The following is a 144,179-nucleotide window of genomic DNA, read 5'->3' on the forward strand; positions in this document are numbered from 1 at the left end:
AAATAGGCCCATTAGCCTAATCCATACATTCGTAGGGAGCAGGACTTGATCTCTGGTGTGATGGTGTCTTTTGCATTAAGGACTTACTTTTGGTCACTGTCACTTCACCATTAGAAGTATCTTATGTAAAGATAATGTTCTGTTAACCCTTTTTAGTTTTACTACCATATTTTAGAATTTGATATATTGCAGATGATTAATGAACAATATATATATATATATATATATATATAACATAAAATATTTATGATGATTTATGAAATTATATTAAAGAAACTATGAAATGTTAATGTAAATTATTTGTGAAACCAGTCTATAAGAACCTAATAAAGTACAATAATGTAGTAAGTGAATGGCATGGCATGACGATATGAGATGTAATAACATTTTATATGAAGAGTAGTTTCTAATTTGTGAATCTTAACTAATGTTCTCAATATTTATTTTTATTGAAAAATATATATTTTAGTTCTACTATATATGATTGTTTTGTACAATAGTATTACATGAGTAACATGATTTAACATGCTTTATCCTATATTTTAAAGTTTATATTTATTTCCTTACAAATTTCTCATTTTAATACAATTTGCAAAATAGTACTAGTTTGATTTTTTTTATAAATAAAACAGCTTTCATTATAACATACTAGAGGTTTAAAACAATTATCTCTGTTACTTACTCCCTTTGTTTCCAGAAATTTGATATCTAGGACTTTTTCACATAAATTAATAAATAATAAGTACTAATCATAAATACATTAATTATTATCTCATCAGAAATAGTTATTGAACTATACAACAAACATATTTTATAAAATTCAAATATTTTCAATGATTACTTTGTGTAGTTTACAAATTATTTAAAAATGAGTAGAAATCAATATTTGTGAAACAAGATAAAGTCCAAAAAAAAGCCTTCTTTTAAGAACAGACGTAGTATTCTCTTTTATTAATCTCTAGGGCTTTACCAATACAATGTATGGATGTTAGTGTAGTTAATAGATTAGATGATCAACATCAACTAGTTGGGATGTTTGAATGTAAGGTTAGGAATTAAAAGGTCTATAGGTCCCATAATTTTAATTATTCATTAATTCTAATAAAAGTAGGCTAAATCAAGTGGAAGCTGTAATCTATATACTTACATAATTCATATGCATTACATAATTATAATAATATATTTAGTGCAGTGATTATCATGATATAATACTGTCCAGAGTTTAATTACATTTTTTTTTCTCAAGGATGACTAATCTATATATATCAAGTTAACTTTGCTCACTTCTCCTTCCTCCACATCAGCATCCACCTAATCAATTTTTTTTTGCATAAAAAAATACTATTTTTAATATTCATTCACTACATATTTATTAACTATAATTAATAATAGTAAAAAATAAATAAAAACGAATTAACTAAAATTAATTAAATTTTAAAATATTATAAAAATAATATAATTTTTAGTAAATAATAAATTAATAACAATCTAAAAATGAATTAAGTAAATTTAATGAAAATTTTAAAATAGTAAAAATAATACTATAAATTTGTTTTAGTAAAAATGTTATTATTAAAATTATAACCAAAAAATAATTATATTCCAAAATTTAGAATGGGTTAATGAGTTTTAGAATGTAAGTAAGATTTCAATGCATGGTGGAGTAAAAAACAAGTTATGTAATTGTATTTATAAAAACTAAATATGAAAATAAAATTGAAGTGAAACATTAGTTTCTAAGAAACATATACTATAAAGATTTATTATTAAATTTTACTTATAAGAAAGAAAAGATTAATTACTTAACTTAACTTAAAAGTTTTGATCTAAAACAAATACATTGTAAGGGGAATAATTTTTTTTGGGAAAACTACGAAAAAGAATTTTGAAAAAATAATCTATCTAAAAAACTAAATAAATGGTCAGGAAATATAGAAAAATGATATGTGATTTGTGTACCATATCTCATACGGTATATTATCAATCGGAGCTACAATTTTATAACATGATATAAAACATATATAACAAATATAATATATATATATATATATTATCAAATGCTTTTAACCCAAAAATTGACAAAAACAACATATTTAAAGTACACTATGTTTTTTTTGAGAAGATGATGTTGGGGTTGCATCACAAAATTAACATCTGCAAATGATGCATTTGGACAACCTCATTGTAGCGACATTGCAGTAAAATTGTTCATGAAACTTTGTATATTCGTATTTAATGTAAGATATCGATATGTTTAAATGGTCTCTATAATTAGGTCAACCATCGACATTGATGTTAGAACTTTTAAAATTATGTTTTCATGGGATATGAATATGGAATGAACTCTTTTAAAGATAAAATGTCAGAAGATTGTCGACAATATTATTGTGACTCGCCGACACTAGACAGTATATGTTATATATAGATTAGTAAAATAAGTACGGCATTTATATAGATTTATCTTTTAATCTTCAAATTATATGTTGAAGATTAAAAATTTAACTAAAATCCTATGTAAAATCGCAAATAAATATAACAAAAAAATATTATCTTAAAAAGTATATATATTGTATATCATTGAGTAAAGTAAATTATATATATATATATATCTATATATATATATACTCAAAAGTTGGAATGATTATATTTGAGCTAAACGATTTCTGTTGATAAGAAATATCTAAACTAAAATCCCGCGTGTGCGCGAGTACAAATTCTAGTTTTATATATAGTTTAGTTTTAGAAAAATCTTGTTTGCAAAAGTTCAGTTGAAGGGAATATTAACTACGTTAGACAATATTATTAGGTATTGCAAACAGAATCAACAAATCTGATCCTGGGGCTAAACAAGTTTATTCAACTATATATAAAAAAATTAATGTAAATTGGACAGGTTTGGTCGTTTATCAGAATTGTGGTGTTGTGACTCAGATTCTTCATAAGAAGAAAGCCTAAGTGTCGAGAAGACTCTCGGTCAAAGAGATGGTTTAATTCAAAGCTCAAGTTGAAGCACGTGGGTTACACATGAAGTCTGTTTTCTCTGATTGAATCGAGCTCAAGACGGTTAGGGATTGGGTTGATTCGTTTATATAGCTCAAATCTTATCTTAAAAGAGGTTAAGAGGTTGTTAGATCTTAATCAGGGAGAGAGAAATAAGTGATTTAGAGCTAAAGAGAGAGAGGATTCAAGCTTTTGTAACAGATTGTTTCTTCTCAGTCCTAATAGATTACCGGAGTAATAACTCCGGCGAGACGTAGCTTTCCCGGTTCTGAGTTCACGTAAAATCGCTTGTTTTTTTATCTGTTCTTTTTATATTTGTTTTGCGTGTTCGTTGAGTGATGATCAGATCAATTTTGATCTGAAGAACTTACAAGAACTAAATAATTCATATATCGAATTCAAAAGAGTTGTCCCTACATTGGGATTCGAGAAAAAATAATTCATATATAGAATTCATATGCTAGAACTTTGAACATATAATACACACATAAAATATAGCTACACATATAGCTTAGCTGGATGAGCAGAAGATCTACTATGTTTGGTATTAATATAAAAAGTTTAAAAAATTGCTAGCATCTGTCAAGTATTATATCCCAAGGGAGCATCTATTTATGTCCAATAGTAATTACCTTTCTTCCTCTTTTTCTTTCCTTCAATTTTCACTTCCACAGTTCCACTTAACTTGTTAGTTGGGATATACACAACAAATGTCTACCTACACAAAGTTTATTACAGTTTTTACATACTTTATAAGATATTGGTAAATTCGGTTATAACAACATTTCATATTTTATTTCAACCCCTTTCTTTAAAACGAATCAAATGTAATTTTTGTGTATATAATAATACTTGCATTCGATTTATCACATAGTTTGGGTAAAATATATTTGAATAACGAACAAAACAGCTGAAAACTCAGAATATGAAGTGTCATTTCTCAAATTTGCTCCGTTTTTAATTTCCTTTTTTTTTATTGTAATTAAAAATTCAACTTTGTGTTCTTTCTTACTAGACAACAAGAGGATAAACTCCAATATCGGGATTTTATGATTTCAAAGAAACTGTGAAATAAGAGCAAAAATTATTATGGACGTACGTGGTTATTGTTATATCTTTGCATGTCTTTTTAGTTTTACTTTTACGTATAACTCTTTTTTAGACTTCAGTCAGATTATATAACTCAAACTCTACATATTTCTGTAGATTAACTCTTTAAAGAATATTTGATCTCCCGAACCTATCTTTTAAGAAATTATATACGGGTGGTTAGAAACATACTAAACCGTTTTCAATTAATCTACATATATATATAACCTTAATTAATTATGGGATATACGATCCCTTCTAACTTGTTATAGTATAGTTACAAAACCTATTACAGTAATTATCTCATCAAGTTTAGAACTCTTCAAACTCTCTATGTGCTCAGCGGCTGATTCATCTTTATATCAAGTTGTCGCAAACTAGTTAGCAACATGATTTTCGTAGCTAGGCCGCTGATTTTTTTTTTTTTTAACATATATCTTTTACTTCATCATAACTAAACATACTTTATGATACTGTTATATTCTATGAATTTTCTGTACGGAAAAATGTATATATATCTACATCCGTTGTTTGCCAAAAAAAAAAAAAATCTACATCCGTTAAAACGGGTAAATCAATTTAATTCGTTAGGTTGACTTATTGGTAAAAGAATGTAGACTTTACCATATACAGACTTTTCGGAGAGACAGCAGCATACAAACATGCCTTCTGTATATACATATATACAGAACCATTTATTATATACGTCACATGGAATTATATATGTATATAAATAGAGCCAGGCTCGACTAATCATGCATCACCGACTCAGCCACCTTCACTCTCTCTCTTCCCTCTCTCTCTCTCATCGGGATCAAGAAAAGTGAAAAAGGATGAGAATAACACGAGATGGAAAAGAGCAAGAATACAAAAAAGGTTTATGGACAGTGGAAGAAGACAAGATTCTCATGGACTATGTCCGAACTCACGGCCAAGGCCACTGGAACCGCATCGCCAAGAAAACTGGTCTTTTACTCTCTCTCTCTCTCTCTCTCTCTCTCTCTCTCTCTCTCTCTCTCTCTCTCTCTCTCTCTCTCTCTCTTTCTCGCTTCTTCTATCTTGTTTCTTGATGCAAGAAAAGAAAAGTACTAAATATCGAATTTGAAACTGTTGTATGATAACTAGGGCTCAAGAGATGTGGGAAGAGCTGTAGGTTGAGATGGATGAACTACTTAAGCCCTACCGTAAACAGAGGCAATTTCACTGACCAAGAAGAAGATCTCATCATCAGACTCCACAAGCTCCTCGGCAACAGGTTCTTTTTCTTTTCTTTTTTTCCTTTTAATCTATATATCCAGGGATTATCTGGCTCTATTTTCTTTTATACAATTCAATTAATTATATGTGTGTGAGATCTATGCTTAATTCACGCTAAATTGTTTAAATGTACAGCTAGCAAGGTATATATTACATATATCTAGTTTATACTTCGTGTTCGATCCTTAATTCACGGTCATTTCTAAATTGTTTAAATGTTCACATCTTGTTAGCTACGTTACGTATATCACTTATATATAACTCATATATGATATATACATATCAATTAGGTTATATAATATAAGTTTACCTTATTAATCTATTTACACAGACGTCCACAATCATATACGTACAATGGTTATTCGAATATGTATAGCCGAAGAAACGGATCGTAAATTTGTATCAAAAATCTTATATATATATATGCCCTTTGTTTTTTCGGCCATTAATTTATATATAGCTAGGTTTTTATTCAAAAAATATGTTTTCTCGAACTTTACAATGACTCATAATTGTACCCATTTATGAATCATCTGCATATACATATGTCTTATGTAACATTTACAACATATCAACACATGATCTTGCTACATGTATTATACACATGCTCTATTGTAGGTCCATAAGCATTAACTCCCTCCTCGGTCTAGAAATTACGCCGATTTACAAAATTGCTAGATTCAAAAGTTTTGCCACATATTTAATTTAGAAAACATTCAAAATACTGATATGCAATATTTATATATATATACACTTTTTATTTGTTATTATTAAATAAGTGTAACCACAAATAAACATAGTAACTGATACCGTGCCTTTTAAAAATATTTAGATGGTCGTTGATAGCAAAAAGAGTTCCGGGAAGAACAGACAACCAAGTAAAGAATTATTGGAACACTCATCTCAGCAAGAAACTTGGTCTTGGAGACAATTCATCTGGGGCGAAACCGGCTTGCGATGCAGAGTCTCCACCATCTTTGGCCCTCATAACCACAACTTCCTCTAATCATCAAGAGATCGCCGGCGAAAAAGTTTCAACTGTAAGATTCGACACTTTAGTTGACGAGTCTAAACTCAAGCCAAAACCAAAACCGGTCCACTCATTATCAACTGACGTAGAAGTTGCAACGACGGTTCCCAATCTGTTCGACACTTTTTGGGTTCTTGAAGATGACTTCGAGCTCAGTTCACTCACTATGATGGATTTTACTAATGGGTATTGCCTCTGAATATCTTATATGATTAGCTTCTAAGAAGTAATTAGTCATCGATTAATAGATTACAATGAACAAGAATAAGAATATGAATACAACCGACTTTTTTTTCTCTATATTTGCTTGTAGCTTTTGTACTTTTTCTTTATGTTGTTGCAAAAGTAAGGATGATCAGTTGATAAGCAAATTATAGAAACTTATTTGGTTATTTCCCTAATGTAACCAAATTAAATTCCCTATTAGTTTAATTTTTATGTGTATATTGTGTACAGAGGTGTCAAAATGATTAACTCAACTCAGTTCAACTCATTGCCTAATGAGTTTAAATTAAATGAGTTCATAGGTTGACCCAACTAATTTAGTTAAATGAGTTGGGTCAACCTATGAACTCATTTAATCTAATGAGTTAAATGGTTAACTCAACAAATTACATTATTTATAATGTTTTACACACAAAAAAAAAAACAAAGTTCTCAAAAACACATGTCACAATCCCGACATAAACCAACGTAGAATCGATAAACATAAATATAAATGCAAATAGTGGAAAACATAGTTAAGCTTTCAACTTGAGTAGAAAGTAGAAACCTTGGGTTTTGAAAGCTTCATTCATGTTCTATTCCACTAGAAATTGGATTTTCTCTTATAACAATAGTCTTGTCCTTGTCATCTGCATCATATACCCAAAATTTATGAGAAGCAAGAACATCAAAATGACATCAGAATGACAACTCAACAACAACACATACAAATATAGTTATGGAAAAAGAAATTCAGAAGCATAATTAAGAAGATGCTTGAGGAATCACACAAGTGTCGGGTCTATACGAAGAGCATAACTTAAGAACATGATGAACATTAAAACAAACAAAAGTAATCTAACAACTAACAAGCAATCCAGTTTCCTATACAATTGTTGAAAACTTGACATACACCACCAAACATGATGATCACGGACAAATGAAAAAGAAAACAGAAGATTACTTGTAGAGCAACCCAAATCAGTCACTATAATCTTTTGTTTAACAACCCAAATCAAGAGAACAAGCCACTTAGAAACGCAAACACTGAGAGTAACGATTCTAATATATCATAACCCAGTAATGATTCTAATATACAATTTGTGTACTTCACATAAGCTTTTCCTATTTTTGGTACAGAAAAAAGGATAATTTACTCAAAGTACAAATAAAATTGAAGTGGTAACTAGTGCATTGTAGGCAGCTATGAAATTTAACTCTTGGGTTTTTCTTTTTCCACTTTGGGAAACTTCAAAAATATTTAAACCCAACTTTTAGAATGGAAAATACAGACTACCCTATATTGTTGACTAAAAAAGACTATCCTATATGGGAGTATGGAATGTGCTATTTTTGTCTATAAAACATGTTGTAGTGTTATTTTAAAATATTTCTCTTTTTATCTTGGTCAAATTCTAGATTATATCATTTTATTTGGCATCTTTCTAATAATGGTACATACTTTTTTTTTTGCTTTAAAGTTTAAAATATGTTATATACTCGGACATTTTGTAATATATTTGGTAGAACTAAATATATTTTGTGAAAATAAAAGAGAAATACCCTAAAATAGCACTAAAACAAGTTTGATGGACAATTATAGCAAATATTCCATAAATTTCCAAAAATAGCACTACTTAACATATTAAAATATTTAAAATTAATTTTTAGAATTTTGTTTTTTAGGTTTGGGTTCTCAATTTTTCATTTAGGATATAGTTTTGAGGGGTAGAGTTTAGTATTTTGAATTTAAGATTTAATTTTAAAATATTAATTGGTGCTATTTTTGGAATTTTAGAGATGTTGTGCTAAATTTAGAAAAAACTTATTTTTGTGTTATTTTTGAGAATCTCCCAAAATAAAATCTAAAATGATAAAAGGAGAGTATAATACTGTATAATCTCTTTGCTTGCAGAAGGAGTTGAAAATTTTGATGTTTTAGGTCAACAATTACGTTCAACCAATATAATAACACAGCTGTTACAACCTTGATTCTTCGTATCACGGCTTGAAAGATTTTTAAAAGAGAATGAGGTCTTGTCAGGTTAGGCTCTTGTGTCTCTTAGTAACTTTAATTACATAGACAAATGTTAGAGTTGGCATTGTAATCTGAAATCAGTGACGATTAACCACGAATTTAATAAATCATACATTCATAATATAAATAAGACCAGACCTCGTACGTTGGAATTTGAAAGTTAGTTGAGGACGCCAAGACTGTTAGAGATGATTTTCCTTGTTGACGTGAATAAATTGTTCCAAAAAAAAAAATTAAACCAAATCATTAAAACGTATTTATTTATTGAAACAAATCATTAAAACGTATTTATTTCTTGAAACAAATCATCAAAAGGTGACTTGGTAGATTTCATGACCGCGATGGATATCTTGAATTCTCATCTTTTATTTATTAATCGAGGTAGAGTTTTTAAAATAGACGGGGTTGTCTATGGTCCATCCATATTCAAAAATTGAGGTTGAACTTTTAAAATAGGCGGGTTGTTTATGGTCCATTCGTATCCAAAATATTATAGATCGATTATGGACAAGCTCATATACAAATAAAAAATTGGCCAAAGAAAAAATTGTACAGTAAACTAATCAAAGATAAGTACAATTTGTTTATTTTTTCAATGTTGAAAAAAATAAACTACATTTACAATGAAACGGATAGACTTTTTTTTTTTTCCTTTTGGTGTGTGTGTCAACACTCTCCATTCGAAGACCATATCATCTATCTAACATAAGGTTGTTCAAGCTTATCGCCTCGCCTACATGATCAATCTCTCTTTTATTTGACAAGTGCATATATATTGAACAACGATGGGTTTGATAGGTATTTTAGCCTATCCAGAGCCAGTCCAAGCCACAAGCTGATGAAGTATATGCTTGCGGCCCAGTTTTAATTACAATGTTTTCGGCCCTATTTCCAAAAATTCTCTTGTACAACCGGGTAAGGATTGGCTATGTAACCAATAGGTAAGAGGTTCGATTCCCACAACAAATAAAGTATAAAAATACAATAATTTTTGGATATGAATTAGACTTTTTTGGATTTGGGATTGTGGCCCTATAAACGGCTCTGAGCTTATCGGCTTGGCCAACCTTTTCTCCACTCCGGCACTCCCTCTCTTATAACAAAAAAATAATATGATTTATAAATACATATGGATACCAGATTCTCGTCCTAATCGAATTATGTTATCTCATTCGTAAGGATATAAACTATATAGCAGTGTGCCTTCTGTTAGTGTAATGGAAAAGCTCAAGTTAACGAGAAAGTTGTACAAAAACTATCTGTAATAACTCAACACAGGAATTTTACTGTTAAATAACACAGAACTTGATCTCTATCTCTCCACCAAATGATACCAACGGTGCAGATATCTATCTCTGGAAACGGTTATCAGGAACTTTCACACATAGTTTCTCTTCTAAAGAAACTTGGGAGCAGCTTCGTTCTCACTTCGCTCATGTCCCTTGGTGCAAGACGGTATAGTTTAAGGAGGCAGTGCCACGATATTCTTTCATAATGTGGCTTGCTTTTCAGGGTTGTCTCCCTACAAGAGATAGACTAAGGAGTTGGGGAATGAACATCTCCCCCCCTTGCGTCCTGTGCTCTTCGAGACTTGAGAGTCATGAACATATGTTCTTCTCATGCCCTTACTCTCTTGAAATTTGGGAAGTTTTCGCAGGTCGAATTTGGCCATCTCCTCCTTCGGATTTGCTCTCTATCTCAGGCTGGATTACTCAAGCAAGGATACCACCCAATCCTAAGGTCGCAACACTCCTCAAGCTGGTCCTTCAAGTCACCTGCTATCTGACCTTCACTCAACTCCATCTGCGGTGAGAGCCGTGGTTGATCGCACTATCATAGATCGTCTACTCTCCATTCCCGGATCGACAGACTCCTCCTCCTCCCTTCTAGCTTACTATTTCTCCTGTATTTCCTTTCCTTTATAATTGTTGTTTTCTTTTTTTTTTTGTACAGAAAAAACAGAAAATAGTATAAAATTTAACCTTTTACCAAAAAAAAAAAAAAAAAAAAAACACAGACCTTGATTCAGAGTTGAAAAATGTAGCAGATTCTATGGAACTGAAAGATGATGAATCCCTGAGTTTTAGTACTTCCTTTGTTCCTAATTGATTCCATTTTTAGTTTTTTCACACATATTAATAAAATACATTAAAACTTGATTATAAATATCTTGATTTTATTAAATTTTCTTTAACTCTAAACCAATAGTATTTAGTTATTTTCTTGAAATTTGCAATAGTATTTAACTATCAGTCGACACCAGCATGTTGTTGTGTGTTTGGGTCATAGGAGGGCAGCTGGAGTTAGGTTTGGATGATGAAAGATCGACGTAAGTGATGTTGTGGGCGTTTGTGTCAACCGACACTAGGAGAGTGATGTTCAACATCAAGTGGATGTGTTGTTCAACACTAGAGGAGTTGATCGAGAATTGGAGAAATTGTGGGAAGTGTTGTCCGTGGCTGGATGAAATCAAATATTCCAGCCCACCTCTCTTGTTACACGATCACTAGGGATGGTTGGTTGTGCGACTCAATAACTAGATAAGGTGGGGTTTGGTGTGTTTGTGGGAGTTTTGTATGGAGCGATTTCTACGTCGGTTGTCTCGATGGAATTATGGGGTTTCGGTGAGATCGTTTCTTGTGGATTATATGTAAGGATTGAGAATCCGGGTGTGGTCATTTCAGTTTGGTATCAGAGCGTATACGGTTCTAGGAAAGACTCTATAATGGTTATAGACTTGTCTAGGTCGTTTAGACATGGTAAGGTATGTGGAAAAAAAGCATAGAGATGTTGTTGAGATATTTGATCCAGAATTGATCAAGTAGGAAAGAAATTGTTCGGTTTTCAAAAATTTAAGTCGGTAACTTACTTCATTGGAGTGGCTTGGAGTGCCACGGGATCGCAGGTCAAGAATTTGCATGCAGGTCAAGAGGGAGTATGAGAGTGTGGATAGTGTGGATGTCACTTTTGAGTCTGGCAGCAGGTTTCTCCGGCCCAGTGGACCGTATTGCAAAATATTTTTTGACAATACTGGTAGGAGAGGATTTATTAAGATGATTAGATCTTATGAAATCCTGATGTATAGTAGGTTGAATGATTATGCAATTATAAAAATAGAAAATTCCAATAAATAGAAATTTTCTAAAAATGGAAAGTCCTATGAATAGTTAGGACTTGCGTATTTTTGGAAAGGGGATGTGAAATACCCAGAATGGCGGGAATGTTTAGAGGGTGACCTGAAGAGTGGTCATAGATGACATGATCAGTTCTCATGGATTTTTGATTGGTCATGTCATGGTGCTAAGAGAATATGCGGATTCTGAAAATGGGAAGTTTTATGAATAATTAAAACTTATCTATTTTTGGGAATTGGGTGGATAAACAGCTTTAGTGGCAGGAGCTACGAAACTCACAAAACAACCAAAACAAACAACCAAACAACACACAATATCACAGAAACAGAGATCTTAGCTTAGATAAGCCATGGTCATGCACTCACCTTAGCCAACAACGAGATCTAAGCCCAAAAGACGAAGCTACCACCACAAAAACCTTCCCACCACGTTCCTAACCTTGGATCTTCACTCTCACAGCAAGATCTCTCCAAAAACGCCTTCAAATCTCACAAACTATCTCCAAAACCTTAAGAAACTTTTTCTCTCCTTTTCTCTCTGTATTCTCTCAAAAACGGCGACCAAGACATAATAGAACAAGACCTAGGTCGTTTTCTCACTTAAATATCTCGGTTATATGATTTTCCCTAAACCAAACCGACCAAAATCGACAATTAAATCAATTTGGTCGAACTAGAAATAAGTGGTGTCGACCGACACCACCATGGGTGTCAATCGACACCCACCCCCAAAACGTAGAGTTTTTGGTTCGCGGGCGTTACATTTCTCCCCCACCAACATAGATTCGTCCTCGAATCTCGACAATATATATACATAAGAATTTATATTACTTATTAACACCATTATTCGACCCATTATTTGCTTAACTCAAAAATTGTTTCAAAGCCAACTAAAGAAAAACAGAAATGATCTTATTGATATTAGACCAAAACATGAGCATACAAACATAATCACTTACACGGAAGATAATTATTTTTAAAAAATAACTTATTATTGCAACATCAACATATGAAAGATTTACATAAGTAGTTAATTAGAAAATCTAAAATACAATAAATGTATTGGGAACAATATCAATCACTGATAAGATTGGATCCTCATAAGCAAAAAAACAACATCCTCATAATTCATAAAAAATAAACGCCACAATTGTACACATCTAAACGAAATGGTATAAAGATATAGTGTATGAATACAAGTGACTGCGAAATCCGTATATGCCTAATTAAAACGAAATAATACAAAAGAGAAAACGAAAAAGACCAAAAATAAAAAAATGTCAACTACACCACAACCCACGCGTTGCGTGGGGAAGCACCTAGTTCCATAAATACTTCATAATTTTATCATAAATCTCCCATAAATCATTAGAAGTCTCTTTTTTTTTGTCAACTATTGGACCACAACAAATAGGCCCATTAGCCTAATCCATACATTCGTAGGGAGCAGGACTTGATCTCTGGTGTGATGGTGTCTTTTGCATTAAGGACTTACTTTTGGTCACTGTCACTTCACCATTAGAAGTATCTTATGTAAAGATAATGTTCTGTTAACCCTTTTTAGTTTTACTACCATATTTTAGAATTTGATATATTGCAGATGATTAATGAACAAAATATATATATATATATATATAACATAAAATATTTATGATGATTTATGAAATTATATTAAAGAAACTATGAAATGTTAATGTAAATTATTTGTGAAACCAGTCTATAAGAACCTAATAAAGTACAATAATGTAGTAAGTGAATGGCATGGCATGACGATATGAGATGTAATAACATTTTATATGAAGAGTAGTTTCTAATTTGTGAATCTTAACTAATGTTCTCAATATTTATTTTTATTGAAAAATATATATTTTAGTTCTACTATATATGATTGTTTTGTACAATAGTATTACATGAGTAACATGATTTAACATGCTTTATCCTATATTTTAAAGTTTATATTTATTTCCTTACAAATTTCTCATTTTAATACAATTTGCAAAATAGTACTAGTTTGATTTTTTTTATAAATAAAACAGCTTTCATTATAACATACTAGAGGTTTAAAACAATTATCTCTGTTACTTACTCCCTTTGTTTCCAGAAATTTGATATCTAGGACTTTTTCACATAAATTAATAAATAATAAGTACTAATCATAAATACATTAATTATTATCTCATCAGAAATAGTTATTGAACTATACAACAAACATATTTTATAAAATTCAAATATTTTCAATGATTACTTTGTGTAGTTTACAAATTATTTAAAAATGAGTAGAAATCAATATTTGTGAAACAAGATAAAGTCCAAAAAAAAGCCTTATTTTAAGAACAGACGTAGTATTCTCTTTTATTAATCTCTAGGGCTTTACCAATACAATGTATGGATGTTAGTGTAGTTAATAGATTAGATGATCAACATCAACTAGTTGGGATGTTTGAATGTAAGGTTAGGAATTAAAAGGTCTATAGGTCCCATAATTTTAATTATTCATTAATTCTAATAAAAGTAGGCTAAATCAAGTGGAAGCTGTAATCTATATACTTACATAATTCATATGCATTACATAATTATAATAATATATTTAGTGCAGTGATTATCATGATATAATACTGTCCAGAGTTTAATTACATTTTTTTTTCTCAAGGATGACTAATCTATATATATCAAGTTAACTTTGCTCACTTCTCCTTCCTCCACATCAGCATCCACCTAATCAATTTTTTTTTGCATAAAAAAATACTATTTTTAATATTCATTCACTACATATTTATTAACTATAATTAATAATAGTAAAAAATAAATAAAAACGAATTAACTAAAATTAATTAAATTTTAAAATATTATAAAAATAATATAATTTTTAGTAAATAATAAATTAATAACAATCTAAAAATGAATTAAGTAAATTTAATGAAAATTTTAAAATAGTAAAAATAATACTATAAATTTGTTTTAGTAAAAATGTTATTATTAAAATTATAACCAAAAAATAATTATATTCCAAAATTTAGAATGGGTTAATGAGTTTTAGAATGTAAGTAAGATTTCAATGCATGGTGGAGTAAAAAACAAGTTATGTAATTGTATTTATAAAAACTAAATATGAAAATAAAATTGAAGTGAAACATTAGTTTCTAAGAAACATATACTATAAAGATTTATTATTAAATTTTACTTATAAGAAAGAAAAGATTAATTACTTAACTTAACTTAAAAGTTTTGATCTAAAACAAATACATTGTAAGGGGAATAATTTTTTTTGGGAAAACTACGAAAAAGAATTTTGAAAAAATAATCTATCTAAAAAACTAAATAAATGGTCAGGAAATATAGAAAAATGATATGTGATTTGTGTACCATATCTCATACGGTATATTATCAATCGGAGCTACAATTTTATAACATGATATAAAACATATATAACAAATATAATATATATATATATATATTATCAAATGCTTTTAACCCAAAAATTGACAAAAACAACATATTTAAAGTACACTATGTTTTTTTTGAGAAGATGATGTTGGGGTTGCATCACAAAATTAACATCTGCAAATGATGCATTTGGACAACCTCATTGTAGCGACATTGCAGTAAAATTGTTCATGAAACTTTGTATATTCGTATTTAATGTAAGATATCGATATGTTTAAATGGTCTCTATAATTAGGTCAACCATCGACATTGATGTTAGAACTTTTAAAATTATGTTTTCATGGGATATGAATATGGAATGAACTCTTTTAAAGATAAAATGTCAGAAGATTGTCGACAATATTATTGTGACTCGCCGACACTAGACAGTATATGTTATATATAGATTAGTAAAATAAGTACGGCATTTATATAGATTTATCTTTTAATCTTCAAATTATATGTTGAAGATTAAAAATTTAACTAAAATCCTATGTAAAATCGCAAATAAATATAACAAAAAAATATTATCTTAAAAAGTATATATATTGTATATCATTGAGTAAAGTAAATTATATATATATATATATCTATATATATATATACTCAAAAGTTGGAATGATTATATTTGAGCTAAACGATTTCTGTTGATAAGAAATATCTAAACTAAAATCCCGCGTGTGCGCGAGTACAAATTCTAGTTTTATATATAGTTTAGTTTTAGAAAAATCTTGTTTGCAAAAGTTCAGTTGAAGGGAATATTAACTACGTTAGACAATATTATTAGGTATTGCAAACAGAATCAACAAATCTGATCCTGGGGCTAAACAAGTTTATTCAACTATATATAAAAAAATTAATGTAAATTGGACAGGTTTGGTCGTTTATCAGAATTGTGGTGTTGTGACTCAGATTCTTCATAAGAAGAAAGCCTAAGTGTCGAGAAGACTCTCGGTCAAAGAGATGGTTTAATTCAAAGCTCAAGTTGAAGCACGTGGGTTACACATGAAGTCTGTTTTCTCTGATTGAATCGAGCTCAAGACGGTTAGGGATTGGGTTGATTCGTTTATATAGCTCAAATCTTATCTTAAAAGAGGTTAAGAGGTTGTTAGATCTTAATCAGGGAGAGAGAAATAAGTGATTTAGAGCTAAAGAGAGAGAGGATTCAAGCTTTTGTAACAGATTGTTTCTTCTCAGTCCTAATAGATTACCGGAGTAATAACTCCGGCGAGACGTAGCTTTCCCGGTTCTGAGTTCACGTAAAATCGCTTGTTTTTTTATCTGTTCTTTTTATATTTGTTTTGCGTGTTCGTTGAGTGATGATCAGATCAATTTTGATCTGAAGAACTTACAAGAACTAAATAATTCATATATCGAATTCAAAAGAGTTGTCCCTACATTGGGATTCGAGAAAAAATAATTCATATATAGAATTCATATGCTAGAACTTTGAACATATAATACACACATAAAATATAGCTACACATATAGCTTAGCTGGATGAGCAGAAGATCTACTATGTTTGGTATTAATATAAAAAGTTTAAAAAATTGCTAGCATCTGTCAAGTATTATATCCCAAGGGAGCATCTATTTATGTCCAATAGTAATTACCTTTCTTCCTCTTTTTCTTTCCTTCAATTTTCACTTCCACAGTTCCACTTAACTTGTTAGTTGGGATATACACAACAAATGTCTACCTACACAAAGTTTATTACAGTTTTTACATACTTTATAAGATATTGGTAAATTCGGTTATAACAACATTTCATATTTTATTTCAACCCCTTTCTTTAAAACGAATCAAATGTAATTTTTGTGTATATAATAATACTTGCATTCGATTTATCACATAGTTTGGGTAAAATATATTTGAATAACGAACAAAACAGCTGAAAACTCAGAATATGAAGTGTCATTTCTCAAATTTGCTCCGTTTTTAATTTCCTTTTTTTTTATTGTAATTAAAAATTCAACTTTGTGTTCTTTCTTACTAGACAACAAGAGGATAAACTCCAATATCGGGATTTTATGATTTCAAAGAAACTGTGAAATAAGAGCAAAAATTATTATGGACGTACGTGGTTATTGTTATATCTTTGCATGTCTTTTTAGTTTTACTTTTACGTATAACTCTTTTTTAGACTTCAGTCAGATTATATAACTCAAACTCTACATATTTCTGTAGATTAACTCTTTAAAGAATATTTGATCTCCCGAACCTATCTTTTAAGAAATTATATACGGGTGGTTAGAAACATACTAAACCGTTTTCAATTAATCTACATATATATATAACCTTAATTAATTATGGGATATACGATCCCTTCTAACTTGTTATAGTATAGTTACAAAACCTATTACAGTAATTATCTCATCAAGTTTAGAACTCTTCAAACTCTCTATGTGCTCAGCGGCTGATTCATCTTTATATCAAGTTGTCGCAAACTAGTTAGCAACATGATTTTCGTAGCTAGGCCGCTGATTTTTTTTTTTTTTAACATATATCTTTTACTTCATCATAACTAAACATACTTTATGATACTGTTATATTCTATGAATTTTCTGTACGGAAAAATGTATATATATCTACATCCGTTGTTTGCCAAAAAAAAAAAAAAATCTACATCCGTTAAAACGGGTAAATCAATTTAATTCGTTAGGTTGACTTATTGGTAAAAGAATGTAGACTTTACCATATACAGACTTTTCGGAGAGACAGCAGCATACAAACATGCCTTCTGTATATACATATATACAGAACCATTTATTATATACGTCACATGGAATTATATATGTATATAAATAGAGCCAGGCTCGACTAATCATGCATCACCGACTCAGCCACCTTCACTCTCTCTCTTCCCTCTCTCTCTCTCATCGGGATCAAGAAAAGTGAAAAAGGATGAGAATAACACGAGATGGAAAAGAGCAAGAATACAAAAAAGGTTTATGGACAGTGGAAGAAGACAAGATTCTCATGGACTATGTCCGAACTCACGGCCAAGGCCACTGGAACCGCATCGCCAAGAAAACTGGTCTTTTACTCTCTCTCTCTCTCTCTCTCTCTCTCTCTCTCTCTCTCTCTCTCTCTCTCTCTCTCTCTCTCTTTCTCGCTTCTTCTATCTTGTTTCTTGATGCAAGAAAAGAAAAGTACTAAATATCGAATTTGAAACTGTTGTATGATAACTAGGGCTCAAGAGATGTGGGAAGAGCTGTAGGTTGAGATGGATGAACTACTTAAGCCCTACCGTAAACAGAGGCAATTTCACTGACCAAGAAGAAGATCTCATCATCAGACTCCACAAGCTCCTCGGCAACAGGTTCTTTTTCTTTTCTTTTTTTCCTTTTAATCTATATATCCAGGGATTATCTGGCTCTATTTTCTTTTATACAATTCAATTAATTATATGTGTGTGAGATCTATGCTTAATTCACGCTAAATTGTTTAAATGTACAGCTAGCAAGGTATATATTACATATATCTAGTTTATACTTCGTGTTCGATCCTTAATTCACGGTCATTTCTAAATTGTTTAAATGTTCACATCTTGTTAGCTACGTTACGTATATCACTTATATATAACTCATATATGATATATACATATCAATTAGGTTATATAATATAAGTTTACCTTATTAATCTATTTACACAGACGTCCACAATCATATACGTACAATGGTTATTCGAATATGTATAGCCGAAGAAACGGATCGTAAATTTGTATCAAAAATCTTATATATATATATGCCCTTTGTTTTTTCGGCCATTAATTTATATATAGCTAGGTTTTTATTCAAAAAATATGTTTTCTCGAACTTTACAATGACTCATAATTGTACCCATTTATGAATCATCTGCATATACATATGTCTTATGTAACATTTACAACATATCAACACATGATCTTGCTACATGTATTATACACATGCTCTATTGTAGGTCCATAAGCATTAACTCCCTCCTCGGTCTAGAAATTACGCCGATTTACAAAATTGCTAGATTCAAAAGTTTTGCCACATATTTAATTTAGAAAACATTCAAAATACTGATATGCAATATTTATATATATATACACTTTTTATTTGTTATTATTAAATAAGTGTAACCACAAATAAACATAGTAACTGATACCGTGCCTTTTAAAAATATTTAGATGGTCGTTGATAGCAAAAAGAGTTCCGGGAAGAACAGACAACCAAGTAAAGAATTATTGGAACACTCATCTCAGCAAGAAACTTGGTCTTGGAGACAATTCATCTGGGGCGAAACCGGCTTGCGATGCAGAGTCTCCACCATCTTTGGCCCTCATAACCACAACTTCCTCTAATCATCAAGAGATCGCCGGCGAAAAAGTTTCAACTGTAAGATTCGACACTTTAGTTGACGAGTCTAAACTCAAGCCAAAACCAAAACCGGTCCACTCATTATCAACTGACGTAGAAGTTGCAACGACGGTTCCCAATCTGTTCGACACTTTTTGGGTTCTTGAAGATGACTTCGAGCTCAGTTCACTCACTATGATGGATTTTACTAATGGGTATTGCCTCTGAATATCTTATATGATTAGCTTCTAAGAAGTAATTAGTCATCGATTAATAGATTACAATGAACAAGAATAAGAATATGAATACAACCGACTTTTTTTTCTCTATATTTGCTTGTAGCTTTTGTACTTTTTCTTTATGTTGTTGCAAAAGTAAGGATGATCAGTTGATAAGCAAATTATAGAAACTTATTTGGTTATTTCCCTAATGTAACCAAATTAAATTCCCTATTAGTTTAATTTTTATGTGTATATTGTGTACAGAGGTGTCAAAATGATTAACTCAACTCAGTTCAACTCATTGCCTAATGAGTTTAAATTAAATGAGTTCATAGGTTGACCCAACTAATTTAGTTAAATGAGTTGGGTCAACCTATGAACTCATTTAATCTAATGAGTTAAATGGTTAACTCAACAAATTACATTATTTATAATGTTTTACACACAAAAAAAAAAACAAAGTTCTCAAAAACACATGTCACAATCCCGACATAAACCAACGTAGAATCGATAAACATAAATATAAATGCAAATAGTGGAAAACATAGTTAAGCTTTCAACTTGAGTAGAAAGTAGAAACCTTGGGTTTTGAAAGCTTCATTCATGTTCTATTCCACTAGAAATTGGATTTTCTCTTATAACAATAGTCTTGTCCTTGTCATCTGCATCATATACCCAAAATTTATGAGAAGCAAGAACATCAAAATGACATCAGAATGACAACTCAACAACAACACATACAAATATAGTTATGGAAAAAGAAATTCAGAAGCATAATTAAGAAGATGCTTGAGGAATCACACAAGTGTCGGGTCTATACGAAGAGCATAACTTAAGAACATGATGAACATTAAAACAAACAAAAGTAATCTAACAACTAACAAGCAATCCAGTTTCCTATACAATTGTTGAAAACTTGACATACACCACCAAACATGATGATCACGGACAAATGAAAAAGAAAACAGAAGATTACTTGTAGAGCAACCCAAATCAGTCACTATAATCTTTTGTTTAACAACCCAAATCAAGAGAACAAGCCACTTAGAAACGCAAACACTGAGAGTAACGATTCTAATATATCATAACCCAGTAATGATTCTAATATACAATTTGTGTACTTCACATAAGCTTTTCCTATTTTTGGTACAGAAAAAAGGATAATTTACTCAAAGTACAAATAAAATTGAAGTGGTAACTAGTGCATTGTAGGCAGCTATGAAATTTAACTCTTGGGTTTTTCTTTTTCCACTTTGGGAAACTTCAAAAATATTTAAACCCAACTTTTAGAATGGAAAATACAGACTACCCTATATTGTTGACTAAAAAAGACTATCCTATATGGGAGTATGGAATGTGCTATTTTTGTCTATAAAACATGTTGTAGTGTTATTTTAAAATATTTCTCTTTTTATCTTGGTCAAATTCTAGATTATATCATTTTATTTGGCATCTTTCTAATAATGGTACATACTTTTTTTTTTGCTTTAAAGTTTAAAATATGTTATATACTCGGACATTTTGTAATATATTTGGTAGAACTAAATATATTTTGTGAAAATAAAAGAGAAATACCCTAAAATAGCACTAAAACAAGTTTGATGGACAATTATAGCAAATATTCCATAAATTTCCAAAAATAGCACTACTTAACATATTAAAATATTTAAAATTAATTTTTAGAATTTTGTTTTTTAGGTTTGGGTTCTCAATTTTTCATTTAGGATATAGTTTTGAGGGGTAGAGTTTAGTATTTTGAATTTAAGATTTAATTTTAAAATATTAATTGGTGCTATTTTTGGAATTTTAGAGATGTTGTGCTAAATTTAGAAAAAACTTATTTTTGTGTTATTTTTGAGAATCTCCCAAAATAAAATCTAAAATGATAAAAGGAGAGTATAATACTGTATAATCTCTTTGCTTGCAGAAGGAGTTGAAAATTTTGATGTTTTAGGTCAACAATTACGTTCAACCAATATAATAACACAGCTGTTACAACCTTGATTCTTCGTATCACGGCTTGAAAGATTTTTAAAAGAGAATGAGGTCTTGTCAGGTTAGGCTCTTGTGTCTCTTAGTAACTTTAATTACATAGACAAATGTTAGAGTTGGCATTGTAATCTGAAATCAGTGACGATTAACCACGAATTTAATAAATCATACATTCATAATATAAATAAGACCAGACCTCGTACGTTGGAATTTGAAAGTTAGTTGAGGACGCCAAGACTGTTAGAGATGATTTTCCTTGTTGACGTGAATAAATTGTTCCAACAAAAAAAATTAAACCAAATCATTAAAACGTATTTATTTATTGAAACAAATCATTAAAACGTATTTATTTCTTGAAACAAATCATCAAAAGGTGACTTGGTAGATTTCATGACCGCGATGGATATCTTGAATTCTCATCTTTTATTTATTAATCGAGGTAGAGTTTTTAAAATAGACGGGGTTGTCTATGGTCCATCCATATTCAAAAATTGAGGTTGAACTTTTAAAATAGGCGGGTTGTTTATGGTCCATTCGTATCCAAAATATTATAGATCGATTATGGACAAGCTCATATACAAATAAAAAATTGGCCAAAGAAAAAATTGTACAGTAAACTAATCAAAGATAAGTACAATTTGTTTATTTTTTCAATGTTGAAAAAAATAAACTACATTTACAATGAAACGGATAGACTTTTTTTTTTTTCCTTTTGGTGTGTGTGTCAACACTCTCCATTCGAAGACCATATCATCTATCTAACATAAGGTTGTTCAAGCTTATCGCCTCGCCTACATGATCAATCTCTCTTTTATTTGACAAGTGCATATATATTGAACAACGATGGGTTTGATAGGTATTTTAGCCTATCCAGAACCAGTCCAAGCCACAAGCTGATGAAGTATATGCTTGCGGCCCGGTTTTAATTACAATGTTTTCGGCCCTATTTCCAAAAATTCTCTTGTACAACCGGGTAAGGATTGGCTATGTAACCAATAGGTAAGAGGTTCGATTCCCACAACAAATAAAGTATAAAAATACAATAATTTTTGGATATGAATTAGACTTTTTTGGATTTGGGATTGTGGCCCTATAAACGGCTCTGAGCTTATCGGCTTGGCCAACCTTTTCTCCACTCCGGCACTCCCTCTCTTATAACAAAAAAATAATATGATTTATAAATACATATGGATACCAGATTCTCGTCCTAATCGAATTATGTTATCTCATTCGTAAGGATATAAACTATATAGCAGTGTGCCTTCTGTTAGTGTAATGGAAAAGCTCAAGTTAACGAGAAAGTTGTACAAAAACTATCTGTAATAACTCAACACAGGAATTTTACTGTTAAATAACACAGAACTTGATCTCTATCTCTCCACCAAATGATACCAACGGTGCAGATATCTATCTCTGGAAACGGTTATCAGGAACTTTCACACATAGTTTCTCTTCTAAAGAAACTTGGGAGCAGCTTCGTTCTCACTTCGCTCATGTCCCTTGGTGCAAGACGGTATAGTTTAAGGAGGCAGTGCCACGATATTCTTTCATAATGTGGCTTGCTTTTCAGGGTTGTCTCCCTACAAGAGATAGACTAAGGAGTTGGGGAATGAACATCTCCCCCCCTTGCGTCCTGTGCTCTTCGAGACTTGAGAGTCATGAACATATGTTCTTCTCATGCCCTTACTCTCTTGAAATTTGGGAAGTTTTCGCAGGTCGAATTTGGCCATCTCCTCCTTCGGATTTGCTCTCTATCTCAGGCTGGATTACTCAAGCAAGGATACCACCCAATCCTAAGGTCGCAACACTCCTCAAGCTGGTCCTTCAAGTCACCTGCTATCTGACCTTCACTCAACTCCATCTGCGGTGAGAGCCGTGGTTGATCGCACTATCATAGATCGTCTACTCTCCATTCCCGGATCGACAGACTCCTCCTCCTCCCTTCTAGCTTACTATTTCTCCTGTATTTCCTTTCCTTTATAATTGTTGTTTTCTTTTTTTTTTTGTACAGAAAAAACAGAAAATAGTATAAAATTTAACCTTTTACCAAAAAAAAAAAAAAAAAAAAACACAGACCTTGATTCAGAGTTGAAAAATGTAGCAGATTCTATGGAACTGAAAGATGATGAATCCCTGAGTTTTAGTACTTCCTTTGTTCCTAATTGATTCCATTTTTAGTTTTTTCACACATATTAATAAAATACATTAAAACTTGATTATAAATATCTTGATTTTATTAAATTTTCTTTAACTCTAAACCAATAGTATTTAGTTATTTTCTTGAAATTTGCAATAGTATTTAACTATCAGTCGACACCAGCATGTTGTTGTGTGTTTGGGTCATAGGAGGGCAGCTGGAGTTAGGTTTGGATGATGAAAGATCGACGTAAGTGATGTTGTGGGCGTTTGTGTCAACCGACACTAGGAGAGTGATGTTCAACATCAAGTGGATGTGTTGTTCAACACTAGAGGAGTTGATCGAGAATTGGAGAAATTGTGGGAAGTGTTGTCCGTGGCTGGATGAAATCAAATATTCCAGCCCACCTCTCTTGTTACACGATCACTAGGGATGGTTGGTTGTGCGACTCAATAACTAGATAAGGTGGGGTTTGGTGTGTTTGTGGGAGTTTTGTATGGAGCGATTTCTACGTCGGTTGTCTCGATGGAATTATGGGGTTTCGGTGAGATCGTTTCTTGTGGATTATATGTAAGGATTGAGAATCCGGGTGTGGTCATTTCAGTTTGGTATCAGAGCGTATACGGTTCTAGGAAAGACTCTATAATGGTTATAGACTTGTCTAGGTCGTTTAGACATGGTAAGGTATGTGGAAAAAAAGCATAGAGATGTTGTTGAGATATTTGATCCAGAATTGATCAAGTAGGAAAGAAATTGTTCGGTTTTCAAAAATTTAAGTCGGTAACTTACTTCATTGGAGTGGCTTGGAGTGCCACGGGATCGCAGGTCAAGAATTTGCATGCAGGTCAAGAGGGAGTATGAGAGTGTGGATAGTGTGGATGTCACTTTTGAGTCTGGCAGCAGGTTTCTCCGGCCCAGTGGACCGTATTGCAAAATATTTTTTGACAATACTGGTAGGAGAGGATTTATTAAGATGATTAGATCTTATGAAATCCTGATGTATAGTAGGTTGAATGATTATGCAATTATAAAAATAGAAAATTCCAATAAATAGAAATTTTCTAAAAATGGAAAGTCCTATGAATAGTTAGGACTTGCGTATTTTTGGAAAGGGGATGTGAAATACCCAGAATGGCGGGAATGTTTAGAGGGTGACCTGAAGAGTGGTCATAGATGACATGATCAGTTCTCATGGATTTTTGATTGGTCATGTCATGGTGCTAAGAGAATATGCGGATTCTGAAAATGGGAAGTTTTATGAATAATTAAAACTTATCTATTTTTGGGAATTGGGTGGATAAACAGCTTTAGTGGCAGGAGCTACGAAACTCACAAAACAACCAAAACAAACAACCAAACAACACACAATATCACAGAAACAGAGATCTTAGCTTAGATAAGCCATGGTCATGCACTCACCTTAGCCAACAACGAGATCTAAGCCCAAAAGACGAAGCTACCACCACAAAAACCTTCCCACCACGTTCCTAACCTTGGATCTTCACTCTCACAGCAAGATCTCTCCAAAAACGCCTTCAAATCTCACAAACTATCTCCAAAACCTTAAGAAACTTTTTCTCTCCTTTTCTCTCTGTATTCTCTCAAAAACGGCGACCAAGACATAATAGAACAAGACCTAGGTCGTTTTCTCACTTAAATATCTCGGTTATATGATTTTCCCTAAACCAAACCGACCAAAATCGACAATTAAATCAATTTGGTCGAACTAGAAATAAGTGGTGTCGACCGACACCACCATGGGTGTCAATCGACACCCACCCCCAAAACGTAGAGTTTTTGGTTCGCGGGCGTTACATTTCTCCCCCACCAACATAGATTCGTCCTCGAATCTCGACAACACTCAGCGAAGGACTCCCTGCTCGCAAACCCCTGCACAAACCTCCTATAGTAACCTGCCAACCAAGAAAACTCCTGATTTCTGTGGCATTCAGCGATCTAGGCCAATCCCTGATAGCCTGAATCTTCTCCGGATCTACAGAAACCATATCTGCAGACACAATGTGACCCAGAAAACCCATCTCACGCTGCCAGAAACTACACTTGCTCAACTTAGCAAACAACTTCTGCTCATGCAGCTTGTCGAGGACTGCTCTCAAATGCACTGCATGCTCCTCAGGACTCTTAGAATAAACCAGGATGTCATCGATGAAGATGATGACTGACACGTCCAGAAACTCCTGAAACACGCTGTTCATTAACCTCATAAATGCTGCTGGCGCCACAAACTCATAAACCCATACCTCGTCCTTCTACTTGACGAACAACACCGACGCTCCCCACGGTGAAGTGATAAGACGAAAGAACCCCCTTAATTTTCTTCCTCAGCTCTACTAGGCTAATAATCAAGTATGCTGACATCAACTCACCACCGCCCAGATATCAACACCTCTTGTCCATCCAAGAACCTAGTAACTTCTCTCTTAGGGAAATTTCCACAAGATAGCTTATTACAAAGTTAGCTTATCGGTTAACAATTCTCCACAACAAATCATCAATACGAACGTAATAAAACAAACAAGTACCATACGTTCGCACATTCTGATTCACCGCATCAAATGCTTTGCAAGTCGCCAACTCAAAACACTTGCCTTGTTTCCCTCAGCAAGCTTACCAAAACCTTGAATCTAGCAACCTTGTCCATCTCCAATGAACGTAATCCAACATCGTCGCAACGATTAGATGATCCTGCCATCTCGTGAACTTATGTATCTAGCAAACATGCCTTTCACGGCTCAAACCTGCTGCAAATCCCCTTCCCGGGACTCCAGCAGCACCAACCTCACAATCCTGGCGAAACAGCCACACATTCATAACCGCTCTGGTCATAAAACCTTGACCCATTGGTCAACACATCCTAAACCCAAGGTTAAACCACCGTCAACCTCTCGAGGTTTACATTTAATCGTTATGTTTATACTCATGTCCTAGGCATTGCTTGCTCCCAACTCCTCTACCCTTAGGTCGCAACCTTCGAGCCATACCGATCTCACTCTCAGACCAGCGTCTTCGAGTTATACCGTCTCACTCTTGGAACACAATCCTCAAGATCTCGGTATAAGGGGAACTACTCATCCCCTCAGGGGAACATCATCCCCTCTGCCACTCTCAGAGCCCCCAACCCCTCGAGCTATCAGTATTCAGGAGAATTACCATCCCCTCATGAGCAACAATCCTTAACGACTATAAACATCTCCCGATCAAAAGTACCTCCTGTGGTCCGAGTATAACATTGCAATGTTACACCCGCCTGCTCAACTTCTCATATAAACCTGGATTATCCACCAAACAGAGATGTATTTGATCCAACAGCATAAGCCACCTATCTGCCCCTCTAGGCTTGGTACCTCTCGAGAAGAATCTCGTACCAATCATCTATACCTGCTCCATCCTCCTAACAGAAGATGGATTGACCTCAACATCTGCAGCCTCCAGCTGCACCCCGCCACATGCGGTACAACTGGAGCATGCACTGGTACCCCTCTCGGTAACCGCTCCCACAGCACGCCAAGCGATCATTTCGACCCTGGGCTCCACCTACTGCAACCCCACACTTGGATTCCCTGCACCCCCGACACGCTCACCAGCTAACCCTCTCTGGTCCCTTCTGATACGCTTGCGATCCTACGACGTACCTCCTCGTGGAACTCTGGACCACACACTCGCTGGCCTCGGAAACCCGTATGACCACGACCACGACAACGCCCATGTACACGACCAACAACTCAAACACCTTTAACCACTGCACTTCCAAGAACAGAGGCTAACAAGCAATCTTAACATAACACAAAACACACAAAAACTCACCGTGGAATCACATTGTAGGCTCGAAGAGGATGTTCTATGACTCCATGCCACACACAATTGACTAACTCACATAATTAATCAAGACATGCAATCCCCAAACATCTACAGCACAAAGCCTAGTGAACCCAAACTTAGAACCGTAAGGGCTCTGATACCAAACTGAAACGACCCGACACGGTTTTTTAAATAATAATAATAATAAATAATAATAATAATAATAATAATAATAATAATAATAATAATAATAATAATAATAATAATAATAATAATAATAATAATAATAATAATAATAATAATAAACTACAACTAGTGGTCCCATACCCACTAGTCATCTAACCACAATCACAACATCGGAATAACCAATACCAGTAAATAACCAATATCATAACATAACAATATCCAAATACTAAACAACAAGAAACACCAAACCGGCAATCCTAGCAATGTTTCTAATGACCCAACTCTAGCAACCTAGCAATGCCAGACAACATCCAATCGAGTCCCTAGAACATCCTCATCTTCATTGCCTTGATTCTACGATCACACTTTGCCTTTACCTGCACCACAAACACAAAGTGAGATGCATAAGTATTTGATAAATACTTAGTGAGACAATCCTCCCATCTATTGGGCTATACACACAAGCAATAAGATCTCTCATGTCACAAACAACAACAATAAAACAAACCAGGAACATGCACAAGTGACCCGAAATAATCCGGTTACTGTCAGAAGGGTGTCGACCGATACTCGAAGGTGTCGACCAACACTGGACATATGGTGTCGACCAACAACACTCGGGTGTCGACCAACACCACTCGGGTGTCGACCGACACCTACTCGACACCCCCGAAACCCTAACGGTGTCGACTGACACCTCCACATGGTGTCGACCGACACTCGCTAAGTTCCCGAGTCGTCCTCGCATTGGTGTCGACCGACACCATATTAGTGTCGACCGACACCACTGTCGAGCAGTGATTTCCTTCGAACAGAACCTCCGAATCTCGCCTCCAAACTTCTCCTCTTCGTCCCACACGATCCCAGGAGCGAATCCAAGCCTCAGAAGCTACGAAAAACTCACAAAACAACCAAAACAAACAACCAAACAACACACAAATCATAGAAACAGAGATCTTAGCTTAGATAAGCCATGGTCATGCACTCACCTTAGCCAAAAATGAGATCTAAACCCAAAAGACGAAACTACCACCACAAAAACCTTCCCACCATGTTCTTACCCTTGGATCTTCACTCTCAAAGCAAGATCTCTCCAAAAACTCCTTCAAATCTCAAAAACTATCTCCAAAACCTTAAGAAACTTTTTCTCTCTGTATTCTCTCAAAAACGGCGACCAAAACAGAATAGAACACGACCTAGGTCGTTTTCTCACTTAACTATTTCGGTCCTATGGTTTTTCCTAAACCAAACCGAACAAAATCGACAATTAAATCAATCTGGACGAACCAGAAATAAGTGGTGTCGACCGACACCACCATGGGTGTCGATCGACACCCATCTCCAAAACGCAGAGTTTTTGGTTCGAGGGCGTAACACTTTGTTTCTGTTTTCTTATGTATACATATATCATTATATGTATGTATGAGTTGATTACTAATAGCACTTCTTGCTTTCTTAAAAACTCAAGGTTATTCTTCAAGTTTCTGTTTCTATATATATTTTTTGGTTCTTATAAGATAGATTACTCTTCAAGTTTCTAGTTTTTATAAGATATATTACTCTTCAAGTTTCTGCTTCTATATATATATATTTTTTTTTACCGGCTTTCAGCTTCTATTAGAAAATTGAATGAAGGTGAAAAAGGAGAAGCTAAAACTTGGTCTAATAAATCGCCTATAATAGTAATCAGTCTTACAAAATCGATTTTTTTTTTTTTTGTTTTTGGGCAAAACGTTACAGAATCGATTGTGATATATATATTTCAATATCAACCTCTTATTCACATAAATGGAAGAGATAAAAGTTTAAAAATCTATCTATTTTTACATCGAGAACAAATATTGATTTTACCTCTAGAAGTAAAATCATTTTGTGATTCTGATTGTTCCACGGTGTACTCCGCTCTCTTTTTTGGACAAATAAAGAGTTTTCAATTATAATACTCATTATTATAATTTTTATATTGTTAATTCTCTTGCATTAAGTTTTTCTCCTCTCCTTTTTAAAAAATAAATAAAAATACTTTTAATAAACCACTATTTGCACACTTCATGTTATAAGGATATACAAAAAATCTCTTCATATTAAAAAATTACATAACATTAAAATATAGTCCTTCACATACTATTATTTTCAAATTATTAACAATTACTTCAAAATTATGAAAAAACTTATTTATCTGCCAAACTCAAACAAAATTATATACTACAGCTAAACAATTATAATTAAAAACAATTCATTAAAATACCGCTATATCTTTTAATTATACCGGATATAATAATTTTATAATTTTTGAAAACTTAAAATATTATAAACATTTCAAACTACAAAAATGTGTAAAATATCAATAGGGTGATGTAATGAGACGGATTTGGATCAACATTCATATAATTTCAAATAATTTAATTTGGTACTACAGATGAATAATTTTGTCAGATAAAAATTGTTTCGTGATGTACTATGGGGTAAATCTTAGTTGCAATATTAAAAGTAAATCATGTCTCAAACATAATAAATTTTTAAAACATAAATAATAATAATAATTATATTATAATTTTTAGAGAAAATGTTGATCCAGCACCGGATATCTGTTTTAATTTTTCAAGTAGAAAAATTAAAATTATAAGACTTTTAAATAATTCTTTTTTGAAACAAAAATTGATTAATGGGCCTTCCCAATTAAAATTCGGCAAAGCCCTTGTTAATCTTGTATTTTTTACTTAGTTCCGTTCGGTTCGTTTAGGTTTAGATTTACGGTGTCTCTCTCCCATGCAGTAATAAACTAATTCGTAATTGTTTCACTAATGGAAATTAACTAATTAAGCATTACTATTTTACAGTAAAGAAAAACCCAACGACATGTTGCTTGTAAGGTAGATATGATTTTCTCTTGTCTTCGTTCTTCTTCGCTTTGTTTCTCAGATAAAACTTCTCATGTGCACAAACCTTCTTCTCCTTCTTCTTCGTAGACTCGTCTCTGTTTCTTGAATTCGAATTCAAGAGCTTAAGAGATTGTTTCCCTTCACTATAACTTCTCTTCAACAAATCACTAATCCTCCACGACGTCGACGATGATGCTCCCGTCGAGCTGCTCTTTCTCCAACCTCTCTTCAGCGATTTCTCACTCGAGGTTACGTGAACTTCTTCTTCATCTGACGAAGATGATGATGATGAAAACGATTGATCTTCGTGGAGGAATAAATCTCTCAGCTGAGTTGTAACCGTCGCCATTGGCAGCAGTGGCGACTCGTCTTTACCGATGACGTTCTGATTGAAAACTGGAAATTCAAACTCATCATCGTTGTGTTCATCAGAAAAGTCGAGTCGAACTCGCTCGATGGTCTCAGCGGTTCGGTCGTTGGTGGTGTAACTGTTAAAGCTAAGGCAAAACGAAGCCGTGTAATCATCTTCTTTCTCCATGCTTGTGAATCTAATGGTGTTTTTGTATCCTTCGGGTGTATATATATATATATATATAGGTGGAATTGCTGGCAAATAAAAATGGCAATTTAGATAAAATTAAGGAATTTAACAAAAAAAGAAGAAGAGAAATCAAAGAAAATGGTAATGTATCATTGTATCAATAGTTTAGGTGGAGTTTTTTTTTTTTTTTTTTTTTTTTTTTTTTTTTTTTTTCTGATTGATTAATTGACAATGAGATGTTACCTGATTCTTTTGTATTGGGTGTACTACTGATTTTTACGCATAACACAGATAAATCATTATTCCTAATAAAGACGAACATGTTGTAAGACCGAGTCCTTCAAAATTGTTCAACAAAAAGATGAAAAAGCTTTCAAAAACAAAATTAGCTAATGCAAAATTTAAAATAAAATAATTGATACAAAAACCTTATCATCACTTATATATATATATATATATATATATATATTTTTTTTAAAAAAAATTGGATGTAAAAATAATTCAACCAAGAAAAACGTTTAGGCAACTTGTATAACCTTTTTTGTAAAAAAAATTAGGAGAAAATTAAACTAAAAATAAAAATGAGAATATAGTCATCAAACATAATTCATACGTAATTGCTGACAAATGAACAAGAAGCATGACGACATTTGTACTCCAACGATTATTTTTCCTCTCTATAACAATTTCTCTTAGAAAACGATGGTTCGATTGCTTCAATTTCTTAATGTTACAGCATGTATTTATTTGCTCTCCTCCCAACAACATAACGTAGGCTTATTAAAATCAAATAGATATTATGTGTACTGTGTGATACTGTCTAATCTATTTTATATACTTACTAGTAATAAACTATTAATAATTGATTGCCTTGACAAATCTTAAGGGAGAAGGTAAAGACAACTTTTGTATGTATCGATCACAAAATAAAATCATACTAATCAATAGAACAATTCATAATACTCATTCTATATCTCTAACAACTCTTTTATCTTAATTTAATTGTTACTTACAGAGTAATCTTTTTCAATAAGTAGTATTAAATCATGTTATAAAAGATTATGCATTATATAAACTATACTAGTAGTTACCAAAAGAAAAAAAAACATAGTTACCCACTTCTTAAGTTAGGGATGTTTAAACTTTTATGTGGGTGACACAGTGGTATTAAATATATGGCTAAGGACGTCAACTCGCATATGTTTGGTTTCATTGTTTGAAAATTCCGGGCATTGGCTCGTATAACTCATATATAGGCATGATCAGGTAACAATAACGCAAAGTTAACGTCAATGTGGTAGAATATATGTCGATAAAAAAAATTGAAAAGTAGTAGTCGTGTGGTTTTAGATTATAAAGTTCAAATTTTCATAAACTTAAAATTTAATTTCCAATATTATTAAACACTAGAGCCAATTATAATGTGCTTAATTTAGTTATTAGTTCCCAAGGCTTTCAAATGGGTTGTCTACGTCCGTTTTAGACCTATCCAATATGGCAATATTGAACATTTTGATTGCGGATAAATGGCCATGTTCATTGACAACAATATCAATTAACAACAACGTTCAAATGGGATGTCCATTAGGCAAATAGAATAAAGTTTTACGTTTACATAAATGTAGTTTTACGATTTTGACGAAAAACACGGTTTATGTGAAAATATTTTTGATGATAAAACAAAATTTTGTAGTTTTGGCAGTAAAATCTAGTTTTGCGATTTAGATGAAAACATGGTTTTGACATAAAAACATGGTTTTGTGAAAACCCATTTTTAGTGATAAAACGCAATTTTCGGTTTTGACAAAAACGCAGTTTTGCGGGAAAATAAGTTTACCAATCTCTTCAAAATGTCATTTGATTTTTATTCCAAAGGAGTGGATGAGATTGATTGGTGCGATGACGCCATGAAAATTCATCGTTAAAAACCTCTTAAAACGATTTTAAGAAACTAAAAATGAGTTTCGATTATCTTCTAATCGTTTTAAATTAGCTTTTACAAGTATTTTGGTCAACCAATGTTCATATTTTTAAATTTGTTTTGTCCGTGGGAGAAGATAAAAAATGAATCATTTAGCTTGAAAGAGAAGATCAAAATCCATTAAGCTTTTCAAGTATTTTTGGTCAACCGATGGTTTGGATGTTTTCAAAATCCAAACACTTAGCTTAATTAATGATCTTTTGTAATATGATCATTTTTCAGTTAACAACACGACAATTGCCTAAAACTATTGCATGCTAGCACAAAAGAAACGAAAAATAATCAATAGGTATTACTACAGTATCCCAAACTCAACAGAGTGATATACCAAAAGCCCAGTGTAGTAGGGTTTACCGATTTAGTTTCGAATTTTGTAAACTATAAAAAGTCTACACAAAAACAAAAAGGAACATCGATCTAACTCTCTAACCTATGGCAAGATTCATAAGTATCATCATCTTCTCAAAATAGTTTTTCTTTTTGTTTTGCAGAAACCATAAATATCCTAAAACCTGCAAAAGTCTCCTGAAAATTCTCAACCAACAAAATAAAAACATAATAGCATAATCCTAAGAAGATCTCATCTCTCTTACTTACTCACTTTCTCCAACAAATTTACTATCTCACCTTTAAATTTCACTCTCACTTCTTCAGTCATTCCTCCTTCACATCCATCAAGTAACATTCTCATCTCGTCCATCTTTTTCTTCAGATATTCCACCTCCACTGTCGTCTCTGCAACTTCAGCTTCAGTTTTCTTCTCCTCTGTTCTCTCATTAGGATACTTGAGCCTGAATTTAACGGTCGAACTAGTAGTAAACGGGCATTTCTCTAGCGAGGATTCAAAAGCTTTTTCTCCATCAGGTACATCCAAGAAGGCAACACGGGCAGACAAGTTGTTCTCCAACATATCAGTTCTTTCTTTGTCCAATGTCCCAAACCTCTCATATATTTCAATCAGATCTTCTTTTTTAGGCAAACTCGAACCAGGACCAAATGTAACATATAGCTCAGCTCCTGCAAATCCCTTTTCATTCTTTTTAGACTTTCCTTCTCTTTTCTTCTTCTTCTTCTTCTCGGGTTTCACAGTCTCACTCTGGGTTTCTTCTTCGTCATGTTTAGGCTTCTTCCGTTTTCTCTCTTTCTTGGTTGGCTCACTCGATTCTGTCTGGGCATCCTTTTCTTCAACCGCTTCCACTTGCTTCTTTGATTCAGACTTCTTACGTTTTCTCTCTTTTTTAGTTAAGCCATTTGCCTCTTTCTGAGTTTCTTCTTCTCCATCTGCTTGCTCCTTTGATTCAGACTTCTTACGTTTTCTCTCTTTCTTTGTTGACTCACTTGACTCTTTCCGGGTTTCTTCTCCTTCATCATCTTGCTTCTTTGTTTTAGACTTCTTAGGTTTTCGCTCTTTCTTCATTGTCCCATTCTTGTCTGTCTCATGCTCTTCTTTCCGAGATTCCTCAACCTCCTCTGCTGGCTGCTTCACTTTACGCTTCTTCTCTTTTTTCTCTTTCCCCTTTGTTTCGGGATTGGGCATCTCATTCAGTTGTTCTTTTTCTTTATCTGAACTATCATAACCCCCTAAAATCTTGTGAATGGCTCCCTGATGATATGTGAAGCTTCTATAGATGGTCATGAATTCTCTTACCATGTCTTTTGAGCTACTGTCTTTTGGATATTGTGTACCAAGAGCTGATACACGAATTAGATCTTGCATTTCCTTTGGTGTAGCTCCCAACCTCAGAAATTCGACAGCGTTACTTAGTTCCCCTGACAGTTCTTCGCGACCTAACCCATTATCAAACGAAAGTTCACATGGTAAATCCAACTCATCTTCTTCCACTGCCATAATGCTGTCATTAGCATCAGTTATTTGCTCTCCTACTTTGCTTTGACCTGAAATGTTAGAAGATTCAGATTCAACCTGACTCTTTTTACTCCCTTTGCGTGAAAAATCCGACAAGAAATCAGGCGAAAGGTACTTGCTCTTCTTCCTCTCCCTCTTTGATGATTGTGTGGCGGTCTCGCCACTTGCATCAGTCTTTTCAATACTGGAAGCATCAAACCTGACCTTTTTTCGCAGCGAAGCTAACGGAATTGAATCAATATCTATATCCATATTCGAAGCCTCGTTTTTCTCTGTCTCTTCTCTGTTTCCACTCCCATCATCATCATCCACAGCCCTTTTCTTTCTCTTACTTGAAGTTTCGCTTTTGCTACCTTCTTCCACTTGCTTATGACTAGCATTTTCAATTGTAGAAACTTCACTCTTTCTTCTCCTCGGTGTAGTGGTGGTAACATTTTGAAGCTCACCATTAACTTCATCAAAGCGTTTTGTTTTTTTCCTACCGGACTTAACATTTGACCTTACATCTCCATTCACTAGTTCTGTCTCAAATCTCACCTTAGCAGAAGACTCATTCTCCAATATATCAGCAATGCTTTTCTCCTTCCTTCTGTGGAGCAGCCTATGATCAGGAAACCCGGAACACCTCTCTAACGATCCCTGAAGCGTCTCTTCAGGATCCAAAGCTTCTGCTTCCTCTATGCTAGAACGTTTAGCACGCAATTCTAACCCATCATCGACATTCTCGTCGTCTTCTTCTTCTTCTTCTTTTTCATCATCATCATCATCACTGTTGTTTTTGTCTTCAAGTCCTGGAACTGACTGAGGCTCATGATACTCAGGCAAACCATATCCTCTGTCAGAACGATAAAACGCAGATACCTTCCTTTTCAACATCTCCAGCTCAAGCAACCCACCAAAGCTAACAGTCTCAGCAGAGAATTTAACATCTTTAAGAATCTCTCCATGTTTCCCAACCAGCAAAGACGAAATCATTTCCCGTCTCAAGTCGCGCACCAAAACCCCTTCCTTAATCCCGGCATTGTTAGCCGCACGGCTATCAAACTTATCCTTCCCCTCAGCACAATCACACACCAGCAAACGCTCAACGTGTCTTCCCATCTCTCCAACCGCCTCTTCCACCGCAACGAGGAAACTCCTCGAATTACTCACCTTCGAACACTCTTTAAAACTCTCTGCAAACGGTTTCAACTGAGACGCACCGCACCAAGCAAACGTCCCGTCACCGAAATACGCCACAAGCAATTTCCCCTTCTGCTTTATCTTCAAAGCCAAATCAGAAGCATCTGACGGATCGTAAATCTGACCAGGCCACCACGGATGATTCTTGATTTTGCCCCACACAAAATCTCCAACACAGTACCCGTGCTCTTCTTCTTCTTCTTCTTCTTCTTCTTCTTCTTCTTCTTCTTCTTCTTCTTCTTCTTCTTCTTCTTTCATATCTTCCTTCAATTTTAGCAACGAAGAAACACCATTCATAACACAATCTTCGACAACAACAACACCAGATTCGTTCAAATTCTTCTCAGCCTCAACAACGTTTACCTTATCCTTCTCACCCTCACCAAATCCGTTTACAGAAACCCTAACACCGTTCTCTTGAACAACAACAACAACACCATCGTCCTTTAGCGTATTCTCACCTGAATCGTGTTCCTTAGCCGATTCAATCTCCGAAGCACAGCTAGCTTTAGGTTTCTCCTCTTCTCCGATTCCCAAAACAACTTCCATTTCCATTTTTTTATTCTCCTAACTTCCTCGCCGACTGTAGATTAAAAAAAAAAATCAGAAAACGACAAAAAAAAAATCAAACCTAACTAGTCAATTTACACATAAACACCAACGATTTCTCCAAAAAAAAATAAACCAAAGTATAAATTAGGTTAAAATCTTATGTAAAATCAAATTTGATTTACCTAGTTTTCGAGCTCCGAGAGAAACGCAAAACTACGACGTTCGAGCGAATCTTCAAAAACAAAAGCAAAAAAAAACTCTAGTAACAACACACAGAGAGGGAGATAGAGAGACTCAGAGGAGCTCTCTGGATTCAGGATTTGTGAGAGAGAGAGGAAGATGAAGAGGTATCGTTGAAAGTGAAACGCGGCTGCAAAAAAAAGGTTTAGCTTTCGGAGAAATTAAAGGGTACTTTGGTAATTAAGTCTTTTTTATTTTATTTTTACCCCAAGAATAAAGACAACGTTTTTTAGAAAAGATTTCCCAAAATAAGCCTGTGGTCACTTTCACGACTAAACTAGACCAACCTTCGAGAGTAGAGAACTCTAACTTTACTCGCTTTCTCTGTGTGGTACGAATGTTACCAAGAGTCTTACGTGGCGGAATCGGAGATGAGAGTGAGTAACACGCGGGTATAGAGGCGAGTTGAGGTGAAATATTTGAGAGACACGTCAGAAGCTTTAGATGATCGACAGCTGTAATTTGTGGTGCTTCGACGGCCTATTTATAGTTGCAGTAATAAAAGCAGTGAGATTTTTTTCAAGTATTATGAAACGACACTTATGTTTGCCGTTTTCTCAAGACAAAAATTTGTTTTAATTTTTTTATGGATTTGCTCGGCCCACTAAAGTCTTTAGTATCTCTCAATTTTGTTTCGTTTTAGTGAAAATGACCAGTATCTAAAATTTACGTGCTTGTTGTTGATTAGTTTTTTTTTTTTTTTTTTTTTGTCAACCGAACATTAAATTAGAAAATAACTCCAAGGTTGGTTGCCCAAACTAGAGGAAAAGAGTTTACAAAGGTAGATGCAGAAACTAACAATCTCGAAGAGCGGACAAGACAATCAGCCCGTACATTAGACGTACGCGGAATCCTCAAAAGCAAAAAGGATGGAAATGATGAGCGAAGTGAGCTAAACTCATCCAACAGATTAGAAAAAGCAGGCCAATCATCAGGAACTGCACCATCACCACTAATTCAGCACAATCTGTCTCGAAAATCTGACATTGAGTGCCCATCGCCAATATGGATGCCATCGCCCAAATCAACGCCTGAAGCTCCAAATGTAGAGGTGATGGTCCGCGTCGCTGACTTCGTGTTCCCATTAATAACGTTCTATCTTCATTATTACATAACCACCATCCTAACCCTTCCAAAGGATCTGAAGCCTTCCAAGATCCATCGACCTAACACCGGGGACCAGGGAGCCGAATCTCCAAGGGTAAAGGATCTAAAGGAACCAAAGTGAAGGACTTAGCCTCCTCCCATAACAACTTATCCATAGTCGCCTGAGTGATAATATCAGTTGGCTCTACCTCTATACCCTGAAAAACTTTTTTATTTCTATCTTTCCAGATACACCAGACAATCCAAGGAAGACGGAAACTTATATCCGTGGTCACCGACTGGGACGACGCCCGCCAATATAGGAAATCTAAGTTCGGGGACAAAGCCCAGATCCGACGAGAACGAGGACACTCAAAAAGTGCATGATTGATAGTTTCTACCGCCAAGCCACATCGTTTACATAAAGGATCACACTGGGCTCCCCGATGATGAAGGCGTTCCAACACAGGGAGGGAACCAGAGGCAATCTGCCAGAAAAAATGTTGAATCTTTGGAGGAACCTCAAGTTTCCAAGCCTGCGCCCGAAGAGCCGTACACGTCGGTCCATACTCGACCTCGTTAACTAACTCACGTGCGAGCCGATAACCGGATTTAACCGAATACTTCCCTGATTTAGTGAAATGCCAAATCAGTTTATCCAGTTTAAAGGATTTACGGATCTCCATAGATAAAATGATCTGAATATCTATGGGATCCATGAACTCCTCTAGGATTGGCAAATGCCACTCTTTCGTAATTGGATTAATTAAATGGTTGACCATTAAATTGGGATGTAACTACGCTCCTCGACCATTAGCTAGTCTCGGTTGATTTTCCGGAATCCACTGATCTCGCCACACCGAGACATTACAACCCGAACCTATCGCCCATCGTGATCCATATTCCACCAATCCTTTAGTTGAAAAAATACTCCGCCAAGCAAACGAGGGGGAATAAGGCTTCTTGGTCTGTAAAGGATGTTTATTCTGAAAATACCTACCTCGCAAAACCCGAGCCATTAGAGATGTTGGGTAGTGAATTAACCGCCAATACTGCTTAGCCAACATAGCATCATTGAACTGTTCCAAAGCACGAAACCCTAAGCCGCCGTCACATTTATCTTTACACATCTTATCCCAAGCAACCCAGTGCAAACCGCGGGCCTTATCGTTAGACTTCCACCAAAAATTTGAGATAGCACTCGTTAAGTTAGACGTTAGCTCTTTGGCAACTTATAACAAGACATAACATGGGTTGGGAGAGCCAACACTACCGATTTAATCATAACTTCCTTCCCACCTTTCGATAAATATTTTACAGACCAACCATTCACGCGATCATCTAAACGGTCATTAACGTATCTAAAAACCTTAGTTCTCGAACCCTGGAGATTTTCCAGGATACCCAAATACAAACCCATACCACCTTCTTTGGAGATTCCCATTACCGATTTCAATTGAGTCCTTATTTCGGGGGAAACCTTTTTTCCAAACATGATGGATGATTTCTCTAAGTTAACCTCCTGCCCAGACGCTTTCCCGTAATCTTCAATAATTCCCAATACCGTAGAACATTCAGCTGCCTCTGCCTTACAGAAGAACAAACTATCATCAGCAAACAACAAATGTGAGATAATGGGACAATCTCGAGCTAGCTTGATACCCGAAATCCTCTGTTCTCTTTCAGCCTTCTTAATATTGGCAATTAAGACCTCCATACATAAAATAAACAAATAAGGAGATAAAGGATCCCCCTGACGAAGACCCCTCTATGGCTTAATAAAGCCTTTAGGCTGACCATTTAAAATGACTTGATACGAAACGGAAGAAACACACCACATAATCCAGGAAACCCATTTCCTATCAAAACCTAGCTTAACCATAACTGCTTCCAAAAAATCCCACTCTACACGATCATATGCCGTACTCATGTTCGTCTTGAAAGCCAAAAACTCCGATTTACATTGAGGATTGGTATTTAAACCATGAAACATCTCCTGGGCCACCAGTATATTATCAGTGATTAAACGTCCAGAAACAAAAGCCGATTGTATTTCTGAAACAAGGGATGGGAGAACCCGTTTGAGCCGAAAACACAGAATTTTAGAGATAATCTTATAACACACATTACAAAGGCTAATCAGCCTAAACTCCGACATCCGTTGGGCTCGTTCCGTTTTAGGAATGAGACAAATATTCGTTTCATTTAACCATGGATCGAAACGATCTGTGCAAAAAATTCCTTCACCAAATCCACGAGATCTCCTTTAAGAGTGGACCAAAACCTCTGAAAGAACAAAACCGTCATCCCGTCAGGTCCTGGTGTCTTCTCAGGATGCATAGCAAACAAAGCTTTGCGAACCTCTGATTCTGTGATCTCCCTGATCAGAATCCTATTCATGTTAGCCGTGATTAGCTGAGGAATTTCCTGGAGCATCTGCGAGACACCCCACACGTCAGACCGTTTAAACAGATCCGCAAAGTAATTTGTTGCTATATCCTCCATACCCGATTCTGACTCAGTCCAGGTGTCATCAAGACCATATAACCCAGTAATCCTATTTTTGACTCGTCGTTGTTTCGTGGAAGCGTGAAAATACTTTGTGTTTTTATCGCCAACCCTTAGCCAAAACTTCCTACTTTTTTGCTGCCAATATACTTCCTCATCTCGATAAGCCTCCTTGAGTTTCCTTTCGATGTTGCAAATTTCCGCCTGCGAAATCAAATTGGAAATAACTGTAGACCCAGTAAAAACCCTATTTTTTCGCCACCACGAAATCGAATTTCGGCAGTTCTTAAGTTTATCCACAAAAACCGGTATCCGGAAGTTCCTGGTACGATTCCATCCAGACTCCACCGCATCCGACAAGCCATCTCTTCCCAACCATCGCTTATTAAAACGAAACTGTCGACGCCTCCTTAAGGCTGTTTTAAAGCAAGTTGCCAGAATAGGACAATGATCAGATCCAATCATTTCTAAATAGTCAACCCTTGAATGAGGATAGAAGCAATGTTAATCCTCATTACCTAAAGCTCGATCTAAGCGACAACGAACAACCTAATTATTCCGTCTAGTACCTCACCACGAGAGTTGCTCACCATAGTAGGGGAACTCTAACATACCACAATGTCGAATCATAGAACTAAAGAATACAAAAGAAGAGGCTGGTCGGGAAGCGCCACCTGATTTCTCATGATTCCCAACAAATTCATTAAAATCACCGTTCATAAACTATGGATCAATTCGAAAAGGAAATTTACAGTCTGTTTATGAAAATCTACCAATTAAAAAGGAGATTTACGACCTATACCATAGGTCCTATGGTATTTTTATTTTATTATTCAGTGGACAATGATTTTTAGCCAATGATTTTTTTCTCTTTTTTTTTTCTCATTCCAGTCGAATAATTAACTTTTCACAGAAGTCTTTCTTATGTGGCTGATTAAGAGAACTTGTTTAACCAATGATACCCTCTGCTTCCATGTCTTAGTGGATACTTAATCAAGTAATGGTGGGTAATATATGTTGGTTTCAGCCCATTATCTCTTTGTAAAGTATATGGGGCTGTAGAAGTCCCATAAATTAATGATACAATATTTTTACAGTTAAAACACTGTAGAAGTCCCTTTGAGCCAATGGTTAACCAAGAGTTTAATAATACTTCTACATCTACTATGGGGCTCTAGCCGTCTAGAATTACACTTATCTTGCGTATCGGGGTATCGCACTTGAACCTAAGAGTTTTTTTAACTTTTACAAACTAAAACTTATAAATCAATGATTCCACACTTAACCATCGTTTAAGGCCATGTTCGTGTCCTTAACATAGCGATAAAATAGAGTCACCGGAGAATATAATGTAATGTTATATAACTGTCGATAGTGCTCTTTAATTCATTTTGACAATGCGACAAGGAAACGAACAGGCCCTAAAAGAAAGCTTAATAAACTTGAACACAACTTGGGTATACCATCGACCAATCTCAAAAGTCCAAGACCCAAGGTTACGTGACTGGCGGATCATTATAGTGAAAATAGAAGAGACACAAAAATATATAAATAAATAGATGAAACTCAAATTCATGCACGTTTTCTATAATACCTAATTGTAAGTTGTGCTGCACGACCCACCATGTGATGTTTTTATTTATGATTCACATGGGAAATTCACACTTTTCACACGAAAAACATGTGGGCAAAAAACTTAAAGGATATGCAACCTAATTCAATAAATTTTATCTTTTAGAGTACTTGCATCTAATGCCTATATCTATAAATCACGATTGAAGATGTGTCAAAAACAAATATGATTTGAGCATATGTTCTAGATTCAGTTAGAATATGTACGTTATACAATCTAAACACTATATAGTAAGCAACCTTGGTCATGATCAGGTGAATGCTATACAACCTAAACACTATAAGCAACTTGGTCATGAGGTGATCTTTCTCTTTGGACGTGAAATCTTACATCAACGGTTTGTCATCTTATAAGTTTTTTTTTTATTTGTCAATATGGAAATATGGATTGAGATGAGATCCAAGTCTCTTTGGTGTGAATCTTGTGATGAAAACATATGATCACCATTAAACCAATGCATCTACTCTTAGTTCCGTTTCTACTCATCCAAATCTTGATTGTGTAACTTAAATTATGGAATATATATTTTCATCTGGACCAGTTCAGAAAGATATGATTTCAATAGACAGGTAAAACAAGAAGAGCGAAACCATATTGCAATAGCAAACTTGATGCCTTTAGACAGTAGTACGAAAATATTTTTGTTAAGTACGTCAAGATAGACTAAGGTATACTCAGTTAAGATGATAATCTCCACGACTCCACTACGTCATATGTGAAATTATTTGTGCATATGCAAACCTAACATTTGATATGGATTATATTTAGTTTGATATATACATATATTTGGTTATATATTTATACAAGTATATTAATGGCAATTTGGACAAAAGGCTTCATTGTATAAAGCAGAAAGTTTGGTAAACCTTAAATACTTATGCCGCCTTACTATAGTGAACTCACTCCCTTACCGAACTTCTTGTCGTCCACGAAAAATATCCTTGTCGGTCCGATTATTCTTTTTTTTCATAATCAGATTATTTATGGATTAAAATTTTTAAATCAATCATCCCTTGATTTGATCTCGTCATGCTAAAACTCAAGTTAGTCTAGACGTTAACTGGTATAGCATTCTAATATACTAACCAAAAAATTTAGCCACTTTGTTTATTCTACATCAACAGTATATATATTGAGCACATTAACTACGTCCACGAATATATTCCACACCAGGCACTTCTTCTTTTTTCTGCTGGTATCTTTGGATCGATTATTATAACAGTTGTTTCATTAATAGAGCCTGACTCTATAATGGAAATTTTTTAGAAATATTTGAGGTTTTGAAAGTTCAGTTCAAAGAGTTAGGCTAACGTCGGGTTCTACATGTTGCACAGAATTGGATACAATGGGAATATGGGTAATAAGAAGTGGCGCAAGTGTATAGCTGTGATGCCTTTTCTATGACTATATATATGTTGGATTAGGTTATGCATGTTGATAAATGTCATCATGTGTGCCATGTGCTTTCATTCATCCACATGTACATGTATATCCACCCAATAAATCGGTATCAAAGTCGGGTCTACGATTTTTAGAAATTCAAATATTGTAAAAATCGTTTGATGTACTCTTAAATTATCTTACCCTGATTTCGTTTCCATTTAACTCTTTAAATAGCTTATTTATTAAGTTTTGAAAATTAAATAATTATATAAGTGACGAAGAGATATATCTCCTTTAAGTCGTTGCAATAGAAATAACTCCATTTTTTCTCTATACTAGGTAACATAATTGTTTGTAATAGAAATAACTCCATTTTAAGTAGTTGCAATAGAAATAACTCCATTTTTTCTCCATATGTAACATAATTGTTTGTATTAATTCTGTCGTTGTATTGTTAGTCGTTTTAAAACATACATATGCATATTATTGAAAAGATAGATGAGGTCAAAAATTATTATTTTCCCATAACTTTCTTCTAATAGAAGTACTATAAATAGAATTATTCGGTAACATAAGTACGTACACATTGAACTCCCGATCAGATCCCATTTCTTACCCCAAAAAAAAACAAACAAGAAACATATTTCAACACTTAATTAAACAAAAACACACACATACATTAAAAAAAATAATAGTATGTTGACACAAACATAATATTAATTGAAGGGTGTTCTTGTACATCAACAATAAAGCACTGACCAATTATTTTCAAAATACGTATATATGATCCATTTCGGTAGTTTTATTTAGGTATAACGTCGAATGGGTACCATAAAAGTCTCCAACCTGATCTTGAGTACCTACCTCTAAACGATATGAGGCAAACCCATATAGTACTCTCATATCTGTTTTACCTTTATATTAAGCATATCAGGCCAAGAAATAACCGATCGACGTTTAGTTACTCGTATAGTTGTATATAAAATATTCTTTGGACCGCAAATTTAAGTAACTTATTAATTAATTACCATTATATAAATGCATGGGCCAAAGATCATCGACGCTCCAATAGTTTTGTTCGGATTGATCAACTGATAATGGCATCATGATCGAATCCGATTCAGGCACATAAGTGTCGTAACTAAGCTGATGATCAATATTGTTGGCATGTTGAGAATACATATCCATGGGTTCTTGAGTATCAGTCAAGACTTGGCCCGTGCTTGTGGCATGATGGTTTATGATCTCAGAGCTTTGTGATCCAGCGGTCGTCGTTTCTCCGTTCTTGATGATGTATTTCTGGATCTTGGTCCTCCAAAAATTCTTGATCTCATTGTCGGTTCTTCCTGGTAAATGCTTTGCAATTTTCGACCACCTAATCAATAATGATTTATCATCAGGATTAAATAATTATGTACTTGTGTTAAAATTTAACAAATGCATGATTATATATATTGAGGTTAGATCCAAGTTGTGGCTGCAAGGAAATAGCTACATCTAATTAAGTTGACCAAAATAAGGTTTGCATTGAGACTTTTTAAGCTTCCATATCAGAACAACATTAGCCAAATTTTGCTACTGTTTTTTTTTTGGTATGAAACTATTGGTACGGTGTGAATGAGTTTTTTTTTTTTTTTATAAATTGAGAGAACTAGACCCGAAAATTCAGTATTTAAATCAATATTTCAATCATAAGGCGAAATCTATGAAATATCTAACGTTCGGTATACATCACTTTTACGCGTGTATATACGATTCCCAATCAATAAGTATTTTCGTGCGGAAAAAAAAGATGTATATAAATTTGGTACTTGTCTTTGTACATGGTCGTATAAAAGAATTAATCATAACAACTCGTACGTGGAAGAATTGGCACGAGGTTTAATATTAGTGGTGAAGAAATTTCGGCACGTGTAGAAAACTCAAACAAATGGTTGAAAAGAATTGTAAGTTTTGTAATACCCACCAATATGTTTCGCTTCTTCACCTAATGTCTTGCTTTGATGTCTTTTTAAAGATCCTTTCAGTCTTTAGCCTCAAGAATATATAAAACCGATTCAAAGTTCGAAAAATTAGCTTTGCTTCTCTCGATTTATACATACTTAACCTTATATATTATTAAGTTTGAGTTATATATATGTATATTGAGGTATATATATGAACAAATTACTAACCTATTTCCCCATTTGGCATGAAGTTCCATGATGATGAGCTGTTCTTCTGCTGTGATATTTCCCCGTCGCACATCTGGTCGGAGGTAGTTCAGCCACCGGAGCCGGCAACTTTTTCCGGTGCGTTTTAGGCCTATATTTACATACAATTATAATTACAAATTTACAATCAATTATCAAGAAATAGACTATCGATTGTGTGCATGCATGTGTATATATCGTACATATATGTACTACTTGGGTAAAATATCTACTTAGGTAAAATATATCATTTTTTTGTCATTTTCTATTAGTGTGTTTTAACTATTTAAAATGAATTAATATTATTATTCGGATTTTTAAACCATAATATCAGCTTTACTGGACTGCAGTAAAAACTCTAACCAGACAGATTAGGTCTAACAAACGTTGATATTAAGTGTTTTACATTAAATTATTTGGGATAATTTTGTTTATGATTGTACATCGAGAGTGTAAGACGTAATTAAGGTCAAAACTTTAAAACCCTAGCTAGATAAAATTAAAGAGTTCCAATCAAACAAGGTCTGTCGATCTGTGGAAGACAATAGTTTCAATTAGATGTTAGCGACAAACACACAACAATTTATATATTTTGTTTCTCCACAGCCAAAAAAATAATTTCTAAATTACATTCATACATATAACAGAGATTTTTAAAGTGGTTGTTCAAAAAAATAAAAGTGATGATTAGTTCCCGTCAAAGACCACGTTTTTAGAGAATTCAATTGATTCATTCAATTAAGATCCGGATTCAAAACTTTATTTTCTTATTGAGTTTGCTTATATATGTACAAACTTGGGAAACTTAGTAAAAATTAATATTATCCTTGAATTTCAAATAGTTTGAGATAGATTTTTGCTTACATGTTTTTTAAAATATATGAACGAAAATTCCTAATTATATATATATATATATATATATATATATAATTAGAAGATGTCACAAACTTTTATAATCCTATGGAAACATATATTAGAGATTGAAATATAATATCTTCGCATGTGAAGATCAAAACCCTAGCTAGTTGATCAACATACACACATGCATAACTAACAAATATTGGTGATCAATTGTAATTTATATAAGAATTTGACCTGCAGATTTGGCGAGAGAGTTCCAAACACCTTCACCATGATTGGCGATATAATTGATGAGAATCAAATCTTCTTCCATGGTCCATGGCCCTTTTCTCACATCTGCATCTCCTGATCCCGACCCACCATTACCCTTTACTCTTTTCTCCATATATCTATGAAGTTACTCTTAATAACTCTACTATATAATCGATAGAGATGAAGATAATTTCTAGAAAGAGAAATAGAAAAGGTGAGTTCTGAAAGTGTGGGAGAGAGTTGATATTTTGAGGTAATATAGTGGTGGGCTAGCTTCTGCTTTTATAGAGAGAAGGTTTCTAAATTTAAGGCGTTGTTACTTTTAAGTCCAAATTAAAATCTTAAATGACTTAAGATATAGTACTAATTAGCCACACTTATTGTCGTTTTTTATTTGATTTTATAGAAATTGTAATAACACATGGGAAGATATAGCTTCACGACCTAATTATGATAGTGTATGATCATATTGTATGATATCTATCAATATCTATTCACCCTACATGCACATATATGCATGTATGCATATGTGATATTTGAATATGTATATATAATATTCAGTTTCATTTTTCGATGTACAAGTAGAATCCAAATAAACCAATGTGAATCGAACTAAAATACTTAATCCGGACATCGGACCATATCTAATAGCACAGTTTAAAATAATTTGTTTTATTTATGAGTTACTGCATCAGAATCCTCGCCAAACGGTAAAAAAAACAGAATTTGTTTTATCTAAAACCATTTTTTCTTGATAACTGATGATCTATTTGACTAAAACCCAAACTAGCAAAATTATACCAAACCCTCTATAACATATTCGATTTTTATTTGGATACCATCATATATATAACCTGAACACGCTAAATCCTAATGTATACCTCATTTTTTGTGCATTTACTCGCATAGTTATGGTTTATAAATTACTGAGTCTTTTTTATAATTGTACATCTTAATAGTTTGGGGAATGGAAACTGAACTACCGTTTGGTTCTGCCCAAAGAACGCCTTCTTTTTTTAGTTGATATAAAAGTTAAATAATATATAGTTTATGAATAAGAATATGAGTATGAATATGAATACAAAAGGGAATGAATTTTTTCCCTCAACAAGCCATCTCTGACAATGTGTTGATCAGCACGAAGCCCTACACTATTTGAAAACCTATAAAGCAAATAAAATATGTTGGCGGTTAAAACCGATATGAGCAAAGCTTATGATAAGCTTGAATGCGATTTTATTAAAGCAGCAATGGAGCGAATGAGTTTCCACCAAACCTGGATCCAATGGATCATGCAATGTATCAATACAGTGGAATACTCTTACTTATTGAATGGGCATGCTCGTGGAACAGTTAATCTTGAAAGAGGAATACGCCAAGGGGATCCACTTTCCCCGTATCTCTTCATAATCTGCAGTGAAGTTTTGTCTGGCCTATGCTCAAAAGCCCAGGTCCAAGGAAGCATGCTTGTTTTGCGAGTAGCATCAGGTAGCCCCCGAGTCAATCATCTCCTTTTTGCTGATGACACAATGTTCATCTACCGTTCGGATCCACAAAGCTGTTCAAAATTAAAAAGCATCATGCAGTTATATAAACAAGCATTAGGACAACAAATAAACCAAGCGAAATCCTCAATAACCTTTGCAGCTAAAACCCCAGAAGCGACAAAAGAGGAAGCAAAGAGAATTCTAGGCGTTTAAAACAGAAGGGGGCAAGGAAACTAGTTGGGCCTACCAGAAATCTTTGGCCGCAAGAAGAATGACCTTTTCAGCATGATCAAGGACATGATAAAACATAAAGCTCTGAGCTGGTCTTCCAGATTCCTTTCTTCTGCTTGGAAACTCACTATGCTGAAATCGGTTTTCGCCGCCATGCCTACATACACCATGTCGTGTTTCAAGCTCCCGAACAACCTCTGCAAGAGAATTCAATGCGCATTAATTTTGGTGGGATCATAGAACAGAAAAGAAAAAGATGTGCTGGATCTCTTGGAAAAGGATGACTAAATGTTTGAAGATGGAGGACTGGGTTTCAGAGGTATTAAATCCTTCAATGATGCCCTCCATGTACACATTAGCTGGCGACTCCTCACATCTCTCAAATGTTTACTAGCAAGAGTTCTTCTAGGTAAATATTGCAGTAACACAAGTTTTTTGGATTGCTCAGTACCTAATTTGGTATCACACGGCTTGCGCAGCATATGTATTGGTAGAGACCTGTTGAAACCTCATGTTGGATATCTTATCAGCTTAGGTAGCTCAATACCTATTTGGAATAGCCCGTGGTTATCCCTTGATACCCCAACGATTCCAATGGGACCTCCAACTACGGAAGCTCACTTGTAGACAGTTGCGGACCTCCTCATGCCAGGTACCTCATCTCGGAACATTGATCTCATAAAAAGAGTGTTACCTGCATATGAAAAAGTAAATCCTCAAAATTAAATCTAGCAAATAAAGCACCCCAGACAAGTGGGCAAGGCTACCATCTAAAGGTAGAATTTACACCACAAAATCAGGGTACCATAAAAGTCAATCAGTGGATTCTAGACAAACCTCCCTCCCATGCAACTCACAGAGCTCTCACCTGTTCAATTGGCAAACAAATATCTGGAGTGTCAAGACTTCCCCGAAAACAAAACTTCTGATGTGGAAGATCGTACAACAAGCCATCCCGGTGGGAATTAACCTTACCCACCGTAAAACCTCGGAGAATGTTAATTTCCCACATTGCAATGAAGTTGAATCCGAGCTTCACTTGTTCTTCACTTGCCCCTTTGCGGTCAAAATTTGGAGTAAGGCTCTTTTCAGCAAAATTTTCTCCCCCCAATTGGTGTCCTCAGCCCCTGTAGGAATTACGACAGTTAACCGAATGATATGTCTACCACCAACCGGGATTAGGGGCAGTCCCCTGGCCCCATGGATCCTCTCGATACTATAGACAAAACGTAATAAGCTGATATTCAACAAAGAACAGACCACAGCGTAAGATGCTCTTCAGGTAGCTATCATCAGGGCGAAAGAATAGCAACAAGCTCAATTAGGAAAACTATAAAGCTCCAACATCCCAAAGGCAAACCCCATCGAATCGGGCACACCGAAGCGATAACATGATTACCTGCTTCACAGAAGCTTCGTGGTTATCAGAACTAAAAGCAGGACTTGGCTGGGTCTTCAAAGATCACCATGACCAAATCCTCCAACAAGGTTCAGATCTTGTGGACCATGTCCACTCCCCCTTGATGGCCAAAGCGTTGGCAACTCTTACTGCAGTAGAAGTTGCAATCGCTTTGGGTTTCACACACCTTTCGTTTGCCTCGAACTTTCAGATGTTAGTCAAAGCTTTGAATTTGAAACTCTGCTTGAAGGAACTTCACGAGATTCTCCACAATATCCTGGATCTATCAAGTTATTTCACTGTTTGTAATTTTTATTGTATCCCTAGAAACAAAAATATGATCGCAGATGCTCTAGCAAAGAATGCTCTTACTATATCCCTCTTGTGTAGGTGAAACATCGTTTTATCAATTTAAGAGTTTGGTTGTCCAAAAAAAAAAAAGAATCTTATAGTAGACCAACGAGGAGCAATTTTGCCAAGATTAAATAAAATCCCTTCTTGGTACTTTAATGCACATTGTTCTTTGGAAGACTAGCTCATGAGGTAATCTACCTTGTTGAGAAAAAAAATAAGTTACGGTCACGCGAGTGATATGTATAATTGATTGACATGTATAATTGATTGACAGGGCAAATGAGAGTTGTCTTCAACTCTTCATGTAGAATATGTAGATACTTATGATGTGGGATTAGTTTAATTGGAAAAAGATCTAGTTTCTCCGAGACGGAGAAATGAGCGGATGGACTAGAATTCGCACAAATTTATATGCGTAAGGATGAACATAAAATAGTGAGAAACTTTTTGATGTCAGTTTAAATCTCTTTTAGTATCGTATATGTATGTAGGTGTGAGATCGAGAATTCATTCCACTAGCCCATCCTCTTTTACTAGATGTAGTTAAGAGGTATTGATACGGAATACATATTCTTTGACAGGTTGTCAAATACTTGAGGTCGTCGACTAAATCATGTTTTTGACATATGGAACATAACATTAGTATTCCTGGCTTGGCAAGATAGCTAATTATTGGAACACATCACATTCATCGAAGTAAAGCATGTATTTCATGATTAAATAAGGCATGAATCTCTAGTGAAATCTAGTGGCGAAGCTAGGAAATCAGTTCATCAGCGTCAAAATTTTTTTTAAGAGATCAGTTCTGCTATTTTACAATGACCAAATTAATTTTTGTGTAAAAATTTAACTAATTTTAAAAATTCACCAGGATCAATTGACCACATATGCTTCTACATTACCTCTGCCCTTGGTGACATGATGTGATATTTCCCAGTTCACAAGTTCTCATTTGGTTTAATATCTTGAGTTTGTAATGTTTGGTTGTTGTTTCCAGTTTGTACTTTGTCCTTACAAACTCTTATGTATCGTTCTTTTACCCAATTGACGAATAAATTAATTAAAAAATATATCTTCTTTTTTACTCTCATTTTCTCTCTTCCTTCCATCATCATCATCCATAACCATGAATCCAAATCCTATAAGGGGACCCTATGATAACTCTCTAATTTATATGTTTTTAGCATCTTTTTTTGTCCATATTTTGCATTGTTCATATCTCTAACTTAGCATTTTTAGGTCACTAACTGTAGGAATTCACTTTTAGACCATTTAGGGTGTTGCATTTCTGCATTTACATATTTTGGATGAAAACAGGTGCTAAAGAACCAAAAATGGGGCGAAAACAAGGACAATCCGAGCATGTACCCGAAGGAGCCATCGAGCTGCAAGAACAAGTTCGAACCCCAACACGATCGAGGAGGATCCGAGAGCATGAAGAACAACCCGAAGATCCACCGGAGGAGTAACCCGACTTCACCCTCGTGTACCCTATTGAGTAGACCATCGAGCAGGTCTGGGAAGCTAGGTCAAAAGGGTTTCCATATATAAACCCTCTCCTCTCCTAGCTCGCAAGGGAGCACGCCGCAGACCCTCAAACCAGAGAGCGAGAGCTTCTGTGAGAGAACTGAGCGACTCAAACATTTTCCTTTTCGTTTTGCATTTTTATTTCATAGTTTTTATAGTTTTCTTAGATTTCTATCTTGTACTCTTTCTACTCTACTCTATCTTTTAATACAATGCAAGTTTTATTCATTTTCGTTATTTTGTTCCTTGTTATCATGTCCGAGTAGTGTAGTAAAGTTTCTAGGGATGGGATAGATGATTTTGTGTTCTTGACCGGTTAGGATGCCTTAGTTTGATTGTAAATGATTGATAGATTTCTTTCTAGGTTGGTGTTCTTAATGCTGTCAACAGACTGAGAGGTTGAGATTAGATCTAGGGCGTTTCAGTGACTGAGAGGTGTAGATGAGATGCGTGAATTAGCCAATGCTAGAGGTTTACTTGACTCTGAGTAAGGGATTAGATGAGTTTGAGTTTACTGACAATAATGAATCATTCTTAATGCCTGCTTGTTCATATTGCTAGTGCGAGAGTGTGGTAAGTGATCAAGGTTGATTGTTGCTAGTGCGAGAGTGTGGTGACAAGGTTTTAGAGATTCATTGTCTAGGAAATAATTGCATGAGGCATGTAAGGCATCTGTACTGGTCTAGAATACTTAGGATTCGATTACCCCATCCTTAGGAGCTTTCATATTTTATTTGTTTACATTTTCTTTACTTACTCGACCACTTACCTGATCAGGTACACGATAACCTGCATCGAGTAATACCTCGAGCTGTTCATATCTCATTTGCTTACTCGATCACCCCACTCGATCCTGTACTCGACTGCTTGCATCGAGTGCTTAGGTCGTGTGGTTTCTTTGTTTATATTCCTTTCTTTTATTTATTTTAGGACTGTTAGAACAAAAACCATATCTGCTTGGCTTGACTTGTATTGTCCTGATCATATCCTTCCTGCTAGCAATAAACAACTATTTGGATTGATAACCTTTGTACTACAACTGCATAGGGAATTGATACCCTGGGTGAAAACCCCCTACTATCAATTTGGCGTCGTTGCCATTTGGTTGATTTCATTTTGCTACGTTTAGGATTTCAGCACTTGCTAGATCAAGTTCTTTTGTTTATATTTGGTTCGGATACTGACTTGTTTGCTTTCGCATCGTTTGTTTTGAATCTCAGGTACAACCCGAGTACCCACCTGACCCGTCACTCGATCACCTGGATCGAGCTGATCCTCATGTACACACTCGGACAACTACCTATGCATGCAAACATGATCCAAAGATAGTCAGAACCTGAGTCCTTTCATCGATAACATCGACAGACCTAGGCTCCTCAGACAACAACAAGTTCAACCAGAACCAGCAATCATTGAGGAGACGATGAATAATCAGAACGGTCCACCAGCTCCTCAAGCAAGGACCAATATCGGAGCAGGAGATGCTCCAACTACACACACTCAAAGGAATGGCATTGTGCCACCAACTGTGCAGAACAACAATTTTGAGATCAAGAGTAGTCTCATCCAGATGATACAAAGTAATAAGTTTCATGGATTGCCAATGGAGGACCCATTGGATCATCTGGAAGAATTTGATAGGCTCTGTAGCCTCACTAAGATCAATGGAGTCAGTGAAGATGGATTCAATCTCAGGCTTTTCCCATTCTCTTTGGGAGACAAAGCATACATCTGGGAGAAATCGCTCCCTAAGGAGTCCATCACCACTTGGGAAGCGTGCAAGAAGGCATTCCTGGCCAAATTCTTCTCCAACTCCAGAACCGCAAGGCTGAGAAATGACATTTCCGGCTTTGTTCAAAAGAACAATGGAATGTTCAGTGAAGCTTGGGAACGTTTCAAGGGATACATTACCCGATGTCCACATCACGGCTTCAACAATGCTTCATTGCTGAGCACACTTTACAGAGGAGTGGTCCCCAAGATACGGATGTTGCTTGACACCGCAAGCCATGGCAACTTCCTCAACACAGATGTCGATGAAGGTTGGGACCTAGTGGAGAACTTGGCTCAATCTGATGGCAACTACAATGAGGAATATGATCGCTCTGTGCGATCTACAGGAGAGGAAGATGCCAAGTACAAGAGGGACATGAAAGCCCTCAATGACAAGCTCGACAAGTTTCTCAACCAGCAGAAGCATGTTCATGCCCTATCAGAGGAAGAGCAGTTTCTACAACAAGATGGGGAGACTACACAGATAGAGGATGTTAACTACATAACCAACCAAGGAGGTTACAACAAAGGGTACAACAACTACAAGCCAAATCCGATTGTGCCTTACCAAACCCGATACACAGCCCGATACCGCCATCAAGTTCGTCATCGCTGGATTTACTCTCACTAATGCATACAACCCTATCCACTCAGAAGACAGAAACGATTCACATTAATACATGATTCAACAATCTTGCTTGTCGTTTGTCAGCCAATTTTCAACAATTGCACATCAAGTTTGATGCCTTAGGATCTCGAATTCAGGTGATTACGGATAACTCGGCTTCCACCTCAACAAGTCACACAGAGTCTGCAAACGCGATCGCTTTACGCAGTGGCCGACAATTACCCCCGAGAACAGTACCACTGGACATCACTGAGGACAACAATGATATAGATGGGGAGGATCTCGGTGAACCGATCGTTTCTGCTGAACCCCCAAGCCACTCCCCAGCACAACCCGATGCTCAACCTGATCCATCACCCGACCACACCACTCAGATAGGTGATCGGGTTGACCCGCAGGTAACTCCGCCTCTTGCAGACAAACCAGGAAGAGAAAAGCAAAAAGAAAGGAGATTCATTCCCCCACCTTACAAGCCACCTCTGCCGTTCCCTGGACGATTTCGCAAGGAACCCTTGGAGAAGTACAAAACACTGTTCGAGAAACAGATGCAGGAACTCGAACTTCGCATGCCCCTTATGGATGCTTTCACCTTGATACCTCCTTACCAGAAATTCCTGAAAGAATGCAGTCATGGAGCGAATCAAGCAAGTTCAAGGGATGATTATACTCAATCATGGGTGCAGTGCCATAATTCAGAGAACTGCCGCACCTAAGAAGCGGAGCGACCCAAGATCATTTACTTTACCTTGCTCGATCGGACCATTGAAGTTCGGAAGATGTCTTTGCGATTTGGGGGCGTCAGTCAGCTTGATGCCACTTACTGTAGCTAAACATCTCGGATTCGAGAAATTCAAGCCTACCGATATCCAACTGCTTCTGGCTGATCGAACTACGAGGTTGCCAAGCGGAATTTTGGAAGACTTGTCGGTCAAAGTAGGGTCAGTAGACATACCAACCGACTTCGTGGTTTTGGAAATGGATGTGGAGCCAAGGGATCCGCTTATCTTAGGACGACCATTCTTAGCCACCGCAGGAGTAATGATTGATGTAAGGAACGGGAAGATCGATCTGAAGCTCGGGGAAGACCTCACTATGCAGTTTGACATTTGGGAAACTATGAAAAAACCTACGATAGCTGGGCAAACCTTTTGTATAGAGGGATTAGAAAAAATGCGTGAGGAGGCATTTGAGGAGATTGCGTAGGGGATTGTTTACAAACGGCACTGACAAGTGATGGTAAGGAGGGGTTCGTGCATCAAGAAACAGAGCTCTACAAGGAATTGCTTGATACTTCTCTGGATGTCATCGAACCGGAAATAAGTGAGGACATGAAAGAAGCTGAAAAAGAGGGAGTAATACTCGACAATAGAAGCTGGGAAAAGTCAGTGGTCAACTCCTACGTCATGTCCTGCAGCTGCTCGACACCAACCAACCCGGACACTAACCCGATCACCCCATCAAGTAGATTGATCGAGCACAACCTCGAGCAGCAACTCCAAACCACCGACGATTGGTCCGAATCTAAGGCACCTAAAGTGGAACTAAAACCTCTTCCATCCGGGCTAAGGTACGCTTTCTTAGGCCCTAATTCCACTTATCTAGTGATCATAAATTCTAGCCTACCTGAAAAGGAATTGGATTTGCTTTGCACCCGATTAAGAAACTATAGGAGAGCAATAGGCTATACTTTAGATGATATCAAGGGTATATCCCCTGATCTTTGCACCCACCGGATAAATCTTGAGGATAAATCGTACTCTAGTGTGGAACCTCAGCGTCGGCTAAACCCGAACCTGAAAGAGGTGGTGAAAAAGGAAATTCTGAAGCTGCTCGATGCTGGAGTTATCTACCCTATATAAGAAAGCACTTGGGTATCCCCGGTGCACTGCGTTCCGAAGAAAGGAGGAATCACCGTCGTCAAAAACGAAAAGGATGAGATGATTCCAACAAGGACGATAACTGGTCATCGAATGTGTATCGACTATAGGAAGCTCAACGCAACCTCTAGGAAGGATCATTTCCCCCTGCCTTTCATCGAACAAATGCTGGAACGGCTGGTTAACCATCCGTACTACTGCTTCCTAGACGGGTATAGTGGATTTTTCCAAATCCCAATTCACCCTGCTGACTAGGAGAAAACTACCTTCACCTGCCCTTACGGTACTTTTCCCTACAGGAGGATGCCTTTCGGTTTGTGCAACGCCCCCGCGACTTTCCAAAGGTGCATGACATCTATCTTCTCGGATTTAATAGAAGAAACGGTAGAGGTTTTTATGGATGACTTTTCAGTATATGGAGCTTCTTTCACATCCTGACTGTCGAACTTCTGCAAGGTGCTGAAAAGGTGTGAAGAAACCGATCTAGTTTTAAACTGGGAAAAATGCCACTTTATGGTCCAGGAGGGAATAGTTTTGGGGCACAAGATCTCAGAAAAGGGGATAGAGGTCGACAAAGCCAAGATCAAAGTAATGGTTAAGCTGAAACCTCCCAAATCAGTGAGAGATGTCAAAAGTTTTTTAGGACACGCAGGATTCTACAGGCAATTCATTAAAGACTTCTCTAAGATCGCACGACCGTTAACACGGCTACTTTGCAAGGAAGCAGAGTTTATTGTCGACAAGGACTGTTTAGATGCCTTCAACAAGATAAAGGAGGCTTTGGTGAGCGCACCAATAGTTCAAGCTCCTAACTGGGACCATCCCTTTGAGATTATGTGTGACGCGTCAGACTACGCTGTGGGAGCGGTACTAGGTCAGAAAATAGATAAAAAGCTCCACGTGATCTACAACGCCAGCAGAACTATGGACGATGCCCAGACTAGGTATGCGACAACTGAGAAGGAAATCCTTGCTGTGGTTTTCACATTTTAAAAGTTCAGAAGCTACTTAGTCGGTTCAAAGGTAATTGTCTACACGGATCATGCCGCCCTATGGTACATCTACTCAAAAAAGGACACCAAACCTAGGCTCCTCAGATGGATCCTTCTTCTGCAAGAATTCAACATAGAAATCCTGGATAAAAAAAGGAATTAAAAACGGGGTAGCAGACCATCTGTCCAGAATGAGAATCAAAGATCCACTCCCAATAGACGACTCAATGCCCGAAGAAAGACTGATGCACATCGCCTTCTTGGAGGAAATGAGCCACACGATAGCTTACTCGATCCCCGAGTCAGCAAGGTCGATCGATTTCATGGCAATCGAGTCGGCTAAGCTCCCATGGTACTCAGACTTCGTGAAGTACTTGGTGTGCGGGGAAATTCCTAAGGACTACGACGCTCAAAGAAAGAAGAAATTCTTCAGGGATGTCAACAACTACTACTAGGACGAACCTTATCTCTACAAAAAAGGGACGAATGGCCTGTTCAGACGATGTATAGCAGATGAGGAAGTTCAAGGAGTACTAGAGCATTGTCATGGGTCCGCCTATGGAGGACATTTTGCCACCTTCAAAACAGTCCAAAAGATACTCCAAGCTGGTCTTTGGTGGCCAACAATGTTCAAGGACGCACAACTCTTCATAGCAAAATGTGATTCGTGCCAGAAAATGGGTAACATAGGTCGACGTAATGAAATGCCTCAGCAGCCGATCTTAGAAGTCGAAATTTTTGATGTCTGGGGAATAGACTTCATGTGACCCTTCAACCCACCCTCGAATGGAAACATGTACATCATAGTGGCAGTCGATTATGTCCCGAAATGGATAGAAGCAATCGCCAGCCCGACGAATGATCACAAGGTCGTAATGAAGATGTTTAAAAGCATCATTTTCCCGAGATTTGGAATCCCAAGAGTAGTAATCAGTGATGGAGGAACCCACTTCATTAACAGGGTTTTCGATGGATTGTTGAAAAAGCACGGAGTCAAGCATAAAGTCACGACAACTTATCACCCGCAAACCAGTGGACAAGTGGAAGTAAGCAACAAACAGATCAAAGCGATACTAGCCAAAATCGTGGGAATCACAAAAAAAGATTGGGCATTCAAGCTAGATGATGCGCTATGGGCCTATAGGACCGCCTATAAAACTCCGATTGGGCGGACATCTTTCCAGATCCTCTACAGAAAAAACTGTCACCTTCCTGTCGAGGTTGAATACAAAGCAATGTGGGCGACCAAGCTGCTGAATTTGGACATAAGGACTGCCCAAGAAAAGAGAGTAATGGATCTCCATGAACTCGAGGAGATATGGCTGGAGGCTTATGATAATTCGAGGATCTACAAGGAAAGAACCACGGCTTTTCACGACAAGAAGATTCGACACAAGGATTTAAAAGCTGGAGACAAAGTCCTTTTGTTCAACTCGAAGCTTAGGATATTCCCTGGGAAGCTCAAGTCTAGATGGTCAGGACCTTTCGAAATTAAGGAAGTTCTTCCCTATGGAGCAGTCACTCTGCTAGGTAAAAGTAAGAATGAATTCACTGTGAATGGGCAAAGAGTAAAGAAATACATGGCAAATGAGAGCACAGAGGTGGAATCATCTCTGCGCCTCGACGATCCCGCGCCAGTCTAAGACGAATTGAAACTCAAGCTTATGGACTATTAACAAGCTCACTTGGGAGGAAATCCTAAAGGCAGGTCTGTAAATATGATTTATATTTTTTTTTCATTCTATGTTTTTCGTCGCACTACCCGATTCCCTACCCGATGAGCTACGCGATCCCACCCTCAATCAACCCCTCGGATGCTGGTCCGAGTAAGTCGTCCGTGCGCATTTCTGAGTTCTCTGACGAGCAAACACCGGCACGTGCTGAAGCCGGAGACGACCCAAGCTACACGTTGGCGAGTATGGAGGCTTCTGAAACCTCCTTCTTCACCAACCCATGAGGTACCACTTTCATCCGATCCTTGTAAATAACATTGCATTTAGTTTATTTCATTTTGTGTGGTTCTTGGATTCTTTTTCCAACTTTTATTTACACAGAGACTGTGTAATTTAAGTTTGGGGGGAGGGTCCTAGAATGTATTTAACATTGTGTTTTATTTTCTTAATTTTATTATTTGTAATCTTTGCATGCTAGTTTTATTCATTTGAGTTTGCATCTTTTTGCATTCAAAAACAAAAAAAAAAATTGAAAATTTAAAAAAAAAAAAAAAAAAAGAGTGTTCATGTAGTTGCATTTACATATTAGGATTGAGTCTAGTTTGTTTCATATAGGATTGTTGCATTTGCATCTTAGGGGACAATGATTAAAACTACCTTGTTTAAAATCAAACCTTAGGATTGAAGCTATAGCCCTTAGTCACAGTTCATTGTTGCTATATCAATCTTTGGAAAAAAATGAAAAATCTTTGCTAAGAACCTTGTGTATTTTGAATGCTTCCTCCACTTGGTTGAACATTAGAACATCTCTATATTATTGGATTTAATTTGAACTTTAATTGTCTTGCTTATGGAACTTGAATACTTGCTCATGGTAACTCTAAACTCGGGTTAGCACTCTATTTTACCAATCTTTTCGTTTAACCCGATTCATTTGTCCTACCCATGAACCCAAACTTTTCTTTCAAACCTTTTTGTGAGTTGTTGAGTGAGGCCTCTTTCATTGTGCTATAGGTTGTGAAACCTTGAGAGTATTGAGAACTACAAAGAACTGCCTCTTGATTTAGCTAAGTTAAAATTTGAACTAGCTAATAGATTCGTTTTTGAAAGATAGGTGGTTAGAATGTTTATTTGGGGTTGGGTTGTGGAATAAAAAAAAAAGAGGAAGAAAAAGTCCCTAAGGTTAGAGTCAATTAGCTCTAAGTCTCTAAAAAAAAAAAGAGAAAAGCTCTTGCTATAATCTCCTAGAAAGAAAGAAAAAAAAATATATATTCATATTAGGAGTTTAGCAAAGAAAGAAAAGAGAAAAAAAAAAAAGAGAGAGCTAGAAGTTTAAAGTCTAAAAGTCTAAACCTTAGGGGTTTAATAAAAAAAAAAGAGGTGAATGAGAAAAGGGTAGATCATCAAGAGTTAAGTTTTGTATGCCCAAATTGTTCTTAGTCTTAGATAGTTTTCACAACTATCTAGCATTCCTTCTTTTGAGAGAAAACCACCCAAAGAATCTGTTTGAAACCACCTTACTAAAAAGCCTTACCCTTAAACCAATTGAGCTTGATTCACCTTCCATCTGCAAGAATTCGCCAAACACTTAATTGAATGTGAAAGAGATGTTCTTTATCTTTAGTTGGAGGTTGAACTAGATCGATGCATGATAATAAGCATAGAAAAATATTTATAAGTATGTTAATTGATCTTAGCACCCTTAAACTATCTTTAAGGACTATAGCTTGAATCATTCGCTTAGCATCTTAAGGTTATGAGTCCCCACTTTAAAACCGCACCCTCTTACTTCCTTGCTAGAGGACTAGTAAGATTTAAGTTTGGGGTCTGATAAATCTCTAATTTATATGTTTTTAGCATTCTTTTTTGTCCATATTTTGCATTATTCATACCTCTAACTTAGCATTTTTAGGTCATTAACCGTAGGAATTCACTTTTAGACCATTTGGGGTGTTGCAATTCTGCATTTGCATATTTTGGATGAAAACAGGTGCTAAAGAGCCAAAAATGGGGAAAAACAAGGACAATCCGAGCATGTACCCAAAGGAGCCATCGAGCTGCAAGAACAAGTCCGAACCCCAACACGATCGAGGAGGATCTGAGAGCATGAAGAACAACCCGAAGATCCACCCAAGGAGTAACCCGACTTCACCCTCGTGTACCCCATCGAGTAGACCATCGAGCAGGTCTGGGAAGCTAGGTCAAAAGGGTTTCCATATATAAACCCCCTCCTCTCCTAGCTCGCAAGAGAGCACGCCGCAGACCCTCAAACCAGAGAGCGAGAGCTTCTGTGAGAGAACTGAGCGACTCAAACATTTTCCTTTTCGTTTTGCATTTTTATTTCATAGTTTTTATAGTTTTCTTAGATTTCTATCTTGTACTCTTTCTACTCTACTCTATCTTTTAATACAATGCAAGTTTCATTCATTTTCGTTATTTTGTTCCTTGTTATCATGTCCGAGTAGTGTAGTAAAGTTTCTAGGGATGGGATACATGATTTTGTGTTCTTGATCGGTTAGGATGCCTTAGTTTGATTGTAAATGATTGATAGATTTCCTTCTAGGTTGGTGTTCTTAATGCTGTCAATAGACCGAGAGGTTGAGATTAGATCTAGGGCGTTTCAGCGACCGAGAGGTGTAGATGAGATGCGTGAATTAGCCAATGCTAGAAGTTTACTTGACTCTGAGTAAGGGATTAGATGAGTTTGAGTGTACTGACAATAATGAATCGTTCTTAATGCCTGCTTGTTCATATTGCTAGTGCGAGAGTGTGGTAAGTGATCAAGGTTGATTGTTGCTAGTGCGAGAGTGTGGTGACAAGGTTTTAGAGATTCATTTTCTAGGAAATAATTGCATGAGGCATGTAAGGCATCTGTACTGGTCTAGAATACTTATGATTCGATTACCCCATCCTTAGGAGCTTTCGTATTTTATTTGTTTACATTTTCTTTACTTACTTGACCACTTACCTGATCAGGTACATGATAACCTGCATCGAGTAATACCTCGAGCTGTTCAGATCTCATTTGCTTACTCGATCACCCCACTCGATCTTGTACTCGACTGCATGCATCAAGTGCTTAGGTCGTGTGGTTTCTTTGTTTATATTTCTTTCTTTTATTTATTTTAGGACTGTTAGAACAAAAACCATATTTGCTTGGCTTGACTTGTATTGTCATGATCATATCCTTCCTGCTAGCAATAAACAACCATTTGGAATGATAACCCTTTGTACTACAACTGCATAGAGAATTGATACCCAGGGTGAAAACCCCCTACTATCACCCTTCTTCTACCCATTAGAGCTTGTCGTTTTTTTGTATCCAAGAGATATAAGCTCCTACGATCTTATTGATATGTATTCATATATACCATATTTTATGTATTGCTTTAGAAAATTATCACAACCCAAACATACTACATTTTTTAGGTATATAGGAGGTACTAAATTAGTACCATTCTATTAGCTTAAGAAGATTTTTTTTTTGTTTTGCTAATCTACAGATCATGAAAATTTTCAAATAAAAATGAGAAAAAAACTAAAATTAAAATTTTGGTATTTACTTAAAATTGTTGTATCTATTTGGTTCATATGGACTTATTTGGTCTGAATCATCAAATAATTTTATATTGAGTTGTGACCATACAAGATTCAAGTTGTGTATATTGCAAAAGTAAACCAATGTATGTACATAGAAGCAAAGTTAGGGTTCAAGAAACATGTATGATGTATGCAAAAGGCTGAAGCTGCAGGACGCAGCACATGGCGCAGGGTTGAGAGCATACAGTAGTGCACAAAACCACTAGAAAGGAGCAAAAGCTAGGGCAAGGACCGAGGGCTGAAAGCTGAACATAACCTAGTATAGGTTTAAGTTGCCTCCATAGTACTTTGATGACAAATAAACAATGGAACTGCTTCCTTGGAGATTCTGGAGGTGTTTCAGTGGTAATACATGGAAGGGAGAGTTGAACCATAGATAGAGAGAGAGGAAGAACTTTCTTACATGTCTAGCACGTGTCTGAACATTTCTAAAAAAATATTAACAACACAAATCATCTTATAGACATCATTGCTAAAAGTAATAAAGTGTACCTAATTGTTCAAATCCAAAAAAAATATTTTACAAAATAAAATTTTTGACCATTAAAAATTTACTTACATGTCTAGCACATGTATGAAAAATTAGAGAATTCTTCTCGAACTAACAAAATTGCTAACAAACCATAATGATTACAAGATTCTCAATTCTTCCAACTCATAAGTAAAAATGACTATTTTATCCTTGAACAGTTAATTTGGACTATTATTTTAAAAATCCTAAATTATAAGAGTACCCTTATTGTCGTATTTATTGCATGTAAATGTTTTTTTGTAGCATTTATAGCTACAAAAAAGTATTTTCAATGAAGTAAATTTTTTTAATCTTATTTTTGTTTTTTTAATCTTGTTTTTTTTTTACATTTATATAGTTTTCGATCAATGATTTTTCTTTTTATCTCTTTGTCCTTTTGTATTTTTGATCTCAACCAAAATATTTCTTGATCTCATATCTAGAGTTAATCAACTTTTCGATAGTCTTAAAGTTTGAGTTGGTATTGAAAATGGGGTTGCCGATGAACATCTACGATGATAATCTCATTAACTCTCACTGATTTCATATTGATGATGTATCTTACGAACAAACAGATTATTTCAAATCTCTTGGTGATAGTTTAACTCTATCTTCTGGTAATGGATGGACTCAACCTTCAATCTGGAACTGTGACAGAATTTGCGACAGAGACTCCATTTGTGAAAGAAATTAGAACCTAAAATTATGAATTGGAGATTGAATCTCCGAATTTTTGTCTCACTTATCATTATTGTGGGGTTGTTAGGCATATTAGGCCAAGGTGTTACATTTTTTTGAGGGAGATAAATCAAATGGAGAAGGTTTATGATGTGATATTTCATGTTCCAACATGTTATCATTATGAATTTCAAGGACATACTAAACAAAATTGTTTCAGATTCATTCGAGAATTCAGTCATGAAGGTATAATATGCAAGAAGATTTTTATTAGGAAAGATGATTTATGTGGAGATGGTGCACTAGGATATCGACCTCGTATTGAAAAGCGGAAAGAATTTTCAAGTGTTTTGACCATGTTTTGACTCAAGCAAGGAGGAATGATGATGTGGTTGTGATGTTTGTTTTTGAGCTATAATTGTTGAGTTCACAACCATTGTCAAAAAAGAGAGAATGAAGATGTAATTTTTCTGCCTGATGCACCTTCTTGTGACACAAGAAGTTATACAAGATGTTGACGTTTTGTATACGTGTCTAGTTTCTAGAAAGTTTATGAAGACAAGATAAGAGATGGTTTAGAGGATGAAACAAATGGAAAAGGACTATTTTATATTTTATAAAATTGGAGTTTGAAAAGGAAAAAAAAAACAGTAAAAAGGAGAAAAACAAACTTTTCTTTATGGAATATGGGAATTTTCTCTTATGTGATTAGGAAGAAAATAATGATTATATAAGGAGGTGTAGAGGTAATAAAGCTAAGGTACAAAGAACAATCTTAAAGAGCTTTTGGAGAGTTTGTGTAACAAAGTATCGTGGTTTAATGCTTAAAAAGTGTATATTTCAAAAATAAACGAAAACCAACCTTCAAATTTACAAAAGAAAAATTTATATTTGTTATATTATTTTGTTTGTGTGATCAAGTTAACGTACTCGTTGGAATTGAAGTCTAGGTTCATAGGGAGTTTTTGAAAAAACCCGACCCGTTTTTTTTTCTTAATACAATAATGACTAGTAATTCCATATTCACTAACAACCTAACCCCAATCAATACAACTAGCGGATAACAACCAATATCATTAATCCAATAATCATTAAATGAATAAATGAATAACAACATTCCAACAATGCCAATAATGTAACCAAAGTCATAGAACCAGCAATCTAACATTCGTTCTAGACAACATTATTCATTTTTACCAACCTAACAGAAGCATACAAAACAAAACCGAGCCGTTAGAACATCCTCCTCTTCATTGCCTTGATTCCACGATCACACCTTATATTTACCTATACCACAAACAACAATTTAGATGCATGAGTACTGTCACAAATACTTAGTGAGGCAATCCACCCATCTATCCAGCTATAAACACAAGCAATAAGATCTCTACATGCCACAATCAACAAAACAAACCAGGCAATACACAAAGGAACCAAATCATCAGCCGCCTGTTCACTACAAGAAAACAGGTGATTAGCGACTATAAATAGCGACTACATATGAAGTCGCCAAAAATAACGACTACATAGTGACAAATTGGCGGCTATTTTGTGACTACAGGAAATTAGTCCTTACTGAGTCACTCTATAGCAACTAACTGATTCAGTCGGTACGGTGGTCGTATTTTAGCGACTACGGGGTGACTATTTTGTTGATGGAATTATGTCGTCGCCAAATAGTCGCAAAAATAACGACTATGTTACCGACCACATAAGGTAGTCGTATATTTGACGACTGCACGACGACTTATGCGGCGAGTCATTACAGATTCATCTAGTAGTGGCGAAATAGTCGCAAAATTAACGACTTCGGTACCGACCACATTAGGTAGTCGTATATTGGGCGACTACACGGCGACTCATGCGGCGAGTCATTACATAGTCATCCCGTAGTCGCTAAATGGTCGCAAAATACAGTTAAAAAATGTGTTTTCCATGTGGGGGTTGGTGTACCAACTTTTATTAAGTAGTCGCCAATTAGTCACCTAGGAAAGTCTATAAAAACGAGTTGCACTCATTTGTTCTCTTCATTCTAAGACAAGTCACTTTCCTTTCATAAAAAAAAAATTCTAAATAAAAAAAAAGAGTTTAGCTTTATATAATCTTATATTTTCTCCCAAAAAAATTAAAATATTCATAATATATATATATATATATTTATAATGGCGGGATATTACAATTATGGTGGTAATGGCGGTAATTATTGGGAGTGGATGTACAAGAGGTTCGATGAAGTGACAGGAAATTTTTCATCTGAATTCGAAGTGGGGGTGGACCAATTCTTATCGTTTGCAAGTAACCAAGATATAGTTCAGAATAACGGGGGTAAGTTTCTCTGTCCATGTAGTGTTTGCAAGAAAAATAGATGTCTCTCGGGTAGAAGAGTTATGAGTCATCTGTTTAGTAATGGATTTATGCCAGATTATTATGTTTGGTATAACCACGGAGAAGAAATCAATTTGGATATAGGAAGTAGTTACACTGATATGACGTATGATGGAAGTCATGAAGAAATTGGTAATGTAGTAGAAGATCCATATGTGGATATGGTGAATGATGCATTACGTAATAATGTGGGTTTAGATGATAATTATCATCAAAATGATAGTTATGAGAATGTGGAAGAACCGGTACAAAACCATTCGCAGAAATTTTACGACTTGTTAGATAGTGCAAAAACTCCTTTATATGATGGTTGTCGTGAAGGTCACTCGCAATTGTCATTAGCTGGTCGAGTCATGCAAAATAAGGCGGAGTATAATATGAGTGAAAAGTTAGTAGATTCGGTTTGCGGAATTTTGACGGATTATTTACCAGAAGGCAACTAGTCTACCGGTTCACATTACGAGACAGAGAAATTGATGCGTAATTTAGGCCTTCCATATTATACAATTGATGTTTGTATTAACAATTGTATGATTTTTCTGGAAAGAAGACGAAAAGGAAGAGACATGTCTATTTTGTGGTTAACCAAGATGGAAGCTTAAGGAGGACCGACAGAGAACAAGAGTACCATATAGTCATATGTGGTATCTACCTATTGCTGATAGGTTGAAGAGAATGTATCAGAGCCAAAAGACTGCAACGACAATGAGATGGCATGCGGAGCACCAATCAAAAGAGGGAGAAATGAATCATCCTTCTGATGCGGCGGAGTGGAGATATTTCCAAGAGCTTAACCCTTGGTTTGCGGAAGAACCCCGTAACGTCTACCTTGGATTATGTACTGATGGGTTCAATCCATTTGGAATGTCTCGCAATTATTTGTTGTGGCATTTGATCTTGACTTCATATAATTTACCCCCTGGTATGTACATGAATACGGAGTACTTGTTTCTTACAATACTGAATTCTGGGCCAAATCATCTGCGAGCTAGCCTCGATATCTTCCTACTTACCGATGTTAAAGTGTGCTTTTAGAGTCTTTTTAGTCCTTTGTGAATTTTTACCGATGTTAGGTAGCTTTGGAGGGAATTTGGACGTTTTAAGTTGAAAATATGCATTTGGAGCTAAAAAATCAGTTGAAGCGTCAGAAGTTTGGCCTCAGACGAAGAACTTCCCACCGTTAGATCTTTCTCAATTTTGAACACAAGCTTCATGAAGATGTTATTGCGATTATTTCCAAGAGGTTCAATGAAAATCCAACGGTGAGATCAAATAGTTATGAGCAATACGGTGAAGATTGATCAGTCTGGCGAGCAGATGGAGCAGACACAGAAGAAGCACCTCACATCGACCGGTCTAAAAAGAGGATTGCTCTGGTGCGATCAAACTCTTTTTGTACTAGTAGATCCTGGAACCGGTAGATCAAACTCTTTTTGGACCAGTCGATCAAACTATTCTGATCGCACCAGCAATCCTCCATAATCACACCGTTGATCAAACTCTTTTTGGACCGGTCGATCAAACTCTTTTTGGGCCGGTCGATCAAACTTTTTCGATACCAGCTTGGTGTCGATTGAAACTCACTCCAGAATCCCAAAAATGGAACACATGTGTTTATATGCTCAAATTGTAATACCATAATGATACTAACTGCCTCGCATTTGTAATACTTTAGGGGTCGAATCCATAGAAACTCTAAATGCACACAATAGACTTAATAATCTTTCAACTATGCTAAACAGAAATTATAATTTAAATAGCAATACGAAAACGTAATTAATGTTTTAAAATTTTAAATAGAGTAAAAGCTAGGCTTAGGGAATAATCTCAAGAAATTATGGAATATCAAATCAATCAATCAAACAGGATTCAATCAATTAAAAACCGTTCTTTAACTCTAAACTCAATAATAAAATAAATCAGTTCTCACTGAAAATATTATGTAAGTTTTTTTTTTTTTTTTTTTTTTTTGCTAAATATGTAAATATTATGTAAGTTTAAAACCAGAAAATCCAAATGTCTTGGTAAAATTCAAGTTAAAAACCAGTTTTGAAAACAAGTTCAGTTTGTTCACAAAATTACAAAATCAAATCTCTTTGTAAAAAATAATTTTGCTCATCAAAGGTTTTTGTCAGGAAAATCAATTATATTCTTATATCAATTTCTTTTCCTAATTTATTAATTAATATGAAGAACAACCAAAACTGAAGAGCATAGAAGAATATGAATCCAGAGAAATCAACAGATCTAATAAACCATAAAATTCCTAATGAGAATCCCTAACCCTAACAAGTGAATTACTCAGACATCATTGCAAAAACACAAATCAAAATCTGAATAAATCGCATTAAGAAATAGAATAGAGATGTAAGGGAGTTTGAAATCTCTCTCAGTAGGGTTGAGTTCTGACTTGTGTGTCCAAAAGCTCTCTAAAAATCTCTCAAAAGTTTGCAAGAAAATAAAGATTTAGGATTTCTAAGACCCTAAAATTCTATATATATCTCTAAAACACGTCACGGACTTAATATTGTAAATAGGGAAAACTTTGGGGCAACTTTGCAAAACTTCAGAACTTGAGAAACTCGGACTTGTCTTGCATTGCATAGTATGTCGATCAATGCCAACACCTGCATCGATCAATGCCAACACCTACATCGATCGATGCAGTCTTCTAAACTCATATCCAAGCTTCACAGCTTCAGTCTCAATGCTCGAACATGCATCAAATACTTCTATTTTGCTCTATTATGCTCCCATCCATGCCAATATGTACGTAGCCCTACAAAGACTCAAAAAGAATCTATAAATAAGACTTATATCATGGCTAAGAACATCTAAAAACCATGATATATCAATTTCCCTAGACTTAGCTTTTGCTTGCCCTCAAGAAAATCAAGAACTTAATCTGAGGAAAAGGTTTGAAAACGCAAAAACTCCTTTTCTTTTTAAAATAATGCCATGATCATCCAAACCTTCATTCATATGCTTAGCAGACAAAATCTGAATTGAACCACCATGTACTTCTCCATAGACATTCATAGCATCTCAAATCCAAATCAAATTCCACAACTTCCTCCATTAAGCCTTCATCGTTGGGTCTCATTTCCGTACAATACCATAACAAGGAAGACAAATTCTTTTACAACCTGTAGTACTCTTTCTCTCCTCCAGACTTATTCTATTCTTATCTTCCATGGAGCTTTTTATTATTTTCTTTTATCAAAAGTGTAGACAAATAGTGGGGTCATCGGCAATTTACCTACCCCTCATTTCCAAGCTTCGTGTGATCATTTGACTCAATAGTAGAATAATGGGGTCACAAGTAATTTACATACCCCTCTAAACTGATCAAAATTATATCATCTTTTTTTTTTTTTTTTTAAAACGAAGCTCTCAGGAAAAACATTCAAACTTGAATAAGGGTGAGGAGTACCAATTTTTTTCTAAAATCTTACTTGTCAGGTATGAACGAGGAGTCAAGCCCTATGAACATCAGTCTCCTTGATGAGATAAAAAGAAAAGCGCGTAAATATGGATTTTTCTGGTTCACTTGTCTGCCTTTGATTTTTCATTGGTGGGATTCGGGATTCAATCTAAAACATTAATCAACCAAGGCAGTACTCTAAAAAGAAAAAGCATAGCTCTCAACAAAAATTTTGACTCAATAAAACAACTTTCGGATTGACTCAACTAACACTCAAAAACAAAAATGTAGTTAGTAATTGCCTCCCCCAGACTTAAACAACATTGTCCCCAATGTTATCAAGCCGAAAGTTAGTGAAGAAAAATAGACAAAAACAAATAAGTATTGAAATTGTTAACAAAAACGTGTTACCAATCCGGATGTTCAGTGTCGACTGATGCATAGGTAGCATCGATTGATGCACTATGTGGATGCAGAGAGTTTGAACATAAATCCTGAGTTAGCTGTGATTAATTTCTTTTTATCGTATTCCTTGGATGTTAACAATGCTAAGAATCACTCAAACACAAGATTAAACGTAACATGATAGGTAGAAGTTCACAATTCAATATAAATTCAAACTGACTGAAATCAAGAATTAAAATAACTCAAAGTGGAAAAGAAAAACCTATAAGTGGGTTTCCTCCCACTAAGCGCTTGTTTTTATTCATTAGCTTGAGTGTGCTAGAGCTCACGCAAGTGGCAGTGAATGCCTCCGAGAAGAATATCTCATCATCCAAGGTGGTGTATAAGCGTTAAGTGCATGGGATCTGCCAAGTACGCGGGGAACAACAGCAGGGCGGGACTTAGGTATGGGTGGGTTTCTTTTATGGCCTGCAAAATCATCAACAAAAGAAACTAGCACTATATGATAATCTCGTGGGTTGGCTTTTTATACCTTTGAAAGTCCAATTGATGATAGGATGGGGTTTGGGTTTAGGAGATGCATACATTTGCTTGACCTACAGACTCTGGAATGTGAAGTTGTGAGATGTCAGCTTCAAAATCGGTCTAGGAATTGCAGCTAAGGAATCAACTCGTGAATCTTTGGTTTTGGACAAATTTGGATTGACTCGTGGAGGTGTGTCGATCAATGTAACAGCTGCATTGGTCGATGCTGAGATTGTTGTTCGTGAGACTGCAGTTTGTGTTTCTTTGCTAATATCAAGAAGCAATAAACTAGCAACCTAACATCATCCTAATGACCCACTCTAGCATCCTAATAGGAACAAGACAAGACATCAACGAGCCACTAGAACATCCTCCTCTTCATTGCCTTGAATTCACAATCACACTTTGCCAACAAACAACAATTGAGATTCATGAGTAATATTACAAATACTCAATTAGGCAATCCTCCCATCTATTGAGCTATACACACAAGCAATTGAGATCTCCGAATGTCATAATGAACAAACAACAAGAAACCAAGCAAAACACAATGGAAACAAAGCATCAGACGCCAGCTGAGAATGGTGTCGACCGACACCTGCTTAACATCTCCGGAAACCCTATTTTATGTCGACTAACACCTCCACATGGTGTATACTGACACTCGTTAGGGTTATCATGTCATCGTCTCATTGGTGTCGACTGACATCGATGCCGAGCTTTGATCTCCTTCGATCTTCAGCACCGATTTCTGCCTCCAAACACCTAACACACATCCAATCCATTCTCAATAATGATACCAAACCACATAAGACACAGAAAACACACAAACGTTCAAGGGAATCAATCAAATAACTCATAGAACACAAAATCAGATATTCTCAAGCTTAGAAAAGCCATGTTCATGCACGCACCTCTTTCAAATGAAGTTTATGACTAAAAACGACGAATCCAACACCACAACAAGTACCTCCCACGTTCCTATCCTTAGATCACCACTCCATAGGAAGGATCTCTCAAGAAAAGGAGTCACATGGAAACTTATCTCTCTTTCTTCTCTTTATGGAAACGACAAATGAGAGGTTACTAAACCCTCACGTCAACTTTCCACTTAAATAACATGGTTTAGGGATTATTAAACCCAACCGCTTCGATTCGATGATTTAAAAACCAAACCAGCCGAACCAAACAATTAATGGTGTCGACCGACACCCCTATTGATAGTGTAACATCCGTGAACAACCTTTGTGGTTTTGGAATAGGTGTTGATTGACACCCCTATTGTGTCCTGATGTAAGAAGGGGTGCTGAATTACCGGCTGTAGCAGTTGCTGAAGTACTACGTGACAGACTTCTTGATGTACAACCTGACGAACTTCCCGATAGACTGCCTGAAATACTTTTTGGAGAGAACCAGCTCGTACCAGTTAAGGAGAACTATGATATCCTTCCGATATGTGCAAGAATCAGAAACAAACATACTTTGGAGCTGACGACTGGAACTAGAAGTGATGCGGACATTCAACGAGCCGGAAGATCATATCGTTGGAATGGGACCGTTGCACTCTTTTTCCCTTATCTAGGGTTTTTCCCAATGGGTTTACCAAGAAATGTTTTTAACGAAGCAAAATCCTTCCACATATCCTCCTATTCATATTTTAAGGAGGAAGTTCAAAGAAAGCCACCCTTGTTTCGAGCTAGTTCAAGACATGGTTCAGGGAACCTTTCCACAAGTCAATTACCACTCAAAATAGATCTTTCCAGAAGTGGCTCAAACCAAATCATCCCTTGGCGTCCTGGAGAGCTTCACCACACATCTTATGATGCACCCTACCTCACTTGATTAGGCGGATCAAGTTAAAGTGCAACTTTCCTTATTTGTATCTGTTTGTCTTTATGACACAACAAACTTTTCCTTATTCAGTGTTGCGCCTTTGTGAAACTCTTAAGACCATCCAGAAGCTTCCTAGAATGTATCCAGATGTCCCAAGAAACCACAACTTCGGCCACAAGTTATCAAGACTCAAGGTGCATCACAACTTTCCCAATTTGGCCGATATTCTCATTCAGTTTCCAAAGATCATGATTTTCATTAATTGTTGTGATTTCTTTCTTTATTTTGGCATTTAGAAGTTGTACTTGAGCTCCTTTATAAGCTCTATTACTTTGTGCTTTGAGAGACACGTTTTTTGATTAATAAGAATTTCAGTTTGCTTCAACACTTTGTGTTTTGAAACAAATCATTGTTCTTGCGAGTTCTATGTAGTTTGTAGAGTCAAACAACTTAGGTTTCGTGTAGAGTCTCTGATACTTGCGAGGAATAGCCCTTGGATCATATTCTCTAGCCCTCGGTGTTGTGGATTCACCATCAAACCGGTTACTCTCCATCAGATCGCTTCCGCCCAAGCTTCTAAGTCTTTGAGTTTGTGAGTCTTGTCTTGGTGGATTCTGAGGCTTGTATCATTGGTATCAGAGCTTAAACGCTCCTAACTTACCTGGTTATTTCGTTCCTTCTTTTTTTTATTTATTTAATTCAGTTTCAAAATTTCTTACAAAAAAAAAACATAAAAACAAAAATCTGTTTTTCGTTTGTTATTTTGCCTGAATTTTATAAAATTGAAAAAAAACAGAAAAAAATAATTTCTTTCTGTTTTAGCTTATATAAAGTCTTAAAAACCCATTAAAAAATTTGTTGTTATTTTTAAAATTCGTTTGCTATTTATGATTTGAATTCTGTTCTGATCTATCTCAGTTTTTGCTGTTTGGCTTGCTTAGTTCAGATATCTATTGATCTCTCTTGTTTATCTTTGAATTTTGCAAGGAACTATGGGTGACGAAAATCCTATCACACTAGAGACCATCATGACTACACTCACAACTATGGATATCAACATGACAACCATGTCAACACGGTTCACCCAACTGGAGCAAATGAACCAAAATGCACCACCACTCGGCCAAGGAAGGAACCTGCATCCTGAAGTTCAAGGAGGCAACTATGATCCTCATCAAGAAGAGGATCCACCAGACTTAGAACCTCAACAGAATCACGTGGCCTTTGATCAACCCAATCGACGAGCTCAAGGAGACCGAAACCGTGTTCGTAAAGATGAGAGAAACCTACAACCTGAAGTGAAGCTCACTGCACCTACCTTTGCGGGAAAAATTGATCCCTCATCTTACTTGGAATGGGAAAAGAGGATGGAGCACCTCTTTGAGTATTATCACTACACGGAGCCAAAAAAGATAGCCCTAGCTGTTGCAAGTCTCACGGATCATGCACTAGCATGGTGGGACAGAGAAGTAGCTGAGAAGAGGAGGATTAGATACCAGCAAATCACACGCTGGCCTGACATGAAGTTTGAGCTTCGCAAAAGGTATGTACCACCTCATTACTACCGCGATTTACTAAAACAATTTCGTGCTTTGTTTCAGGAATATAGGAGTGTAGAAAACTATTATGAGGAATTTGAACTCATAAGAAGCCATCTCGAGCTTCAGGAGACAGAGGAGTCTCTCATGTCCCAGTTTGTAGATGGCCTCCAAGATTGTATACAATGCAAAGTGGAGACGCAGCCCTACCAATCCCTACAAGAAGTTCTACACCTCGCTATGCAACGTGAGCAACAAATCAAAAAGAAGACAAATCCTCGGACTAAAGCCAAAGACACCTCGTGGAGCCAACCACAACCCACAACGGTTCAAGCACCACCTCCGCAAAATATAGACAAAGGAAAATCCATTGTTTTTTATTCTCGTTTCAAATCAAATGTTCACCATGCTGAACAAGGTAAGTCCTCTAACCCTCAAAGATCACATGAAATAATTTGTTATAAATGCCAAGGCAGGGGACATGTGGCAAAAGAGTGCCCCAACAAGCGAGTCATGGTGATCACCACCGATGGTTATGACTCACAAAATGAAGTCGACCAAATGCAAGCCGATGCAACCACCATCTATGCCGATGAAGGCGAGCTGCTAGTCATACAAAGACCACTCTCAGCCCAACAAACAACGAATGAGCCCGAACAAAGAGAAAACTTGTTTCATTCTCGTTGCACCATCAAAGATAAGGTATGTCACTTAATTGTGGATAGTGGTTCCTGCACTAATATTGCTAGTGTTACTCTTATTGAGAAGCTAGGACTCAACACCACTAATCACCCGAGGCCGTATAAGCTCAAATGGCTTATTGACAAAGAGGAGATAAAAGTGTCAAGACAAGTCGAAGTGCCATTTTCTATCGAAAAATACCAAGATCAAGTCTTGTGTGATGTTGCACCCATGCAAGTTGGGCATGTTCTACTTGGTAGACCTTGGCAATATGATCATGAGGTCCAACTTAACGGGCGTACCAATCAATATTCGTTTTGCCTCAACAACCGCAACTTTACTCTTGCTCCATTAGACCAAAAAGAAGTTCGTGCAATGCAAGCAAAATCAAAGGTATGTGCTAATACACGGCTTAGTTGTTATGTTGATCAAACTTATTTTCCTCCAAACAAGGATATGCCGCACTTGTTTTACCAAAAGGCCCCATTTTCAGATTTTGGAGCTAAAAAGGAGCAAATTTTAACACCCCATGGTGTATCTATAGTGGTGAACCACACGCCTACACTATATCTGAATGCTGCAAAAGGAGTCTACCACTCAATGCTGCTCCAATATGAACCACCTGATGCACCAATCCGCCATCAAACAAAGCAATACCTAGGTAAGACTTTAGAGTTCCCAAGACCGCATGAAAGCTAACTTGCTTTCTCTTGGTGCAGATAAAATAGTTTCGAGGTTGAAACTCATTCAAGGGGGAGGGGATGATGTAAGAAGGGGAGCTGAATAACCGGCTGTAGCAGTGGCTGAAGTACTACGTGACAGACTTCTTGATGTACAACCTGACGAACTTCCCGATAGACTGCCTGAAGTACTTTTTGGAGAGAACCAGCTCATACCAGTTAAGGAGAACTATGATATCCTTCTGATATGTGCAAGAATCAGAAACAAACATACTTTGGAGCTGACGACTGGAACTAGAAGTGATGTGGACATTCAACGAGCCAGAAGATCATATCGTTGGAATGGGACCGTTGCACTCTTTTTCCCTTATCTAGAGTTTTCCCAATGAGTTTACCAAGAAAGGTTTTTAACAAGGCAACATCCTTCCACATATCCTCCTATTCATATTTTAAGGAGGAAGATCAAAGAAAGCCACCCTTGTTTCGACCTAGTTCAAGACATGGTTCAGGGAACCTTTCCACAAGTCAATTACCACTCAAAATGGATCTTTCCATAACTGGCTCAAACCAAATCATCCCTTGGCGTCCTGGAGAGCTTCTATATCATTTGGAGACTTCACCACACATCTGAGGATGCACCCTACCTCACTTGATTAGGCGGATCAAGCTAAAGTGAAACTTTCCTTATTCGGATCTGTTTGTTTTTATGACACAACGGATTTTTCCTTATTCAGTGTTGCGCCTTTGTGAGACTCTTAAGACCATCCAGAAGCTTCCTAGAATGTATCTAGACGTCCCAGGAAACCACAATTTCGGCCCCAAGTTATCAAGACTCAAGGTGCATCACAACTTTCCCAATTTGGCCGATATTCTCATTCAGTTTCCAAAGATCATGATTTTCATTAATTGTTGTGATTTCTTTCTTTATTTTAGCATTTAGAAGTTGTACTTGAGCTCTTTATAAGCTCTATTACTTTGTACTTTGAGAGACACGTTTTTTGATTAATAAGAAATTTCAGTATGCTTCAACACTTTGTGTTTTGAAACAAATCATTGTTCTTGCGAGTTCTAGGTAATTTATGGAATCAAACAACTTAGGTTTCGTGTAGAGTCTCTGATCCTTGCGAGGAATAGCCCTTGGATCATATTCTCTAGCCTTCGGTGTTGTGGATTCAGCATCAATTCGGTTACTCTCCATCAGATCGCTTCCGCCCAAGCTTCTAAGTCTGTGAGTCTTGTCTTGGTGGGTTCTGAGGCTTGTATCATGTCGATCAACACTTATCCCAAAACCACAAAGTTGGTTCACGGATTTTACACTATCATTCGTTCTAGAAAACATTATTACTTTCTAGCAACCTAACAGAAGCATAAAATACAACCAAGCTGCTAGAACATCTTTCTTTTCACTGGCTTAATCTACGATCACACTTTGCCTTTATCTGCACCACAAACAACAATTGAGATGCATGAGTATTTGCACAAATACTCAGTGAGGCAATCTTCCCATCCTCCTTTTCATTGCATGTTGAGGATCATGTAGACCGACAATGGCTAACTTGTGTCGACCGACAATGGTCAACTGGTGCCGACCGACACCTACTCGACATCCTCTAAAACCCTAGCAGTGGTTACCAACACCTTCACATGGTGTCTTCCGACACTTACCAAAGCTCTCGCGCCATCCTCGCCTTGGTGTTGACAAACACCGATGTCGAGCATTGATCTCCTTCTATCTCCAGCTATGATTTCCGCCTCTAACAGCACCAAGCTCACCAAAGGTTCCCCCAGAAGTCTCACCAAGCAATAGAAATCACGAAATCACACAAACAAGCAAGGAATGAATCCACAACTCACAGAAAACACCCAAAAAAGAGATCTCAGCTTAGATCAACCATGGTCATGCATTCACCTTTACAAAACATAGAGAAATAGATCACACAAGACGAGAGACAGTACCACATCACGCTCCTAACACGTTCACGGGCTCAGATCTCCAACGACGGGAATAATCTCCCAAGAACAGGCTCATAAACTCTTAGAAACTCTTTAGATTTTTTCCCTCTTTTGCACAAGATAAAAACGACTAACCAAAGCCAGGTCATCAATTTTTCCACTTAAATACCCGAGCCTTATGGTTTCCAAACCTAAAATGTAATAAAACGTGCGTTTAGCTTAAGTCGATCTGCTCTGAGAAATGTTGGTATCGACTTACACCAGTTTGGTGTCGATCGACACCCACTCCATAATCCCGAAAATGGAACATGGATGTTACAACTTAACCCATTATAATTTTATCTTGGTGAATTGTAGATTCATGGGGAGTTTAGCTTAGGATTAGTTTATCCTAAAGATTTCAGATTATAGAAAAGAGTGGCAGTTCAAAAATGGTGTGCTTGATTTACGCATTTGCAAATTAGTTGTTTATGCTATCTATTTCTAGTGAAATCGAAATCTGAATTTATTCTCAGAGGTAGGGGAGGGGGTATGAAAAATCAAACCTCGTTAACAAACTTCTTGTCTCATTTATTTCTGCACTTTTATTTGCCTCACTCGCACTTACACCATATTTTATCTATTGCTTTAAAAAATTATCACAACCCAAACATACTACAAATTTTAGGTATATAAAAGTATTAAATTAGTATAATTTTATTAACTAAAAAGAAAAAGTAAAATTTTTTTGCTAACCTACACCTCACAAAAAATTTTAAATAAAAAAATTATTTTGAAGGAACTCAAATTTAATATTTTGGTATTTCATTAAATTATATCTCATAAAATCAAGCAGACATTCTAGTTAAAATAAATCATTTCTCTGACATAAAAAATAACAATATGAAAATTTAAAATAAAAGAATTAATATTATATACTACACAGACCATCTTGTAGATATTGGTGCTAAACTTAAACATGTACATCTACCTTTATGAAACAAAGTGTATCTAAGGGTTCTTTGTTTTTGTACAAAATGTATGTAATGGTTCAAGTAGAAATTTTTTACCATAAGAACTTTCTTACATGTCTAGCACGTGTCTGAACATTTAGAAAAATATATTTACAACACAAATCATCTTATAAATATAGACATCATTGCTAAAATCAATAAAGCATATATAACGGTTCAAATCCAAAAAAAACTTTTATGAAAAGAAAACTTTTACCATTAAAAACTTACTTACATGTCTAACACATATCTAAAAAATTCAGAAAATTCTTTTCGAACATCCAAAATTCCTAATAAGCCATAATGATTTCAAGATTCTTCATTCTTCGCACTCATAAAAAAATGATTATTTTATCATTAAGACTATTACTTGTGAAATCCTAATTTATAAGAGTACCTTATTTGTCGAATTTTATTTATTGCACGTAAATGGTTTTTTGTTGCATTATAGCTTTTAAGAAACTTTATCGGAATTTACCAAAAATATATATTCAATGAAATAAGTTTTGTAATCTTGTTGACTACAATTGTTATGAATGGCTAAAGATTTATTTGTTCACATTTTTAGTCAACTTTAAGGAGTGCATTACTTTTATGGATTCATCTTTGTAGAGTCTCAAGTTCCGGTTTTCCCTTTCTACATTTGTATATAGTTTTCGATCAATGAATTTTCTTTTTATCTCTTTTCTTCCTCTTGTTTTTCTAATCTCAACCAAAAAATTCTTGATTCCGTATCTAAAACTAATCGACTTTTCGATTGTCTTAAAGTTCAAGTTGGTGTTGAAAATGGGGTTGCGGACGAACATCTACCATGCTAATCTCATTAACTCTCACCGATTTCATACTGATGATGTATCTTATAAACAAAATGATCATCTTAAATCTCTTGGTGATACTTTAACTCTTTCTTCTAGTAATGGATGGGCTCAACCTTCTATTATGACTGTTATTCCTAACATCTATCACCAAAATCTGATTTCATCAATTCCAAACCAAAATTCTGATCATCAAAATCATTTATTTCCCAGACTTCCTTCAACTGAAATACCCTCAAAATATCCATCTATGGGCAACCCTTCCTACTCAAACACCGATGCTTATGGGGAATTCCAAAATAAAATAACCAGCAACTTAAAACTCCCACTGACCTATTACACCTCGTTCCCTGTAACATCTGAAGGTACATCATACAATATGCATGATTTTCAAGGGAACACTAGGTTGGATGATATGATTTCTCACAATCAAGGGCTTTTCATTGGTAGTCACGAGCCAGCCCATGTTCATTTCATGGTTGAGTCTCAACAATTTAATGTGTCAGAGCCAGAGGATATCAATAAGAGCGTAACAAAAGAGACATCTAACAGGCGTCAGGAGGAGCAGGTGATTATCAAAACCGATCAGAAGAAGAAGAAAGGCAGCAATATCAAAGGACAATGGACCCCTACCGAGGACGAGTAAGTTTTCATTTTTTTTTTTTTTTGTATCATGGAAAAATTAATTGGTAATTCAGTCTGTTGATAAAAAAGAATTCATTCCATTACTATGATTTTTTTTTTTTTTTGACGATTCTATTCTAAAATTCTTACAAAAGTATTATAATTGCTTTATGGCACATCATTATTATTGCTGAGGATTTTGTATTACAATTAATATATATACGTGTGGTGGGCCGTATATAGGATGTTGATGGAATTGGTGAAACGTAATGGAATGAAAAAATGGACAGCAATCGCAAAAATTTTGCAAGGAAGAATTGGTAAACAGTGTAGAGAGAGGTGGCACAACCATCTTCGTCCCGACATCAAGGTACTTTTCTTCTAATAATCTTCTGTATATGCATAGTAACGACTCACATGTGGTGATATAAGCTAGGTTAAACAATCATTGGCTTTTTTGACCAAAAAAAAAAAAAAAAAAAAAAAACAATCATTGGCTTCTAACTTGAAAGAATTGTATGTGGACCCATTTCTATATGAGATAAATATATGTGTTTTCAGAAAAATTCTTGGAGTGAAAAAGAAGATCAAATACTTGTTGAAGTCCACAAGCTAGTTGGCAACAAATGGACCGAAATCGCCAAGAGACTCCCTGGAAGAAGTGAAAATATTGTGAAAAACCATTGGAATGCCACAAAGCGGCGGCTACTCTCGATGAGGAACAGGAGAAGTGATGCCCTCCCCCTTGGCAACAAAGCCCTCGAAAATTATATATGGTCTATTACAATCAACAACAGTGTCCACATGAACAGAGGAGCTGATACTATAATTGCAAACGCTGAAATGGAGAATAACAAATGTGAGCATGTTGTCGATGGGGTGAATCTGAATCTGTTTGCTAGAAGGCAGACAGCCATAATGGCGATGGATGCGTCAACAACCGCAGTTTATGTTCCAGAGAAAACAACGTTTACATGGGGTAATGATTTTGAAAGAGTTTATGAACCCATGGATGATACATACATGGATGCTCATGAATGGCTGGAACTAGCTAATTTCTGATGAAGGATTGCTCTGCTCAAGATGTTTTCTCATTAAGTCTTATCTATCATCTATCTATCTAACTATCTAGCTATCTTTATATCTTCGTTTTTTTTTAAGCATCATCTATCATTTATCATCTATCATCTATCTATCTTAATGAAAGGCTATTTCTATTTTATATGGACAAGACATATCTGATATGTAGAGTATGTTTTTAAAATCAGAAGTGACCAAGTACTTTTTTTTTGTATATGTTCAACGAAATTGTAGCCCTCAGAATAATAGTTTTTCTTAATATAAAGTTAACCACTGAAAATTACATCCGATCCTTTGCAGAAACATGCAACGCAACAAATGTGTTCACATCAAGTCATATAAAAGAGTTTTACATCAATTGGTCCAAATCCTTCATGTGGTGATGTCAAGTTTCAGGAGTGCCAACATCAAAAAATTGTTCATAGAATGGGTGGGGCAGAATTGCAAATATCAAGCAAAATAATTGAAAATTTTAAAATTTTACATTAAAATCTAAAAAGATAATTTAGGCATATGCTGCCCTCTAACACAACATGGTTCCGCCACTGGGTGCCAATCCAAACATTAAAATTGCAGAACCGGAACTTGAGATTTTACAAGATGAATCCATAAAGGTAATGCACTCCTTAAAGTTAACTAAAATGGCAAAATGAAAAAACTAGTCTTAAAAGATAAAATGTTTATGTGAACAACCAAACATGTAGCCATTCATAAAAATGGTAGTCAACGAGATTAATCAATTACTTCATTGAAAATATATTTTGGTAAATTTTGATAAATTTATTTAAAAGCTAGTATAATGCAGCAAAAAAAAATTTACATGCAATAAATAATTTTCAAAAATTAGAGTATTCTTATACATTAAGATTTTAAAAGTAATTGTTTTTCAAGGAAAAAATAGTCATTTTTATTTATGAGTTGAAATAAATAAGAATTTTGAAATTATTTTCGTACATAGGCTAGAAATGTAAGTAAGTTTTTCATTGTAAAAGTTTTCTTTTTGTAAAAGATTTTTTTGGATTTGAACATTAAATTTCTTTAAATGTTCCGAGACGTGTAAGAAAGTTATTATGGTAAAAAAATCTACTTTTGGTAAAAGAAAACTTGACTTGGATATAGATGTACATACCCTTTGTTTCATAAAGGTAGATGTATATGTTTAAGGTAGCACCAAATATTTACAAGATAGTTTGTGTGTATATAATTTTAATTATTTTATTTTAAACTCTCATATTGTTATTTTTAATGTTATTGAAATGATTTATTTTACCTAAAATAGCTCCTTGATTTTATGAAATATATTTTAATTATATACAAAAATACTAGACTCTTCAATTGATTTAACCTGAGAGCCTAAACTCAAAATTCTATTTATAATAAAATGTTACCAAACGCATATCCATAAGATGATAACATAATGCATCAGAAGTTCAAAACCGACTTCGACATAACCACAATCATAAAACATTTCATTCAGAATACTTATTAACTTGACAAGGAAACAAGTTCTTATTGCCCGACTCAAACCATTTTATTACTGATGAAGCAATCACAAATGGATGTGCTTCTTAAGCAGAAGTTGTTGCAGTCTTTCCAGCGATAGCTCCAGCTTCAGTTAGCAGAGGAACCAACTTCCCGTCTTTATGCAAGTTTGATGTTGCTACAATTGCAATAAGAATCACAAAATTTGGTTTAGCATAACAAAATTAGAGGTTCGCAACCGCAAACAAGCAAACAAAAGTTTTGAAGGGAATAGCTCTAAATGTCTTTACCATCGCAGCCACCGATGTGATTTCCTCCAATAAACACATTAGGCACAGTGCGTTGTCCAGTCCATTCTCCAAGAGCTGATTGAATTTGGCTACCATCATCTGTATTCAACAACAGCAGTGAATAATTCAGAAAATAGCACTACCATGCTTGAGTGTGGATTCTCTAGTGAGTACATACATACAAATCTGAATAAATGTAAAATAAAACTCATAGCTCTTGCTTGTAAAGATTGCTTAAGGGTAAATGATCATGCTTTCTGAAACTAATTTGACTCAAGGACATAAGAAACACATGATCATGAGATAGAAACAAAGGAACATAACTTATACTTTGATCAATGTAATACACATAACTCATTACTTCTAAAAGTGCTTTGGAGGTGAATTGATCATAAGCTTTATAAAACTATCTAGACTCATGGAAGATAGAACCACATGATCATGAGAATCCAAGAGAAAACAGAGAAAATTTTGCAAAGACGGGTCTATAGACAAAACATGAATCTTCTACAAAAGTTTCTACGATTAGATTCATGAACACAATCTATACTTGGATCGCTAAACTAAAACTCAAATCTCAAAACACAAGCAATAGAACTATTCCTAAACCTATACTTGGATCATCAAACACAATCCTAAAGACACAATAAATCAAACGAAATCATAATAAAATTACTCTCGGTGTCGAGCTCAACGGCCTTGAACTTTGCTCCCAATTGTTGCAAAAGCTCCTTCACCCTCACGCAGTAAGGACAAAACGTCTTGCTGCAATTTCCAAAAGAAAAAACAACCACAGCCACACAAAATTACCGATCAGATTACTCCCTTTTGGTACACAAAAGCGTCTAGATACATCCATGGATTCCTAATCGTATAAAATTGGCAAGGACAACAACACAATCGAAGCCATATAAAGAAAGCACAAACCACAGATTCAAGATTGAGGAAAACAGAGAGAATCGCAGCAAATTGAGTAAAGAGAAGAGAAGCGGGACCTGAAAACAACGACTTAGTCGCTGTTAACGATGTCCTTAGCCTTCTGAGTCGCCATCGTCGTCGAGATTAAGAAACCTTTTAAGTTTTGGTTATCGATCTGATCTTTTGAGGAGAAGAAGGAAATGAAAATATAATATCAGAGAAGAGTGGCGATGCGGATCAGTTTAGGCTTTATAAAAACGCAATTTGGATGGTAGATATCTTTTTTTTCGTCGAATCAGTCAAAACGACGTTCAAAACAAAACGGGGATTTTTATTTTCTGCAATATCAGCCGTCGATTTTGAAACGGTGATTTAATTCTTTGATATCAGCCGTCTGATTCCGAAACGGGCAACTGTTTTGTTTTGACCAACTTAACGATGTTTGATTGTTTTCATTTACACATTTATGTTATTGCGCTTCTTATTGGGCCTTCTTACTATTTTTCCTTCATCGCTAAGTATCAAGAAACAATTGGATTTTTCATTTTTGTAATCATCCTTTATTCCTCGAATAAGATTCTAATTTATAAAAAATTTTGAAAACTTTAACAAAATCATCAAACTTAAATAAGTGAAAATTTTTAAAAGATTATTAGAGAGTATTTTATAGTTTTGTTGATTAGAATTTTAAAATTTTATAAAGTGTCCCAAACAATCTCTATATTTTTGTAATATTTTTTTTTGCCAAAAATGCCAGATTTTTTATAAAAGTTTTGGGAAATGCCACATTTGCTTTATTTTTCTAAAAATGCCATATTTTTACTGTTTACATGTGATTAAAAGACGAAAATACCCTTATATGAAAGAAAGTGATTGTCGTGGACGAGATCTGATGGACAAGTTATTAGAGTAAGTCATAAACTTGTCCACGAAATCATTTTTATAACTTGTCTACGAGAATTATATTAACGAAGTTGTCCACGAGTTCAAATTAGTTATCCATATTCTTAAACATAAGTTGTCTATGAAAGATAATTAGATAAAAAAAAGTAAAGTGTCGTGATGGTGGACCAAAAAAAGATGGTGGATCAAAAGAAGATATGGATAATGATGAACTAAAAGAGGGTGATAGACCAAAAGAAGATGATGAACCAAAAGAGGATGATGTGGATGAGGGTGGACCAAAAGATGATGTGGATTAGGGTGGGCCATTATCCACATCTTGTCCATCATCCACATCTTGTTCATCATTCGCATCTTGTCCATCATTCGCATCTTGTCCATCATCCACATCTTTTTCATCATTCGCATCTTGTCTATCATCCACATATTGTCTATCATCTGCATCTTGTTGATCATCGACATCTTGTCCATCATCCTTATTTTTTCTATCATCCGCATCTTGTCAATCATCCGTATCTTGTTTATCAGTAGCATAGTATTTATCGAGGGGCATTTATGTCTTTTTATGTAAAGATTGTGGCATTGTGGAAAAGAAAGAGAAAAATGGCATTTTGACTAAATTTTTTTACTGTTCATGGCATTTTTGTTAATTAACTCATTTTATTTTGTGAAGAAAGTGTATAAAATCATGAACCAATAACATAATAATAGAATTCATTAACAATCCTAGATTCTTTAGTTTTAGTTAGATAACATAAAGCTTTAATTGACTTTATAAAAGTTTGAATCCAATAACCCAAATTTGTTAAGATTTTAAATGATTTTTTATAAATCATAAACTAATAACACTAAACTTTAACCAAGTTTAACAAAATCTTGTTCTAATAACAATAAATTCTACCTAATATTTAAAATCTTTAAAACTCTATTCAAATCCCAAATCAATAACCCCTTCGAAAAGAGAAAATAGTATACAAAAATACTAATTACAAAGATTTTGATCACATGATTTCGTTTTATTATATTTTGATTTCTATAATTATATAATTGGTGTAAATAGCGTATATACTTCTTAAAGAAGCATTTTTTGAAATCTCAGCATTGCTTTCAATAAATTAATTACCTATATATAAATAGAATAAAATTTAATGTAATATTTAGTGTAGGAAATCAAATAATTTATTATATATTTTCTAATTTGATTTGTTGAGTTGTGGTTGTGGAGAAATAATAATCAACATAAACTAATATTTGTTAGAACAAGAGGTTTAGGGAAAGGGTTTTCTCTTGTTATGAGATGCTGCCTCGTTAAAACATTACCAGGAAAACGCAATGGGAAAAACCATGGTTAAGGGAAAGAGAGTGCATCATGCTTTTACTCCCCCTCTTGAATACATCACTCGAAATCTTCTAGATGATCGATCCAATATGATGAATTAACTTCTTGTAAGTAGTAGTTGGAAACGCCTTGGTAAATGGTTCGCCAAATTTTCACTTGAACAAATTTGCAGGACATGTATATCACCGTACATCACCATTTTTCTGTAGGATATTGATCTCTTAAATGACATATCTTGATCATTATTTTTGTCTCTCACGATCTCATCAATGTATGTCAAAGACTTTGAAGATGATAGTCTTTCACCTTTGAAATCATAATATTCCTCTTTAGGTGTTTATCTTTCATATGTTCTTTGTTGTCTCATTGAAAACCTTTCATGGAAAACCCAATGGAATAAAAATCATGATAAGGGAAAAAGAGTACAACCATGCACATAATCATATTTCTCCCCTGAAAGTATCATCTTCAGGTTATACATTATGATAATATATATCATACTTTCTGAATTATTATTAACAGAGCTTTAGTGTACAAAAACACATATGAGCATCATATATTCTCTCGGGTCATTTAACTTCAAGTCATTTTCACCCTTTTCATATAGAAGATTCCTTTTTCATTTATTTGAACTTCAAGCCAAAATCTTCTTTTACATGCAATCTTCTTTCAACTATTCTTCTTAGTATGGTACTACAAGACCATTTTTCTATGTAAGATGATGTAAGCATTTTGAGATAACATCTCTATAATCAGATTTAAAATCTGTAACCTCAAGAAATTTCATGAAATATATGCTCTTATAAAATCTATAAAATCTGATTTCTCCACTTCAAGAGTAATATTTGATCAATGATTATTTCTCCACATATTCCTTGGTATGTGAAATCTCTACTGGAGATAAGATAACATTTTAATCATCAACATATTTGCACTTGTTCTTGTATCTTTCTTTTAACAAGAACCACTTGTAAGTGTTGAAGAGACAAGAGACACGTAAAATTTTCTTTTAACCAGATTCAGCAAATGCTTACATCCTCAACTTTCTTGAAAATATTTCATGAACACAATTACAATTAGTGTTCAATCTCGGAATTACACAACCCTAAGATCTTTTCTTACCTTTTTCCTGATCTATTTTCAACATACTATGAGATCCCTAAGATCAACAACAATGATCTACACATAGTTTTTTCTCATAGAGATAAACTCTCACCATTTTCTCTCCAAATGTGTCAAAAGGCATCATAAGGGAGCTACATAGTTGCTTCCACCATATGAGAGTGCATTTATCATAATAAATATCAAGTATTTATGAGAATCATTGTACTACTACATGTATTTTATGTCCCACTCATTTTAGACTTTCAAGTGTAAGGACTACAAGTCCAAATATTATCTCTTTAAGAGATTTGAACTATTTCATAGTTACCTCTTTCAATAATTAATCAATCATTCTTTGTGTACACTTTTCAATAAAACTTTATATTAACCGCGGTTTATGATCCTCGATTTTCATCAATAAAATCATCAACTACAACACTGCATGCAAACATATTACGACGTCGATTTGCTTATTGGTTCCTTTTCATTTTAGACATGACTCAACTTGTTGAGATTTCCTTTCATTATGATTCTCAGGTACTTGAATCTCTTTCTAACTCATGTCTACATCTCTTCTAGAGATTTTTCATAACTTTTTGCTTCCCTGGTGCCATATTAAATTTCTGCTCCTTTTATTTTCCTGAGGATGCATATATTTGGAACCATAAGTCTATCACACTTAATTTGATCCTTAGACTTATTAGCAGTTGATCTTATTTTTCTAGGATATTAATATTTATTGGATCACATCTGTTATATGTGACTTTGTCACTCAAGGTCAGAAAATGTCATCTAGCATCTTTGCTAATAAATTATCTTTTCAATTTGTAGAGCACATTTCAAAGTACGAGAATTAAGATAATTTCTCTCAATATATTTCTTTTCAGCTGTTTATTTTTTTTTCCCCTCATGTTGGAAAGACTGACTCACCGAAACAACAGTCTCTACATCTCGAGATATTCAATCATCAAGAGAGATTTATATCCAGCATATTTCTAATATTCTTTCAAATCCCATTTTAAACACTGTGGTGGAGCAACTCAATATGTATAACACATTTAGATGGGATATATATGGTTTATGACCCAAACCAATTGTAATGGGGAGTACTCATGATAGTTTGTTGGTTTGATCCGAATTTATTGACATATAGAGTTATTTATGTCAATTACATAGTATGGTTTCACCACCATTGTCAATTAACCAAATACTTTTGCAAACTCAAAATTGATATATGGTGGATGATCAGTCCACAATATCTCTTTGTATATGTACCAGAAAATTGACACTATCCAAATTCATGGGGTCGGTGAAAAGCCATATAATCAGGTTGCTTTGTAAAGCAGCACACATAAGAAATCACTACGAAAACTCTTCAGGTTCTCTAATGAATCTTTTTAGAAATTTCTAATTATTCTTTCGCATCACCACTGAACCGGAATGGCTTAACCGGTCATCCCAAACAATGAGATTTTCACAAAGCATTTCATCTTCTAGATAATGCATGTAATCTCTAAAATACTTATATTGTCTTCGGTAATAATACTTATGATTTTAAAGTATTTTTTCTTTGCTTATTGTCTCAACAAGATTACTTTTCAAATCCTAAAGATTTGCTCTATCATATGAGTGATTAAACTCATTTTGGGTGTGAACATAATCTTAAATTTGTTCCTTCACCTCGTATGTGGGATTCATCAATTCTCCCCCTTGAGATGATGACACTTCATGTCTATCAATCTCTATTTGAATCCCACTTTGTAATTAATAACATTCTCAAATTGGGTCATGTATTATATCTTAGACACTTTTAACTTTGAGACTAATTGGGAGATTATAACACATTAATATCAAATTGTTTTCCCATAGACAATAGCATATATACTCTTCAAGAGCTTTCAATATTTTTTTACTACTTCTTAATATTGTAGTGAATAGTGGAAATTGTCTCACACTAGCTTCTTTTATCCTCGTATATGTATATGAGATAAGTACTTCTTGTACTTATTATTCACTGCTAGTGGAGAAACTAGTCGACGTTGACCGCAACTTTATATATCATATCCACATCATGACCACTTTGATAGCAACTTTCTTATCATTTTTGTGACCTTTTTCCTTTTTACTTTATAGTATAAAGAAATATTCACTTCAAAGAATAAACCAAATCAATAGGATGTGATTCAAAATGAATTCATCAACATCTCATAATTTTACTTAGTCAAAATAACAAGATTATAATATATTGTTTTAATATATTTTTCACTATATTGTGTCTATATGACAACAATATTTTCTGACTAATAAAGTATATATTCTCTAATATTTTTCCATAAATGATATTATTTTCAATATACAATCTTGTTAATAAGTTGAATCAAGTTGATTTGTATATATTCTCTTATATACTTTTAGTCATTTACTTTCTTTAGATTATTCTAAAGAACTAATGAATTTATATGGTCATATACTCATATACTTGAACTTAAACCTCCTCGTAGAAGTGATGCCAATAAAATATAATCAGTAATCATTATTTAGTAATTTGTTACTAGATTTTCAGTTTATTCACCAAACAAGGTTGGGAACAAGATTTAAAATATTTCATCACAATATCATATCTAATATATATTAATTAGATTTAAGTTTGTGATTAAACAAATAAATTAATTCACAAACATTATAAACAATCATATAAATGAATGTTCAATTAGTATTAAATATTAAGCATCATTTCTTTATATATATATATATATATATATATATTATATAATTATAATATATATTACGATAGTAAAGGTGTGTACATAGTAAACTAACAGTTGTAATTGTTATTATTATTATTATTATTATTATTATTATTATTATTATTATTATTATTATTATTATTATTATTATTATTATTATTATTATTAATAATAATATTAATATTTTATTTTATTTTAAAGACCTAAAGTCATTCACGAAAATAGACGTGCTTATCTATATATAAAGTTAACTTTTCTCACTTCTCCTTACTCCACATAAGCATCCACCTAATCAATTTTTTTTGCATAAAAAATTACTATTTTTAATATTCATTCATTGCATATTTATTACTTATAATTAATAATAGTAAAAAATAAATAAAAAACGAATTAACTAATTCAATTTTAAAATAGTATAAACAATAATATAATTTTTAGTAAATAATAAAAATAGTAACTATCTAAAAATGAATTAAATAAAATAACTGAAAATTTTAAAATAGTAAAAATGATATTATAAATTTGTTTTAGTAATAATGTTATTGTTAAAATTATAACCAAAAAATGATTATATTCCAAAATTTAGAATAGGTTAAGTTTTAAAATGCATGGTGGAGTAAAAAAACAAGTTTTGTAATTGTATTTATAAAAACCAATACATGAAAATAAAATTGAAGTGAAACATTAGTTTCTAAGAAACATATACCATACAGATTTATTATTAAATTTTACTTATAAGAAAGAAAAAATTAATTACTGAACTTAACTTAACTTAAAAGTTTTGATCTAAAACAAAGACATTGTAAGGGGCACACTTTTGTTTTGGGAAAACTATGAAAATGAATTTTGGAAAAATAATCTATCTAAAAAAAAATCAATGGTCAGGAAATATAGAAAAAATGATATGTAAGCCGTTATAAAAAGTGGCATGTGATTTGTGTAACATATCTCATAAGATATATTATCAACTGGAGCTACAATTTTATAACATGATATAAAATATAATATATATATATATATATATATATATATTATCAAATGCTTTTAACTCAAAACATTGGTAAAAACAATATATTTAAAATACACTAAGTTTCTTTTTTTGAGAAGACGAAACTGGGGTTGCATCACAAAATTAACATCTACAAATAACATATGAGATTTTAGAAAAATATGTAACTTGGATTATTGAATAGATATTTATTGTGGGGTTTAAACATTTCATCATTTAAGCATTCTTGACTTAGTCGGAAATTCTATTATGGCAGATGATGCATTTGGACAACCTCATTGTAGCGACATAACACTAAAACTGTTCAAAAAAATTTGTATATTCGCATTTAATGTAGAATATCGATATGTTTAAATGTTCTCTATAATTAGGTCAACAACCGACATTGACGTTAGAACTTTTAAGATTATGTTTTCATGAGATATGAATATGGAATAAACTATGTTAAAGATAAAATGTCAGAAGATTGTGGACAAAATTATTGCGACACTAGACAATATATGTTATATATAGATTAGTAAAATAAGTACGAAATTTATATAAATTTATCTTTTAATCTTCAAATTATATTTATATTCATTGATTCTTATTAATATAAATTTCAACTAAAATCCCACGTAAAATCGCAAATAGATATAGCAAAGAAATATTATCTTCAAAAATATATATGTTGTATATCACTGAGTTAAGTAAGTTTAATATTTATATAGATTTATACTCAAGAGTTGGAATGATTATATTTGATCTCAACAATTTCTATTGACAAGAAATATTTAAATCAAAATTCCGCACGTGCACAAGTACAAATTCTATTTAGACATAAAAATAATACTTATCTCAAGAGAAGATGTTGTCCAGGAGCAGACACGTAAGCATCGTTGGCTAATAATTTTTACTCGGTCCTCTTATGTCAAGGTATAACTCGTATGACGTCGTCTCCGTATATAAATCAATACCGAGACGACGCCACAAACTCTGCATCAATTATTAGACTGACTAAAACCAGCCGGAGCTTATAAACGATGCATCAAACAAACGATACCACGTGAGTATATTATAAGACATGAGATTAAATAAACAGATTAAATAATAAAGTATTAATCGATGATGAGTAAATTTCAGTATTAGACCATATAAATTCACTAGTTCTACGGGCCTACGGCTTTAGGTCTCTTGGTGCAACAATAAATTCGATCACATTACAACAATTTGTACAACAAATCAACGCACCGAACCACAAATAAATTTCAAGCAGATGTAGCTTAATGAACTCTACACCACACCTTAAGGATATAAATCTACTAAAGAACGAAGTTATCCATCATTACTAGAACTAATTAATCAAATTTGATTTTAAAATGCTTCTGGCTAAACCTATAGAAATGATTCATGTGTGCAAAAATTTTCAACGTTAAGACAGGTTTGGAAAATGTGGCCCTCAACTAATAAAATTTATCATGTGGCTTAAGTTGCGTTGCAAGTTTTTAACCTTGTATTGCTAAACTTTACAACGGATTTGTAGATACGATATTCTTTTCATGAAACTTTGATAGATACACTCGTACACTGATACACATAACAAGAAGTTAATGATATATAAAAAGTGAACTAAAATCTAAACTTTACATATCAAACTAGAACAATTGTAAAGAATCAACTTAGGTTGATTAACACTCTTGTATTTCTTTTACAATATTTGTGTCTCAAACTCTAGAGAACAATATTTATATACCTGACTCCAATATTAATACGCAACGTTGTATTCCGATGAATACGGCTCGAGTCAGTATACTGAGGAGAAGATTATTGAATTTAGCTGCACTAAAATCTAACCCTACCCCACCCAATTGACGAGTTAGCCACCGACGCATAAATTAGGACGGCCCGTTTTAAAATTTCTGAAAACGATATTTCTCAATTTGAAATTATGCTTTGTGTAGTATTCTCTTGGTTACATAGTTCACACACAAATCGTAATAATATTTAGAATCTTACTTACACCTTTAAAAAAACTTTGAAAAAAAAAACTATTAATGGGTTTCTTTTTCTGAAATTTTCGAGGATAAAACCAATAAAATTTTTAAAATTTGTACACAATTATTAAAGCAGTATGAATGTCTGAAGTATTATCACTACTTTTAATTTGGACCTATTCACTCTTAAAACTGTACACGTTTTCCTATCGCTTTAAATCCAGGATCCTCTATTGTGATACATGATGTCTCTATATCGTTTATATGTATACATTCGTTTACTACATCATAGATTAGTTAAAATTCATTCAAATAGATGTTTTAGTCAGTTAAGTGAATAGTATAATGCAGTCAAATCTAGTCCTATATATAAACTTCATCCTCGTTCATTGTGCGAAGCCTCAAGTTCACTTGCGCCCCCCTATTGACATTGACCCCCAAAATCTTAGTATTTGTTGCGCTACAATTTCCGAATTAGAAAAAAACCCTAAACATCAATACTTTCAATAGTTTTCCACAACGACGGTTTAAAAAATCGCAGAGAAAGAATTGAAAAAAAATAAGTACCAAATTCATCGAGTAGGTTTACACGTCATTTTCTTCTGGTCATAATTGGTTGAACTTGATTTGCAACTTTCTCGAGAATCTTCCTGGCTTCATCCTCCCTAGGAAAATTGTCCAAAGCCTTAATTCTCCATACCTTATTCCAAATCCATCGGAGCCTTCACAAAATCTAAATTCGATCGGCAAAGAAAACAATTGCCAATAATTTTAGACCTATAAATATGTGGCTTCTATTATTGAATAAACATACTTTTGCACAAAATTTGAATTTTCTATATTATAAACACTATAGCCTAATTATTATGTGCTGAATTAGGTATTAGTTACCAAGGCTATTAAATGGGTTGTCTACGTCCATTTTAGACCTATCCAATATTGCAATTTTGAACATTTTAATTGACAACAATATCCATTAACGACAATGTTTAAATGAGATGTCCGATCCATTAGTCAAAAATATTACATAGAAGTTTACGTTTACATAGAAGTTTACGTATAATATACATATATTTACATAGAAGTTGTCAATTAGTTACGTAAACTAATTGACAATAATCATATATATAAAAGTAATGTTTTGATTTTTCTTTATTGGTTGATTTTCAATGTTTTCTAATTTTTTTTTTTTGCTTTTTAATTGGTTTAAACAATATTTAAAACCCCCAATAAACACAATATATTTAACTCACACATTAAAATAAAATTATAACTGAAAATAAAATAAATTATGCATCAATCATATTTCACCACTCAATTTTATTGAAACACAATAAATTACTATTGTAACTCCATAATTCTAAATGTAACTTCCATCATTTCTTATCATATATATAAGTATTCTCTTAATCTCTCATTCTCTCGTATTAGCATTCTTTTACTATTTCATTTTCACATTCTCTCATTCTCTTCTACAATACCTCAAATCATTTTTCGAATTTTATTTTTATTTCTTATTTTTTTATTTCTTATTCTCTTAATTTTATTTTACATTGTTCTTATTTTAAAAGCTTCATCTCCATTATCTAATTTGGATTATTATCTTATAAGTAATCATTCTCTCCTCCTCTCCCACCAATATCAAATATTGTTATATCTCTGTGTTGTAAGAGTTTGATTCTATATTTTAATTTAGAAAGATTATATATATTTAAAATTGTTTTCAATTTTTATTTTATTTATATATATAAAAAAATTCTTTTATATTTCTTGCCTTTCTAATCTATTCATATTTATTTTTTTTAATTTGCATAGTTAAATTTAAAAATTCACATATGTTGGTTTTAACAAAAAAATCAACTTTATTTGAGAATTAGATGTTCCTATTCATTTTTAAACAATCAATATGCAATCACAAGTTCCATTTTCATTGCTTAACTCCATGGTTAAACTATAATATATGTTGTCCTATATGTAGGAACAACAACATACTTGTTTAATATATTTAAAAAAGCAGATGATTAATCGAAATAAACATTTCTCCAGATTTTATAATTCAATCAGTGTGATTGTACTTATTACTTTGAAAAACATTTACATTGAAGTTCATAAAATCATATAAGAAAACTAAAATACTATGTCACTTCAAATTTGGAAAGAAACACTTGGTATTCCTTTTTTAAAAAGTCAAGACACATATAAAAATTTATCAATAATTAACTCACTTTAAAGGCATAAAAGGTCATTTAACTCAAAAATAACGTATATCTAATAATTCCATACATTCCTCCCACAAATATATATATATATATATATATATATATATATATATATATATATATGTTCAAGATTATATTTAAATATTACAGAATTTTTTAGTTAGCTAAACTTATAGTCACATATATACAATATATATACATAAGAATTTATATTACTTATTAACACCATAATTCGACCCATTATTTGTTTAATTCAAAATTGGTTTCAAAGCCAACTAAAGAAAAACAGAAAGGATCTTATTGATATTAGACCAAAACATGGGCATACAAACATAATCAGTTACACAGAAGATAATTATTTTAAAAAAAAAATTATTATTGCAACATCAACGTATGAAGGGTTTTCATAAGTAGTTAATTAGAAAATCTAAAATACAATAAATGTATTGGGAACAATATCAGTCAATGATAAGATTGAATCCTCAAAAACAAAAAACAACATCCTCATAATTCATAAAAAATAAACGCTACAATTGTACACATCTAAACGAAATAATATAAAGATATAGTGTATAAATACAAGTGACTGCGAAGATTTTTTTAAAAATAATTTTAAATCATGTTGTGTTTCTTTACAAAATTGGTTTAGTTTTTGCTTTAATTTAATTTCATAAGTTTATATTCTATAGTGTATGTTGATTTGTGGCTGTAGTTGTTTTTGGTCTATTTTTAAAATTTCCCTGTCATCTGTTAGTTAGATTGTTTATTGCATTTTTCTATACGTGGTTGTAGTTCCTTTTTTGTTTTTTTGGGTAGGTATTTAATAAAATGTATGAGGGAGGATTGTTTGTGAATGCTTCAGTGATTGTGTAACATTCTTACTGGGTGAGTAATTTGCTTCAAAGTTTTAAAATTACTTACAATTGGTTGTTTATTGTGTTAATTTTGTTTGACATCGATTGGGTCCAATTATCACTTTAGGCCTTAAACTCTTGGGATATTTTGGGTGAATAGTGGAATTTAATTGAGTTGGGATTGTATTACTCATGTTTGAGCAAGTGTCTTGTAACTGGTTGTTTTCTTCTTTGCCGTCGATCTCTTCCTAAACGGATAAGAGATGATCATTCTTTGGATCTACGGGACAGTAGAAGGCTTTTAAGGTTTTTTTTATGCTCGTACTCTGTTTCAATTATCCATAGTATCGATGCTGAACATTTTAATTTTTTTCCCCCGTGTTTGGGTGATTTCTTCTTGGCTTGGCACACTAGTTATTTCGTTGAACGTAAGTGTTAACTGGAGTTCTATTTTTAACAAATTTAAATATGTAGTCTTTCTTTGATTCTCTAATTGATTAATCAATTCATTTTTTTGGTTGCTGTAATTTTAGATTCGTAAGAGCATTATTACTCCAGCAACTTGAGAGAGTTACTCAAGAATTAATTAACCATATAATTAATATTAAAATAATTAAAGTAACCCAGTTAGAACTTAACCAAAATCATCCTTCCATTAGAGTAATCCAATGAAGGTTACTCTTCATTAAAATAATATATTTTTTAATTTTTTTTGTTAATTAATTATAAAATTTTACTAATCTATCATGTATAAAAAATATTTATATTATTTATATTAAACATATTTTACAAAATTCGGAATATTAAACATAAATTATAAAATTCAAAATATTAAATATATTAAACAGAATTTGGAATAAGATTTATTGTGCGGTTGCACCAAATTTTTGCCAAATATGCTCAATCAAGTCTTTTTGCAAAAGATCATGCATTTGTGTATCATGAACATCATTTCGAATGTCCATCATATTATGTAGATTTGTTGGCATATCTGTAGAATATGATAAATCGACATGAGAACTTCCGCTTCCTTCTCCGTGATGGAATTCCGTTGGTTCGTAGAAATTGTGGTCATGTCGTTCGTCTTCCACTATCATGTTATGCAAGATGATAGATGCTCACATTATTTTCCCTATTTTTCCTTTATCCCAAAAAAGTGCGGGATTCTTCACGATTGCAAATCGAGCTTGCAAGACTCCAAATGCACGCTCTACATCTTTACGACATCCTTCTTACCATTGAGCAAAGAGTTTTGCTTTTCGACCACGTGGAAGTGTAATGGATTGGATGAAAGTTGCCCATTTTGGGATAGATACCGTCCGTGAGGTAGTACGCCATTTTGTATTGCCGTCCATTGACAACGTATCTAACTCTCAGAGCTCGGCCCTCTAGGATATCATCAAACACCGGGGAGCTGTCCAAGACGTTGATATCATTTAACGAACCCGGTGGTCCAAAAAATGCGTGCCAAATCCATAAATCTTTTGATGCCACAGCCTCTAGTACGATTGACGGTTTACCAGATCCACGTATATATTGTCCTTTTCATGCAGTGGGACAATTCTTCCACTCCCAATCCATACAATCTATGCTCCCTATCATTCAGGGGAAACCGCGTTGTTCTCCAATATTCAGTAATCGTTGGAGGTCTTTCGCTGTAGGTCTTCTGAGATACTCGTTGCCAAAAAGATTTATAACTCCCTCGACAAAATGTAGAAGGCATTTGTGGGAGGTTGTTTCAGCGAGTCGTAAATATTCATCCACCGCATCTGTCGAATATCCGTAAGCCATCAAACGAATAACTGCCGTACATTTTTGAAGTGCAGAAAGACCAAGCCTTCCAGTAGCATCTCGTCTTTGTCTGAAGTATGGTACTCCATTCTCAATAGCGGTAACAATACGAAGGAACAATGGTTTGTTCATTCTAAAGCGACGACGGAACATATCGTTAGTGTAAGTCGGATTATCACTAAAATAATCATTCCACAACCGAGTGTGGCCTTCTTCGCGGTCTCTCTCAATGTGCACTCTTCGGATTATTGGAGCTGGTGGTACATCTGGGTGAGTGTAGTTGTATTGGATCTCCTCCACTATACTATCAACTTCCTCTTCTACAATATCATCAACTTCTTGATCGGAACTCCAATTAAACATTTTTGGCAATTTGGGTATAGTAGAAGGCTTATGAGAAGTTTGAGTAGAGAATGAGTAATAGAGAAAGATTTTTTCTAATAGAGAAGGAGTTTTCTTTGGTAGAGGAGGAGTTTGAGTAGTGAAGATAGGAGGAAAGTGAAGAGAAAAAACTTGAGAAGAATCGGAACACAATGCAAATTTGGTTGTAAATGGAAAAGAAAAATACACCAATATATAGACTTAAGACTCGAGACACAAGCAAACAAACTACTTCACGGGTTAAAATAAAACCAAAAGCAATACAACCCTTAAAAAAAGCAAAGCCGTGACTGTCCTCTTGTGAAACAAATACACATGTGACTGTCCTTGCCAAACAAATACAACCAAAAGCCATCCTAGCCATACACTTCATACTGTCCTAACCGACACTCAAAACCCATCCTAGCCATACACTCAAAAGACACAAGTAAACAAACTACTTCACATCCGTGACATGTTCCACATCCGTGACATGTTTCCCAAATCTGTGACATGTTTCACATCAAGCAAACTTCTTCTCTTCACGTGACATGTTCCACAGCTACATTTGTGTTCCCGAAACCTGAAACAAAAGAATACAGGTAGAGTTAAGCACAACAAAACTTATTAAACACAAAACATAAAATCATGAGAGACATAGAATAGTGACAACATGAGAAAGACACAGAAGAGTTAGACATAACAAATGAAAATAATTGAAACCTAAATGTTTGTCAACATTTGATCTACGAGTTTGTCTCTAAGAGCAACTTCAGCGGGTGTTAGTTCACTCTTGTTAAACAGGCTGTCTAGCAATCTCATTTTGCCGTGCTTCTCTTTAGCTGCTTGTTCTTGATCCTTCATTGCAATGATCTTGTCTAACTTACGGACAGAACCATCGTCGACATCAATACTAACAGTCGGTCTCTTCCCTTTGTTCTTAGCAGCTTTAACCCCCGGAGGCCTCTTCTCAGCTCCATCATTGCTCGAAGTAGGAGCCTCAGATGCAAGCTTAGTCCGCTTGTGGCTACATTCTTCAGTAATCCATTTCTGATCGTGCTTCAACTCCCTCCAGCAATGTACAAGGAGAAATGGCTTCTTCATGTCGTTATTGTAAAGCTCATACGCCATTCTCAAGACATCATCTTCTGATTCTCCACTCTTCCTTCTTGTACACGCTTGTGCGTAACATTCCACAAACTTGTTGACTTGGTGGTTTATCTTGTTCCACCTAGCCTTACATTGTGATTGCCCTCTTGCGTTTGAGGCGGCTGATCCATCATTTGCTTTCTAATATTTTGCAACTCTCTGCCAGAAACTATATTTCTGCTGCTCATTACTTACAACTGGATCCTTGCTTGTGTTTAACCAAGCACTTATGAGGTTGACATCCTCCTCTGCAGTCCACCTCTTCCTACTTCCTCTGCCTCCGTCTTCTTCAGTCTCTTCAACCTCAATACAGTCTTCAGTATCGGATGTTGGGCTAAAGTTAAGATTCTGAGAAGAGCATGTTGAGCTAAAATGGGATGGCTGAGAAGAGAATGTTGAGGTAAAGTGGAGTGGCTGAGAAGAGAATGTTGAGGTAAAGTGGGGTGGCTGAGAAGAAAATGGGTTGCTAAATTGAATCGGCTGAGAGGATTGAGCAGAATGTGGAGGGTTCGGATTATCAGAAACGTTGGGAACTTTTTGAGAATTCAAAAGATCAACAAAATTTTCATCTGACAAACGATAAGGATTTCTAGGATCCATTGTTTTTGTTTAATGAAAGCTTATGTTTAACGAAAAGGGTTTGTAGCTTGAGGGTTTATATTGTTTAACAATGGGGGTTTATATTGAACTCAAGGTTAGTTTAGCTTTGAAACTGAAGGTTAGATAAAAAAAGTAAAGGTTTATTGAGTAAAAGGCTAATGAGTGTTTAGTTGAAAACCTTTTCAGTAAATCTACATGTGCAGAGAAAAACTTTTCAGTAAATCTATGAGTAGACAACTGAATAACTTTTCAGTAAATCTACATATGTACCAACTTTTCCAAAAGTTAATGTTTAAAGTCAATACTAATTTCAAATTCTATCATGTTTCTCAATAAACCAGTGTAATTATGCTTTTTATTCAAAATCAAAACAAATTTTTACCTTCACAAGCAAAAGAACAACAATCGGGTTTCCCAAAGATTTAAAAACACTTGAGCAAAAAAAGAAAACAGCAAAATAGAACAAGAACTCACAGTTTTATAAAAAAACATAATAGAGGACCAAACCTTTTCAAGGTAGAACAAGAACAAGAACAATCTATAACACCAACTCATTCATCCCAATCACAACTCAGACAAAATTATACAACAACATATAAGAGAGATATAGGACCATACCTTATCAATTTTGACTGTCCAACCGCTAAACCACTTCATGAAAACCACTTTCACCATTTAACCGCTATATCCAGTTCATGAGAACCTCGTAGAAAACAGGACAATCTTGTTAAACATCAAACTAAACTTACACAAGACAGTAGTTAAACCGAAACTTACACTGACACAAAACTTACACTAAACTTACATCAAACATCAAACTAAACTTACACAAAACTTACACTAAACTTACATCAAACATCAAACTTACACAAAAGCTATAACACAAAGCAAGAACAAAAAGCTACTCATTCATAAAAAACTATCATACAATAATCAGTAGTTAAACCGAAACCCTAAATCCTACAAAAAAATTTCAAAACCAAGTGAACATCAAATTAATCTCACAATCGATGCCTAATAAGTCAAATCGACATCAAATTTTAACAATTCTAACAAGCAATCGAATTAATATGAAACCCTAACAATTAAAGACCACTGGTGATAAATTAGGGTTTACACAAACAATCATAGATTAGAAGACGAACCGTATCTCTCCGATTCGCTAGACGGTGGACCTCGTCGGACATCCGCCGTTGTCCCACCAATCCTCCGCCATCGTTGTCCCACCACTGTGAAACATTCGCCGTCGCCAAAGATTGAGAACCGAAGTGACAAACTCTAATAGGTTGGGTTACGCCAATTCAGTCTCCAATTTCCCTTCGTATGACCAACAACCATCGAGATTTAGCCGGAAAAATCAACGATTCGATGGTAATCGGTTGATTTTTCTGTAGGAGAAGAATCGACTGTTTATCTCCCACGAACGAGAGAGACGAGAGAGAAGAGAGATGTGGGAAAAGAATGAAAAAAAATGAGGAAAAAAAAATTACCTTTTATATTTCTGAATCCACCAATCACCAACTGCCACGTCGCGTTACTTAAGCTGTTGCTCCAAACCCTTCCCACAGAACCGATACTCTGCGTGTTGGACTAAAATATAGGTTTTATATTACAAATTTGGGCCCTAATACAGAGAGTAACCCAGAGAGTTATACCAGTAATCATGCTCTAAGGCCCATGTGTGCTTATATTTGGATTGGATGTGATTTGTGTTGTGCTCTATTTTAATTTTTAGTTTTTTAATTTGGTTTTGTTTGGGTTGGTATTGATTTTCAAATTGTAATATTGTTGCTCTTATTTAAATGTTTGCGGAGGTTTTGTTTGCTCGATTTGATTTACAGACATTGATTTAAAATTATGACAATTAGAAGGTTTATTTTAAAAATTTGAATGGTAAGACATCTTTCGTACAGGTGGAACCCACTTTTCCTCGATTTTTTAGGTGTTTAGAAAACGATTTGTTATGTATATTTATGATAAGAAAGGGCTGTAACTGAATAATTATTTTGATTGTTATAGGGGTGATTTACTCAAATGTTATCCAAATTAGGTAATATTATAAGAATCACAAAAAAGATTTTATTACTAGAATATTTCGGGTATTTTCAAAATACTCAGCGTGTCCTTGTATTATGTTACCGGAATAAACGTTATTACAAAAATGCCATTGTTACGTCAGACGCCACGTCAGAAATCGCTGACGTGTAACCATAACTCAGCTGTAACGCGTTACAGATGAATGTTGCGGTTGAGTTATAGGTATGTTGCGGTTGAGTTATAGGTATGTTGCGGATGAGTTATGGAAAAAAACATTTGAGTAAGAACGGACGGCTGACTTATAGCATAACTCAACCAAGCGTTACGGTTGACTTATTAAAATCTGGTTGAGATATGCTATAACTCAGTCGTCCTTACGGTTGAGTTTTCACTAGATGGTTGAGTTGTTAAAATTTTGGCTGAGTTATTACTACGACACGGCTGAATTACCATTTTCCGACTGGTTGAGTTATGAAAAACGACTGAATTATGAGCAACTGTTACGGTTGAGTTATCGTACAACTCAACCGTGACAGACTGACTTATCGTACAACTCAGTCGTGATAGGCTGACTTATCATACAACTCAACCATTTGACGGTTGACTTATTAACAAAAAATTAATTACTAGAATGTTATTCAGTTACGACTGACTTACTAAACGATACGGCTGACTTATTAAACGATACGGCTGAATTTGGCAGCAATTTTTTTGCTTTTTAATTACTGTAATGTTTTTTTAATTATTGTAATGTTTTTCATGTTGTGGCTGAGTTTTATATAGGCTGAGTTATTAATTGTTTGATGGCTGACTTGCCACGTCCGACGCAGCATCCTGATACACAGAGTTTTAAACCCTATTTTCCTACTGCAAGTGCACAGCAAAGAAGTAGTACTTAGGGGTTGAATCCCACGAAGACCAAGTTTTACTCTATGGTTCTATTGGTTCAATTTCAAGCTAAGACAATTCAAAGTTGGGTTCGTTTGGTAACAGTAACGCGATTAAAACGGTATAAAAAGGCAATAAGCAAAACACTAGATCAGGGATAATTCTCGAGAATTTCATAGAGAGCAACTAAACAACTATTCAGGGCATAGATTAAGTACCAGTCTAGAACTCAAACATAAATATAAACTGATCCACTGTCGTGGTATCAATAACTCTATCTGATCGATTCTGTGCGGAAACGCGGAGCACATGCTCAGACATCCGGAGCACATGCTCGGCGGTCCATAAACCCTAAACTGTCGTTTGAGCCCAAAATCGCAGACAAGCATTAAAGAACAGGAATGATAAGTTCACAAATTACCTGTACATCAACTTTCGCAGGTCTAGGATAATTTGCCCACTAATGTCTTTTCTAGCAACCTATTACACTTTTGATGAATAGATAAACCTAGAATCATAGATTGGGTGATCAAATCAACCTAAGCATTAAGTCTAACAATAGTGAAGACAATCGATTATATAAAGCCCTATTTGTGTTCTGTTGCTAACCCATGAAACCCCTTTTGAAACCCCTAATCTAGCAAAGAAAACTACTCAGACATAGAGAAATGAATCATAACAAAAGATGAGAAATTCAATGACATAAAAATAAAAAGGGTTCAGAGAATGATTCACAAGGTAGCCGCCCTTCTCCCTCTCACAAAAAACGTCGCTCAAAAACCAAAAGAAAAAGTATATTCTCTCTCCTAAAAACCCTAGGTTAAATAGCATACAAGTAGAGAAAAATAAGGAAAGAATCCAAATTCAAATCTTCCTATTAAAAAGCGATCTCAGCCCTCTTTCTCTCACAAAAGATTGCCTAAAATAAGGGGAATTAGGCAGGGAATCGGCGCCTAGATGCTTGCCACGTGTCGTCATGAATCCGTAGAGTTGGGAGCATGTGCTCGAAAATCGGGAGCATGTGCTCCTGGGTCTAAAATCAGCTTTTCTGCTCCAATTCAACTCCTTTCTGCTCCGATTGCTCCTGCTGTTCCAATCCTTGCTTTTAGCTTCCTAGCCTCTTATTATAACCTGAAAAGGACTCAAACAACTACAAAACTATCAAATAAACGGGTTCAAAGTGAGTCAAAACCGTAACATATCAACTCCCCCGGACTTAGATCTTTGTTTGTCCTCAAACAAACTCAAACCAAGCGCCAAGAGAGCCAAGGTGGGAACTCGCAAAAATCTCAGAAACCGTGAGTAGACCATGACCTACAGACCACATGTGTTAGAACAAGCTATACCGATAAAATTCTCCAGCAAACATCTCCAAAACCAGAACCATAATTGGCAATCAAACCCAGAAAAAGATCACTTTCCAGACAAAGACTCTTTACATTCAATTAAAATTGGCGTGAGCTTCTCATTAAGGGCATTAAGCTAGTGAAATCGAGGCTTGGTAGATAAAAGGCTGTTTTAATGGTGGAGCTATAGAGTGTTTAGGAGTTACCATTACATCGAAAGAGATGCAGGATATCGCACAAAATTGTAAGGGAGAGTGGACTCATTGATGTCCACAACCTCTAATCACTCTCCTCTTCTTATCTTCTCAAACTCAGCCTCTCTTTTCTCCTCAGAGTACAACGCATGCTCGGGGGTGTGTAACACTAGCTCTGGTCCCTTTCCATCATCCTTAAACGTTTTTTTTTTTTTTTTTTTTTTTTTGAACATATGAAGGATGATGGGGGATCTTCTTCTGATATTGCCCCAGGAGCATGCGGACCGTATCCTAGGCTCTCTCTCTGCTCAAAACAACTCGCGGACTCGGATGTATATAATTTCGGAGCAGGTGCTCGCTGGGTTGGAGCACGTGTTCTGTCCGTCCGGCTTTTTCCTCTTTGGTTCTCCAGCAAGAGCGAGTTAGAGATTGTGTCAGTCCTGCTCTCCCCGACCGTTTTGCACATAGCTGCACAGAATGAGAAAACAAAAATACAAGTGCAAGTGGTTTGAAAGGAGGTTAGGCTCGGAGTGGGTACTAACTTAAAATGAGCTAGCTATTCAGGATCAGCAAGATTGGCAAAATGAATAAGAAGTCCTGAATATGTGACACGTTCCCTATCCTAATGCCCAAAACGAGAAGAATTTAAATCCGGTTAGGTTCCAATAGAGTAGAGTCTAAGTCTTTCCGGTGAAACCTTAATGGGATGAAGCTTTTCTGGCCAGGAGAAGGGTCCGAATGTGAAGAGGTATTAGCTCGTCTCTGTACTCTTAGTTCTGCAACAATGGTCACTAGGAAAAACGGTCAAACTCACAAATGGTTAAAAACATCACAGATTTCGGTCCTAATTCCCACAAGTTTTGGTGCGACTCACATGACAAACTGACTCAATAAAGAAAACAAATGTCATAGGTGACCCTCCCCCGGACTTACTTCACACCGTCTCCGGTGTGAAAATAAGCCAAAGAGAGACCTAGACAAGAAGAAAAATAAAGATAACAACAAAAATGAAAAGAAAATAAGGCGGATAGGACAATGATGGTGTGTGTAACCGCGATCAGGCGTCGGAATCGTCTGGGCTCTCGCTCTCCGAACGGGCAAGGCAGCGCCTCCGACGTGGTGGTCTGACCGGTGGGCTTGGGTCGGCGGCGGTGGTGGTGTGGTGGAGAGCGACGACGAGGAGAAGAAGAGAAGAAAGAAGGAAGAAGAAAAGAGAGAAGGGTTTGCGATTTGGTGGGTTACCTGGGCCTGGTGGGCCTGGGCCTGAAATTCATTAAACTTACCTGGCCCAATCGTTTTTCTCTTTTCTTCTTTTTTTCTTAGTTCACCGAGCATGTGCATCGGGTTGCTTGCGTCCTGCGAGCATGTGCTCCGCATCTTCTTCCAACATTCTTGAAACCGAAAAGAGAAGAAACAAATCATAAAAAGAAAAAGAAAAACTCAGCAATATATACCTGGTGGGTTGCCTCCCACCCAGCGTTTGTTTTAAGTCATTAGCTTGACTCGAAAGCTCCTTAGGCAGTAGGAGGGTCGCCTAGGGCGAAGGTTTCACCCCTTTCGTGCTCAGAGGCGGCAAGATATGGCTTCAGCCTCTGTCCATTCACCACAAATTCTCCTCCCTTTGTGTCCAGCAACACAACAGCCCCATATGGTCTAATCTCCTTGATGGTGAAGGGTCCGGACCATCGTGATCTTAGCTTTCCGGGAAACAGTTTCAGCCTAGAGTTGAACAACAAGACTTGATCATTAGGAGCAAAGGTCCTAGTGAGGATCCGCTTGTCATGGTAGGCTTTGGTACGCTCCTTGTAGAGTTTTGAGTTTTCATAGGCGAGGTGCCTAATCTCCTCTAGCTCATGCAGTTGCATCTTCCTCCTTTCATGGGCGCTCTTAGTGTCAAAGTTCAGCATTTTCACTACCCAAGCAGCCTTGTACTCTAGCTCAACAGGAAGGTGACACGCCTTACCATACACCAAGTGAAACGGTGTATCCCCAGGGGTGTTTTGTAGGCGGTTCTATAAGCCCATAGAGCCTCCTCTAGCTTCAGAGACCAATCCTTCCTTGTTGTGTTCACTGTTTTTTGCAAAATGCTCTTGATCTCCCGGTTAGAGATCTCAACTTGGCCGCTTGTTTGTGGGTGGTAGGGGGTGGCGACCTTGTGCCTCACTCCATTCTTCTTGAGAAGACTCTCAAAGACCTTGTTAATGAAATGCGATCCACCATCGCTAATGACTACCCGTGGGACACCAAACCGTGGGAAAATAACCGACTTGAACATCTTTTGCACGGTCTTTGCATCATTATTGGGGCTGGCCAAAGCTTCTACCCACTTGGACACGTAATCGACAGCCACCAATATGTACTCATTGCCGAATGAGTTCGGGAAAGGTCCTATGAAGTCAATTCCCCAAACATCAAATACCTCAACCTCCAAGATGAAATTCTGAGGCATTTCCTTTCTCCAGCTGATGTTCCCTTGTCTCTGACATGTGTCGCAAGTAGACACGAACCGCTGCGCATCTCTGAACATGGTAGGCCACCAATAACCCGCTTGAAGAGCTTTGGACACGGTTTTGAAAGTAGCAAAGTGTCCAGCATAGGGTGAGCTATGGCAATGAAACAAGACTCCAGGAACCTCCTCCTCAGTCACACACCTCCTGAAAACACCATCCGAGCAATGTCTATAGAGGTAAGGCTCATCCCAAAAATACCGCCTTATGTCTTTTAGGAACTTCTTCTTCTTGTTCCCCACAAACTCAGTAGGTTCTTTCTCTGCTGCTAGGTAGTTTGCATACTCTCCAAACCAAGGAAAACTCGGTTGTTTGTTGGTATCGATTGCCTTGCACGGGGTTTTCGGAGCATGTGCTCCCAGGCGGAGCATGTGCTCGGCAGGATCAAAGATGCCAATCGAGTAAACATGTTCTTCAGGAAGGCTATCATCCAAGGGTAGCTCTTCTTCTATCCTCATTCTTGACAAGTGATCTGCAACTCCGTTCTCAATACCCTTGTTGTGTTTAATCTCCAAGTCAAACTCTTGAAGCAACAAAATCCAACAGAGTAGCCTTGGTTTTGCATCCTTCTTGGTCAGTAGATACCTCAATGCTGCATGATCAGTGTGAACAACCACTTTGGAACCAACAAGGTATGATCGGAACTTCTCAAAAGCAAACACAACCGCTAAAAGTTCTTTCTCGGTTGTAGCGTACTTGCACTGAGCCTCATCTAAGGTGCGACTGGCATAGTATATCACGTGCAGCTTCTTGTCTTTTCTCTGTCCCAGAACTGCTCCCACGGCATAATCACTTGCATCAGTCATGACCTCAAAGGGAAGGTCCCAATCTGGCGGTTGTACAATCAGAGCGCTAACCAAAGCTCCTTTGATCGTGTGAAAGGCCTCCAAGCAAGCAGAATCGAAATCAAACTTCACTTCCTTACACAACAGTTGGGTAAGTGGTCTTGCTATCTTGGAGAAATCCTTAATGAACCGTCTGTAGAAACCGGCGTGGCCAAGGAAACTGCGGATCCCTTTTACCGAATTAGGCGGTTGTAAACTCATCATCACCTCAACCTTGGCTTTGTCAACCTCAATCCCCTTTTCATAAATCTTGTGTCCCAGCACTATCCCATCTCTGACCATGAAGTGGCATTTCTCCCAATTCAGCACCAGATGTTTGTCTTCACACCGCTGCAACACCCTGCACAAATTAGACAAACAAACGGAAAAGGAGCTCCCATAGACGGAGAAATCGTCCATGAAAACTTCCATTATATCCTCAATCAGGTCAGTGAAAATGGACATCATGCACGTTGGAAGGTCGCCGGTGCATTGCACAAGCCAAACGGCATTCTGCGGTAAGCAAAGGTGCCGTAAGGACATGTGAATGTGGTCTTCTCTTGATCGTCGGGGTGGATTGGGATCTGAAAGAAACCAGAATAGCCATCTAAGAAACAGTAGTAAGGATGGTTAGCCAATCTCTCAAGCATTTGATCAATAAACGGCAAAGGAAAATGATCCTTACGGGTCGCAGCATTAAGTTTTCTATAGTCTATGCACATGCGATGTCCCGTAACTGTCCAAGTAGGAATCAACTCATCCTTATCATTCTTAACCACTGTAATTCCACCTTTCTTAGGGACTACATGAACTGGACTAATCCAGGAACTATCAGAAATAGCATAAATTACACCCGCATCTAGAAGTTTCATTATCTCGTTCTTAACAACATCCTTTAGATTCGGGTTCAACCTCCTCTGATGCTCTACCGAAGTCATTGATTCATCTTCTAGATGTATCCTATGCATGCAAAGATCTGGTGAGATTCCTGGGATGTCATCTAGCGAATACCCTAGAGCATTTCTATACTTCCTAAGTTCACAAAGGAGCAAAGCGATCTCTACATTGTTTAGTTCAGAGTTCACTATCACGGGGTATGTAGAGTTAGGACCTAGGAACGCGTACCTTAGTCCGGCTGGAAGTGGTTTTAGCTCTACCTTTGGAGCTCTTAACTCGCTCCAAGGACCGTCCGCTGACTTTACCGGAGCATGTGCTCCGGAATCCGGAGCATGTGCTCCGGAATCCGGAGCAGGTGCTCCCTCGGCGGATTCCTCCCCTGATTGGTTCTCATCGTCTAGGCTGGCGTAAGCTACCAGTTGTTGGAACCGTGTACCTGCATCCAAAATGCGTGTAAAACCATCAGCTTCCTCATTCAAGAATCCATACTTACCCTCTGCCTTTGTCAAGGCAACCTCCAACGGGTCGAGAGTGAGAACTTCATCGGTAACCTTATGTGCAACCTCTGAACCATCATCAACCACAAAAGTCTGACCATCTATCATAGGTTTCTTGAGCAGCTTATTCATCTCAAACCTTGCAATCATATCCCCCAGCTGGAGATCGATCTCTCCCCCTTGCACATCTATAATCGCACCAGCCGTGCATAAGAATGATCTACCTAAGATCAGGGGGTCACGTGGTTCTTCTTCAAGTTCCAGAACCACAAAGTCTGCTGGTATAAGCGTGTCCCCTATCTGGACATGTAAATCCTCAAACACTCCTATGGGGCGCTTGGTGGATCTATCCACGAATACTAACGAAATCCGTGTAGACTTGAACTTCGTGTATCCCAGCCTTTTAGCCACTGAATATGGCATAAGGTTCACACTGGAACCTAGATCACAGAGGGAGTTTGCAAAAATCGTTTTACCGATTCTCACGGATAAGACAAATCGCCCTGGAGCATCTCTCTTCTTTAGCACCTTGTTTTGCAGCACAGCACTGCACTCTCTTGAAACCATCATCACGTTCTCTTCCTCTGACACTCTCCCAGAAACTAACCCTTTCACATATCTCTTCAAAGCTGGTATCATCTGAACAACATCAGCTAGGGGTAGTTTTACCGTCAATTCTCTCAACATCTCCTTGCACTTTGCATCCTCCAAATCCTTGCGAGATTTCTTAAGAGGAATAGGGTAAGGAACCCTAGGGGTGTACACGCGTGCAGGAGGTACCTCAGTAGGAACTGTCTGATCGGGAGTCGGGAGCACGTGCTCGCTGGATGGGAGCACATGCTCGCCGGATGCTTCGGCTTCTTTTTGACTCAACGGTGGAGTCTCAGCAGCATGTTGAGGATGGTATTCTTCAGCAATACCCTTGCCCTTGTCAAGCCTAGCGGATGGTGCTTCTCTAGGGGGTAACTTCTTTCATCCCCTTAGCTCAATCGCATTGACATACTCGTTCCACGGGTTTGCTTCCCCTTTTCCGGGCAGAGTCCCAGGAGTTCTTTTCACGGCTTCAGCAGTCTGTGCAACCTGAACATCAAGCTTCTTCACATGTGACATTACTGCCTCATACTGCCCATTAAGGTCATTGTACATGGTATCGACCTTAGCGTTGATTTCCACTGAAGCTTTTTGTTGACTCACCAAGAGTTGTTGCATCATGTTTTTCAGCTCATCCTGAGAGGTGCTAGCAGGTGAAGATCCCAACTGCTGGTTGGTGAAAGGCGGTGCTTGCTGAGCGCTTGTATATGCCTGCTGGTTCCCCCCTTGGAAACGGTTTTGAGTGGGCATAAACTGTTTGCCTTGGAAGTTGTTTGAGAAGGTTTTCTGATAACCCATCTGATTCTGAGCTCCTTGCTGCGGATACACATGATCCTGAGGATTCTCCACGTTGGTGCTTCTATAGGACAAATTCGGATGGCTTCTGTAGTTCGGGTTGAAACCCCTGTTCTGCACAAAACCTTGTCCACTCACATAATTAACCTCCATCGTTTCATCCTCTCCATCACAAATCTCCTGAGTTAGCGGCATGTCTCCGGTCTCATCGACAAAATGGACAGTTTTCTGGCTCCCCTTCAGAAGAAGGTTCACCTTGGCTGTCAACTCGTCGAGCTTTTGCGTATCGATACTGTTGACCTTCACGGACCTGTCATACTCAGGAGCCTTGTTGCTGGAGCTTGCAGCTAGGTTCTCAATCAACTGATATGCTCCTTCCTTAGACTTTGTCATAAAATCCCCATTGCTGGCCGAGTTGAGAGCGTTTCTGTAGTCCCAGTTAACTCCATCATAGAAAATGCCCAGAATCTGTTCATCACTGAATCCATGGTGCGGACACTCTCTACGGTACTCTTTGTACCTCTCCCAGGTGGCAATGACTTCAGCCAACGTGAAGCTCTATCCGCAAGAGAGAAGGGAAAGAGCTTGCACTTTAGGAAGTCTGGCGGTGTCCCATTTGAACCAGTGGTGCTACATATCTCCTCAAAATTCTCGATGTGGTCCATCGGAATCTCAGCTGGGAGACCGTGAAATAGGTGCTGCTTCACTAGAGAGATCATCTGTGGCTTGATCTCAAAATCTTGTCTCTGGATGGTGGGAGGAACAATCGCCGCTCGGTTGATGTTGAACGCATGCGGGTTGTCCTTGTCCCCAATGGACGGTTTTGGCGGCGCGGCTCTTTCGTGTTGAGCACGGAGCAACTGCCCCAACTGTTGTCGAAGTTGCTGCAACTCGACAGCCATATCCTCATTGTTTCTTTTGTCACCCATGTTGACGGATTGAAACTTTCTGTTCGTGCGGTTTGTTCTTTCTGCCAAAGAGAGCTCTGCGGCTGACAAAGCAACTAGTTCTTCGGTGTTGTTTCTTCTTGTAGATCTTCTTGACATGCACCTGAAACACACGCAAAGAAGAAGCAGAAAGAAAAATCAGTAAAGTCTTAGTCTAGTAATTTCGCCGAAAACCAAAGGTAAAAATTTGGTCCCCGGCAACGGCGCCAAAAACTTGATACACAGAGTTTTAAACCCTATTTTCCTACTGCAAGTGCACAACAAAGAAGTAGTACTTAGGGGTCGAATCCCATGAAGACCAAGTTTTACTCTATGGTTCTATTGGTTCAATTTCAAGTTAAGATAATTCAAAGTTGGGTTTGTTTGGTAACAGTAACGCGATTAAAACGGTATAAAAAGGCAATAAGCAAAACACTAGATCATGGATAATTCTCGAGAATTTCATAGATAGCAACTAAACAACTATTCAGGGTATAGATTAAGTACCAGTCTAGAACTCAAACATAAATATAAACTGATCCACTGTCGTGGTATTAATAACTCTATCTGATCGATTCTGTGCGGAAACGCGGAGCACATGCTCAGACATCCGGAGCACATGCTCGGCGGTCCATAAACCCTAAACTGTCGTTTGAGCCCAAAATCGCAGACAAGCATTAAAGAACAGGAATGATAAGTTCACAAATTACCTACACATCAACTTTCGCAGGTCTAGGATAATTTGCCCACTAATGTCTTTTCTAGCAACCTATTACACTTTTGATGAATAGATAAACCTAGAATCATAGATTGGGTGATCAAATCAACCTAAGCATTAAGTCTAACAATAGTGAAGACAATCGATTATATAAAGCCCTATTTGTGTTCTGTTGCTAACCCATGAAACCCCTTTTGAAACCCCTAATCTAGCAAAGAAAACTACTCAGACATAGAGAAATGAATCATAGCAAAAGATGAGAAATTCAATGACATAAAAATAAAAAGGGTTCAGAGAATGCTTCACAAGATAGCCGCCCTTCTCCCTCTCACAAAACACGTCGCTCAAAAACCAAAAGAAAAGTATATTCTCTCTCCTAAAAACCATAGGTTAAATAGCATACAAGTAGAGAAAAATAAGGAAAGAATCCAAATTCAAATCTTCCTATTAAAAAGCGATCTCAGCCCTCTTTCTCTCACAAAGGATCGCCTAAAATAAGGGGAATTAGGCAGGGAATCGGCGCCTAGATGCTTGCCACGTGTCGTCATGAATCCGTAGAGTTGGGAGCATGTGCTCGGAAATCGGGAGCATGTGCTCCTGGGTCTAAAATCAGCTTTTCTGCTCCAATTCAACTCCTTTCTGCTCCGATTGCTCCTGCTGTTCCAATCATTGCTTTTAGCTTCCTAGCCTCTTATTATAACCTGAAAAGGACTCAAACAACTACAAAACTATCAACTAAACGGGGTCAAAGTGAGTCAAAACCGTAACATATCACATCCATGTCAGCATTCCATGTCATCTTTTTTTTTCTCCAGAAATACGAAACGCCGTTCGACTCTTGTTCTTATACTTCTTCTTCACTTTTTGTCTTCACCTAGTTCTTTCTACTTCTTCTTCACATTGTTCTTCACCTTGTTCTTCTACTTTTTCTTCACCTTGGTCTTCATTTTCTTTCATGGATCCAGTTCCGGTTCTAGTTGTTTCCGGTAATTGGGTAAAGACACAGAGATATGTATTTAACATCAACGATAGAGGTTGTATAGTTGTGCAGATAGATGGAGGCACAACACACGACAAGCTTGTGAAGCTTGTTCTTGAAGACTACGGATTGGACGCGTTTAGCCATGAGCTAAAGCTGAGCTACATGTTCTCGAATAAGGCACTGAAACTAATGGCGCATGATACTCCACCAGTTTTTGTTTCCAATGATCGACAGTTGCAATTTTTTTTGGGGCAATGGAAAACCGATCAGCTAAGTCTTTGTGTAGAGTTTTTGGCGAAAGAGTCTACAGGAACTAGTGGAGCTAGAGGAAGTATGATTAGCAGTGACTCGAAAGTAGAATCTACATACGAAGTGTACGGTGGGGGATTTGAAGGAACTTGTTTTGATTATGGTAAGATCGTTGACAAAGAAAACGAAGAAGAAGAAGAAGATGTCGAAGTAGCATCTGACGAAGAAGAAGACGATGAATTTTCAAGCCGATTTGATTTTTTCGACGACTCCGATGGTGAGTCATCTGATGACGAGCAATTTTCTGTATTGGGCGAGCCTCAGAGTAAAGAGGAAGACCCACTTACTCCGTCTACTCAGAAGAAAGCTCATAATGATAACTTTGCCGGATCGAAGATGAATCTGGAGGCTATTAGGTTAGAGGTGTCAACGCTAAAAATTGCTGTAGGACAAAGATACAGGAGCAAAAAGGAGTTCCGGAATCACGTGAAACTTATTTCGGTTAGGGATGGATTTGATTTTAATGTACCAGTATCTAATCCGAGACAAGTGGTTTTTAGGTGCTGGGTTGAAGGATGTCTTTGGAGAGTTCATGCATCTGTACAAGGGAATGACCCAGATTTTCATGTTCGTGTGTACGATTCGGAACACACATGTTCTGTGACGGAACGTTCTATTAGATCCCGCCAATCAACAACTGATGTCTTTACAGGGACTATCTTGGTGATCTTGGTCTGGATGTTAAACCTAAAAGTGTTGGAGTCATTTTCAATAAGCAATTTAGTCTAAAGGTAATAACTATGTTTCGACTGACTTATTGATAATAATGGTTGACTTATAGGTATGTATAGGCTGAGTTATTTACATGTTACGGCTGATTTATTCATTATTTACGGCTGACTTATTCGAATGTATCGGCTGAGTAATCTATATGTTATGGCTGATTTATTAATTTGTTTGGTGTCAACAGATGGGTTATTGGAAGGCATATCGAACGCTGCTGAATGCAAGGAAGATCGATCAGGGGACTCCTGAGGATAGTTTTAGCGAGTTGCCCTCTTACATATACAAGTTAAGAAGGGAAAATCCGGGTACAGTCACGCGTCTTCAAATAGATAATGAAGACAGATTCAAATATGTTTTTATTGCTTTTGGTGCGAGTAATGCTGGGTTTGATTTCATGCGCAAAGTTGTTGTTGTCGACGGAACGTTTCTCCATGGTAGTTACAAAGGGACGTTTCTAACAGCCCTAGCTCAGGATGGTAACTTTCAAATTTTCCCATTAGCATTCACTGTTGTTGACACTAAAAATGATGAGTCTTAGCGTTTGTTTTTTAAACAACTCAAAGTTGCCATTCCTGACGAAAAGGATCTTGCGATAATCTCCGACAGACATAAGTCAATAGGGAAAGCGATTGGTCAAGTGTATCCGTTGGCTTCGCGTGGAATTTGCACTTACCATTTGTATAAGAACATCTTGGTGAAGTTCAAAGGAAAACATTTGTTCCCTCTGGTGAAAAAAGTGGCAAGGTGTTTTAGGCTGTCTGATTTTAATGAGGCTTTCAATGAGATTGAAGCACGTCATCCCGAACTACATGGATAACTCCAACGAGCTGGTGTCCGAATGTGGGTGCGTGTTCATTTCCCGGGTGAAAGGTACAATTTAATGACAACGAATATTGCAGAATCAATGAACCATGCACTGTCAAATGCTAGAAGTCTTCCAATAGTTCGACTGCTAGAATCGATACGGAATATGATGACCGGATGGTTTTCTGAACGGAGAGGTGTTGAGAAACTATTACAGGTAAGTTTACATAACTCAGCCATAACAGGTTTTATATATCAGCCGTAACTGTTTCCATATATCAGCCATTACCATTATAGTTTCCACAAATCAGCCATAATTGTTTTCATAACTCAGCTGTTATTCTTTTCACAATTCAGCCTAAAACGTTTTTTGTTTTTTTGTTCTACTCCCTACTAGGAACGTGTCACCGCAGCAAGACTTATGGAGGTACTAACGATTGATGCTGTATGTGTGCAAGTGAGCTATGGATCATCTTTGCATGTTGTAAATTTGGAACTAAAAAAATGCACATGCCATGGTTTCGACCACGAAAAAATACCATGCATCCATGCAATCGCAGCTGCAGAGCATTTGGATGTGCCTCGTATATCCATGTGCGATTCGAAATTTAGGAGTGCCAATTTGGTTAACGGATGGGTTGGTTCAATCATGCCTCCAGATGAATCATTCCCTGCTCTTGAAGCTGTGGATAATCATAAGTGCTTGCCTCCGATTGTTGTGAACCAGCCAAGAAGGCCCAAGAAGCGTAGGATTAAATCATCTTTAGAAGTTGCCATTGAAAATAAACGCCCTAGGAAGCAATCAGCATGTTCGCGATGTAAGCAAGTTGGGCACAATGTGAAAACTTGTCGGATGTAGTTAGGGAGATTTGTTTTATTTTGTGTAATAACTTAGCCGTCAAGTCGTTTAAACCAGTCGTTTGCTCTCAGACTGTTCCTTTTGTTAACTCAGCCGTCAAGTCATTTATATCAACTATCTACTTTCAGATTGTTTCGTATGATAACTCAACCATTACTTACTATAACTCAGACATCAACGAGACCCTTCATTTTCACATAAAAGTATAACTCATCTGTTAAGCAAAATTTTGGCGGGAAACCGTAAGTTAACCTAATAATAGATGCGACCTTTTCTTTTTATAACTCAGCCATCATAGATTATTCATTTTGATAACTCAGCCGTTATTCACTATAACTCAGCCGTCCCAAGAAAGAAGACACCTTTCGTTTTCCCGTAAAATTAAAACTCAGCCTCAAAGTGAGAGTAGATACTAAAATGTGGAAGCATAAAAGATGGATACGTATAACATATATAGGTAAACCAACAAAGAAGGGACCTTTAATGCAGGAAAAAAGATACTAGCCGCGAAATGGAAAATACTTATTTTAGAGTCACGAGTTGATAAGGTAGAACTGGAAATGGAAACCCTAAAGGATCTCAGAGACTTTGAGGCACAACCACAAAAGGTAACAGTTTTTGCACACGATTTCATAGTCTCCATAGCGGAGAGAATGGAAACCATACTCCAAAGCACACATCCAAGCAAAAACGAGTGAAGGGAGTAACGGGCTGTCAGGATAGAGATAGAGGTTGTGTATGAGTTTTCCGGGCCGTCTTATAACGAGATAACTCGAACACAAACTCATCACCGGTTGCCATGGCACCCGAAGACATCAGAGGATAATGATGTGCAACAAACAACTGGAGGTAATGGACGGCCATTAACTCATTCACTATACACATACTTCGTACCCCACATGCAAAGGTGGCATCACGATCGGCTGGTACAATACGATTGAGAATATCAATCCCACGGAGGATATCTCTATCCTCAGCCACAACCCTTAGACCTTGGTAGTAGATGGCAATGGGGTTGCTGGCGTCAAAGCATTTGACAAAGAAAGGCATGTACCGCCCTTCAATCTGGACGCCACCATCAGGGGCATTGGATGTGTTGATTTGTGATGGATCAGTACAAAGGCTATAGATAGCAGCTGTATTCAGAACTTATTTACTGTATACTGCATTTCTTCCCCTACGACCAGCCCTTAAAATAGAACCAAGTGACCACCATTGATCTTCTGCAGCAAGGGAAACGATTTTTATGAAAACATCGTCGGGGAGATCCGGCAATAAGGGTGCTCGAGCGGACATAGTGTTGCAAAAAATAATTTTATTCTAGTTTGTAGCTGATAGGTAATAGTCTAAAGAAACGGGAATATTATATCTCAGTCACTTGACGGCTCTATTTGTAGTTGAGAGGTAATAGACCAATAATTTATTGTTAAGCAATATTTTGGCGGGAAACCATAATTTAATCCGCGCCGAGACCTTTACGGATTTATATCAGCAATCGACTTTCAGATTTTTTGTTGTGATAACTCATCCATCACTTACTATAACTCAGCCATCACTTGAATCGACGTGACTATAACTCAGCCGTCAAGCAATATTTTGGCGGGAAACAATGAGTTAACCTAATAATAGACGAGACCTTTCTTCTCATAACTCAGCCGTCACATGAATCAACGTGACCTTTCGTTTTCCCGTAAAACTATAACTCAGCCATCAAGCAATATTTTAGCGGGAAACAATAAGTTAACCTAATAATAGACGCGAACTTTCTTCTCATAACTCAGCCGCCACATGAATCGACGTGGCCTTTCGTTTTCCCGTAAAACTATAACTCAGCCATCAAGCAATATTTTAGCGAGAAACAATAAGTTAACCTAATAATAGATGCGACCTTTCATTTTCCTATTGTTTTTTCTATATATTCATATAATTCATTGTATCGTTTCGGTTTCTTCTTCTCCGCTCATAACTCACTATAAATATTGCAACTTCGTCGAACAGTTCACCTTTAAATCTCATCTATCATTATATTGCATTCCTACGATCATTGCACATGTAAGTCTCCTATCCATGCCCTGTCAATCTATTGCATATTTTCCAATCATTGCACCTATCAGTTGGTGACAGTTGTTTTATTTTGTTAGCGGAGCTATGGACAGAGAGGGTTCCAGCAGACGTGAAAAATGCAAGGCAGAATGGGGAGACAAAGACAATCAGCTGTCCATCCGCATGGCCGGCTCAAGTTCCAGTAAACATCAACGAAATGCAGATTTTGAGTGGGAAGAGGAAGCACAATTGGCTGTGTCCGAAGCTTTTACTAAGACCAGAGTCACGGCCGAGGCGGAGACAAAAGATCGCTATGCAGCAATCTTGTATATGATGGATGATCATATGCAAAAGAAGGAAGAGAAAATCGCCCTCGAGCATCAAGTGGAACTAATCGACGCTCAAATATCCCAACTGAATAAAATCTTGGGTGGAGAACTTGTCCACTTATAGACAGAGCACAAGAGGTTAGAGGTTATGAGAGAGATTGCCGAGGCCGATGTCGAACAGTGCGTGGTTCCTCCTCCTCTTGATTGGGAAAAACTTAAAGTTAGTGGATCCTCCTCCTCTTAATCGGTTTTTAAAAGGGAATTCCATTGTTACTGTTGTCTCGTCTTCTTTATGAACTTTGAACTTTTTTTCTTTAGATTTCTTTTTGTAATTTTTATTAATTATAACGGGCATTACAATATTTCAGCCATTACGGTTTTATAAATCACTATAACTCAGTCTTCACATTACCTTTCGTTTTCCCGTAAATATTATAACTCAGCCATCAAGTTATATATATTATCCAATTACTTATAGATTGTTTTTGTGATAATTCCTTATAAGTCAGCCGTCAAATGACCTTTCGTTTTTTTGTAAATATATTAACTCAGCCGTCAAGTCATATATATTATCCATTTACTTACAGATTGTGTTTGTGATAACTCAACCATAACTCACTATAACTCAGGCGTCACATGAGCTTTCGTTTTCCCGTAAATATGTTAACTCAGTCGTAAAGTCATATATCTCATCCATTTACTTACAAATTGTTTTTTGTAATAACTCAGCCATAACTCACTATAAATCAAGCGTCAAATGAACTTTCGTTTTACCGTAAATGTGTTAACTCAGTCGTAAAGTCATATATCATCCATTTACATACAAATTGTTTCTTGTAATAACTCAGCCATAACTCACTATAAATCAGCCGTCACATGACATTGCGTTTTCCCATAATTACACATCGACTTTGCTGAAAAATTGCCATTAAATTTCCATTAAATTCCCTTAAATTTGAATTGATTACATTCAGTTCGGCAATTCGCCAAAAAAAAAAAAAAAAAAAGACAAGCGTCCTATCATCGAACTAGTTCCCATGGGAAGGCTAGCATTCTCTAGCAATTTGGACGGTCCTGAAGTCTCAAAATGGGAGCCGGACCGAATAAATCGAACTCCAACGGTTTTTCCACCACTAGCTTGCTCAGTTCAGATCGCAAGATCTGACCATCCCGCTTTAAGGATTCAAGCCTTTCCATCGGCACTTCAGAGCCCTTGGACACCATCTCCTCCAAGAAGGCACATGAACCTTCTATCGCATGGCTTTCGCGGAATAAATGGTCCGTTGACTCCAAGTGGTTGACGTACCGCCTCAGCCTCTCCACGCTGGCTCGGTAGGCCCAGACGTCTGTGATGCGCAGAAAGTCAGACTCTCCCAAAGGTTCGTAATCACCTTCGGGTAAGTTGGGAACCACCATACGGGAGACCTGTTCTTCGCACGAGGCATGCTCAGCAAGTAGATGAGTCATGGGCCACTTTGCCAGAAAGAAACCTTCGGCGATGAGCTCATCCAGGACTAGGATAGTCCCTTCCAATCGGCAGAGCCGAAAGACTTGCTCGAGTTGAAGACGAAATGCATTGATATACGCGCTTAGTCTCTTGCGGCGAGCTCGGTACATCCGGAGTTCCTTTCGCAAAGGATCCACTTCCTGCTTGACGACGTTGAAACTCGGAACGAGTTCGCGGGATCTTGACATCTCCGTCTCCTCTTGAGGAGGGGCATTATCCGACGCATTCGGATCGAAACCGCTTGTTCTAGCAGCTGTCCGTTCTCGTGCTCGTTTCAACCATGCAGATCGAGTAGTCACTGATCTTTGATAGTTTCGTTCGAGTTTGGAATGCTCTGAACATTTCCAACCCTTCCCCTATTTATACTAAAACCTGGAACGCAACTGCGGTCCCCTTCCACCAATCAGATTGCGACAATAATTTCGCTGCGTCCCGAGAATCACTCTAGAAGACCGTAATAAACATTCAATGTTTCTAACCTAAACAAATCAATATAACTCAGCCGTAACATAAAAATAGATGGCTGATTTATTTCTATATCACGACTGAGTTATAATATTTATAAGAAAACCAAAGGTCTCGTCTATTATTAGGTTAAGTTATGGTTTCCCGCCAAATTTATCGCTTTACAGCTGAGTTATAATATTTACGGGAAAGCGAAAGGTCATGTGACGGCTGGGTTATATTAAACTATGTCTGATATATGACTAGACGGCTGAGTTATAAAATTTACGGATAAACTCAGCCATAACTTTACTATAACGAAAGGATTGGAAATGCTCAATAAAAATATTCCCATTTAATGAATAAAACCAAAAACAAAAGTCTCTATCATAGATATATACTTCCATAATACATCAAAAAGATACTCGCCTAAGATATGGAAAATAATTATTTAAAAATAAACAGACTTTAGAGTCACGAGTTAATGAGGTAAAACTGGAAATCACTGCTAGAAACCCTAAAGGATCTCAGAGACCCAAGATGCTGAGTAGCATAGTTTGGAATGATTTGGTTCATATGTTTGAAGAATTTGGCCCAGTTGACGTCGGTTTCAGAAAGTGATTTCCATTGTACTTTCGTGTCGACTTCTATATGAACTATGAACTATGAACTAGGAACTAAGAACTACGATTGTGTGTTTTTTTTGTTTTATTATTTTGTTTATGTTTTACCTTCATATTAATATTAATCAGTCGTCATTTCGACATCTCAGTCATACGGAACGATAACTCAACCAAACAGTTCGATAGTTCAACCACAATATTTGATAACTCAGACAACCCTCTATATATATATATGAATGTGTAAAAATCACTCTAAATCTATAAATATACCTTTTTATTGGTATTAATGATAGTAATATTCATATTTCCTTTCTAAATTTAAATTTTGAGTTATAATAATTTTAATATTCAATTGTTGAATAAATAGTTTTACAAAAATAAAATTCGAAATTCAAATAATAATTAATTAATTATTTTGATTAACATATTGGGCACAGAATTAGTGATTTTTCGCATTTCCCTATCAACACTTTTTGTGACATCGAGAGAAATATTAATATTTATTAGGAGTCTGGCAGAACGAAAGATCCAGAAAAGAAAGAAGAATACGTTTTCATATTAATGAGAAGACCCTAAACGATAATTCAGTCGTAAAAAAACTATAACTCAGCCAACCCTCCAATTATAAGACTAAATAACCGACCAAACCGAACCGAACCGAAAAACTAATTTTCCCCTATTCGATTAATTACGGTTATATTCGGATTGCTATCGGTTATATTAAGTTAATCTACCAAATTTGGATAACATTTGGGTTATTTATGGGGATATATTTATCTAACCGGACCATAACCGGAAATAACCGAAAAATAATTTCAAAATCTTTTAAATATACCACCTTAACCAAATTACCACCTTAAACCAAACTGTTATATTAAAACCTATAATGTTGGAAATATGAACCCTAAACCCCAAACCTTAACCCTAACCCTAACCCCTAACCCCTAACCCCTAAATGTCATGTGTTGAATATTTTACACATTTTGATCAGAATGTGTAAATGTCACATTTTGTCTATAATTATTACTTTTTGTTGATTATAATGATTGTAATATTCATTTATCAATTCTAAATTTAAATTTTGAGTTATAATTATGTAAATTTACAAATATTTCATAAGTCAGCCATATAAGTCAATAACTCAGCCATTACTTGGTCACTTTGTCGGAATGTTTTTTTTTTCGAATTTTTAGTTCAATATTTTAATTATTTTGTATAATATATAGTGAAAAAACTGACTTTGTAGGATGTTTTACGCGTGTGGATCTGAGTGTTAACATAATTATTGTTCGGGTTTCCCCAACAACACTTTTTCTAATATCGAGGCACGTTGTAATTGGATAATTTATTAGGAATCTGACATAATGAAAGACCAAGGAAAGAATGAAGAATACGTTTTCATATTATTGAGAACCGTAAACAATAACTCAGCCATGATAAACGGTATCTCAGCCAACCTTAAATTAGAATGAATAAATACCCAACTACTGACAATTACTCTAATCAAACAGACATGCTCATTTCACATCAGCCAAATATAATGGATCCAACAGCACATACAAGCAATCCAGTTAACGATGTGATGATCAAACGTTGCCTATAGATGACCTTTCCCGAATCTTGTACATGCTTCTCTAGATCACTACGAAGTTCCACAATTGTTATCTTGAGTTGATCTATCACTCTTTCCTTTTCATGATTTTCAGCTACAGCTTGAATTAAAGCGTTTTGCGGCCACCCTTTCACCTCTTCTTGATCAAGACACTTAAAGTATTTGCAGTGCTAAGTTCCACCATCCTACAAAGATTACAAAACACTATAAACTTGCCAATTTTCAACCAATCGCCATAAAAACACACACATACCTTGTACAATTGACATCCGAAAAACCTTATGCCAGGATTTTTTCCAGTCTTTGATGTGAAGATCTTTGCTGGCAATCCACAATCACACTTCTTCAGACTTCCTGAAGATCTACTCATACTAGATGAACCCGTGCTTAAATCCATCTCTATCCTCAAATCGACCTAGATGAATTCTGTCTACTCCCAAGAACCCTAGTAAAGAGTAAAGTTTTTTTTTTAAAGGTTAAATTGTGAAATGATATCGGGTTTTGGGTGTTTTATTTTGAGTTATAATAATCTTATTTTACAACTATCTCATACATCAGCCGTGTAAGTTTGTAACTCAGCCATTACTTACACGTTTATTACGCGTGTGGACGATAACAAGAAACATAATCATTGATTGCGTCTCCCCAACAACACTTTTTGTATTCTCGAGTTGGTATATAATAAATTAATGTTTTAGTTTAAATGATGTGATTGTAGTGATTTTGTGTTTTAGTAATCGAGATCGAGTCAAGATGATGGCGCAGATAGATATCTACAGCGGCAGATCCCGGGTTGATGAGAAAACTCAACCGTAAATTCATAACTCAGCCGTGTGAAGTATATAACTCAACCGTAACTTAACCGTAAATCAGCCATAACTTTGAAAATAGACAAATCAATGTTTTACATACCCAAGTAAAATTCATACCAAGACAAATCCAAATGTTTTACAAATTATAGTAAAATTCCTACCAAAAGAGACAAAATGAAGGGCATAATGCATTATCGCACCTGATCCATAAAATCAGATGCCTCATCGTAGATTTCTGCTACCATTTTAACCCGTATAGCCTGGATATTTTGATCACAGATACCATCGAAAGACAAACCAAGTGCTAGAAATTCTACAAACTTTAGAGCGTACACGCCACAGTTACCAACATGTACGTTTTGAGGGACCTTGGAGACACTCTTCCTCCTGAAACTGAACTGATCAAAAGTAGGTGTACGATATTTGTGAGGAACTATATCGTTCATCATTGCTGGAATCATCCGCGTAAACGCCCTACAAGCATTCAACCTTCTAACATCACTGTATTTGGTTGCTTGACCCACGATGCTATCATAGCAATCAATATGCCTTCTGATGAGATCCACGTGCAGCGCCACCTAGTGATTGCCTCCAGTTTGTGGAGTAATATACAAGTGCTCTACTTCTTCTATCCACTTCATTTTAGTCGGTTGATCTAGTGGAGCCAAACCATTAACTAAATCTTCGTAACTGAGCATAGTCATGAACTATCGTAGTGGTGTACCACGGGTCTATAAATGCAATGCATTTTTTGTGGAATGGGAAGGGATATCGTTTGTACCTAACCCTGAGTAGTCTCATAAACGCGCTCATGTGCTGTAAAACAGATAATAACAACTCAGACTTAAACCTAATAAGTCAGTCCCTATGTACTATATCTCAGCCGTAAATTTCCATTTTTCAGCCATTATGTATTATATCTCAGCCGTAAATATTATAACTCAGACATCAAGTTAAACTTACTTCATCAGCCATAGGTACCATCCTTCACTGGCCAGTTCTTTCTTTCGGTGATGAGAGTCCTATAGAATTTGCCTAATGGTGTACCCCTGAGAAACAAATAAGAATTAATAATAATGTTAACAAGCTGTTAAGAAAAAGGGTCTAAGGGTCATACTCGGTGCTCTTTAGGAACTCCAAAAGTTTCTACAACTTGACCGGATCAACAGGTGCCAGAGGATCATATATTCCAGGTCCAGGTACACAGTTCTTCCTCATGCACGTCAGTCTGTTGTCTCCAATATAAGGAAAAATCCTCGCTTGTGAGCTTGTTGTGTATTCAATGCACTTCCATCCGGGTACAACTTAACACTCTCCAGCCTAAAAGCTTTAATTTTATGAAGCCTACTCTTTTCCTCCTCATCATCGTCAGATTCAGGTTCAAGGACATCGTTTTCAGCCATAACCTCGGCTGTCATATCACATAGACTGCTGTCAGCAGCGTCGGCACAAGCGTTTGCACCACCTTTGGCTTCTCCCTCATTCAAAACAGTGTCTACAAATTGCAACGACTTCAAAGCAGTAGGCTTAGTAGTCTTTCTACCTCTTTCCTTGTGCGGATTATCTCCAACCTTCTTTTCCGCCAACTCTTTGACCTTCTTTGCCGCCAACTCTTTGGCCTTCTTTACAGCCGCCACCTGATCTTTGGCCTTCTTTGCCGCAACCTCTTTGGCCTTCTTTGCAGCCGCCGCCTCATCTTTGGCCTTCTTTGCCGCAACCTCTTTGGCCTTCTTTGCAGCCGTCGCCTCATCCTTGGCCTTATTTGCCGCAACCTCTTTGGCCTTCTTTGCATCTAATTCTTGGTCGCTCTTTGCATCTTTGGCATTTTTCCGCGTGTGAGGCCGTTGATTTGGTTTCGTAGCAGCTGGAGACTTCTCAATGAAATTAAGAGGATCATCTTTATCAAAATCTTTATCCAGATTCCTACTGTCCCCATCCAAACCACTGCCATCTTCATGTATAACATAGCAAAGACACTTAAAGTTAATGATAACTCAACCTAAACATTCTCGAAAATGAGCCATAACATTAACATAATTCAGACATTACCACAGGACTGTTGACAGAGTAGTTTTGTTGCATTTTTCTTGTAACTGCTTGTGGACCTTTTGGTGTCAACAGATTTTTCCCAGCCAAACCACTGCCATCTTCCTGTATAACATAGTGAAGACAATTTAAGTTAATGATAACTCAACCTATACATTCTGGAAAATCAGCCAAAACATTAACATAATTCAGACATTACTACAGGACTGTTGACAAGTAGTTTTGTTGCATTTTTCCTGGAACTGCTGGTGGACCTTTTGGTGTCAACAGTTTTTCCCGAAGGTCTTCTGGTAACAGGTTCTTTATTTTGAAATTTTCATAATTTGAACACGCATCAAAAATGTTTTGGTCAGTTTGCCCAACACCCATGGAAAGCATGTGCTCTTTAATATGTTTGAGATCACTCTCAACAGATCCAAACCTGGTTTCAAACCTTTCATTCATCCTATTTTCTATTCTATCTCCAATGTTTTTTTCCAAGGTTTCAAACCTTGATGTTAAATTAGACACCAACTCAATGAGAGTTCCAACCGACCCAACCGACACATCTTCTCCAACATCTTCCTCCTCACTAGCACACTAAAACAAATACACAAACCGTCGTAAACAAGCTAACGAAAGATTACATATATTATATACTCACTATACACCATATCTCTTACCTTTATTCATTTCTTCTTCTTCTTCTTCGTCTTTTGTGTAGCTCCTTCACCAGATTCACCACCCTGACTGTTGGAAACTTCCACCTTCTGACTTTCTGCTTCTTTGTGGGAGGAGATTCAGAATCAACAGCTGCTTTAGATTTTAGATTTTTTTTCTTATCACTCCCCTTAACATCCCAAAAACCTTTAACAAACTTATCCTCATGTATGTCTTGGATAGGGCGATCAACTGCTGGGTCGTCTTTTTGATCTGGCCACGTATGAAATAGCTCGCGTACATCATCCTTCATAACCATTTTAGTCACACGCAGCTGTAACATAAGAGAATATGAGACCCATCAGTAAACAATAACTCAGCCATCACTAAATCATAACTCATCCATCACTACACTATAACACAGCCATCACTACACCATAAATCATTCATCACTAAATCATAACTCATCCATCACTACACTATAACTCAACCATATATAAACCTTACCTCACCAAGCGCTTTGATCTCTTCAGCAATTACGGTTTCCAGTGTTGAACGCGTACGGTTTCCACCCCATCGAAGCAACAGTATGCCACCATTTTTTTCTTTTTGTGCAGCCCCAAATCGTTCTCCAAAGATTTGGACTGACTCATACGCCCAAGCCTGTAAAACGGGTGTAAAACCACTAAGGGTGTACGAGTTTCCCGTAGGATTCAACAACTTTATAGAATCAACAAGAGCTTCAAATGCTGACCGACCCCACGGATAAGTCTTCACGGCTTCATCATCAAAAACTCTTTTTGCACTTTCAAATGGTATTCTAGAGTTCTGATGGATGGCATAAAGTCCAATGGCTTGAAAACACAACAGCCCCAACCATTTACGGTGATCAGGGTTTGTCCATGACCGGCACACTTTCAGTCCTTCCCTGAGTTCATTTAATGATGGACCTTCCCCACCAGGCACTTTCAAAAGTCTGAAGAACTTTTTGTGTTCGTCTTCAAGTTCAAACCGTTCTGTCGGGATTGGGTCTATGTTTAACCCCGTGACATTAGCAAATTCATTCAACCCAAACTTGATAGGTTGACCGCCGACTACAAACCAAATCTCCTTCTTATGTACCCTTAACTGGTTACATAGTAGGAAATGTACAACCTTACCAGACCATACGAATTGGCTTTCAATTAGCTTAGAGATTATTCCAATAGGTACTTTCTTCGTTTCATCCCACACATCCTGTCGTATTGATTCCCTGATCGCAGGGAATTCTCTCATCCTGAAATTGGTATTAATTTGCTTACTATATAGAATAGACTTCATTTCTGGCCAAAGTCTTGGGGGGTAATCCCTTGCTTGTTCTTCAGAAATATCCTTAGCCATCTTATAAATATAATTCAGCAGTAAAGCATAAAATAAATCAGCCATAACATATGACAAACTTAGACGCAATGCATATAATATCTCCGCCACAAATACATAACTCAGTCCCAAATTCATTGTTAACCAGAGCTCAGCCACATCAACAAACAAACTCAGCCATCGAATCGAATATATCTAACAAATAAAGAGGAAGACACATACCAGAACTCGAAGACGAGACGGCTTAGACGGAAACGAACGAAGAGAGAAAGAGCGAATGAGAATATCGAGCGAGGATGGCGAGAGGTAACGGCAAGAGAGTAGAGAAAGATAGATTATCGAGAGAGAGAGAGAGATTTTGCCGAGAGAGAGTTTTTTTTTTCGCGGTTTGTGAATAGTTAAAAACTGTTCACTTTTCCTCTCATTAAAATAAACAAAAAAACTGTCGATTCTGGAAAGGTAACTCAGCCGTCATAAACGATATCAGGCAATCCTCAAATTAGAATGACTAAATAACCGACTAAACTGAACCGAACCGAAAAAAATATTTTTCCCAATTTGGTATTTTTGTATTGGTATGTTTGCTTACTTTCAGTTATATTTGGCTTACTTCTGGTTATATTAGGCTAATCTACTTAATTACAATATATTTTGGGTCATTTACGGTTATATATTAATCTAACCGACCCATAACCGGAAATAACCAAAAATTAATTTCTAATTTTTTAAAAAATATCCAAATGGTAATCATATTAGTATATCCATATTACCACCTTAAACCAAACACATTAAAACACATTAGATACAAAACCAAACTGTTAAATTAAAAACAAATAATGTTACTCATTTAAACCCTACATATCAAACCCTAAATCCTAAACCCTAACCCTAACCCTAACCCTAACCCCCAAACGTCATGTTTTGGTATGTTTGACACATTTTGATCAGAATGTGTAAAAATCACTCTTTCTCTATAATTAATATTTTTTATTGGTTATAATAATAGTAATATTCATTTTCCATTCTAAATTTAAATTTTGAGTTAAAATAATCTTATTTTACAAATATCTCATAACTCAGTCGTTTAGGTCAATAACTCAGCCATTACTTTGTCAAATTACTGGGCCCTTTTTAATTTAAAAAATCAAAAATTTGAATTCAAATTTTTGAATTCCTTTTTAATAAATTTGAATAAATTGTTTAAAATATATTTATAACGCGTGTGGATGATAACAAGAAACATAATTATTGTTTGCATCTCCCCAACAACACTTTTTATATTCCCGAGCGGATATATAATAAATTAATATGGCCATTGAATAACTCAGACGTAACACCATTAATATGGTTGTTGCATAACTCAGCCGTAACATCAATGTTAATTTAACCGACTATCCTAAGTCAGTCGTGTAAAGAACACAACTCAGCCTTCACGTATATTACTTTTAAACGACGTCGTTCGATATATTGTTTTAGTATAAATTATGGGATTTTAAGTGATTTATTGCTTTAGTAATCGAGATCGAGTCAAGATGATGGCGCATAGAGATATCTACGGCGGCAACTCCAGGGCTGATGAGAAAACTCCTTCTGAAGCTCTAGCTGAGGTAGATCTCTGGACTATCGTATATCTCAAAGCAGTATCTTAATATTGTGTTTGTGGAACTGTAGGAGCTGAATCGTAATGAAATAAATATGAAAATGAGGTACGGTGAAATCCGGAGGAGTGACAAGGGCGTTCCAATCGGGTGTAGTTGCGGTGCGGTGCTTCTCGTTGCCACTTCTAATGATCCTAGCACGAGAGGAGAACGTTATTTCAGTTGACTGTATGACATCACAGATGTAAAGATTTTTGTACTCTTATTTTTGAGTTTTGTGTTCTGCTTCTAATTTTTTTATTTAGTGTAATATGAATTATGTACTATTTGTAAGGGTCCCGGTCAAGGCTGCGGTTTCAGGAAGTGGTGGACTGATGCATTGCGCGAAGAGTTTAGGGTTATTCAAGAGGAGAAGAATGAGATGAAGAAGGACTTGGATGCAGCCAAGAAGCGCATCGAGATTCAAGAAGAAATGATCTTGAATATAGAAAAAAATATGACGCGCTGGAGAAGAAGTTTGAGAGCTTGAACAAGTATCTGTGATATAAGTCAAGCTCCATTGTGGTGTTTTTTTTTATTTGGAATTGATATGAACTTTCTATGTTGTGGTGTTTTATCAATCCATTTTAATAACTCAGTCATGATTAATCATAACTCAGCCGTCATAAACGATATCTCAGCCAACCCCCAAATTAAAATGACTAAATAACCGACCAAACCGAACTGAACAGAAAAAATTATTTCTTCCAATTTGGTATTTTTGTATTGGTATGTTTGGTTAATTTTGGTTATATTCGGCTTACTTTCGGTTATACCAGGCTAATCTACTTAATTACAATATATTTTGGGTTATTTATGGTTATATATTAATCTAACCGACCCATAACCGGAAATAACCAAAATTGTTTTTTGTTTTAAAAAAAAAATGTTCAAATGATAATAATGTTAGACTTCTCCATATTACCACCTTAAACCAAACACATTCAAACCAAAACCAAAACCAAATGATAATAATGTTAGACTTCTCCCTAAACCCTAACCCTAACCCTAACCCCTAAACGACATGTGTTGTATGTTTTACACATTCTGATGAGAATGCGTAAAAATCAATCTTTCTCTATAATTATTACTTTTTATTGGTTATAGTAATTGTAATATTCATATTTCATTTGTACATTTAAATATTGAGTTATAATAATGTAAAATTACAAATATTTCATAAGTCAGTCGTGTAAGTCAATAACTCAGCCATCACTTAGTCATTTTGTCGGAATTTTTTTATTTTTTATTCGAATTTTGGAGTTCAATTTTTAATTATTTTGTATAATATATTGTGAAAAGCTAACTTTATAAATTTATTACGCGTGTGGATCTGAGCAGGCACAGAATTATTGTTTGGGTTTCCCCAACAACACTTTTTGTAATTTCGAGGCACGACACGAAAGACCAAATGAAGCCGTACCAAATACATAACTCAGCCATAACTCAGCCGTACGAAGTACATAACTCAGTCGTAAAAGTACATAACTCATCTATAACATATATGTTTATTTAATAATTAATTATAACTCATCCGTGTGAAGTACATAACTCAGCCGTAACATTGAAAAGATACTAAACAAAGGACGTTCTTATCCAAGTACAATTCCTACCGAAAGAAATCCAAATGTTTTCAATATCCAAGTACAATTCCTACCAAAAGAAATCCAAATGTTTTTACATATCCAAGTACAAGTCCTACCAAAAGAATTACAAATGTTTTCTACTTGAACTGATTGAGAAAATCAGGTGCCTCATCATAGATTTCTGCTGCCATTTTAACACCTAGAGCCTGGATATTTTGATCACAGATGCCATCGAAAGACACACCAAGCGCTAGACATTCTATAAACTTTAAAGCGTACATGCCACAGTCACCAACCTGTACATTTTGCGGGACCTTGGAGACAGTCCTCCTCCTGAAGGTAAACTGTTTGTGCGTAGGTGTACGATATTTGTGAGGAACGTTCTCGTTCATCATTGCTGGAATCATCCGCGTAAACGCCCTACAAGCATTCAATATTTTTTCCTCACTTTCTTTGGTTACTTGTTCGACGATGCTATCATAGCAGTCAATATGCCTTCTGATGAGATCCACGTGCAGTGCCACCCAGTGATCGCCTCCAGTTTGTGTAGTAATATACAGGTGCTCCATATCTTCAATCCACCTCAAATTAGTCTTTTCATCTGAAGGTACTAAACCTTTCACTAAATCTTTAAAACTATTGCCAGTTAATTTAAACAGCTTGGGTATAATCACAAACTGAGCATAGTTAAACACCATCATACTACTGAACCACGGGTCTATAAACGCAATGCGTTTGTCGTGATATGGGAAGAGATCTCGGTTGTACCTTTTCCTAAGGAGTCTCATAAACACGGCCAGGTGCTGTAAAAAAGGTAACAGAGTAAAAAACAACAACTTAGCCACTATGTTTTAAATAACTCAGACATCAACAACAATAACTACTACATTAAGATAAACTTACTTCTGTACCATAATTTTCTGGCCTCGCTGGCCAGACCTTTCGTTCGGTGATTAGCTTCCTATAGAATTCTATTTCGATTACGCCTTTTGTTAACGAAATATTCTTAACAAACAAATAAACACAAGTTAATATAATGTTAACAAGCTGTGATTAACTTGTTAAGGAAAAGGGTCTAAAGGGTCATAATCGGCGCTCTTTAAGAACTCCAAAAGTTTCTGCAACTTGACCGGATCAACAGGTGCCAGAGGATCATATATTCCAGGTCTAGGTACACAGTTCTTCCTCATGCACGTCAGTCTGTTGTCTCTAATATAAGGAAAAATCCTCGCTTGTGTAGCTTGTTGTGTATTCAATGCACTTTTATCCGGGGACAGCTTAACACTCTCCAGCCTAAAAGCTTTAATTTTATCAAGCCTAATCTTTTCCTCCTCATCATCCTCAGATTCAGGTTCATGTTTGTTGGCTTCAGCAATATACTCGGCTATCATATCACATAGACATTCTGCATCATCTTCTGCACCAGCTTCTCCCCTAGTCAAACCAGCTTCTCCCTTAGTCAAATCTACAATAGCCAACGACCAAACAGCAGTAGGATTTTTAGGCTTTCTACCTCTACCTCTTTTATTTTCCTGAATGTCTCCAGCCGCAGCTACTTCTTCGGCCATCTTTACCGCAGCTACTTCTTTGGCCTTCTTTGAAGCCGCCTCTAACTCTTTGGCATTTCTCCTCGTGAAAGGTCGTGTTATCGTATCAGCTGGTTTCTTCGCAGCTGGAGAGTTCTTAGCAGCTGGAGAATCCTTAGCAGCTGGAGAATCCTTAGCAGCTGGAGACCTCTGAATGAAATCAAGAGGATTATCATAATCATTCATCAGATTCTTACTGATCCCATCCAAACCACTGCCAACATCAGATTTCTTTTCATGTATAACATAGCGAAGACAATTAAAGATAATGATAACTCAACCTAAACATTCTCGAAAATCAGCCATAAATTTATAATAAATCAGACATTACCGGAGGACTGTTGTCAGAGTAGTTTTGTTGCATTTTTCCTGGAACTGCTGGTGGACCTTTTGGTGTCAACAGTTTATCCCGAAGGTCTTCTGGTAACAGGTTCTTTATTTTGAAATTTTTATATGCAGATGCCGTGTCTATCGCAGGTCCCATGTTTTGGCCAGTTTGTCCAACACCCATGGAAGGCACGTGATCTTTCATCTGTTTGAAATCATGATCAAAAGATCCAAACCTGGTTTCCATCCTTTCATTCATCTTCTTTTCCATCCTGGTTTCCAAAATATCTCCAATCTTCTTCTACATATCAGAAGGCATATTGGCAATGTTTGTATCAAGGGTGTCAAACCTTGAGTTAAACCTAGACACCAAGTTAACAAGAGTTCTAACCGACACATCTTCCCCCGCATCTTCCTCCTCACTAGCCAACTAAAATAAATACACAAAAGTTTACAAAAGGTTACATAAAATATAAACTCACTATACACCACATAACTTACCTTTTTTCCTTTCTTCTTCCTCTCATGTGCAGCTCCTGCTCCTTCACCAGATCCACCACCCTGAAAGGTGGAAGTTAGTCCTTCTGGACTTTCCGCTTCTTTGCGGGAGGAGATTCAGACTCAACCGCTGCTTTAGCTTTCTTTTTCTTCTTCTTCTTATCACTCCGACCCTTAGCCTCCCAAAAATTAGCATAAATCAGTCATCATACCATAACTCAGCCATCACTAAACCTTGACTCAGCAATCACCAAACCATAACTCAGCAATCACTAAACCATAACTCAGCAATCACTAAACTAAATAATAACTCAACCACCACTGATAAACCATATCTTAGCCATCATTTAAAACAATAACTCAGCCACTAACTATCAGTCTATCATAACACAATCAAAACCTTACCTCACCAAGCGCTATGATCTCTCTTCAGCAATATCTGTTTCCATCGTTGAACGTGTACGGTTTCCATGCCATCGAAGCAACGGTATGGCATCATCTTTAGCTGATGCATTCCCAAACCGATCTCCAAAGCATTTGATGGACTCATACGCCAGAGCCTGTAACACGGGTGTAAACCCACTAAGGGTGTACGATTTCCCCGTAGGCCTCAACAACTATATGCCATCAACAAGGGCTTCAAATGCTGACCGACCCCACGGATAAGTCTTCATTACTTCATCATCAAAAACTCTTTTGGCACTTTCATATGGAATTCTACAGTTATGATGCAAACCATAAAGTCCAATGTGTTGAAGAAGTAACAGCCCCAACCATTTACGGTGATCAGGGTTTACCCATGACCGGCACACTTTCAGTCCTTCCCTGAGTTCATTTAATGATGGACCTTCCCCACCAGGCACTTTCAAAAGTCTGAAGAACTCTTTGTGTTCCTCTTCAAGTTCAAACCGTTATGTCGGCATTGGGTCTATGTTATTCATTCAACCCAAACCTGATAGGTTGACCGCCGACGACAAACCAAAGCTCCTTCTTATGTACCCTTAACTGGTTACATAGTAGGAAATGTACTAGATTACCAGACTAGACGAATTGGCTATCAACTAGCTTAGAGATTATTCCAATAGGTAGATCCTTCGTTTTTTCCTACACATCCTGTCCTATTGTTTCCCTAATAGCAGGTAATACTCCCATCCTGAAATTGGTATTAATTTCTCTTAACTCTAGATTAGAGTTTCCTTCAGCGTATAGTCTTGGGGGGCAATCCCTTGCTTGTTCTTCAGAAATAATCACCATCGACATCTGATAAATAATATAATTCAGCAGTAAAGCATAAAATAAATCAGCCATAACATAAAACAAACCCATACACAAAGTATAACATAACTCAGCCACAAATACATAACTCAGATCCAAAGCACAAAATGACTCAGTCACCAATACAAAACTCAGTCGTAACTCAGCCGCAAAATAAAACAAATCAGCCATCGAATCGAATATATCTAACAAATCAGTCGTAAACCCTAAAAGTAAATCAGCCATCAAATCGAATAGATCTAACAAATCAGCCGTCATTAACGACGGCGATAATCAGCCGTAAATCATCGATAAAAACCTACTTTCAGCCGGAAAACTTGAAACTAAACACTCAACACATACCGGAACGTTTAAACGAAGACGAACACGACGACGAAGAGAGAGAGTGCGACGACGAAGAGAGTGAGAGCGACGACGAAGAGATCAGGGTTTTTGTGAGCAAAGACGGCGAGAGATGACGGCGAGAGATTGACGGCAAGAGAGTGGACACAGTGCGAGTATCGCCGGCGACAAGAGACGACGAGAGAGAGTTTTTTTTTTTCGCGGTTTGTGAACAGCGAAAACTATTCACTTTCCCTCTCTTTGATATAAACAAGAAAAAACAACTGTCGATCTAAAAGAAAAACAGCCTAGTGATGTGTCGATCTGATGTGTATTTTTTTTTTATTTTTTACTCAAAATCGAAAAACTAAACCCAAAGGGTAAATTGTAGTTACACCCAGGGCACTAAACATTTGAGTAATTTTCTTTGTTTAATAACATATGAGTAACAAACCAACTTTTGGATAACATTTGAGTAATTGTTTCTTGTTATAAACATTAATAACATTGTCAAGCGGCCGCTCCGGCAAAAATGATATATCCGCAACCTCCAGTCAGAGGATATAACAATTTCCAACCGTATTTTATGTGTGGATCAAGATTGCCAAACAGTTTCCCTCCAATGCCTATCCCTAATTTCATGGTGCCACAACCATTTCGTCCAGCACTATACCCATCTGCTCCTCCTGTCGGCCTCCACCCTAGTTATAGTTGATGACGAAACAATGTTTGGTGGTGAAAGGTTATTAAATTGAGTTTGTAAATCATGAAACCTACGTTCCTCTTTACATTGTGCCAAAGAAACATAGATAGGCTTGTTTCCCACCATCTCCCATCCATCTTGAGCATTTATGTTAAAAAAAAAGAACGAAGATAATAATAATTAGACGTGAGTTTCTTGATTGAGAAACTTCCTCGCTCGTTGAGAACTCAACAAACCCAACAACTTTGCTCATACGATTGGAATGGACCATGACCTACAAAAATCATATGTTAAATTCATAAGTCAAATAAGAAAATTTACTAAGAGATTGCAGACGTACCTTTCAGGAAGTGATGGTGCCACACTCATAAAATAATTCTTGAAGCTTTTTGTTATCAACAGAATCCTCAAGATTCTTCACATAAAGATTCAACCCTTTACTTGTTCTCACATCCCGTTCTGTTTTCTCTACTTTGAATTTGGCTTTCAAATCCTCAACTCTATTATTTTTCCTCTGATCCCTCCCTCCCTCCCTTCTATTTCAATATGCTTTGCTGGAACATACTTGGCCATTGGTTATGTTAATATCGGTCACAATTAGATATTTATAGCTCGGTAAAAGGAGATCGACTCTTTCTTAATTAACTCGGTGCATGGGCACGAAAATCCTGATTACAACGACAGTTAATAGAACGAATGACAAGAAATTGAAATGGACGAGCTTGTGACACGTCGATTTGCATTTCGGACAAGTTGTTATAGCTAATTGCTGGTGATTTCTGTAGTGTTTTCCTCTCCCCGTGATTAAGCGTCATATGCCATTATTTATAGGAAACTGTGTTGGTTCGTCGCTTCAAAAGACTGAAACACCCTTCTCTTCCTTTAAATGTTTATTTGGGCCTCAGAGGATTCTCTTGGGCCGGACCCATTGTTAGGAGGGGGATCCACCCCTAACAGTATTCCCCACCCCCACCTTCAGTTCGCAGTTTTGGCGAAGAACTTGATGCGCCTTGTTTTCGACGAGCTCGATTGTCCCTCAGTCCTCTCGTCCCACACTTGAATCGGACGAAGATCGGGAAATCGAAGAGTCGTTGTAGAGACAAAGATAGGGAAAGTGGAAAGTCGCGAGTGGGCTTTCTCGTTTCTCGAGACAACCTATCTAATCTCGCGTGTGGGATTTGGCTAGCGCGTGAAGTTCGGAACCCCAAACGCCGCTTCACACTTAACGTCCGTAATGATGACTACCAAATCCCCTCTTCGCCTATAAATATTCGTCTCCTTCCGGCAATTCTTCATTTCTGCCTCTCCTCCGCTGCAAGGTATGATTCTCTTATTCTCTCTCGCAGTTTCTTCTAGTTTTTCCGTTTCCATCTTTTATGTCTTCCCCGTCGATCAGCCCCTCCACCGCGAGCCATCTTCGGGAGATTCTGGTAAATCCACTTGTCGCAGGGTTCGGCCTCTTTCCCCGAAGCAATCTTCTTCTTGTTCCTCGGATTCTGATGCTGCCAAACTCGCCGTCCTTCAGCGCCGCTTATTCTCCAACTCAGCGGTTCCTAGGTGAAACGACCTGACTTTTTTTTTTAATTAATAAATAATAATAATAATAATAAATACACTAAAGCTAGTGGTCCCATATCCACTAGCCACCTAACATCAAACACAACCAACAGCGGAAATAACAGATACCAGTACCAATAAATAATCCAATCATAATCCAATAACCGATATTAATTCCAAATTATAAACTAATGATCCAAACAGCATAAACCATAGAACCAGCAATCCTAAACAATATTCAAGGACTCAACTCTAGCAACCTAACAGAAGCCAGACAACCAAGCGAACCACTAGAACATCCTCCTCTTCATTGCCTTGATTCCATGATCACACTTTGCCTTTACCTGCACCACAAACGCAAATTGCAATGCATGAGTATTTTATAAACACTCAGTAAGGCAATCCTCCCATCTACGGGGCTATACACACAAGCAATAGAGTCATCTCTAACCATCAATAAACAATCAACAATCAACAATAACAAACCATGACTCAACATTGACCGACACCAACATGCATCGACCGACACTAGTTGGAGGTTACGTCGACCAACGCAAGATCTGCATCGACCGATGCAAAGCTAACTTGCATCGACCGATGCTCCCATTGCATCGATCGAAGCATGCTCGACGTAACACGGAAACCCTAGATTTTACGCGCCGTCCTCGCATCTGCATCGGTTTTCCCCGAAGCTTCTCGCCGGATTTTTGTTCCCGTAACCACAAAACACAATCCCAAGCCACAAGAAAGCTTCCAATCGTCCCAAATACCAATCTAACAAGCCTAAAAACACAAAACAAGCAAATCAGAGATTTTTCCAGCTTAGATAAGCCATTGTCATGCACTTACCTTTGCCACAGAAGAAATCCGACCCAAACACAGGAAGAAAACGTTCCTAGGAAGCTCCTACAACGATCCCAGCTACAGATCTCTACAGAAACAGCTTCCAACTCCAAGAAATCACGAAGAACACTCAAGAACACCAAGAACTCTTCTCTCTCTCTTTCATTTCTCTCAAAAGCGGCCTAACACGCCTAATGAGACAAAACTCGAGTTTAAGGGTTTTCCTAACCCAAAACGCAGCGTTTCACTTAAACTCGTCCGCAGAAAACAACCTTGCATCGGTCGATGCACAATAGATTCATCCTCGAATCTCGAACAACCACAGTCAAGGACTCCCATGCAACCGTCTCCACCGCCCGCACTCCTCCGACCGATCTACGAAAGGTCCCCTCTAGGCGATAGTCTCACGCTCCAGGCATTATTTGCTCTCGAATTTTGGACTTTCTTTTTTACTCACAGGCCTAAATTTTGAGTTTTTATTGGCTCCTCATCAGACCAAAGCCTACATGCCATAATATTGGCTCCTCATCGGGCCTAAGCCTGCATGCCATAATGTATATAAGGGAGTCCAATACTTGTCTCTCGGGTTGCCACTCTACAGCGCGCCCCCGGATCGTCATCCGAAGTTGATATACCAGCCATACTCCCAAGCCATAAAGTCGTAGGATATGACGGTACCAAGAGAACCTAAGTTCCCCAAGAGTCGCGAGCAAACAATTCTGAACACGTCTGAGTCCTATCCCTATCCAGGTTTCCTTTCCATGGCTCGTGTAAGACAACACGATAGAACCTAAGTTCCCCAAGAGTCGCGAGCAACCAATTCTGAACACGTCTGAGTCCTATCCCTATCCAGGTTTCCTTTCCGTGGCTCGTGTAAGACAACACGATGCCCTACCAACCACATATCCCCTCACTAGAATACCGTATGACCACACAAGGATCATCCCACTGCCCAACGAGCCGCCATAAAGGCCAAACACATGTCCGTAACAGGACCGCCACCAAGTCCAAACAAATGTCCTAAACAGGATCGCCACCAAGGCCAAACAAATGTCCTAAAAAGGATCGCCACCAAGGCCAAACAAATTTCCTAAAAAGGACCGCCACCAAGCCCACTCGTCCCGAACGACCGTTACATAGACCATCTGTCCCGAAGGACCGCCTCAACAGGCACTCTGGCTAAACAGCCCGCCACAAAGGCCACACTCTAGCTAAACAGCCCACCACAAAGGCCACACAATGGCTAAACAGCCCGCCACAAAGGCCACACAATCCCTCTCCAAGGCTCTCCGCCACTAAAAATGGACAAATTCTAACTCACATAAAACTTTCCATTTTTAGCACTTTCCACTTCTGGAAACTTTCCACTTATAGAAACTTCTAAAACATGAACCTTTCCTCCAACACACTGCCTCGCCGAAACTTAGTACCCCAAACACCACCTCATCTTGTTACTTAGTCGCACAACCAACCACCCCAAGCGACCAAGTAAACAAGATAGATGGGCTGGAATACTCCATTCCCTCTCCAGCCACACATTACAGATGGGACCAGGCTAGGCAAGCTCAAGTCGCGGCTTGCTTCTCATACCACTTCTTAAACCTTGTCTTCATCCTTGCCTCAGGCTCCCAAGTCTGCTCCTCAACACCATCACAGTCCCAAAGGACTCTCATCAAAGGAATCTTCTTCTTCCGAAGTTCCTTGATCCTCCTCTCGAGAACCCTCACTGGTCTCGCCTCCAAAGTCATGTTAGGCTGAAGATCCTCAGGAATCTTAGCCAACAACTGATCATCCTCGCGGAGACAATTCCGCAACATAGACACATGGAAAACCTTATGGAATGCACACATAACCTCAGGTAACTCCAGTCTATATGCCACTGGTCCAACTCGCTCAATTACTCTAAACAGACCAATATACCTCGGACTCAACTTAGTCTCAGTCAATGACCTGTTCAGACCCTGCAACATGGCCATCTTGAGGTACACTCTATCTCCAATCTGAAACTCAGGATCTCTCCTCCTCCTATCGGCATAACTCCTCTACCGATCCTAAGCTTCCTTTATGTTCAGCTTGAGAACCCGAATCTTCTCCGAAGTCTCCTGAACAAAATCTGCCTAGTACATGCTCCTCTCCCCCACCTGAGTCCAGCATAACGGTGTACGACACGGCCTCCCATACAAAGCCTCATAAGGAGCCATGCCAATACTCGCCTGGTAACTGTTGTTGTAAGCAAACTCTACCAAGCTCAAATGATATGCCCAATGGCCCAGCACACACATCCTCAGCAAATCCTCCAACGTATGGATCATCCTCTCTGACTGTCCATCTGTCATGGATGATAAATTGTACTCATATGCACCTTAGTGCCCATCTCTGCCTGAAATGCCCTCTAGAACACCGAAGTGAACTTGGAATCCCTATCAGACACAATGCTTGCTGGCATCCCATGCAACCTGACTATCTCCTTCACATACTTCTTAGCCAAGACCGCTGCTCCATCAGTCTTCTTAATGGCCAGAAAATGTGCCGACTTAGTCAACCGGTCCACAATGACCCAGATAGCATCAAACATCCTGGACACTGGCAAACCAACCACAAAGTCTATAGTAATCATATCCCACTTCCACTCTGGAATGGGAAGACTCTTCAGCAAACCACCTGGTACCTGATGCTCAGCCTTCACTAGCTGACACACATCGCACCTCGCAACCCAACTAGCCACGTCCTTCTTCATCCGGACCCAGTGATAATACCTCTTGAGATCTCGGTACATCTTAGTCGCTCCTAGATGAATAGAGAACATGCTAGCATGAGCCTCTCTCAAAATCTCCTGCCTCAACTCCTTATCCTTGGGCACACAGATCCGCCCATGCACTAGAATAGTACCATTAGCCGAAACCTGATACTCTGAGTTAACATCCTTTGAGGCATTCACCAGCCCCAAATCCGACTCCTAAGCCAACCGCACTCTACTCAACAAATCTGCTCTATCAGCTGCAACCAAACCCAACGGCTCCTGAGAAACCGCACACAAGCTCAACGCACTGATATCCCCTACCAAAGACTCCATATCCTGCTCCTCAGCCGAAGCCGCCCGCTTCCCACTCAAAGCATCTGCAACCAAGTTAGCCTTACCAGGATGATAGGCTATCTCCAGATCATAATCTGCCACCAGCTCCATCCACCGCCTCTGCCTCAAGTTCAGCTCGGACTGAGTGAATATATACTTCAGGCTCTTATGATCTGTAAACACCTGTACTTTTGCACCATAAAGATAAGATCTCCAAATCTTCAGGGCAAAAACTACAGCACCCATCTCCAGGTCATGAGTAGGATAGTTGTCCTCATGCTTCTGCAACTGCCGCGAAGCATAGGCAATCACCTTCCCATGCTGCATCAACCCACATCCCAAACCCACTCTAGATGCATCTATATAAACCACATAGGGTTCTCCCTGCTTAGGCAAAGCCAACACCGGAGCAGTAGTCAACATCTCCTTCAGGCTTGCAAAGCCCTCCTCACACTCCTGTGACCAGACAAAAGGAACATCCTTCCCCGTCAACTTAGTCATAGGACCTGCTCTACTCGCAAACCCCTGCACAAATCTCCTGTAAAACCCTGCCAACCCAAGAAAACTCCTGATCTCCGTGGCATTTTGCGGTCTAGGCCAATCCCTGATAGCCTGAATCTTCTCTGGATCTACAGAAACCCCATCTGCAGACACAATATGACCCAGAAAGCCCATCTCACGCTGCAAGAAACTACACTTGCTCAGCTTAGCAAACAACTTCTGCTCCCGCAGCTTCTCCAGAACTGCCCTCAAATGCACTGCATGCTCTTCAGGACTCTTCGAATAAACCAGGATGTCGTCGATGAAAATGATGACAAACACGTCCAGAAACTCTTGAAACACGCTGTTCATCAATCTCATAAACGCAGTTGGTGCGTTAGTCAACCCAAACGGCAACACTACAAACTCATAATACCCATACCTCGTCCTGAAAGCGGTCTTCCACATCTGCCTCATCTATCGGGATCTGATGATAACCCGACGCCAGATCTATCTTGGAGAACCAAGTAGCACCTCTCAACTGATCCAACAATTCATCGATCCTCGGAAGAGGGTACTTGTTCTTCACAGTGACCCGGTTCAAACCCCTGTAATCTATACACAAGCGGAAACTCCCATCCTTCTTCTTAACGAATAACACCGGCGCTCCCCACGGTGATACACTAGGACGGATGAATCCCTTGCTCAACAAATCCTCTAACTGCTTCTTCAGCTCTGCCATCTCTGCTGGAGCCATCCTATAAGGAGTCTTGGATAACGATGTCGTCCCTGGTTCCAGTTAAATCATAAAAGAATCAGAACGAGAAGGTGGTAATCCCTACAATGACTAGAACATTTCCTCAAACTCCTCTACAACCTGAATACCGCTAACCGTAGACTTCCCCACTGACTCTGGCATAGATATAGTAACCAAATAAGTCTCACGGCCCTTCTCAATCATCTTCCCAGCCTGAATGGCCGTGATTACGAGACTCCCCGAAGTCGGTCTAATCCCCTGATAAACCAACTTCCCTCCTGAGCGCTCAAACTCCACTCTTCCCCCATGACAATCCAGATGAACCATATGCCGATGCAACCAGTACATCCCCAAGATAACGTCATACAGCTCCACTGGGCTGATAAGCAAATCCGCAGGCCAAGACTCTCCCGCGATCTGAATATCAATACCCCTCGCTCGACCAATGCCCCTCAGAAACTTGCCTCCAGCAACTCTAACAACTCATGCACGCTCTTCGGGATCTCCTACGATACCCGCGCTCTCTGCACACTCCGGGTTAATGAAGCTATGAGTAGCTCCAGAATCAAACATAACATGGGACTTAAACCCTCCTGATGTGTGTGGTTTTTCACTTCAAATCTTTTGCCTTAAAAAGACCACACAACTGCTGAAAGTGCACAGCTAATCGGTAGTAGTATTTAAGGATCGATCCCACAGAGAGAGCGTTGCTGTTCAACGGAATCCAACGGAGGTAAGTAAGATTAGGACTCAATAAAAATAGGGTTTTGGTTGTCACGGTTGTAGCAAGCAAATAAATGTAAATAAAAGCAAGTAAAAATAATAAAACAAGCGTTGGGAATCAAGGAGAATCGTAGGGGTTCAATGATCTATCTATCTAGGAAAGTTTAGGGTTAGTTTGTTTATCTAAAACTCGGACTACGAAACACTAATGAACCGTTAACTTAAAGTTCTCAAGCTAACCGTCTAAGATCACTACAATTCGTTACTCAATTGTCGCAGGCAACGACGCATAGATCAAAGCATTTAAAACAGGTTCGATTCTAATCCGTGGAATTCCATAGGTAAAGGGTATGTGCTTCCTATGTCTCCCCACACATCTAAGCTCGGTCAAGCACACATGCATGCTTTTGGCACAGCACACACACTTTAGATCATAATTAGTTCATGAGGCTAACTTAAAGCATTAAGTAAAGACTTATAAATAAAGCATAGAATAAACAGATTTAAATCTAACAAACCCTAAAAATTGCCACCTAAACTAAGATCATCTCCCCCCTTTGATTTATCCCTTTAAACCCAACTAGAAAACTACTCTAGCATGTTTAAGGGAATCATCAAAGAAAGGTTTAAACAATTCATAGACATAAAAGAATAAATAGAGAAAAGGGTTTTAGATATTACTTCAATGATTGTCAAACAAAGTTGTAGGATCTTCTCCCTTAGAAACAAAGTACAAAACAAATAGAATAGAAAGAGTTGGTGGATCTCAAAGCTTCAAAGAGGGGGACGAGGGAGAGGTCTGGACGTTGGCTGCTCCTCTGGTCGTGTCTCTTGGCTGCTCCAATGATTGCACACACTAAACCCTAGGTTTAGAAGAGTATTTATAGGGGTTTGTCTAGGTTTAGGGTTTTGTAAGGGTAGAAACGTCTTCTCTTGTTAACTGCATGGCAAGGGGCAGCGTAGGAAGCTTCTAGAACGGTGGTGAATACTTGGACTGGGCCGCCGTGGTGGTAGCTGGTCAGGCCTTCAATAAAACCCCATTTGCTTGATGGTTCTTCTTAGGTCGGTTTAAGGTACGTCTCGGTAAATCAGGCATACTTTTCGGATGGTTGGATTGATTGACTTGATTCCACTTCGAGGAGAAAGATGACTCTCTCAGCTTTCCATAGACACCAAGTACGTCGAAATGTGAGTTCTGGAATTTCTTCAAACGTTGCATGTACTGTAAAGCTCTCAAACTTTCCTAAAACGTATTTTCCTTGCCTTTTGGTCATTTTTGCTATAAAACCTGTAAAACCTTCGTGAAACCTAAAAACTTTCCTGAAACCTTCTTGGCCGAGGCGAGGATTCCTAGTCAGACGATTTGAAGCCTTTAACCAGGAGGCCGTTCGAGAACCACATAGAGGTCACGACTCGCCGGGATTGCATCGAAAGGCTGATTCGTTACATCGACCAACTGGAGAACACCGACCACATGTTTTGCGAGAGTCATCGCGCCGAGGGGATCTGTTCGTACCTCGAGAAGATGGTCACTAGGGGTGCGGATGTCCCTTTGGGTACACTAGAAGAGCTGCGTGCAGAGTGCCGCTTCTGGCAGGCGAAACTCGGCGAATTGGAGTTCGACGAACCCTCCAATGCCGACCTGGGGATCGAAGGCTGATTTTGCTCTCCTCATAGCGCCCGTTTTTTTTCATTTGCTTCTCCTTTGTCGCCGTATTGGGGTCGGCTCCCTTAAAACAATTGTCGAGTTATGGACTGATCCTGTTTCGAGTTTTAATTTGGCTTGTTTACGTTTAAAATTGCGACGCGCGGTGGTCGGCTTACTTGTTTTTCCTTCTAGGAATTCTGCGAGATGCGACTCGGCTTTTAGAAGGGTTAACGACTCATGATTCGATGTCGTTGACTCGGGATTACAGGTGCGACGTAGGAGGTTAGCTTCCCTTTTCTCCTAAGAGTAGCGAGTTGCTTCTCGACTTATTACTCTTGTCTAAGGTGCGACGCGTGATGGTCGTCTTATTATTTTGCGAGTTGCGACTCAGCTTAGACTGCTATGCCGGAGCGTCGGACTATCACCGGGCCAAG

The 144,179-nt window shown here is 36.6% G+C and overlaps 11 protein-coding genes, 2 long non-coding RNA genes and 1 other non-coding gene across 16 annotated transcripts; 6 read left to right on the top strand and 8 right to left on the bottom strand.

Moving 5' to 3' along the window:
- The first annotated feature begins 4,825 nt into the window (after positions 1–4,825).
- On the top strand, positions 4,826–6,768 carry LOC147937343 (transcription factor MYB23-like). Its single transcript, XM_087470069.1, has 3 exons — positions 4,826–5,055; positions 5,215–5,344; positions 6,179–6,768. The coding sequence occupies exons 1-3, from the start codon at positions 4,923–4,925 to the stop codon at positions 6,573–6,575; spliced, it is 660 nt and encodes a 219-aa protein (XP_087326195.1). The 5' UTR covers positions 4,826–4,922; the 3' UTR covers positions 6,576–6,768.
- Positions 6,769–17,981: 11,213 nt separating this feature from the next.
- Positions 17,982–19,920, top strand: LOC104719655 (transcription factor MYB23-like). Its single transcript, XM_010437611.2, has 3 exons — positions 17,982–18,211; positions 18,367–18,496; positions 19,331–19,920. The coding sequence occupies exons 1-3, from the start codon at positions 18,079–18,081 to the stop codon at positions 19,725–19,727; spliced, it is 660 nt and encodes a 219-aa protein (XP_010435913.2). The 5' UTR covers positions 17,982–18,078; the 3' UTR covers positions 19,728–19,920.
- A 10,709-nt stretch (positions 19,921–30,629) lies between these two features.
- On the bottom strand, positions 30,630–31,483 carry LOC109126960 (uncharacterized). Its single transcript, XM_019230965.2, has one exon. The coding sequence runs from the start codon at positions 31,272–31,274 to the stop codon at positions 30,684–30,686; it is 591 nt and encodes a 196-aa protein (XP_019086510.2). The 5' UTR covers positions 31,275–31,483; the 3' UTR covers positions 30,630–30,683.
- A 2,043-nt stretch (positions 31,484–33,526) lies between these two features.
- On the bottom strand, positions 33,527–37,527 carry LOC104719654 (PWWP domain-containing protein 3). Its single transcript, XM_087469366.1, has 2 exons — positions 37,042–37,527; positions 33,527–36,890 (listed from the first exon to the last, which is right to left on the bottom strand). The coding sequence occupies exon 2, from the start codon at positions 36,860–36,862 to the stop codon at positions 33,848–33,850; it is 3,015 nt and encodes a 1,004-aa protein (XP_087325492.1). The 5' UTR covers positions 36,863–36,890; positions 37,042–37,527; the 3' UTR covers positions 33,527–33,847.
- Positions 37,528–38,265: 738 nt separating this feature from the next.
- On the bottom strand, positions 38,266–41,158 carry LOC147937344 (uncharacterized). Its single transcript, XM_087468755.1, has 6 exons — positions 41,000–41,158; positions 40,433–40,897; positions 40,038–40,181; positions 39,459–39,896; positions 39,186–39,360; positions 38,266–38,813 (listed from the first exon to the last, which is right to left on the bottom strand). The coding sequence occupies exons 1-6, from the start codon at positions 41,156–41,158 to the stop codon at positions 38,266–38,268; spliced, it is 1,929 nt and encodes a 642-aa protein (XP_087324881.1).
- Positions 41,159–42,481: 1,323 nt separating this feature from the next.
- Positions 42,482–43,931, top strand: LOC147937345 (uncharacterized). The gene is made up of 2 exons (XR_015568949.1): positions 42,482–42,663; positions 43,661–43,931. It is a non-coding gene; the product is annotated as an uncharacterized LOC147937345 (long non-coding RNA).
- Positions 43,932–44,208: 277 nt separating this feature from the next.
- Positions 44,209–47,292, bottom strand: LOC104719653 (transcription factor MYB24-like). Of its 3 annotated transcripts, none has more exons than XM_087470070.1 (4): positions 46,997–47,292; positions 45,884–46,013; positions 44,738–45,084; positions 44,209–44,623 (listed from the first exon to the last, which is right to left on the bottom strand). In XM_087470070.1, exons 1-4 carry the CDS (start codon positions 47,145–47,147, stop codon positions 44,478–44,480), a joined length of 774 nt encoding a protein of 257 aa, XP_087326196.1. In that variant the 5' UTR covers positions 47,148–47,292; the 3' UTR covers positions 44,209–44,477. The 3 variants fall into 3 exon arrangements, with proteins under 3 accessions (XP_087326196.1, XP_010435910.1, XP_087326197.1); XM_087470071.1 differs by lacking the exon at positions 44,209–44,623 and adding an exon at positions 45,676–45,737 and having other exon boundaries at positions 44,700–45,084; XM_010437608.3 differs by lacking the exon at positions 44,209–44,623 and having other exon boundaries at positions 44,640–45,084.
- On the top strand, positions 45,521–47,048 carry LOC147937346 (uncharacterized). The gene is made up of 3 exons (XR_015568948.1): positions 45,521–45,655; positions 45,907–46,000; positions 47,003–47,048. It is a non-coding gene; the product is annotated as an uncharacterized LOC147937346 (long non-coding RNA).
- A 6,545-nt stretch (positions 47,293–53,837) lies between the features above and the next one.
- LOC147937347 (small nucleolar RNA R71) lies at positions 53,838–53,944 on the bottom strand. Its single transcript, XR_015569713.1, has one exon. It is a non-coding gene; the product is annotated as a small nucleolar RNA R71 (small nucleolar RNA).
- Positions 53,945–55,223: 1,279 nt separating this feature from the next.
- On the top strand, positions 55,224–55,616 carry LOC147937348 (uncharacterized). The gene has a single exon (XM_087468756.1). The coding sequence runs from the start codon at positions 55,224–55,226 to the stop codon at positions 55,614–55,616; it is 393 nt and encodes a 130-aa protein (XP_087324882.1).
- Positions 55,617–78,676: 23,060 nt separating this feature from the next.
- LOC104719652 (transcription factor MYB115-like) lies at positions 78,677–80,834 on the top strand. The gene is made up of 3 exons (XM_087468847.1): positions 78,677–79,617; positions 79,843–79,969; positions 80,161–80,834. Exons 1-3 carry the CDS (start codon positions 78,824–78,826, stop codon positions 80,659–80,661), a joined length of 1,422 nt encoding a protein of 473 aa, XP_087324973.1. The 5' UTR covers positions 78,677–78,823; the 3' UTR covers positions 80,662–80,834.
- A 1,180-nt stretch (positions 80,835–82,014) lies between these two features.
- Positions 82,015–83,617, bottom strand: LOC104719651 (glutaredoxin-C2). Its single transcript, XM_010437607.3, is given in 4 exon segments — positions 82,015–82,339; positions 82,452–82,550; positions 83,128–83,216; positions 83,447–83,617. Coding segments are annotated over 4 exon segments (336 nt in total). The 5' UTR covers positions 83,503–83,617; the 3' UTR covers positions 82,015–82,247.
- A 13,502-nt stretch (positions 83,618–97,119) lies between these two features.
- On the bottom strand, positions 97,120–97,671 carry LOC104720637 (uncharacterized). The gene has a single exon (XM_010438518.2). It carries the CDS (start codon positions 97,669–97,671, stop codon positions 97,120–97,122), a length of 552 nt encoding a protein of 183 aa, XP_010436820.2.
- Positions 97,672–121,790: 24,119 nt separating this feature from the next.
- Positions 121,791–122,272, bottom strand: LOC147937349 (uncharacterized). The gene is made up of 2 exons (XM_087468757.1): positions 122,129–122,272; positions 121,791–122,045 (listed from the first exon to the last, which is right to left on the bottom strand). The coding sequence occupies exons 1-2, from the start codon at positions 122,270–122,272 to the stop codon at positions 121,791–121,793; spliced, it is 399 nt and encodes a 132-aa protein (XP_087324883.1).
- Positions 122,273–144,179: the final 21,907 nt, after the last annotated feature.

Source organism: Camelina sativa, chromosome 10 (genome assembly GCF_030686135.1).
Source record: "Camelina sativa cultivar CO46 ecotype springtype chromosome 10, ASM3068613v1".
NCBI lineage: Eukaryota > Viridiplantae > Streptophyta > Magnoliopsida > Brassicales > Brassicaceae > Camelina > Camelina sativa.

What these genes read in the sequence shown, in the direction of transcription:
- LOC147937343 (XM_087470069.1), top strand. Translation starts at nt 4,923, where the DNA reads ATGAGAATAACACGAGATGGAAAAGAGCAAGAATACAAAAAAGGTTTA. An exon ending in CCGCATCGCCAAGAAAACTG is followed by an intron (nt 5,056 to 5,214) that starts GTCTTTTACTCT and finishes TATGATAACTAG; the next exon opens with GGCTCAAGAGATGTGGGAAG. An exon ending in CACAAGCTCCTCGGCAACAG is followed by an intron (nt 5,345 to 6,178) that starts GTTCTTTTTCTT and finishes AAAAATATTTAG; the next exon opens with ATGGTCGTTGATAGCAAAAA.
- LOC104719655 (XM_010437611.2), top strand. Translation starts at nt 18,079, where the DNA reads ATGAGAATAACACGAGATGGAAAAGAGCAAGAATACAAAAAAGGTTTA. An exon ending in CCGCATCGCCAAGAAAACTG is followed by an intron (nt 18,212 to 18,366) that starts GTCTTTTACTCT and finishes TATGATAACTAG; the next exon opens with GGCTCAAGAGATGTGGGAAG. An exon ending in CACAAGCTCCTCGGCAACAG is followed by an intron (nt 18,497 to 19,330) that starts GTTCTTTTTCTT and finishes AAAAATATTTAG; the next exon opens with ATGGTCGTTGATAGCAAAAA.
- LOC109126960 (XM_019230965.2), bottom strand. Translation starts at nt 31,274, where the DNA reads ATGGAGAAAGAAGATGATTACACGGCTTCGTTTTGCCTTAGCTTTAAC.
- LOC104719654 (XM_087469366.1), bottom strand. Translation starts at nt 36,862, where the DNA reads ATGGAAATGGAAGTTGTTTTGGGAATCGGAGAAGAGGAGAAACCTAAA.
- LOC147937344 (XM_087468755.1), bottom strand. Translation starts at nt 41,158, where the DNA reads ATGATTGGATCTGATCATTGTCCTATTCTGGCAACTTGCTTTAAAACA. An exon ending in AGGAAGTTATGATTAAATCG is followed by an intron (nt 39,361 to 39,458) that starts GTAGTGTTGGCT and finishes TTTTGGTGGAAG; the next exon opens with TCTAACGATAAGGCCCGCGG. An exon ending in AATGGCTCGGGTTTTGCGAG is followed by an intron (nt 38,814 to 39,185) that starts GTAGGTATTTTC and finishes TCACTAAATCAG; the next exon opens with GGAAGTATTCGGTTAAATCC.
- LOC104719653 (XM_087470070.1), bottom strand. Translation starts at nt 47,147, where the DNA reads ATGGAGAAAAGAGTAAAGGGTAATGGTGGGTCGGGATCAGGAGATGCA. An exon ending in CATGCCAAATGGGGAAATAG is followed by an intron (nt 45,085 to 45,883) that starts GTTAGTAATTTG and finishes ATTATTGATTAG; the next exon opens with GTGGTCGAAAATTGCAAAGC. An exon ending in GCCCATGCATTTATATAATG is followed by an intron (nt 44,624 to 44,737) that starts GTAATTAATTAA and finishes CTTAATATAAAG; the next exon opens with GTAAAACAGATATGAGAGTA.
- LOC147937348 (XM_087468756.1), top strand. Translation starts at nt 55,224, where the DNA reads ATGCCACTTACTGTAGCTAAACATCTCGGATTCGAGAAATTCAAGCCT.
- LOC104719652 (XM_087468847.1), top strand. Translation starts at nt 78,824, where the DNA reads ATGAATTTTCTTTTTATCTCTTTTCTTCCTCTTGTTTTTCTAATCTCA. An exon ending in TGGACCCCTACCGAGGACGA is followed by an intron (nt 79,618 to 79,842) that starts GTAAGTTTTCAT and finishes GGCCGTATATAG; the next exon opens with GATGTTGATGGAATTGGTGA. An exon ending in ATCTTCGTCCCGACATCAAG is followed by an intron (nt 79,970 to 80,160) that starts GTACTTTTCTTC and finishes ATGTGTTTTCAG; the next exon opens with AAAAATTCTTGGAGTGAAAA.
- LOC104720637 (XM_010438518.2), bottom strand. Translation starts at nt 97,671, where the DNA reads ATGTTTAATTGGAGTTCCGATCAAGAAGTTGATGATATTGTAGAAGAG.
- LOC147937349 (XM_087468757.1), bottom strand. Translation starts at nt 122,272, where the DNA reads ATGGATTTAAGCACGGGTTCATCTAGTATGAGTAGATCTTCAGGAAGT. An exon ending in TCGGATGTCAATTGTACAAG is followed by an intron (nt 122,046 to 122,128) that starts GTATGTGTGTGT and finishes GGTGGAACTTAG; the next exon opens with CACTGCAAATACTTTAAGTG.